We start from the raw sequence: 144,179 nt of genomic DNA, 5'->3' as shown, positions 1-144,179 counted from the left end.
ATAAAGGTGGGGACTAAACGCCAACATTGTTGCTGATTATATCATCAAAACCAACTTGGTTTTCACATATTTCATTGATCATATATCAATTACAGATATGTAAAATAATTGTCTTTTCTAAAAATTCGCCGATTGTCACTCACTTTCACTGAGATAAAAATTCTTTCTTTGATATGACTCGTTTGTAATAGTGAATTGTGTATTGATACATAACAAGCGTTTTTCACATCTTTTTCTTTTTCTCTTGAAATTGAATTTATATAGGAGTCTGCATACTCACTTATGCAATGTATGTCATATGTTTTTTGTTTGTGTAATATTTGTACTATTCTTATATACATTACTCCTTGGATTTTCTTAAATCCTACATATTGTATAGGCTTTAGAATAAAGGTTATATTTTAACATTACTCAGAATCTTGTACCGCTATATGAGTGCCCCCACAACGAGTCTTCTTTTCTCTTTCAATATTTACTTGACTCTGACTTGGGGAAGCACCACCAACCCACTACTTATACACAACTATTGGTGTTTAATACTACCTCAAGTTGGTTTTGACTATGCAAACATCCCTACTGTAGTTAGTGTTAATAACTTAGGGATGTAATAATTCTATGTTTATCCTGTGCGAGTTCCAAACTTTGTCTTTCTCAGGGAATTCAGTGCCGCCAGATGTGCTTGCCAACTATCAGACCTCTACACCGTGTCATCCAGAGATTGGCCATCTCTCCAGAGGTCCCTCTTCCAGCTCCATACCAGTCCTTAAGGGATGTATTCAGCAAAAAGGCTGTTGAGACACTCCCAGCTCATCGGGAGTGGGACTGTTCTGTAGATTTACTACCTGGAAAAATGCCTCCTTGTGGAAGTGTTTCCCCTCTCGCTTCCCGAGACCCAAGCAGTGTCTGAATACATCAAGAAGAACCTTGAGCACGGGTTCATCGAGGAGTCTAAATTACCCGCAGGAGCTGGTCTATTCTTTGTTAAGAAGAAAGATGGTGGGCTGAGCCCATGTATTGATTACCGGGGTCTGAACGCCATCACCATTAAGGACTGGTACCTACTGCCACTAATTTCGAAAATCTTTGATTGCATAAAGGTGGCACAAAGGTGTTTACCAAGTTAGATCTTGATCATAATCCGAGAAGTGGATGAGTGAAAGACGGCTTTCAACACACGGGACGGTCATTATGAGTATTTGGTTATGCCTTTTGGTTTAAGTAATGCACTTTCTGTTTTCCAGAACTACATGAATAGCATATTTTAAGACCTGTTATATCTGGACAATATCCTGATCTTCTCTAAGGACATTGTGAGTCATCAAAAGCATGTATGTGAAGTGCTGTTACCACTTCGGGATTATCAGCTCTTCTGCAAATTAGAGAAGTGCTCCTTCAAGTAAATGGAACTGGCATTCCTAGGTTACATTATTTCAGGCTCGAGTCTCCAAATGGACCCGAAGAAGCTTTCCGTCATTGTCAACTGGCCCCATCTGGTGGGGTTAAAGGCAATACAATGCTTCCTGGGTTTCTGTAACTTTTGTCATCAGTTCATCAGGAACTATTCGTCTGTGGCAGCTCCCATCACCACTCTCACCAAGATGGGCCAAAACACCTGGGTGTGGCCTCCTGAAACAGAAGAAGCATTCGACCACTTAAAGCAGTGCTTCATCTCTGCTCCTATCCTGACGAAACCCAATTGTGAACAGCCTTTCTTTCTGGAGATGGACATCTCCATGGTCAGGGTTGAGGCAGTGCTTTTGCAGAAGGCTTAGCAGGTGAAGTGGTACTCTTGTGGTTTCTTTTCCCACAACTTCTCAGCTCCGGAGAAAAACTACGCCGTCGGGGATAAAGAATTGTTAGCCATCAAACTGGCTCTACAGGAATGGCGATATCTGTTGGAGGGGGCGAAATTCCTTCTGACGGTCTACACTGACCACAAAAACCTTACTTATCTCAAGACCGCACACTGTCTGAACTATCATCAATCAAGATGATCACTATTCTTTGACCGCTTCAATCTGGTGATCACTTACCGGCCAGGCAGCAAAAACATCAAAGCTGATGCATTGTCCCGGACATTCAGTTCTGCTGAGGATCACAAAGTTTGAGAGGGTAAGCCCATCCTGAATCTGGCCTGCTTTGTAGCAGCAACTACCAAGGTCAAAATTCCCCTGGGAAAGAAAATCATAGAGCCTGAACCCTGGAGCTAATCCTTAGGGCATATTGGTGGTCAACGGTCCGTCAAGATGTTAAGAACTTCGTGTCAGACTATTCTACTTGTGCTCAAGAGGGTTCTTGCCCTGTTCTGTGGTAAAGAGGGTTCTTTGCCCTGATCTACTATAAAGAACATTACTCATTCCCTGGGTAAAGATGTTGTTCCCTGATGAATAGCTTTAAATCAAGGTGCTCCACATGGGTCTGATTTGTGTGTGTCTGTATAAAGCATAAATAATTATGGGATTCAAGGGGAAGGTTCTCCTGATGCTGAAATAGTTGTCCAGGTGATAGTGAGCTGCTAATGTTAGCTTACTGTCAGGGAGCCATATGCTGGATGTGAATGTGCTGACATAACGTTTAGCATCAGTAAAAGCCATCTGACAAGGACAACTGCTGTCAAGGGTGTTTTTTTGTAAGGGCAATCTTACAAAATGTGTCATTTGTGTGATCATTCTGCTAGCACGATTCATGTGGCAGTGCCAGACGCTGTCTTGTTGGGTTGGAGAGTGAGGTTATCCAGCCTGTAAAAATCTTTTTATTTGCACATGTGGAAAGTTGTGTTGGGCGCAAATGTACAAAGTTTATGCTGTTTCATTTGTGAAGATAAAGAAGTGTATACACAGTGTCATTATTTTCAAACAAACAACTGTTTCTGAGATTTGTTGCAGCAGAGAAAAAATGTATTTATCTAGCTAAAAAGCTTCAAATGTGGTTTTTTTTTTTTCCATGGTCTTGTTAAGTTTGGGTGTGATACAGAAATCTAAGCACAGGCTTCTAAGGAAAGTATCTGTGTTAGTCTGTATAAGCCCAATTAAAGAGACAGTGCTTTGATTATTGCTGGTTATTGTAGTGCCATATGAAAAAAATGTTTGATTGTATTGAAACACAATGTGGTACAAGTAAACCAGGGAAGTTCGTTCCTGTGTTCCATGTCAACAAAGGAGAACTTTTTGTTATTTTGTTGGTGTGTTGTGCCTCTTAGAAGGTAATATGCACAATTTCTAATTATAATAATGTTTTACTATGGCACAGAGATTCAAGCCCAGCCAATTGCCTTGTGGCATTCTGCATTGGCATCTCATGAGACTCACTGTTCATTAAACAAACAGGAGCAGCCACAGTGAGCCATTCTTGCCTCTCTACATAGTAGCCCTGCACACGTCAATGAATGCTAGAGCATACATTGCTCATAATTGCCCAAATTTGGATGGGACAGTTCCGATTTCAGTGGACTGTCCCACTAGACAGGATTTTGCCATACTCCAAAACAGTAGTGGGTCACTGAAAAGTCTTTTCAGAGAAGGGAATTTGCTTGGTAGCAGCCCTGCATTTCAGATGGGCCCTAATGAAGTATGACCATAGGCAACAAAGCACAGAGCCCAGATATGATCACTCTGAAGGTTTGGAGGTACAGTATAAAGCATGTGGTCCGACAGAGCACCCAGCATTCCCAAATGGAAAACCTGCCAGATTATACCTACATCTGATCGACAGCAAAAACGTCCCTCAAACTCTGAGATCATACTTTAAAGACCATGGTCTTTTGGGGCTCCAGAATTGGAATCACTGACATGCTGCCAGCACAGAGAGAATCTCCGAACTTGCATTGAGAACTGTACAGAAATGGTAAAGTACTAATAACAGCAAAACTGCTTCTTTCATGGTAATACTTTCAATCTGTGAAAACTGAATGTCACAGTTTTGGATTTTAAACAATCGTACATTTACCAGAAGCCATGAAAAGCAGAATGAGTTATTTAGAAATCCTTTGAGTAACTTCAGCATGGCATTGTCAGAAGGGTTAAATTCCAAATGAGATGATCGGGCAAAATCATGGTTCTATCTGATCAGGTCGCAAGTAATGGTTCCCATGGTGATAAAGAACAGCACTGATGCAATGTGGAGGGGGCGGATATTGAGTAGGAGGAATTGCACAACATTAAATTCATCAGGGAGTCGTTATGTAGGAGTATGGTAACCTCCCACATCTGTCAGGGAAACAAACTCTAAAAGCCATTCTGAAAAAGAGCGTCATTAATGTGCGATTAATCAATTTAGTATCACTTACTAAATTGTCCCAATAAGTCTACAGTTGATCTGTATCAGAAGACCACATGCAGGCATCATCCATTTTGCACTTTTGCAATTTTAACCATCATTATTAGCAAAACCTATGTAGTATCTTTTTTTTTTTTTTTAATCTCTTTATTCTTAAAAGTGGAAAACAGGAAAATTAGACAGTCACATAATGACAAGTCACACATTTATAGACAAAACAGAAACAAATAATCGTTGCATTTAGTGACATATAAGCATAGATACAACAAAAATTTGTCAATTCCACTTTGGTTTGTTAATTTTTTCTGTAACACAGGGGTTTAGAAAGGAGGACTCAAGACAAGCAGGTACTCAGTACAGCAGTGTCTTTAATAGCAGCAGACACAGGCATATAACACAAATAAACACCTGACACTAAATGTCCCAGCACTCCCAGTGCTTTACTGGTCAGGCTGCTGCAATGGCCTGCAGCCACAATCTGTCAGGCTCTCTTAGCACAGCCAAACATCAGTCCCTGGCACTACAAGACTTTGGCCTACTAAACTGGCCGCTATTCAGCATCAGTGCCCAGAGCAGTGGGTGGATGAGGGTTCCTGTTCCTCAGTGATGAACTGCAGCTGGGCCTGTGTAACTGTGAAAACCCAGAGTTCCAAATCTCCCTTGCTGCAAACTGGACAGGCTGCACTGTAGACTCACTTGGAGGGAGCTGATCCCACAGAAATGTGGGCAATTCAGGTGAGTGGCAACCCCTCACTACACACAATATAAAGTGAATAACAAAGTAACAGTGTGGAAGGGGGGATCGGGGGAGGAGGGAAGGGAAAAGGCATACAACCCTTCAAATCGGAATAACATAATCTGTAGAAAAGGATAAAATGCTAGAAACCCACATTTTATAGTATGGCCAAACCTTAGTGTTATAATGTACTGGGGACTTGTATATGGACATAGAGGTACCAGGGACCCCAAGTGTCGTGAAATGTATCTACGGAAATATGAAGCAGGGCAGAAATGTATTCCATAGCTGCTGTATACCATATTTTATTAATAAGTGCCTGTGAAAAAAAGGAGCAGCAGGATGTTTCCAGAGAACAGCAATTAAATGCTTAGCAGCATTAAAAATATGACTACAAAGTTTGTTTAAGAGCTTTGAAATCCCTCTCAGACTTTTACATAGTAAGGTATGTAGGGGGGTCTTTTGGGGGGGACAATCCAAGAACCTTACTAATGAGGGCAAGGACTTTGTTCCAATAGGGTATAATCAAAGGACAGTCCCGCCATACGTGCATAAATGTGCCTTTGTGTCCACAGTGCCTCCAGCATATGTCTGAGGTGGTCGGGAAAATATGACGTACTTTTTCAGGGACCAAGTACCACTGTGTATACATTTTTTTTGTAGCATTTTCCTTGAAGTTGGTGTTGATAGATGTTTTGGACACCCATTGTCTGATGTTAGACCAGTCTTTATCATCTAATTTTAGATCCAAATCCCGTTCCCAGGCTTGTTCGAAGGGTTCTTTAAAATCAGTGGTAGGATTGGCCACTATGTTGTATCTTTGCAGTCATAGGGGCTGAAAGTCAAAAAAGAGCAAGTAACTTTGCTTCTGGACAAACCAACTTGCAATGCAAGTTGTCAAATACATTGTATTGTTTTTGCATGCAGGGTAAATACTGGCTGCTTTTGCATGTAGCCCACAAATGCTTTATTTCTACACTGCAATTTAGATTTCGGTTTGGACACACCCTCCTCACATTAACTTTAGGCCTGAATCAGAGTTGCATGCTATTCGCATTGTCGTTGCTTCTTTGTACGAAGTGACGATGCAAAATTATGCTTATGCCGCAAGTACACAGACGCGTGTACACAGACGCCGCCTGCTGGCTTCCTGGATCACTTGCGTGAACATCGTCCATCTGAATAACCCTCAAGTTACTCTGAATGGCCATGAAATTCACGCTTCCGTGGCCAGTGACGCTGCGTCTTAGAACACAGACACTGGACTCGGCATATCACAACTGAGGGAAAAATTGCCTTTTTGGCAACACTAAATCCAAAGTGTCTTTCTGCAGGAAAGAAAGTGTAGACATAGTGGTGGTGCTTCAAATGGGCTATATGACTGCTACCCTCACGGAATCCATTGAAATCCTTGTACACAAATGTTTATAGAAATATTTATAATTCCTGTTGCTAACTCTTATGGGGAAACCTCAACAGTGGTCATATTCCTTTAAGCAATGCTGTGGAATCAAAATAAGTTTCTTAACACCTTTCCCATGGTAGTGACAGAACAATGCATAAATCTCCTATCTGTACATAGTAATGAGATGCATAGTGATAAAATCAGCATCTGTAAAAAGAAACACAATGCTAAAACCCCCACATTACATTGTCATGTACAGTATTTATACTCAGGCAACAGTAAACACCAAATGTGATTTATTGGATTTCGTTGTTAATAAATATGATCATTTATAATTTTTAATTAGAGACCTTTAAAAGGATTTTGGTGCTTTCCAAACTATTATTTAGATTGCAGCAATACATCACAACAGGGTTGAACTGGCCCACAGGGGTACCAGGGGAAATCCCTGGTGTCCCCCAGTGCCTTAAGACCCACCTCCTCCTAAAGGGGTCAGGTCCCAGGATTATGGTGTATTCACTAAAATGCATTGTAGTTATCAATCTGGTATATTATCATGCATGCACTATCAGTATTTACTATATATATTTATAAAGGGCCCCAGACCATGCACTCTCAGTATGGTGACAGCAGGATGTGATACAGAATTTAAAAAAAGTATTTAGACATTTTCTTTTCTATTTTTTAAATATATATATTTTTTCAAATTACTATTTTTTATTTTATTTTTCGGAGAATCAGCACTGGAGTGCTCACTAAAAAAATATATATAAATCAAAACGCCACAACCAATTGGACATCAAAACTGTCACACCTGTGGGAAAAACCTAGCAGATATATTTTTGGTAAACTCGCATCTAATTGGATATGCCCCTTAATGTCACGCAATACTTCCATTTCTAAGGAACAACTTTTTTTCTCCTCTACAGAAGTGAATTTAGGATTATGTTGATTGTGTTAGACTCAAAATCACTAAGCAACGTATTTGACGGATGATTTTGATTAGATGGTGATAATGATCGTTTTCTGGCAAATGCGATTTCAGTTAGATTGCCACGTTTACAATAGACTCCACATCCAAATAGATGTAAGAATCCGCTGACAGTCAGCAGTGGATTCAAAGGTCTACACAGATCAGTATGATCTGTGCAGGCTTTTGCGTATTATACTGTAAAAAAAAAAAATAAAGGTTACATTTACAAAATTGCCTGGGGTCCCACCCACAATGTTACTGTAAGTTACTAGAAAGTTACCACTGGGCCACCAGGATAAAATGTCGACATTCTAACATGCCATCACTGTCTACACGATAAATGTCAGTGTTATCACCATCAACATTTCGTACCCAACCCCAGTAGAGGCACACTATGATGGTGAGTCAGAGTGCGGCTAATTCGCTCAACTCAATATGAAAGGCTGGATGTCAAGGGGCTGCTGGAGTGGCAGCTAGGAGAGACCCTACCCCAACAGCCACCAGGTTCCCCATACAAGACAGATACAGGGGTTCTTAAAAACAAATAGATTACTGCGCTTAGGTGGGAGAAATTACATTAATAGAATCTCTTGGTAATGAATCCGCTCCCCATTAATGAACATGAGGCCCGTTTTTATAACCCAAAATAGGTTTTATTCAGACTCACAATAGTAAAAGTTCTACAAAGACTGAACAACATATACCCATGTACACAAAATTACATATACATACACTGAACATATATCTAAAATAAATTGAATAAATGCAATATGTTAAAATTAGCACCAAGAAATTAGAGCCGTGCTCTTTAGAGAATCTAAGCCACAATTGATACAAACTCGTTTCATATGTCACTCATACTTGTAACTGTATCCAGGGCCGGACTGGCCATCGGGCAGTTCTGGCAAATGCCAGATGGGCCGGTCCGGGCAGTGCCGCGAGGGGGGTCCCAGTGGCGGCAGTGAGGCCACATGTCACAGACTGTTTTAATGTGCGGCCAGACCAACCTTCCTGCCAGGCCCGGAAGTGAGAGCGACCCCTGGTGGAGAGGCTCAGTCCCAGAGCTTCTGCACTGCAGCTCCTCAACTATTAGATGGGTAGAGCTTATGCCCCCTTCGGAACCCTGGCTGACGTCATTCTGGTGCCCCCGCCTGTTTAACAGCTTAGGTAGGTAATGTCTAGATTCCCTCCAGCTTAGATGGACCTGCTGCTCTCAGCTGCCCTCCCTTCCGGCTCTGCAGACCGCACAGAGCCAGATTACCACAAACTTGCAGTATTTCTCTTGCTTTTAAGAGTGAGAGAAATACTGCCAGTTGCGTGGTCTGCAGAGCCGAAGATTAGGGAAGCATCTTATATCGCCTCTCTGGTCTGTCCTCTCGCCTGCTCAATTGACCGTTCGGCCACAGCGTAGAGTATAAGTCTCGTGGGATGCTGCATCAACATCTCACGAGACTTGCTTTCAATCAGCTCTGCAACCTTCCCTCCCCGAATATCTCTTCCCTGCAGCCCGAATGCATCTGTTTCCTTCCCTTCACTAAACCCCACCTTCACCCTGCTACTAAAAGCCCTCCTCCCCCTGCAGAATAAAATAATCCCCACTGCCACTGCAGGCTGACACCGACTTTCCCCCTGCAGCCAGATGCCCCCCTTCCACCTGTAGTGCAGCCCTTACCCCCTTCATACAAATACTCACCTTCCCCTGCAGTGCAGTATGATTCCACCCCACCTTCCCTGCACACAGAAGCCCCCCCTCCCCTCTACTGTGCAGCACAAAATAATCCCCACTGCCGGCTGACACCCACTTTCCCCCTGTAGCCAGCACCCCCCTCCCACCTGTACTGCAGATTGTAAGCCCCTGGCCCCGGCAAACTGAACCCCCCCTTCCCCCTGCAGCTAAAAGCCTCCCTTCCTGTACCCTTTACAATAGAGCCTGATCACCCCTTCCTTCCTCCTGCAGACAGAACCCACCTTCCTCCTGAAGTGCAGCCCTAATCCCCCTTCATACAGATACTCACCTTCCCCTGAAGTGCATCCTGATTCCCCCTTCTCCCTGCAGACATAAACACACCTTCCCCTGCACCCAGAAGCCCCCCTCCCTCTGCTATGCAGCACAAAATAATCCCCACTGCAGACTGACACCCACTTAGACGCCCCCCTCCCGCCTCTAGTGCAGCTTGTACCCACCTTCCCCCTGCAAACTGAAACCCCCTTTCCACTGCAGCTAGAAGCCTCCCTTCCCTCTACACTACAGTCCAATTCCCCTCCCCTTTCCCCCTGCAACTAGAAGCCTCCCTTCCCTGTATAATACAGCCCGATCCCCCCCTTCGCCTGCAGCTAGAAGCCTCCCTTTACAATACAGTCCGATCCCCCCTTCCTTCCCCCTACAGAAACCCACCTTCCTCTTGAAGTGCAGACATATACTGAACCATCCCCTGAAGTGCTGCCCGATTCCCCCCTTTCCCCTGCAGACATAAACTTACCTTCCCCTGCACCCATAAGCCCCTTCCCCCCTGCAGTCCGAAATCCCTCTTCTCCCTGCAGCTCGAATTCCCCCTCCTCCCTGCACTATAAAGAATTATATATATACATACATGTGTGTATATATACTGTATATATATATATATATATATATATATATATATATATATATATATATATATATATATGGAAAAACAGCGGCAATCACAGGACCTGATAAGAAAAGACTCACGACTCCAGATGGCCTGTGTTCAACATTTCAGTCTTATCGATTCTTACCTATCTATACACTCTAAAATTGTCACTGTTTAGCGTAATGAGTCGCACAGTAAATAAATGCTTTCGGACTTTGATTGTGGTTCCAAAGCACAAAAAGTTATTATTCACCATAAAAACAGATAGTTACACGCTGTGATCTAAATACAATTAGCGCAAACAAATTATACAGCCACAAGGTACATACGCACGCGCTCTGGATCCAGATCCCGGTATCAAAGATGAAACCTCCATCAACAGCAAAGCAAGAAGACTAGCATCTAGTTTCAGAGAGCCTGCATATATATTCTAGCAGAGATAGGCAATACAATAGAACAGGTTGGCATGATTCCATTGGTTCTTCTTTCTGGTTCTTCTGTTACAGTACAGTTCATAGGTCAATTCGTATGGTCACATTCCAGCCTCCAACAGCTCTTTGTGTCCATTTTCCCACTGCATAATAAATTAGGCTGACTGCATTACAGACACTAATAAAGATATGTAAATGGTTCTGTAGTGACTAGTATGCTGTAAAAATTGCGTGCTTTACATCATCATAATTTTATGATGCTGATATCTGTGTGCACTGATTAAATTATAAATAAAAAACTGTATCTGTATGCACTGATTAGTTTATAAAAACACTTAAAATATTGGTAACAATGGTATGGTAGTAATATTAAGTACGTGCACCAACAGAAGAAGCCTAGGAGGTAAGATAGGGATAGTTAGAGTAACACACTACCTCCATTTGTTTGGCCTCGCTGTTAGGTGCGGCAATCATCGGCGGCTATCAGCCGGGCACGGACTGACAGACTCTCTTAAAAATATACCTCATAAGAGCATCCAAGTAATTTTGTTTTAATGGTCCTTGTGTTCCGGAACCATTTTTTAATGGTATCGAATGCTCCCACTTCACATGTTAACATAATAGACCACTGACTATTCAATACAAGATACAGTGTTACATAACTTACATAGTAGCTAATAACTCACGTACTTAATATTACTACCATACCATTGTTACCAATATTTTAAGTGTTTTTATAAACTAATCAGTGCATACAGATACAGTTTTTTATTTATAATTTAATCAGTGCACAGATATCAGCATCTTAAAATTATGATGATGTAAAGCACGCAATTTTTACAGCATACTAGTCACTACAGAACCATTTACATATCTTTATTAGTGCTCGTATTTGACATATCAATTTCAATCTCTATTCTACTGAGCTGCTTACAATACATCTACAAGCGCAGAATATTTTTACTTCTATTGACTGCATTACAGGAAACATTTCAATCCCTAACTCTCTATGATCCATAACTTGCAGACACATGTTGTGATTTCTTCCCTGATGGAACTGGAAATCTGCAAAGACACAATAGTTTAGAATTACACCAAACACGGTCTGCTTATCATGCACTAAAACCTTAGTTATCAAATAACATGTATTTCACAACATTACTGATAATGAAACCTTAAATATTAACCTTAATGCTAGGGAACCCTTTTATGTGAGTGTGCAGTGTGTAAGTATTGGGGTATTAGTTAGCGTTGTGCGACGTGTTTTGTGGAGTACACCGTGGTACGTGTTTTGCAGGGTTGATCATATTATATGTTTTAGTAACTGTCTGTATTTATATGATGAGGACTTTTAACATCTTTCTATTGCGTGGGAATCGCACAACGCTAAATAAGAGCATCACCATATGTACTTATATGTGAGATTTGCTAAAATGGCGCTGGGCAGCCAGTCACAAAATGGCGTCTTGTTGCCATTCGCAAGATGGCGTTGTGCAGATTTAATTTTAAACAGATTCTGTCTCAGCCAATTATCTGGCTTCAACAGTCCACCTTTTGATATCAAACAACATACTATCACACTCTGATTTTACAATTAATTTAGGCTTACATTATGACATATTATTTAATGTTATATTATGGGATGGCACAAGGTGGTTCTTAAACCATCAATAATGTGTCTCTAGGGAGGGGCATAAAACTACCCTTATACGCGCATCGCGGATCTTGGGAGATCATGGGAAAGATGTGGGGATGCACCAATCCTATAAAGGAAGTCTTGAAGGGGAATAGGGACTTACATTATTTAAGATGTTTTAAAATAACATTTTAATAACACATTTCATGCATGTCTAAATCTTATACATCATCTGATGGTACCTTCTAGTTCAGGGTTGTAATGCAGTCCTACATTTACCTCAGTATTCACATTGTTACTTCTAACCACCATCAGAATTTCATTCTTCCGGTTTACCTTATCTTTACATTTTCCATATTTCAACACAGTAGGAATACACCTGACACATAAGCCAATTACTATGATGACAACCAGTATGAGGATCAGGAGTTTACCTATACTCGCAACCATTTCCTGGACCCACTCTCCTAGACCGGAGAACCATTTCACTGGGTTCAACCATGAAACCCATTCCTCTACCTTCTCCTCTACTTCCGCCACTGAAGCATTATGGTTCTTCCGAAATTCCCATTTCAGCTGCAGAATTTCGTCCATCTTCCGGTCTATCACCTCCTTGGGGTCACTAGTGTTATTTGTAATATATGTGCAACACTTTACATCAAATTGGGTGGCTAATGTTACGCAATACTCTCCAGTGACAACTGTTAAATAATTTAACACTAGTCTATGTTGCACCAGTTCTTTCTTGTAAGCTTGCAACTCCCTTCCTGTATATCTAAACGTGTCATCATACATCTTGGTGATATTATCTATTAATTTAGCAAGATCTTGGATATATCTAAAACTTAGTGTACCCCGAGCGAACCTGGTGGGTTCCAATGCGACTAGAACTTGAAAGCTAGTTGTCTCACTAATTAACTGAGTGGCTTTATGTACGTCACCAGGTATCATATTTCTTTTGTCTCTGTGTTCATACTGTGTGTGAAGATATGGTGATGGTGTGTTTTTATGAATACCAAGCATTTCACCATGTGTAAGGGTCATAACCTCTGGGACTACTCTTCCCAGGTAACATAAACCTCGGAACTCGGAGAGAGCCACTTGTACGCTTTCCTTCCACATATAAAATATAGATAATCGGGGAGAACATAAGGGATAGTAAACATCAGTAACCCACACATTTCCCTAGCAAGTGATCCTACTTCAGGTTCTCCCATTTGACTCATACAAGTTTCCCATTGTAATATCTTGGCACAGTACCCTTCTGGTACCCTACCAATCATTTCTTTGGTGTTACTTAGTGTATCTTTATACCGGAAGTGTCTTCCACGTGACCTAATTGTGCGTAACCGTTCATAATTCATAGGCTCATGATCAGCTCTTAGTGAAAAGGTCATCGTCTGGTTATTCCCCATCACTTCCCAACTTCCTGGGTCATTGGAGTTGGTGATGTTCAAACATAAAAGTGATCTATCTACTTGGTACTGGTGGAGTCTGAAATGAGGTGGTTTGGACTGAAGAAATTTTCCATCCAGTGCATGCCCTCTTTGCGATTCGAAAATTTCAGAGACATTCATTGAGAATGGCACTACCCCTACATTATGCTGTCCTTGAGGCATGTGGGAGCACACCCAACAGTTGGTTTGGTTTAACACTTTGCCCACCATGGTATGATAATCCTCTAGAAGATACCCACTCCAATACTGGTTATACTTAGGTTGGCACTGCTGGATTCAATTCTCATCAACTGAGGACCCACAAAACTTGCACATACAATAATCTTCAGTTGATAGACCTTCACACTGTCTCTGAGTTTCCACAATAGCAGATCTCTTAACAATTACTGTACTGGGTTTGGTCAGATACTCCCCTGGTTGGTTTAGCACTCCTTCTCCCGACTCCACTCCATTGATGTCACCATCAGCTCCCCTCTCCTTCCTCTGTCCTCCGTCACAGAAACCAGAGATCCTGAAGCAACCCAAGATAATGAGGACTCTGGGAGAAAACACAAAGATAGTCACAGCAGACCAATCCATTGCTGAAAACACGGATCTACAAATTTCCTTAGCTCAGGTATCTCACTGTAACCTTTAACCCTCCCGGGATAGGCTTGCAATTGACAGGTCTATGTTATCTGCCTCAAATCCGCCTTGTCTCTCCACCGGTTGGTTGACCTTCTTACAGTGAGTGGAATGGACCCAGGTATCTTTCTCCGCCACCTTCAATGAAGTTGTACTCGTCAGCAACACCTGGTACGGCCTTTCCCACCGATCTATCAGGCAACCTGAATGCAAGAAATTTCTGATCATAACAAATTCTCCAGGTTCAACATCATGACAGTTTGTTTCAGGCATATCATGTGACAACAATTTCAGTTTCTGCTGTTGTTGTTTTAACTGTTTACTCATTGTTATAAGATACCTTACAATTACCTCGTTGTTACTTTTCAAATCCTCCTGTGGGCTTACAATCAAATGAAGTTGTCTACCAAACAGTATTTCAAAGGGGGACAGATTGAGAGGGGGGTCTAGGAGTTGTCCTGATACTATGAAGGACAAGTGGTAGTGCTTCTGGCCAACCCAGTCCAGTTTCTGCCATGATTTTACTTAATTTATTTTTAATAGTACCGTTCATCCTCTCTACCTTGGCACTGGCTTGCGGTCGGTAGGGGGTGTGAAGTCTACTATTAATACCCATCAACTTACACATGTTTTGGAACACATCACCTGTGAAATGAGTACCCCTATCACTTTCAATAATTCTAGGGATACCGTATCTGCATACAAACTTCTGAACAATTTTCTTAGCAGTAAACACAGCAGTATTAGTGGCAGCTGGGTATGCCTCAACCCAATTAGAAAACACATCAGTGCACACTAATACATACTTGAGATTCCTGCAGGGTGGTAATTGGATTAAATCAATTTGTATTACCTGAAAAGGTCCGTCGGTCGGAGGAACGTGAGATGGCTCGGTAGGGATTGTTTTCCCAATGTTTTTCCTCAAGCAGGCCAGACAGGACATTGCTCTCTCTTCCGCTTGAGAAGAAAAACCCGTTGCACACCAGTATGCTCTCACCAATTTGCACATCCCTTGCTTTCCAAAGTGAGTCAGACCGTGCGCTGCCTCAGCCAGGCTTGGGTAGTATGCCTTGGGAGCCACTGGCTTACCTTGTCCATCTCGACAGAGTCCAGAAGACTCTTGCCCTCATCCCTTAGACTTCCAGACTGCCTTTTCCTGAATGGAACACAAATTTTGCATCTCAATTTATTTCAGCATGTCAATCGTTTGAAACATCATTTGGTTAATTGGCACATTCACTTTTAACCCTGCCGCCCATTTGGCAGCTTTGTCTGCCCTGTTGTTGCCCAGTGACACCAGATCATCCTCACATGTATGGACTTTCCACTTAATTACCGCCACTGTCTTAGGCAATTGGATCACTGTCAGTGGTCCTTTTATATGTCTGCAATGTGCGATTGGTGTGCCTGCTGTTTTTCAGATGCCATAGAGCACCAAAATCATGTACCACCCTGAAGGCGTACCTAGAGTCAGTGTAGATATTAGTAGATTTACCTTCTGCTAAGTCACACGCTCTCCTTAATGCCACCAGCTCCGCCACTTGGGCTGAATGAATTGGACCTAAAGGTTCGGCCTCTATGATATCTTCGTCATTTACCACAGCATAACCTGTACATAACTCTCCAGTGTCAGTTTGTCTATGACAACTCCCATCCATGTAAAATGTCACATCTACATTTTCTAAAGGTGTATCCTGTATGTCAGGTCTTGCAGTAAAGGTTTGATTCAGATATTCCATACAATCATGTGCATCAATATACCTGCAGAACTCACCTTCCGCCAGCGACTCACCTCTCTCCACTAACGATACTACCTTTGAACCTCTATACACCCCTGCCTATACCTTCTGATATCCTTCCTATAAACCTCTAAGGATGACGCTATTTTGCGTACGCAGTTATACAGTAAATAAAGATTCCAGACCTAGAACCTGTGGTTCCAAAGCACAAAGTATTATTCAAGTAAAAGTACAGTCAGTTACACGCTAGTTATAAGTACAATTTGGCACAAAGGAATTATACAGACCCAAGTACAGTTATACATACGCAGCGCTCTGGACCAGATGTAGGCATCAGCAAGAAACCCCTCGTCAATCAGCATTCAGCACGAAGACCAGGAACCCAGGGTCAGAACACATATTTATACCCCCCCAGAAATAAACAACACAATAGAGAAGTTTGTTGCTAATACCATTGGTCCTAAAGGAGAGGGTATATGTTACAAGGCATTTAACAGGTTGGTTCAAATAGACACAGTTCAGCCTCTAACAACTGGTGGTCTCTGGTTTCCCGCCTCATGCAAATCCTAACAGTTGGTCATATAATGTACATTTTGTTGCTTGAAGTCTCTGCGGTCCATAAGTTGAGAATGCATGTTGCGATCTCTCCATCGATATTACCGGAATACTGTTGAGAGAGTACGCATCAGAACAATACCAAACATGGCTTACTTATCACGTATAAAACCTTAGTTACTAAATAATCTTTATTTCCTAGCAATTATAATAAATGTGCATACTTGAATCATATACCTTAAAGCTTATGGAACCTTGTATGTGAATATGTAATGTGTGAGTATGTGGGGTTTGATGTAAAGACGCTAGTTAACTTGGGAAGATGCGTGTGCATGAAGCTAATATTCAGCATTTTCATACAGGATCTTATGCATTCGCTAATATGCGACTAGCTAACAGCGCAATTGTGCATATTAATGTGTGTATGAGAAATGGTGAAAGATGCAATCGCATGATGCTAATAGTAATATCGCCACATGTACTAAAGTGTGAGTTTATCTAAAATGGATCTTGGGCGGCCATTGACAAAATGGCTTCTTGTGATCTCTTTTCCAAGATGGCGTCTTGCGGCCAGTCCCAAGATGGCGTCACTGCGATCCAATTTTAAACTGATCTTGTCTCAGCCAATTATCCAGCTTCGATAGTCCACCCTTTGATAGCGAACAACATGCTATCACAATCTGATTTTAAAATATAATTTAGGCTTACATTTATATACTATTTAGTGTTATTATGGGATGGCACAAGGTGGTTCTTAATCCATCAATAATGTGTCTCTGAGTGGGGACATAAAACTACTATTATACGCACACCGCGGATCTTGGAAGATCATGTGAAAGGTGTGGGGATACACCAGTCCTATAAAGGCAGTCTTGAAGGGGAATTTGAGTCTTTACATTATCTGGTGTTTTTAAAAATAACATTTCAATAATACATTCTATGCAGGTCTAAATATAATACATTAAATGATGGTATTTCATAGTTCAGGGTTGTAATGCAGTTCTGTATTTACCTCGGTATTCATACTGACCATCATGATTTCGTTCTTTCGTTTTACTCTATTTTTACATTTTCCACACTTCAACACAATAGGAACACACCGGACACATATGCCAATTATTATGATGACAATCAGTATAAGGATTAAGAATTTGCCGATGCTGGCGATCACTTCCTGGACCCATTCTCCTAGACCTGAGAACCATTTCACTGGGTTCAGCCATGAAACCCATCCTTCTATCTTCTCCCCTACTTCAGCCACTGAAGCATTATGGTTCTTACGAAATTCCCATTTTAGCTGCAGGATTTCATCCATCTTCCGGTCTATCACTTCCTTAGGGTCGCTGGTATCATTGGTGACATAGGTGCAACATTTTACTCCAAATTGGGTGGCCAATGTTACGCAATACCCTCCAGTAACAGCAGTTAAATAATTTAACACTAGCCTGTGTTGCACCAGTTCTTTTATGTACGCTTGCAATTCTCTCCCTGTATACCTGAATGTGTCATCGTACATCTCGGTGATATTATCTATTAATTTAGCAAGTTCCTGAATATATCTAAAATGTAATGTACCCCGAGCGATCCTGGTGGGATCCAATGCGACTAAAACTGGAAAGCTAGTTGTCTCACTAATTAACTGAGTGGCTTTATGCACGTCACCAGGTATCATATTTCGTTTGCCTCTGTGTTCATACTGCGTGTGAAGATATGGTGATGGTGTGTTTTTATGTATACCAAGCATTTCAACATGTGTGAGGGTCATAACTTCTGGGACTACTCTTCCAAGGTAACACAAACCTTGGGAACTCGGGGAGAGCCACTTATACGCTTTTCTTCCACATATTAAATATACATTATCAGGGAGAACATAAGGAATGGTATGCATCATTATCATTAAGCACATTTCACTTGCAAACAATTCTATTTCTGGGTCTTCCATCTGGTACATCTGGTGCAAGTCTCTGGCTGTATTATTTTAGCACAATAACCATCTGGCACCTTACCAATAATTTCTTTGGTGGAACTCAATGTATACCGGTACCTAAAATGTCTCCCACTAGATTTAATTGAGCGTAACAGATCATGGTTTATGGACTCATTATCAGCTCTTTGTGAGGTCATCGGTTGATTATTCCCTGTCACTTTCCAACTCCCGTGTTTATTAGGGTTGGTTATGTTTAAACACAAAAGTGATCTATCTACTTGGAATTGATAGAGTTTGAAATGAGGTGGTTTGGATGAGAGGAATTTTCCATCCAATGTCTTCCCTTTCTGTAATTCTAAAATTTCCATGATATTCAGCGGAAATGGCACCAACCCTACATTATGCTATCCCTGTGGCACATGTGAACACACCCAGCAATCAGTTTGATTTAACACTTTGCCTACCATGCTATGATAATCCTCTAAAGGATACCCACCCCAGTACGGGTTATATTTAGGTTGGCACCGTTGGATACAGTTCTCATCAACTAGGGACCCACAAAGCTCACAAATACAGGAATCTTCAGATGACAAAGTTTCACACCGTCCCCGAGTATCCGGAATAACAGCTCTCTTAACAATAACAGTACTAAGATTGGTCAGACACTCCCCTGATTGGCATAGCACTCCTCCTGACTCCACTCCATCAGCGCTGCCATCAGCTCCCATCTCCTCTATCGGTCCTGCATCACAGAAACTGGGTATCCCCAAAAAGATCATCATGACAGAAATTCTGGAAGAACTAGGATGACCACAGCAGACCACTCCATTGCTGGAAGCACTGATCTACACATTTCTTTAGCTCAGGTATCTCACCGTCACCTTTTTAATCCTTTTGGCACAAGCTCGCAATTGACAGGTCCACGTTATCGGCCTCGTCTCCGCCTTGTATCTCCACCAGTTGGTTAACCTCCCTATAGTGAGTGGAATAGACCCACGTATCTTCCCTGGCCACTCTTTGAGGATTTAGTACTTTGTCAACAATCGTCAGATATGGACCTTTCCACCGATCAGTCAAACGACCTGAGCTAAAAAAATTCGGATCATAACAAATTCCCCAGGTTTGACATCATGACAGTTTGCATTAGACATGTTAGTTAATAACACTTTCAATTTCTGTTATTCTTATTCATCTTCGTATCTCAAAGGGGGGGACATATAAAAGAAATGACAGTCTGGAATGATCTTGGTTTTATTACCCATCACCTTACATATGTTCTGGGAAACATCACCTGTAAAATGAGTCCCCCTATCACTTTGAATAATTATAGGGCCTCATTCAGAGGCGGTCGGAGGATGCAAGCGGTCGCTCAGAAACTGGGCGGCCGCTTGCATCCTGACCGCCCACCTCTGTTTCGGTCGTTAGGCTGTGGGTTTACACCCACAGCTCTAACGACCGCTAGGGTGATGGTCTCACTTGTCGGGGCTTACGACAAGACCCTAGGGTAGGGTCTCACTTGTCGTAAGCCCCGGAGAGCTTCTGGCTCTCTCCACTTGTGATATCAGTGGGGCCACCCCCAAACGGCAGGCGTTCCGTCGGGAACACCTCCATTTGGCCAGCCACCCCCCCTGCCCGCCTCCAAAACAGTGTGAGCTGCCGATCAAAATAGACAGTCGCCCCCTTTTGGTGCGAGACCCGGAGCGACGGTCGATAGCTGGGTCTCGCGCGTGCGCACGTCGGAGCTGGCTCTGGCGTGCGCATGCGCATGGCCAAACATCGACCCGCTTGCGAGTGGGTCTGAATCAGGCCCTCAGAGTGGGAAAGTGGCAAGTAAAGCTGGGTGTACACATGGACAGATACATTGGCCGATCGACATATTGCATTGGCTGTGCATTGGCTGTCCATTGGCAGGTGTGTACAGGTGGGCTTCAGACCTCCCGTACACACACAGCAGCAGCTTCGAGGGGGGTGGGACACACCCCCGATCCGCCCACCAGGTCCCGCCCCCCGGCCGCCAGGACCCGAGGGCACAAGCAGATGATGGCCGTTCAGTGTGTATGAATGACCATCATCTGCAGATATATCTGTCAGGTGTGTACACACCTTAAACAATTTACCATTAAATGCATATGCATTTACCAAACAAGCTGTAACCTGAAGCAATGTTGAATAAAATAAGTGATCACAAATCTGTGATCACTTAAAAAATCAAATATAATTTCATACATCGAATTGCAGTGCTATATTTATACACTGTTATATTGAGAATTGTGCAACGTTCGTAAAAAATATAAACACTAATATATAACAATGCGTGATATTGAAAAGCAATATTTAAGTATATGGAAAATTTAAAATAGGATTTAAACGTACAGAAAGTTGTTTATTGTTGTACTTCATTCAGTTTTGGTATTTGACACCAGCATCTCCGTTCTTCCTGTATCTGCCCAGCTTCCTGGAGGGCCCCGTACTGGACATAATCGTAATAAGTTTGGACTCACATTCTGTGCTTGTTTCTGAGTCACATGCAGCTCCATTTGCGGCCGAATACAGAATGCAAATACTTTGCTAACGTAATGCTAATGCAAATATACGCACGTCTTCCAGAGGATGCATCGCGCTACTGTTTTTCGCAGCTCACATCATTAGTATTGGGACCTAGTCCATGCTGAATGTAAGAGAAGGCTTCCCCTCAGCATGCACAAAGCTCAGACTAGAACGCAGCTCTGGCTGAATGCCCATGAAACTCACGATTGGCCTCCATACATTCCCCCTACAAGCCACCCAGAAACTGGTATTTCATGTGTGGAAAGAAGCACCTGAATCTCCTGGAGCTACACAAAGATACAGTTTTCTAGATGCGGCCACAGGGGCGTCTTTATAATGGGTGCAAGGTGTGCGGTGCACTCGGGCCCCTGGGTCCATTAGGGTCTACACAGCACACCCTGCACCCATAGTTAATATAACCTACCTTTTCGCCAATTCCGGTGTCCTGCCCTGTAGTGCTGGAAGGGGGCGCTGCAGAGCAGCAAAAAAAAATCACAGGGAGAAGTCATCGGGAAAAAGGAGCGGGCGCCATTTTCCCGGAGACCGGTGCATGCACAGTAGATTCTGGCATGAAGCCAGAATCTACTGCACTAACATAGAGGAGGGGTCCCAAACGGAAGGTGCAGAGGGGCCCCCTTCTCTCTGTTAAAACGCCCCTGTGTGGCCACATACGCAAATCAGGCCCACTATCCATTTATCCTGTCAGTATCTGTATCTGTCATGTGACCAACTTATAGAAACAAGCTTTATTGTTAAATATGATTCATCCCCACTGATAGGCAGCCTTTGTAACCCTGCCAGTGACAGGAATTTCTACTGCCATTAAAAGGACTCCCTCCCAACCCTACAGATGAAATGGGATATAAATAGTATAGCTGGATAATCAGCTCGTAAGTAGATGCTGCGGAAAAAGAGCTTTAAATGTGTCTCCTAATAAAGTGTTTGAGAGCTGTGAGATAATTCCTCTGTGACAGCTATCAAATTATGTCTTCAAGAAATAGCCACAATCCCACTGTAAGCTGACCTGAAGAGCAGCGCAGAGTATGATCTGTTCAGCTGAGATTCTATTCACTGCTCTTTATCTATAGGGAAGGGCAGAGCCAATATAATAAGTGGTACTTCTCTTATAGGAAAGGTTCACAGGGCCTGATTCAGAAGCGCTCGCAAAAAGCGAGCGCTCGCTCTGAATCAGGGCGGGCACTGGTTTTTTTAGGAGCGGCCTCCTGGCCGCTAGCATAGCTGTGGGTGACCACCCACAGCTATGGCGAGCGGCCATGACGATGATTAAGACCATCGCGACCATCGGGCTTGCGACGAGACCCTTGTGGTAGGATCTCGTTCATCGCAAGCCCCAGAGAGCTTTCGGCTCTAACAGAGCCGGAATCTTTCCACTGACATGACTCGTGATGTCAGTGGGGCCGCCCCCAAACGGCAAGCGTTCCCTCGGGAACGCCTCCCTTTGGGCAGCCACCCCCCCGGCCTGCCCACCAAACGGGGCGAGCTGTCACTCAACATCGACAGCTCGCCCCCTTTGGTGCGAGACCTAGAGCGACGGATTGCACGTCGCTAGCCGGGCCTCGCGCATGACGAAGCCGGCTCCGTCGTGCGCATGCGCTGTGGGCCACCATCTACCCGGTTTCGAGCGCACAGTGCTCGCGACCGGGTCTGAATCAGGACCACAGTTCCCATGTCATTTTCCTTTCCACCTATCCCCAGGGTATAAATACGTATATGTCCAGTATGTTCTCTCTTATCAGGACGTTTATTGTTTTTATATAATCAGATAGATATCTCCTTTCCGTAAAATATGACAACATGTGTATCTAACTACAGTTTATATTGATTTTTTAGATAAATATGGCTTTCCTTTTTTTGTAGTATATGTTAATAGGATTTCAGTTTATACATATGAGCTAGGAAGACACAAAATAATAGATAAATACAAAGGACAAATGTTACATTTCATTAATTTCACCCATAAAAGTGATTAGGTAACTAGTGCTACTGCATGAATATGACCCAGAGTCCATTATATACTGGTACAGTGAGAATTTTGTGCCGGTGTCATAGTGTTGGTAATGATTGGAATTAGGCAATAAATTACAGAACTTGCATTATTTCACAAAGGCTTTATTTTAGCAATGTACTTAGGCCCTGATTCAGAGACAGACACAATACATGCACGGCGGCCATTTATGGATTCGTAATAGCGAAATATGCAAATGCCAGTTTCAGCATTAACCTTCTGCAATAGAGTGTGGCAGAGTAAAGGTGCAGGGGCGTATTTATAATGGGTCCAGGGTGTGCGATGCATGCAGGGGGGGGTCTGCACCACCCACCTTGCACCCATATTATACTTACCTCTCCGGAGTCCATCGGCACCAGTGTCAGCGCTGTAAAAACGCCTGGAAAATGGCCGCCACGCCCAATTTTCCTGTCGTTTTGCGCATGCGCAGCATCCCAGTGACTTGCGCACTCTAGTGCCCAGAGTCTATCGGTGCGGTGCTGGCCGCGCTGCGCTCAGTGTGCTGCCGGCCGCCAGACGGAGGAGCGGACCCGTGATGGAGACTGCACATGGGCCCCCTCCTCTCTTGAAACGCCCCTGCTGAGACCCCCACTTCCATTATCTGAGCACAGTGCAAATCCGCTAGTGGTTAAGAACACTCCACCATCGAGCCCTCGCTCTGTCAATGGGTATCGCAGTGTATCCATCTGAAACCCCTCAAAAAATGGCCTGTGTGGCTGTATGCCCTCTGTAAATGCATGCGGCTGCGTTCTTTTGCAGCCGCATGCATTTAGACACCCGTGACGCTCCCATAACAAACCTGTAATACAGCCTTCAGGTCACCTCCCAGAAACGCCCATGATTCACGGTGGCCTCTTCTAATGATACCGATCTTGTATTCAGCTGCGACCGCTGTCCTGCAGTTAGGCTTGCTCATGCGCAGTAAGGGTTTCACTGACTTTTCACACGTGTGCAGCAGCAAAACATTACTTAAACGTGCAACAGCGTCCACCTCTGCATCAGAACCTTATCACTCTGATTCTGAGCTAGACGCATCTCACGATTATCCGCCGACTGTGCGTGCGTCTAAAACTGAAAATGGGGTCTGCGCATGTGGTAGCTCCGTACAAGCCACAAATCGAGCGGATGGAACCTAACGTGAAACGGGCGTTACGGCAGACACACGGAACAGATGCATCTCATGGGACACAAATAGGACGCCTCTTTCTGATGGATCTTCTGCACCCAGGGTGGGGTGGGTCCAAGCGGTGATGCTAATGATGACAGCTAGACGCGGATGTGTCCAGCTCAGAATTAGCCCTATATTCAGCTAGCTGTGCTGGGTAGGTAGATGCCACATTGATGGTTGGGTACATGGCGGCACCCAGAGACAATAGAGGGGATATTGCTAACATTCTCTTGCTGATCCTCTGGACCGGTTTTGCCTTTGCTGAGGCTCTGAAGTAGCAGAATATTAGGGACACCCTCTTACTATGCCAAGCAGAAGACATAACAAGATCCACATAACAAAAATTTGAAGGGGTCCCCAGAGCTTTAGTGAGAGAGAGGCATTGCCATCAGCGTGTGTGTGGTTTAATCCACCATAGAGACGTGTCTAATGCTCTATCATCATTTTCATATCATGAATCCCCCCTCATATCCTCGATAATCTCTCAATATCAAGAGCCCCCATCAATCCTTTGTAAAATTATGGCCACTATCAAGACCAATATAATTTACTCCATCGATCCCAATATACAATGTTCCCCAACAATAACCTATAACAAAATGCGTCGGTAATGATGTGCTACTGAGAATGGTAAACACTGTATCTGTGCATGAGGGGATAGTTTACTAGGAGGGCTTCTGGGACTTTGGTGATATTTGCTTTTCTCCCATGTCATGCAGTAGGTGAACCAACTGTTAATTAAGTATTTATTTTATGCTGGATTGTGTCAGATTCCGTATTTGTTGTGTGCACAGGACTGGGGCCACTGGCAGGACTGGTATAAGCTGGAGTGAATGAAACTAAGTGCACAAATGACACTTTTTCGCATAAGCTTTACTCACAGAACACTGAACAGGAAGTAAAGCAGAGTAATTACCAGGCAGAGGAACTGGTGTGCTACCTGATTATGGCAGTAACACAACTGATGCCTAGAATACCAGTAAAATAATGGTGCTTGATGTGGCAGTGTCAGGAACACTGTGGAATAGTCCAAACTTAGAATGCACACTAGGGATATGCGCCCTCTGCAGGTGAGGTTCGGAGTAGATTGCTGGAAGCCTGTAGACACGGGGCCTGATTCAGAGCTGAACGCTCGCTCTGAATCGGGGCCCTCCTACCTTTTTTTGGAGCGTCCTCATGGCCGCTCGAGCGTCCATGATGATGGTCGCGATGGTCTTGACCATCGCGACCATCGGGCTTGCGACGGAGACCCTGCGGTAGGGTCTCGCTGCCGCAAGCCCTGGAGTGATTTTGGCTCTATCAGAGCCAAAATCACTCCCACTGACATCACTAGTGATGTCAGTGGGGCCGGCTTGAGACGGTAGGCGTTCCCATGGGAACGCCTCCATCTGGCAGGCACGTTGGTGTGAGACCCGGAGCGATGGTGAGCCCGTCGCTCGCCGGGTTTCGCGCATGCGCACGACGGAGCTCCCTCCATCGTGCGCATGCGCAGTGGGGAACATCGACACGCTTGCGAGCGTCCTGCCGCTCGCGAGCGGGTCTGAATGAACCCCACAGACAGGTACTGTGGGATGCTATGTAGCAGACTTGTAGTGTGAGCTGTATACAGGAAAACACAGGCTTCAACTGGGACTGTTCAAACTTAGCAGACATTGGTAAATAGTGCATGCGGGAATATACTGGTAGAGACTGCACACAATCAGTATAAAATTCAGGTTGGTTATGTACAGGTAGAGTCCACGGGTAGGTATGTGCAGGTTTGGACTGCACGCAGGAAAATGCAGGCATTACCAGCAGATATGCAGGCTGAGGCTGGTGTAATTAGGAAAGGCTGAGCAACAGGAGAAAACTAGCACAGTGCTTGGAGATGAGCACAGGTGCGCTGATTCACAATCTGAGGCAGGAGTCAGAGCTGCTGACACTGGAACCAGAAACTAGTGGGATGCAAGCTGTACTGGCACTGTGCTAGTGCAAATAAAGAGTTTAAATAGGGAGCGTTGGATGTTGATTGGTAGCACAGATCATGTGGGAAGAAATAGGTCAACGATTGGATCCACAGGAATCAGCTGACCAAAAGCAAGATGGCAGCACCAATGCCACGCCGGCCTCAGGAGAAACGGTATCAACCTGAATCAATACTTGTCACAGCATGTGTGGCTTGGAACGAGTGGTCAGCGTGGACATGTCAGCTGATGAACTGGTAGCGCCAGGTGCCGTAAGAGGGTAGAGGAGTCCGCAGTGTAACAGATTGTAAGTGTGATTCTGTATAAAAAGTGCTTATGTACCAGAAGGTGTTATGCCGGATATTTTCTTCCTATGTTCCCTCTTGGTTCATTACGACTATGGATGTGATGGTTTCTGAAAAGCAAAATAAAGAGAAGAGTTTTCCTCCCCTTCTAATATAGCTAGATGGTGATACTAATACAGGGCCTGATTCACTACGTATCACTAATGCGATCGTAGCTGCGATTACGTACGCTGGTCTGCTGCGAAAATATGCAAATGACTGCAATCACAAGCAGTCACACAGCCAGCATAGAACCGCCCACTACCGCTATCTCACATCCGTAATACCTTGCAGTGCTGCATATACATCGGGAACATAGAGTAACATCGGCCCCTCACGCATGAATTACAGCAGGTCTGACCTTACTCAGATATTGCTAACCTCGTCGCACGTAGGAGTACACAAGCTGCGTATGCCATCATAGTGGCTAATTTATGCACGCCCATGCCATGGTGTTAAAACAGACAGGCACGCCTGTGTTTCTCCGACCGCTGACATCCCATCTCTTGGTCTGCAATGGCTTTGTATATGCGTAGGCGATCGCAAGGCTAATTCGTGCACGGTGGTGCATCTGTGTACGCTGGTGCAGTTGCGATCCGTGATGAATCAGGCCCACAGTTTGCTATCTAGTAAATATTTTATATGAAGGGTCTCCAAGATGACAGCAAATTAATATTCCCATTGGGATAGTACCCCACTATTTCACAAAGGTATTATGTTTTTTTTTTAGAAATACTACACTATGTGATAAAATACCACTTTGTGTAGAACTATGTGTAAAATAAAAATCAATATCAGAGACCTAAATTCACACTCTACTTTAAAATAAATCTGAGAAGCAAAGCGTCCCTGGAACGTATCTTAAAATATGGCAATTATGATTACTTAGAATTATATGATGGCTATGTCATCATGAGATATGTATTGATGTATAATTACCTACAATTAAATAAAATGGATAAATTAAATTAAATGGATAAATGCAACGTATCTATCTATATACAGACATTCCTCACTTAGCGACCTACCTGTTTAGCGACCGTTTGGACTTATGACCGGCGCTCCGACCAGCTGTGACTTGCCGTGATTAAAAAAAAAAGATAGACTCTGCCGCAAGAGAAAGCCCTGACTGTGGCGCGAGACACACAGGACACCTTGCAAGGATGACGGCGTGCTCTCGGAGGAGGAGGGGGCACAGACAGGCACATGTCACCGTCAGCCTGGGACCTGCTACTTCCCGGCCACTATATGTCCTCACTTAAAGACCAATTTGTTTAACGACCAAGTCGTAGGAACGGAACTCGGTCGTTAAGTGAGGAACGTCTGTATGCACACGCACATATATATATATACAAACTAGTATTGCCTCAGTCTCCACTCCCCCCAACTTGGCCCCGCCCCCTGCTCTGACCCTCCGCGGCTCCGTCCCAACCCCCGATCCCATATTTATATTTTTTGGTGTATAATATATCAGGGTTCGAAAAAACCCTGGGGCCAGGTCACCATGGCGACCAGATTTTGCTGCCTGGCGACCAGGTTTCCAGCGAGCGCGGTCCACACTACAGAGTACAAACATACAGCCGTCAGTGGCGGCTGTATGTTTGTTATAACAGCCGATTAGAGTCTGTCAGACTCCCAGTGGCTGCTGCGTCGCTCACGGAGTGAGCCGGCTGGAGCTCACTCATGAGCTCCACCTTCCGGCTCACCCTGCAGCAGGTTGGGAGACACGTCACATCGTGACGTCTCTCCCATAGTGCAGAGCGGCCAGGAGGAGCGGACAGCGGCGGTCGTCGGCAGGAGCAGGGATTAGGTAATTTGCGTTTTTTTTTTTAAGGGGCACTGCATGGGGGGATGGCCGCTACTATAGGGACACTGCATAGGTGGGGGTGGCCGCTACTGTAGGGACACTGCATAGGTGGCTTACTGTAGGGACACTGCATAGGTGGGGGTGGCCGCTACTGTGGGGGCACTGCATAGGTCGGGGTGGCCGCAACTGTGCGGGCACTGCATAGATGGGGGTGGCCGCTACTGTAGGGACACTGCATAGGTGGGGGTGGCCGCTACTGTAGGGACACTGCATAGGTGGGGGTGGCCGCTACTGTAGGGACACTGCATAGGTGGGGGTGGCCGCTACTGTAGGGACACTGCATAGGTGGGGGTGGCCGCTACTGTAGGCACACTGCATAGGTGGGGGTGGCCGCTACTCCCCCCTCTGCAGAGGGGGGATTACTACTGGGGGCACTGCAGAGGGGGGATTACTACTGGGGGCACTGCAGAGGGGGGATTACTACTGGGGCACCCTGTTAGTGGTGTGGCCATGGGGGTTGGATGTCAGGGGCGTAGGTGCTCAGTAATGCTTCCCGGGGGGAAGGGGGGGTCTGGCTCCTACACTTTCATCCTGGCTCCTAAGTTTTAGAAAAATTTGTGAAGCCCTGTAATATATACATATACACACACACTAACCTCAGTCTCCGCTCCTCCCTGCCCGGCTCTTGGCCCCACGCCCCCGTCCAGACCCCTGCTCCCACACTTACTCTGGAGTCCGGTCTCCTACAGGTATATCCAGTCTCCCTCGCTCATAGTGGGAGCTGCTAGGGCACGTGTCCAGGCTTCCACTGAACATGCACTGAGGAGACAGGACAGCCTTACATAATAATATCAATATATGTGTAGATAGATAGATCTTTCCAGAGTCCGGCACTCACAAAAAAACATGTACCTTAGTCCTGTGTCTCCACAGAAAATCCATGTACGGTACTGCAAAGATGTTCTACATCTGAGGACCGCACCTTTGCAGTACTATATATATTTTGTGGAATGGATGGCACTGTGGAATAGCAGCAGAAATAATGAAGCTGAGACAGTTTGTGTGGATATTTCAGAGGCATAACCTCTTTTATCAAGACATCAGATGTCTTGATAAAATATACATATATATTTCTCACACATATAAACTTGTGCTAGGTTCAATTGCAAATTTTGATTTGAAGCTTGAAACAGCAGACCTGCCCATGAGGGGCATTCATTTGCCTTTGGTGATTGAAGCACCAGCTGAACTTTGGCCCTGATTCAGAGCCGGACGCTCTGACCAGAGCGCTCGCTCTGAATCAGGGCCCACCTCCATAATTATGGAGCGTCCTCCTGGACACTCGTATAGCTGTGGGTCACCACCCACAGCCTATACGAGCGTGCAGGATGATGGTCGCGATGGTCTTGACCATCGCGACCATCGCCAGTGCGAGCAGAAGCCTGCGGTTGAGTTTCCCAACCGCAAGGCCAGGAGTGATTTTGGCTCTATCAGAGCCAAAATCACTCCCACTGACATCACTAGTGATGTCAGTGGGGCCGGCTTCTGACGGTAGGCGTTCCCATAGGAACGCCTCCGTCTGGCAGGCACGCCCACCAAAGGGGGCGTGCTGTCAATCAACATCGACAGCACGCCCCCTTTGATCAGACACTACGAGCGAAGGAAGGTCCTTTGCTCGTCGCGTCTCGCGCATGCGCACGACAGAGCTCCCTCCGTTGTGCGCATGCGCAGTGCACACCATCGACCCACTTGCGAGCGGACAGCCGCTCGCGAGTGGGTCTGAATCAGGCCCTTTATTTTTTATATAAATCCTGTTCTGAAAGTATAAATGTGCATGATTTACATCTGGGGTATACAACATGCGGTCCTCCAGCTACTGTGGAACTACACACTCCAGCATGTCCTACCACAGCTTTGCTATTATGGCATGCTAAAACTGTGGCAGGTCATGCTGGGATGTTTAGTTCCACAGCAGCCGGAGGGTCTCATGTTGAATACCCCTGCTTTACATCCTCTGCAAATAATTTATTTTTGACTGTAAGTAAACATTTTGACCTCTAGGGGCTCTCTCCTCTATCTTAATGTGTGAATGATATGTCTGACCAGTAACGTTTTACTGTGCATTAGTGACACACTATGGGGATAAAAATACAGTATACCAGTCATGGAAAAATTAATTACAAACAACCGAAGAGTTTTTCACATCAGTTCTTAAGATAGATAGAAATAAAAGATAATATCTATCTATGGCACCACAAGGGTTCCGCAGCACCTTACAATGTACATAAACAATTATGCAGAATAAGAGAACAGCGACTTACAGTACAAGACAATGCAGGACAAGTACAGGGTATATATACATTACTGCAACAGCGGTCATAACACTCAAATATGTAGTACTGTGGCAGAACTCAAGAGTTAGGTGCCAAAGGTAATAGTAAGGGAATGAAAACCACATGAGGGAAGAGGGCCCTGCTCGTGAAAGTTTACATTCTAACAGCCAGAGTTGATCTGGAAGGGGTAGATAGTGAGATATGTGCACAAAGTATAGTTTTTGTAATTTAAAGTTGAAAGCAAATTAAAAAACAGGTGCAATTTGTTGAAAGAATTCATTTTGCAAGACATGGGGTGAAAATATATTCCGGCCAACTTTGTGTTTACATTGAAATTTAGAATTAAGATAAAACACGCCCCTTCCCAACTATGAAGGTGCTTACACGCTTAGCGATATTTTACACGATTTGCCCGGTTCCGATACATTGTGACGACAAATCGTGTAAAATATTCCCAAATCGTGAGTGTCCACTCACGCTCACGATGCACGTCCCCGCAGGTCGTACATCGCATCTTCAGATCTGCTGTAGGGCAGATCTGACAATCTCAGTTACGATGCACTGGAACAGTTATGCTGCCCATCCACTAGGTGATTAAACCTAGCGATGGAGCGATAACGACGGTCGTTATTGCTCCATCGCTTGGTAATCGCCCGCAAATCGGGCAGTCAAATGTTAAAAACGACCAGCGATGCAAGCGCCCGCTGGTCGTTTTTAACATCATCGCCCGAACATGACGGTCAACCTGACGACAGTCGTCAGGTTGCCATGTTCGGGGATGATTGATCTGCATACACTGAACATCTGAACGTTCAGTGTATGCACTTCACCCCGCGGGAGATGACGGCGTCGTAATCATGCCGTTGTCCCCGTATTGTGTAGTGGATGGGCAGCATTAGAAGGTACGATAGATCGTTTGTCACATTGGACAGTTTTTAACACCAAATCGTGCCCACGACTGCCGGGGAACTGCTGGGGAGAGTTCAAGGGGAAATCAGAAACAATGTCGGATCGTGAGCACATCGCCAAGTGTGTAGGCACCTTAAATCTCTCAGCACGTTTACATCTGCCCCAGCTGCAGTGCAACATGATTTTATAAGGTGCAAATTACTCCTTTTTTTAAATTTGCTCTTAACTCTTAATTAGGGATGGCTAATCGGCGTCCCCAAAACGATTGTTCGGATCGATACGGGATTGCCATGTCTGTATTTAATACGGTAAATAATGGTGAAAATAATATTGATCTCACAATTGATATTCTTGCACATGCGTAGTTAGCACACTAAGCAAAGCCATTAAAATCGTGCATGCGCAGTAATAAAGAAAAGTGAAAACTTGCACAGTGGAGCGGGGGACGCAGTGGAGCAGGTAAGATTATCGCTGCTGCAGCATTGTGATTCTATCAGTACATTATGCCTTGAGAATCGATCCAAAATCACAATGTAATAAGAGATGAACGTCAAACTTTCGGAAATAATGGAGATGGATGCCCATACCTAGTCTGAATAAGCCTCATTGTGTATACATTTCATAATATGCATATTTCAAAAGAGAAAGAGTCTCAAGTAAAAAGATGGCAGGCTGGTGATCACACAAACAATTGCATATTAATGGATAACTGTTAAATAAGCTGCAAGCTTCTTTTTCTTTAAGACAAACCCTAGCGCCACACATGCAAATTGTCCCGATTTTCTAGCACTGCCCCACCTGCAGGCCACAGTGAACCTGTGGGCGGTCGGGAGGATAGGTGACACTGTCCCCCATACTCCAAATGGACGCAGCATTCATTTAATGCAAGAAGACACTGGGGTCAGCTGCTGGAGTGTTGGACTCACCCCCAGCATGACAAGAAACAGGGGTGTGACACACGGTAATGCCCCATAATGAGGTAAGGCGTGCATATGCATATTGCACAATTTGCAGGAGTCTGTAGCAGGGGATGGGGCTATGATGATACAATTCATGCTCCCACCACCCTAATTTCACTGGAGAAGTGGGCACTAAGCGGGAGGATCGTCTAGTCTCCCACTGGTGGGAAAACTCCACAAAATTCTGGAACCTGACATGTATGAGTAGTAGAGACTAGCTATCATTTTGGCGGGACAGTCCCACAGGGCGCATATCCAACTAGCATTCCTAACATGTTAATAGTGTGCATTTGGGGGCAGGGCCTTATTGAGTATGGGCTATGCCAAGCCGGAAAGGTACATTTCCCCTTCAGATACTGTACCTGGAAGTGACATGAACTGAGGGCAGAAGTGCAGTTTCCTGCTCACACAGTACACCAAAAAAATAAAGAAAGTTGGCCCCTCGCAGGGTCGCTTCGCTCGCCACACTTCGGGTTCGGTGGCTCGCCACATGATTAAATTCCCCCTCTATGCCCACTTGGATGGTAGGGAATGACGTTGGACACTGGCTGATGACGTCCGGGTCAATCTACAGAAGGGGATCTAGCTTCTTCCATGCCAAGCCTGGCCAACCTGTGGTTCTCATCTCCAGCTGTATTGAAACTACAAATCCCAGCATGCCCTGCCACAGCTTTCCCTGGTAGTTTCACAACAGCTGGAGAGCCACAGATTGGCCAGGCCCGGTATGCCATGCTGCCACTGCTGTGTGTGTGTGTCATTGTGTGCACCTTATTTGTTTGCTGCCAGCATGGCTAGTCACGTGACATCGGACAACTGACCACGTGATGAATTTCCGAGGCGTCACTGATGCTCTACCGAGACCGGGCGGAAGTGACGCGTAGACGTGCGATGAAGGCAAGCGCAACGGTCTACTCTGCTGCTCCTCGTTTATTGATCGCTGCAGCTGTGTACCTCGTCCTTTGGCGGAGTCTCCGGTCTAACGGGCAGTGAAGCATGGAGGAGGAAGAAACGGTGTGTAATGGTGACGTCACTGAGACGCGCCCGGCGCCAGTCACGTGCTCGCCCCTTCTCCCTCACTCACTGGATAGAGTTATATTGCCCACACATGTTCGGCACAGACAGAGCAGCATATACTATACTACAATGATTATTATTATTCTAATTATTATATGTTACCTAGTACTACCAACTTATCAGAGTGCTGCTCACTCAGCATTGTTATAACTGGGCATGTTATTAGCCTCTTGAGGCTTAATGTGTTTAGCTCTTTGTAGAGTATCTTGTGTCTTTATTCTAAAAAAAATAATTATATATATATATATATATATATATATATATATACACACACCTGAATGTGTCTGCCTCATTATATTACATCTGTAACAGAAAAAGGACATGAAAATAGCATTTTACTAATTGATCATACCTCATTACGACTTGGTTCACATTGTTAATTACATTTAAAAATTAAAAGCAGTGTTCTGTTTCCATAGACACAATAATTGATCTCAGACCTTGCTGTGCTCTGTCTCATCACCTGTACCTAATATGTTTCACGTATCAAATAGATCTTCTAGCACAAATAACATCCATATTACGTCTTGTGTTTGCAACAGAATAAAAGTTGTACACAGATTTTGAAATTTTACCCTATCGGGTGGCAAACAAAAAGCCGCGATTCCGAAGCTACTGTAAGTGCGGCATATAGTTGCCCGTACTGGCACCGTAATATATTCCCTACACGGGGGAATTCAATTGATCGCGATGTTGAATAGCCCAGGTAAGGAGGTCCTGTACCTATTCAATTCACCGCGATGTTAAGCCAACTAAGGAGGATTTTAGCTTGCACCCTTCTGAAGTGAGAGCAGAAATTCTAGAAGTTCTGGCCACGATGCTGTTTTACAGCTTAGCACGGCGCTGACAGCATCCCATTCTCCGACTTAAGTGTTTCTAGTCAGACTTGACAGCGCGCTGTTAAGTCAGTGAATTGAATATCTCCGTGACCTCCTTCCCGCGGCTATTCAACATCGCAATCAATTAAATTGCCCCAATGTTGGAAACCACATGCAACTTGGCTCTGACATAATTTTTAGAATATAATAGCATGGATTGGGTATTGTTATAGAATAACTTAAAGGAGGCAATTCAATTGTTTTCGAAAGCTGCTCTGACTAATGGATGGCCGAAGGAGCAATTCAATTCAGTGGTGTAAGTTCATCCCAGATGCCAGGAGGCAAGTTGTCATTTAAAGCACCCCTATCCCCCATATTTACAGCCCTAAGTGTGGTGAATCTATTGTGGGTGATGGAGGAGGTGCCCCTTCAGTGCTGGCGCCCGGCGGCAGGCGTCTCCATTGTCTCCCAAACTTCTGCCCCTGATTCAGTTGTTGCTCCATTTGAGCGAGATAGCTGCCGCCATTTCTGCTGTGCAATAAGTCCATGGTTCGACGCCCCTAACTAGGACTTTAGATGGGTTTAGCCGATTTATGTAAATAAATCCAGTCAACTTCGGTACGACAAGCACGATAATTAATGGAGCACCCCAAACATTTGAATTGCTACATTGGGCGCCCATTAAATTGCGCGCCCATTAATTTGCACACCTAAAAAAAAAAAAATGAATCGCCAAATGTGTAACATAAAGTGGTTGGTGATTATTACATTTTTGTGTACTTGGGCTTATACTATAACGTGTCACAAGTGATGGTTGGTTACAGCTTGTGCTGAGTTTATGTACCTCAGTGTGATGTGAAGCTCTGGAGTTAGCATTTGAAAATGTCAACATCTATGGGGTGCACAGTTTTGTATGCTCAGCCACAACAGCTGACTGGATAGGAAGGCACCGACTACCATCTTCAGTTGTTTGAAACCTCATAATGCTGACAAGTCTATATCCTTTTTGTGACTTGGGAGTCTTGTATTTATAGCTTCATAGTTGTTTCTTGTGCTATTTCTTTGGAATGTGACCTTCCACTCACAGATTAGTATCTTACCTTGTACGTTCTATAACAGCAGTTTTATAACTTATTCTGCTTTGTTGCTTTTGGCAGAGCTTTGTGGCTGTTCAGAAAATTTATACTGAAAACATTTCTGATACTATCATAATAGGAGTTCCACACAGAACTCCTATAATACCCCTGACCTTTTAACACATTGCTGCATGAAAGTACATTTTACATCTGATTCAGTGTTTTTCACTTTGCCTGCCTAAAATAATGAGATTATGCTAGAAAAATAATAAAAAGATCCAGATGCACAACAATTTATTTATTTATTTATTTTTTCAAAGATATGTGTTAACGGCTAATTTCCATATCTGTTCCATATGAAGAGATTGACTAGCTCATGTCAAGAGTAGATATGTGTAATTTGCCCACTGGCAAGGTTCTCTTGCACACTGTACCCACTGGCACCGTATTCCTCCGCATGTGACCTCTCGCGCTCTCTGGCTGCCGCTGATGATGTCATTCAGCCGGCAGCCCCAGCTGGCCAATGGGCGTAAAATCCCAGGTTGCACCATTCAGACTTGAGCAGGGTTGTCTTCTCGGGACTTACCCAGGTCAATTGCAGGGATGGCAAGTTATTTTTTTTCCTCTAAAGGAACATGGCAGTAGGGCCAGTTAGAAACTGGGGTATTTGGTAGGGGATCTATTTACCAGCTGTTTAATTATCGGTCCCTTCACATAGTGAGACCGGATTAACTTTTCTAAACATTCATACACCAGTGATAATACGCTTTAACATAGATTTTGAGATAATAGATGACATTACTGCGTACTGTATATGACAATGGTCTTAGAACCCCTTCACCTTAGTGCAGGGGTTCCCAACCACGGTCCTCAAGGCATACTAACAGTCCAGGTTTTAAGGATAACCATACTTGAACACAGCTGACTTAATTAGTACCTCAGTTATTTTGACTTAACTATCCATGCTTAACCATGGATAATCACTAGAACCAGGACTGTTAGTGTGCCTTGAGGACCGTGGTTGGGAATCACTGTCTTAGTGTGTAAGCTCTCAGACAGGGCCCTCTTGCTCTCCCCCTAGCATTATACATGGCACCCGTGCTCCTTATCTTTTGTCACATAGGGGGGAATTTATACGAATGCAAGTTTGTCAAGTTTGTATAACGACGTCGTTATCGTGCAATCGCTTGCAAATCGCGCATACATCGGGCATGTTTTGGTCAGAAGCGACCAGCGATGTGCGTGTCCGCTGGTCGCTTCCGACATCTATCATCGCCTGTACATGCTGGTCAACTTGACGATCCCGTCAGGTTCAGCATGTGCGGGGATGATGGATGTGCCTGGACTGAACCAGTGAACGCTCAGTCTAGGCACATCACTAGATGTACAAACGAGAGCACGATTGCAATGTCATAATCGTGCTCTCGTTTGTATATCTAGTAGTGGATACGCGGCTTTAGGGGCCTAGGAGATAAAGTGAACGGTGATAAGGTACCAGCCAATCAGCTCCTAACTGTCATGTCACAAGCTGTATTTGAAAAATGGCAGTTAGGAGCTGATTGGCTGGTACCTTATCACCGTTCACTTTATCTCCCAACAAAGCTGAGTAAATAGACCCCTATATGTCTAGTGTGTAGCGGCGTTTACTCTATTCCCAAATCTGAATCGGGCCCTAGGTGCACACACTTGTCGCAGGCTTACCACGTTCAATAATTGAAAATCTCTGGGCACTTAACCCAGGAGCTAAAACCCAGCAAAAAAGTCCCTTTTTGACGCCAAATAAATAAAACCTATTAATAAAAGAACTGGTGTGCATGTGGGTACAGCCTGTACATGGGATATACAGCCTTTGCTTTCACATGGGTGAAATGTACTGTGCTTTCAGCCTTAAATGTGAATCCATAGCTTTGCAAGGCTGTACATTAATTACATTGTCTGTCTGTCTTTTTATTAGAGGAATTATAAAGAGCCGTGTCCACAATGCTCAGAAGTTACCTGGGGCGTAAATGATGAAGGCAGATTCTACTGCAAATCCTGCCACACCTTTATAGAGGTATGTACACTAAACACCCCCCCCCCCCTCTGATATGTACATGTTTTCTTTGGGAGTTCTCCCATCATCTTCTCTATGCCTGGTACAAATGTTATCGTTATGGTCACTGTATTTCTCCTACACAGCATTGGGATATAAAGAGACTACGGGGTAAATTTACTAAAGTGAGAGTTTTTAGAAGTGAGTTTTAGAAGAGATGTTGCCCATAGCAACCACTCAGATTCTACTTAACATTTAACTAGCACCTTCTTGAACATAATAGCTAGAATCTGATTGGTTGCTATGGGCAACATCTCTTCTAAAACTCACTTCTAAAAACTCTCACTTTAGTAAATTTACCCCTAAGGGTGTGACTGAATGGGGGCCTGTGATGTGCCGTCACAATGACGTGGGAACGCTCACAACGACCGCACATCACAGGCACAACATTGCTTCTTTTACCCCCATTGGCGCTCATTAAAACCAGCGATGTTACCCTGCTGTAATTATGCATGATGTGTGCAGATGGCGCACATGGCAGGTAGTTGAATTGCCCTGAAGGTGAATAGCCCTCTTCCCCTGGCCACGCTCAGCTGCTATTACAGTCGGTTAGATAAGATAGCCAGAAACATGGCAATGTCCTCATTTGTGTCCAGTTTAGCCAAACACATAACCACCAAACAGGCAGATCCCACAGAGCACCCTTTGTACAGTATATGCCTTACATTAATTAATTCACCAAGTGTTTGGCCATATCACATGTTTCAGGGGTAAAGATTTAAGATCTCTTTAGTTTACATGCATTACTTGTTATTTTTAGTAACATATGAGTGCCGGGTGCTGATCAGTGAGGCGGGCATATTTTAATTTCGAGGGGCAAAATTTTAGATGTGACGTACCAGTACATCTACAGTAGCTGTAGCAATACATTACTTCTAAAATGTTGCCCTTCAAAATTAAAATATGCCCTCCTCACTGATCAGCACCCGGTACCTACAGTATGTGTGTGTGTGTGTATATGTGTGTGTGTATATATATATATATATATATATATATATATAAGCTGAAGTACCCAGGTTTAAATCCTCAAGTTATTAAGTTTTACTATGTGATATTGTCCAAATCCATCCAGCGGAAGGCCCAGAACAGGCTCCCTGGGTCATAGTTCTGCCCGCCGCACTCCTCCGTGAGTCCGACTAGGACCCCAACCACTCCATTAGGCATCCCAGACCCATTGCCATCCCTCTGTGAAATTACTTTGAAACCCCATATAAAATAATTGCTTTCATTTGTCGTGATATTTCCCACCAGGCCGTCAAAAACACAGAGGGGTGCAAAATCAGTCCTTCACTACTGGTTGTCTATACTCGTAAAACAAAAGGAAACTATTACTGCACCAGCACTACAATATTAATTTAAATAACTTAGAAACCCCATATTGTCCAATAGGATACTGTACATATATCCCAAAAAAATACAGGAGTACAGTTAAAGTATTGGGGGTGCAGCCTACTGACAACTATTAAATATACTAAGATTGGGAGGACAGAACAGAGTTGCGTTTCCTGTGGCGCACTAAATTCTATCTAAAACAAAACTTTTATTCCTCAGTAAATAAAAAAAATATATATATATTTAACAGCGAATATATTAAAAGAAACTAGTTGTTTCTAGACCTAGATATACATATATTGTGTTGATATGACAAAATAAAGGGTGCATTTAAAACAAAAAGTCCCGTTGTGTGTTTATTATCTGTAAATGTGCTTTACTTGTTTATCCATGTGTATTCCACCATATTATATCTTATAGTTTATTATTTTGAATAGGGCAATTGTCAGTATCTAATGTAATTCACTAAATCGTACACGGTAGGTCATATATAGATGTTCATTGTAAAGAATAACCTGGGATTAGATATTTATACATTCTCCATTCTTCACTAGGTGCATCAGTCTCAGTACCTGATGTCCGCTATGTGGATTAGTATGGGAAAGTTATTCTGTCTCACAGGACATATATATATATATATATATATATATATATATATATATATATATATATATATATATTAGCCCCTTGTTAGTTCATATACAGTGCATCCGGAAAGTATTCACAGAGCGTCACTTTTTCCACATTTTGTTATGTTACGGGCTTTTTCCAAAATGGAATAAATTCGTTTTTCTCCTCAAAATTGTACACACAATACCCCATAATGACCACGTGTAAAAAGTTATTTTTAGTTTTTTGCAAATTTAATAAAAAAAAAAAAAAAAAAGAGATCACATGTACATAAGTATTCACAGCCTTTGCTCAATACTTTGTTGATGCTCTTTTGGAAGCAATTACAGCCTCAAGTCTTTTTGAATATGATGCCACAAGCTTGGCACACCTATCTTTTGGCAGTTTCGCCCATTCCTCTTTGCAGCACCTCTCAAGCTCCATCAGGTTGGATGGGAAGCGTCGATGCACAGCCATTTTCATATCTCTCCAGAGATGCTCAATCGGATTCAAGTCTGGGCTCTGGCTGGGCCACTCAAGGACATTCACAGAGTTGTCCTGAAGCCACTCCTTTGATATCTTGGCTGTGTGCTTAGGGTTGTTGTCCTGCTGAAAGCTTAACTGTCTCCCCTGTCTGAGGTCAAGAGCGCTCTGGAGCAGGTTTTCATCCAGAATATCTCTGTACATTGCTGCATTCATCTTTCCCTCTATCCTGACTAATCTCCCAGTTCCTGCCTCTGAAAAACATCCCCACAGCATGATGCTGCCACCAACATGCTTCACTGTAGGAATGGTATTGGCCTGGTGATGACCGGTGCCTGGTTTGCTCCAAACAGAACACCCGACATTCACGCCAAAGAGTTCAATCTTTGTCTCTCATGGTCTGAGAGTCCTTCAGGTCCATTTTGGCAAACTCCAGGCGGCTGCCATGTGCTTTTTACTAATGAGTGGCTTCCGTCTGGCCACTCTACCATACAGGCCTGATAGGTGGATTGCTGCAGAGATGGTTGTCCATCTGTAAGGTTCTCATCTCTCCACAGAGGAATGCTGAAGCTCTGACAGAGTGACCATCGGGTTCTTGGTCACCTCCCTGACTAGGGCCCTTCTCCCCCGATAACTCAGTTTAGACGGACGGCCAACTCTAGGAAGAGTCCTTTTGGTTCCGAACTTCTTCCATTTACAGATGATGGAGGCCACTGTGCTCATTGGGACCTTCAAAGCAGCAGATATTTTTCTGTACCCTTCCCCAGATTTGTGCCTCGAGACAATCCTGTCTCGGAGGTCTACAAACAATTCCTTGGACTTCATGCTTGGTTTGTGCTCTGACATGCACTGTCAAGTGTGGGACCTTATATAGACAGGTGTATACCTTTCAAAATCATGTCCAATCAACTGAATTTACCACAGGTGGACTCCAGTTAAGCTGTAGGAACATCTCAAGGATGATCAGTGGAAACAGGATGCACCTGAGCTCAATTTTGAGCTTAATGGCAAAGGCTGTGAATACCTATGTACATGTGATTTCTTAGTGGGTTTTTTTTTAATTAAATTTGCAAAAATCTAAAAAAACTTTTTACACGTTGTCATTATGGGGTATTGTGTGTAGAATTTTGAGGACAAAAATGAATTTATTCCATTTTGAAATAAGGCTCTAACATAACAAAATGTGGAAAAAGTGACGCGCTGTGAATACTTTCCGGATGCACTGTATGTACATTAGCAAGTTCTCTATTGTTAGTCCATTACATACTACAAGTATCTAATTAAAACACAATCACAGCATTTTTCAATGATAAGGTAATGATAGTGAGACACAGAGCGGGGACTGCATGTAAATAAATCATGTGCTCTTATGTGATTTACTAACAAGGGGTGAATATATATATATATATATATATATATTATATATATATGTCCTGTGAGAGAGGACATTTTGCGGCAATATACAGAGGAGAATTACGTCACAGAGAGATAATACATGTGCGCAGAAGATATACCAGCGCTAAAGTATTATACTGTAGAAAAGCAAACTATCTTTTATTCCTTGTCCAATAGTAACAAAGCCGGAACATACAGCTGCCTAGCGAGAGAAGACAGAATGCTGTGATATACCAATCACCCCCTCCCCCCCTTCTGTTTGTGTAAAGGGTACATGGTAGCAAACAGACACTAAAGGAATATATGTGAAACCTATAAGTCTGAGCAGACACAGAGCGTTGCTCATCGTGTTCGGTTTTGGATACAAATGTTACCAGGATATGGAGGCAATTGCAACATTGTGGAAGAATTGAATGCTTCAATTTTTTGAGTGGCTTAAGGGGCCTGTCCATTAGACGACTTTCTGAACGATGCGACCAAAACCACATAATTAGTTTTGTAAAACAAATATAAACACAGTGTGGCTGTATTTCAATTTTAGAAATATATCTTCTGCCTCTTAGTTTCCCATTATGAATGGGTTACAGCCGCAGCTCCAGTGTGTGGACGGATGAGAGAGTTGTTGCTACAGGTTGGGTACAGGATCCCGGCAATCAGAATCCTGATGCCGGCATCCCGGCAGGGTTAGGACACCGACACTTTTCGGTCAGTATCCTAACCCCCCTCCCTCCCCGGTGCCTATACCTAACCTCCCCCCTCTAGTGCCTAAACCTAACCTCTCCTTCCCCACACCCTAAACCTAACCTACCCCCTAGTGCCTAAACCTTACCTCCCCCTCCCCACATCCTAAACCTAACCTCCCCCCTAGTGCCTAAACCTTACCTCCCCCTCCCCACATCCTAAACCTAACCTCCTCCCTAGTGCCTAAACCTAACCTCCCCCCTAGTGTTTAAACATTACCTCCCCCTAGTGCCTATACCTAACCTCCCCTTCCCCACACCCTAAACCAAACCTCCCCCCTAGTGCCTATACCTAACCTCCCCTTCCCCACATCCTAAACCTAACCTCCCCTTCCCCACATCCTAAACCTAACTTCCCCCCTAGTGCCTATACCTAACCTCCCCCCTAGTGCCTAAACCTAACCTCCCCTTCCCCACATCCTAAACCTAACCTCCCCCCTAGTGCGTAAACCTAACCTCCCCTTCCCCACATCCTAAACCTAACCTCCCCTTCCCCACATCCTAAACCTAACCTCCCCCCTAGTGCCTATACCTAACCTCCCCCCTAGTGCCTAAACCTAACCTCCCCTTCCCCACATCCTAAACCTAACCTCCCCCCTAGTGCCTATACCTAACCTCCCCTTCCCCACATCCTATACCTAACCTCCCCTTCCCCACATCCTAAACCTAACCTCCCCTTCCCCACATCCTAAACCTAACCTCCCCCCTAGTGCCTATACCTAACCTCCCCTTCCCCACATCCTAAACCTAACCTCCCCCCTAGTGCCTAAACTTAACCTCCCCCCTAGTGCCTATACCTAACCTCCCCTTCCCCACATCCTAAACCTAACCTCCCCTTCCCCACATCCTAAACCTAACCTCCCCCCTAGTGCCTATACCTAACCTCCCCTTCCCCACATCCTAAACCTAACCTCCCCCCTAGTGCCTATACCTAACCTCCCCTTCCCCACATCCTAAACCTAACCTCCCCCCTAGTGCCTAAACTTAACCTCCCCCCTAGTGCCTAAACCTAACCTCCCCTTCCTCACATCCTAAACCTAACCTCCCCCCTAGTGCCTAAACCTAACCTCCTCCTAGTGTCTAAACCTAACCTCCCCCCCAGTGCCTAACCATAACCTCCCCCCCTAGTGCCTAACCCTAACCCCCCCCCCTAGTGCCTAAACCTAACCTCCCCTTCCCCACATCCTAAACCTAACCTCCCCCTAGTGTCTAAACCTAACCTCCCCCTAGTGTCTAAACCTAACCTCCCCTTCCCCACATCCTAAATCTAACTCCCCTTAGTCCCTAACCACAGTACTTACCGCCTGGATGCCGGCATACCGACTGTCGGTATTATGACTGGACCCCATTTTCAGACGGATAGCGCATAACTTCTATGTTAAAGAATTGGCACCATAGTTCTAATTTCAATGTATTTGTTTTGTGACGCTGCAGAAAACCAAAGATGTTGAGGAATTAGACCTTTACATTCAGAATGCAAAGATGCAGTCCTTTTCCAGGGGAATAAGGAAACCGAAAACTGGAAATGGTGAGTGCTGGCAGAGAGACATGCCTAGCGTCTGTTTTAGGCATCGTTGGGCAACATGTTAAATGGCCCACAGAATGGATCTGGGTATTCAAGGGAGCCACACATTACATTTACAAAGAGACAATATATTGTCAATTCTTTATTTACCTGCACACAAATCCATGAGTTGTTGTGGAAGAATAGATGACATATTCTACATGTTACTATACTGGAAATGTTATACAGTGGGTAAAACTCATGAGTGCCATCCGTTGGTCGTCACTGGTGTAGAGCAGGGATTCTCAATCATTTCCCACCTGGGTACCCCCTGACTCTTCATGTGCATTATTTGTACCCTCAACACTCTCAAAACAATACATTTTCTAATGAATATAGGCCCTCATTCAGAGCCACTCGCAAACAGCAGTACGCTCGTTGCGTTCCGATGTTGAATAACCGCGCATGCGTCGGTGTAACAGTGCGCATGTGCGTACGGCAGATTGCGAGCTTTTTTGGTCTCGTTCGTCAAATAGCGTACAGGAAGTGACATGTCAAATGTGATTGACAGAACAGGGCATTTTTGGGTGTTGACGGGGGTGGAGATGGAAAAACGCAGGCGTGGCGAGGCGTTTTTGGGGCGTACATACATTAGCAAATGCGAGCGTAAAATGTGTTCGAACCGACTCATACGTCACTGGATGATCCTCTTTCCCTTCAAAATGCCCGCACAGTTTAGGGTCTGGATTACTCGACCACATTGGCGATGGCCTTCTCCTCCGTCCCGGGACTCCACGATGTTGTTGCGATTAATCGCGGGAGGGCTGAAAAGCAATTAGTGTTGGATTGAAAACCGGCTTGGTATGTGTTTTGAAATCAGTTTTTTGGGATAGCACAAAACCGTACGCAGGTGGAAATCAGAGCTGCTAATGTCAGGATGACACAATCAATTTGCGTACATTTGTGGGGGTTTATTTTGCCCTCAATTTGGTGGTTAGGGCCTATTGTAACAATAATGTCATCATGTCTTAATTTTCGCCCCATTTTATTTTTGCCTCTTGAATTTGCCTCGTTATATGATTTTTTAAACGTTCCTTGAAGAGCCCATTTTTTTTTTTTAACCCATTTGTACAATAATTTCACAATCCAATGTCAGATTTTTTGTTTCAATTTATTGCTCAAACAAAATAAAAAAAAATAAAAAATTTGGGAACATCTTTTTTTGCCAAAGATATGTCCCAAAATCAAACAAATTGGCCCAACATAACTGTTGACATAAACATACAAAAAAAATTTAAAAACATTTCACAAAAAAGGAGAGGGAAGTTTTGACCAGAAAGGAATATGAGCCAAGCACAGAAGGATTGTGGGAAAAGTCACCATTGCTGTCATCGTTTTTTCACCCGTTTGGATGGGGGAGGGAGGGCGCCAGACCGGGTCCGGGATGTCATCGGGCTGGCCTGTCCAGAGGCAGATGTTGTGGCCTCTGGACTAGGCACAGGGCTAGGCACATTTGGAGGATTGGCTGATGTTGTGCCAGAGGTGGAGGATCCTGATGTTCCGGCAGGAAGGGAGGTCGGCTCCACCATGTGCTGGCGAATGAGCTGCTCCAGGGCATTGGCGATGCGGATGTTGGCCCTGGTATTTTCCGCCAGGGCCTGACCAATGGTCACGTTGGCCGCAGCATTTTGCTCCAGGGCCTCAGCCACCCGTAGCAGACTGGCGTCCATCCTCTGCAGAATCTCAGTATGGAAATCCGATTTGAAATTGAGTTCTGTGAGGAGGGACACTGCCTGCGAGGGGGATTGCCCTGGACTGGCTTCTGCAGGGTCCTCAGCCGGATGTACTGGTTCCTCCCCTGCCGAGCCAGCAGAAATTCGGCGGCCAAGGCTCCCCTCTGGAGCAGACTCATCCGCCTGTGTCTCTGTTAGGAAAAAAGAGAAAAGCCTCACATTAGAATCTACATATTGGCACAATAACATTTCAGAGTTGATGACATCCAAAGATTTACCTGGGACAACATGAGGAGCCGCAAAGTCTGGCATGTCCGTATCCATGTTGGACACGCCAAACACCTCCACAGGCTGCACACACCCCTGTGCCAGCTCTTCTAAATCGGTCAACTCCAATGACACAGGGGTGGGATCCCCACCTGTCCCCCTTGCATGCCTAGCCCTGTCCGCGAGTTTTTGCTTTAGGCGATATTTGAAGTCGCCCCATTTGTGGGAAAAAATGGAAGCCATTATCCTTTTGTTTAAAATGGTGTTTGTTTTTAGGGGGGGCAAGTGTTTACTTACCGCCGTTTGACATCCCGGGCTAGACGGACATAATCACCCACCCTATTGACAGCAACGGCTACCTCTTCCCACATTCTCCCCTTCTGGCTTAGACTCATATTCCTGTCTGCCTGTGGCAGGATGTCCACACACTTCTGTATCAAAACCTCCATCTCCTTTCTTGTGAAATGTGGCTGCCTTTTTTTTGGGGCAGCTTTGGCCGGAATACTGGGCCCGGCAGCCTCTTCCATGTCATCCTCCTCACCTATTTGTGTAAATATTCAGATTTCACAAAATCACAACTTGCCCAATCTTATGTTTCAAATTAATCATTGATACAAAATGCATGAAAGACTTACCGCCTGACTCTTGGGCATTGTTTCCCTGGTCTGTCGCCATGTCTGAGGTCCAATCAAGAAATACCCCAGAATTTTAATGTGTTTTCGTGACGTATTTATACATGCGTCCTTATTTTGCGGCCGCATCATTGATTGTGCGTTCCTATGATCCCTCCTTAATTTGTGCGGGAAACGAAACACTATTTATGGCTTGGTGTGTCTCGAGTCGAGGTGGTGTTTTTGGATTGTTGGAGGTTACCTTGGCTGGAGTTTATTGTTTGCGTATAAAGGAGTTGGCGGTTGGAGATTATTTTGTTTGGTAGATTTGCGTTTTTATTTTCCGTTCTCTTTTTTGTTTTTTATTTTTTTTACCTCGTTTCTTGATTTGGTAAGTTTTGTGAAGTCTAACTTTTGATCAATTGTTGTTTCATTGTGTTTCTTCATTTTTGTAAATTTTGGATCCATAATTTCATATATTTTAGCTTTTGATTAATTTCGGACCCAAAGACCTTTTGATTTGGACTCTTATATATTTGCTCTTGGTAAGTCCATTTTTTATCTTGTATTTGTGAACTAATTAGCGCATTTTTCACAGTTTGTATAGTGACTTGTATTTGCGAACTAATTAGCGCATTTTTACTACTTACTATTGGGACTTGTATTTGCGAACTAATTAGCGCATTTTTACTACTTACTATTGGGACTTGTATTTGCGAACTAATTTGCGCATTTTTACTACTTACTATTGGGACTTGTATTTGCGAACTAATTTGCGCATTTTTACTACTTACTATTGGGACTTGTATTTGCGAACTAATTTGCGCATTTTTAAATGCTTAATCATTTTAATTTTTTTGAGGTTGCCCTTTCGCTTTTTGGGCAAACATTTCAACCCATTTTGATGTACTGTGTGCAATGTCGTTTTGCTCTTTTGCCAAATGTGTGTTTCGCATATTTTAAATTTGGTCTAGCACAAAATTTAGAAACAAAAATGCACAGAGTGAAATTTTTCAAATAATTTTTGTGATTAATTTCAGTTTGGACGTATCATGACAATACCCCGGCATGTAAGCAGCAATGGATGGTATCATCAAGCTAAGTTGTTTTGAATTTTCTTTTTGGGTGGGTCCAAAGCCTTACATTACAATCTTGCCATTTCAGGTTGATCTAGGGCGGATTGTTCTGGCCATGCTCCCGGAAGCCGACCAACCTCAATCTCGTCCCAGGCGTAGGCATCGTAGGCGTGCAAGGCCCCAGATATTTCGAACACGTGTCACCCTTTTTGGAATGCCCGATGATGAGGTTTTAAGACGCTACCGTCTTCCTCCCAAAATCATCATAGACACTCTCTCATTAATAGAGAGTGATCTTGAGCGGCAAATTGACAGTCCTACAGCAATACCACCACTTACGCAATTTATGGCGGTGTTACATTTCTGTGCCTCAGGATCGTTTCAAACAACGGTGGGAATAGTGGCAGGCATCTCACAATCCTCCTGTTCCCGGATCCTGAGGGCAGTGATGGAGGCACTTTTCAAGCACCTCCATCATTTTATTCAAATGCCTTTGGATATGGGTGCCCTTAGTGTGGCCAAGGCCAATTTTTACCAAATAGCTGGCTTCCCACACATCATAGGGGTTGTGGATGGTACTCACATACCACTTCAGCCTCCAGCACGGCTGGAGGCCATATTTCGAAACAGGAAACACTATCACTCCCTGAATGTAATAGTGGTATGTGATGCCTCCCTCCAGATCCTGTCCCTGAATGCAAAATTACCAGGAAGTGCACATGACTCCTTCGTCATCCGGCAATCAGGGATATGGCACAAATTAAACAACCTACAAGCTGGTGATGCGTGGCTTCTGGGTAAGTGTAGACCTTTAGTACATAACAATGTTAAGCTTGATACACAGTGATCCTGATGTTGTCTATTCTTTTTCACAGGAGACAGTGGATACCCTTGCATGCCCTGGCTGCTCACTCCTTACTTGGCTCCCACACCAGGTCCACAAAGTGAGTTTAATACCGCACTTACAGCCACCAGGCAAGTGGTGGAGCGCTGTATCGGCCTTTTAAAAGGCCGATTCAGATGCCTCCACCGCTCTGGTGGCGAGCTCATGTATTTGCCGGATATGGTTTCGAAAATTGTGGTCCTGTGTGGGATCTATCACAACATCGCCATAAGGAGTGGTGTTCCAATGCAGCCAGAGGATGCCTTACCTGAGGATGGCCCCCCCGAGGTTGGTCGGAGGTCAGTATGTGGGGGGGCCATACGCGATGATGTGGTGGCCCGATATTTTAGGTAATTATTGATCAAACAACAGTGTGTATACCCAATGTGTTACGGTTTTTTAACGTTCATCTTTTTTTATATTAATTCTTGCACCATCTTCTGTTTGTTTGCATAATCTTTGGCACTCCCACGATGACTACTTCCTGCTACCCTTCAAAAACCTTTCTGTGGAAACTTCGGGAATATATTCTGACACCAATATTGCAACGCCATATTTGTGAAATCATGTGGGCATGGACCTTCGTCAACCAGTTCTTGATTTGTTGTGTGTTTGTTTAGTGTTTTTGGTATGTGGAGTTTTTCTGATTATCACTGTGTGTTTTGTTTGTGAGTGACCACTTTGTATTTTGATTTCTGTTGTGAATAAATATTTGGAGAGTGTAATTTGTTTCCTTTTTGGGCACGTTAGAAGCAAGTGTAAACAAAATCCCAAACGTTAATTTTACCTAAGGGGTAACCCAGTAATGAAGCAAGTGGAGCTAAAATGTAATATGTTTTCGGGGTACTAACCAACACAACAAGGAATCGTGTACAATCAGTTGCCTTCGTAAGATTGTCCTAAGCAGTTTGGCCACCAAATAGGAACCTGAAAAATGGTGTAAACTATCATGTTGACCACCACAAAAAAGGAAAATGACATTGGTACTGGGAGGTGTTTCTTGTGCCTGTTTGCATTCAAAATACAACACACAATCTGTAGTGAGTTTCTGGGGCAAACCTTGCTTGAAGAGTCTACTTATGTCAGTGTAAAGAATCTTGGATTTACTCCAAACGCATGAGACAGAGCTTGATTTTAATCAGATTTATTAAGAAACAATTTTTAAAAAAATAAAAAAAAAAACTAATTCCGAAGGAGGACCAACAGATGGTCAAGGCCCTGCATTAGCCCGGTGACCTGCTCCCGCATACGGCCCACACAATTCACAATCTGTTCCCGACGCCTCTGTTCCTCTGTGGGTGACAAAAGTTTGGGGATTAATAAATTGATAATGAAGCAACATTGTAAAAAAACAAAAAACAAGCAAACACAAACTTACAAGCTTGTGGGCCAAAAATAAATTACACGGATAAAACCCAGAACCCCAAAATGTCGTATGCCAAAAATACAAGGGCCCTAAAAAAAGGCACACAGGTGTGATATGTGTATGGTGACATCAGCAGGAACAGGTAAAGACAACCCCCAAAAATACCCTAAGGCGAAAAAAAGAAAAAAAAAATGGGGACGACACATGATTACATACAAACAGTTTGTGGTGTCCAAAATAAACTTTAAAAACATACCGTTCTCCAAAACGAGAGAGCCAGAAGCCACTCCCTGGACCACCTCGGAGGTGGCTACATTCCCCAACCCGAGGGGCAAGATGTTTTCGCCATCCTGGGAGGGGGTATTTGGAGGAGGGACGGATGGAGGAGAGGGGGAATTGGGCTGGAGGGGAAGTAGGCCAGAAATTTCGGCCACAGGGTCTGGGGAGGAGGGGGGAATAGAGGAATTGGGGGTTGGAGAGAGGGGCCGGGACCGGCGTCTTGTGTGGCGATGCCGCCGTAGTGTTTGCTGTGCCCCTAAAAAATGACCAAAAAATTGTTGTTAGTTTCAACAGGAAACAAAAAAAAAAAAACACAATAGGACAGACATGAAAACATGCACATGCAGATATGACTACAATGACACAATAGGACATACATGAAAACATGCACATGCAGATATGACTACAATGACTCAATAGGACAGACATGAAAACATGCACATGCAGATATGACTACAATGACTCAATAGGACAGACATGAAAACATGCACATGCAGATATGACTACAATGACTCAATAGGACAGACATGAAAACATGCACATGCAGATATGACTACAATGACTCAATAGGACAGACATGAAAACATGCACATGCAGATATGACTACAATGACTCAATAGGGCAGACATGAAAACATGCACATGCAGATATGACTACAATGACTCAATAGGACAGACATGAAAACATGCACATGCAGATATGACTACAATGACTCAATAGGACAGATATGAAAACATGCACACGCAGTTAGGGCCCACAAGATAAACTTGAAAACCACAGTCCAGAACACTTACTTTCCGCAATCTGCATGCGAAAGCATGCCAGCAAGCGGGGCGTCCGCCGGTGCAGGTCCAACCACCTGCGCTCCAGCTGGCCAATATGTCGGCGTGAGCCGAAGGAGCGCAGGCGTCGACGTACCTCCGCATATGCGGAACGCTTGCGCCTATTGGAGATGGGTGGAGGCTGACTGGTGATCCTCCTGTCCATCACCTCCGTCAGCACCAGCAGTTCGCGCCTGGTGAATGCGGCGGATCTCATGATGGCAATGGTGTTTTTTTGACAAAATATTTTTAATAAAGCACCACAAAAAAATTTGATTGGCTAATGTATTTGGGAAATTAACAGGACAAATTCTATTGGTTAGTGTATGAGTCATGTGTTCGACAGGGCCACAAATCTCTTGAGAGTTATGATAGGCTTGATGCAGTGACATGCGTAAGCAAATTTAAATAAAGAAATGAACCACAGAAAAATTGTGGGGAGACAAACAAATAGAACAATTGTTTAATTGGGGCTAACATGTCTTTGGAACAATAAAAGCGAAGGTTTCAGCCGTACGTATTCTGCGAGCAAATACAAACACGGACAAGATTAAAGTTTATTGCATTGTGTTGAAAAAAAAACAACAATTAAGCTAATTGATACATTGATTGGCATGATACGATTGAGGGAGGTAGGCCAAAAAAACGAGCAGGTAATCGGAATCTGACAGTCCCACTTCCGGTTTGTACTTGTGCGTGCGTTCCCTTCAAGCCATTTCGGGGATGTACGCTCGCTATTTGGCACGCTCGTTAGTCAGAGGAGGGGTCGCCTGAGTTTGGGGCGGATTTTTAGCTGCGTAGGAAAAAACGAGCGAGTGCTTGAATTTAAATATTTTTTTACGTACGGCGAACGTGCGTACGCCCACTTGCGAGTGGGTCTGAATGAGGGCCATAATTGCTATTAGACAAAGTGTTTAGAGGCCGCTATATATAAATGTACTATAAACCAGATTTGAAATAACAATGACATAAGATTTGAATGAATTGTACAAATATATTTCTCACATAAATGAAAAAAGTAGAATTGACAATTAAACTATAGGGCCTGATTCAGAGCCGTTCGCTATTTGCGGTCGTTCGTTCTAAAACAAGGGGTGGCTATTCAAATGATCAGTTCGCAAATTGCAGTCTGTTCACACCTCTAAGTCTGAATGAGCGAGCAAAACATACACTCGTTTATTTGTTAAAAACGCCCCCTGGCCGCACGTACCATACGTCATGTCCGCTATTTATTAGATTAATCGAGTACATCGACCAGCGTATGAACTGCTCGCTATTCTTGTGGTTGGTTTTTTCCACCACAATCTTGCGAGCAGTTCTGGCTATAAAATAACCCAGTGACGTGGTCAATGACGCTGCTGTATTAATTATGCACACCCATAAAACGCCCGTTTTGACCTTTAAGCACGCCTGCATTCGGATCTCCACTCCCCGTTTTCAAGCACCTTCCCCTGTTACCACCTACATACGCCTCATTCTGTCACTCAAAATAGCAGGCATTCGCTATTTTGCGAGCACATGAATTTCGGCCGCACTGACTGGTTCGCGCATGCGTATAACGATCCGTACGCATGCGCAGATGTGCGAACATCGCTCGGAACGAGCGTACTGCCGCTAGCGAGTGGCTCTGAATGAGGGCCATAGTCCACATATGTTTTCTTTTAAAAGGATGCAGGGATGGTCTTTATCAGTGGGGTATCAGGGACCTTCTGTGACGCATGTTGCTAGGGGCTGGGTACAGGGTACTGGGGCTCGGGATCCCGGCAGTCAGAAACCTGATGCCGGCATCCTGACATGATTAGGATACCGGCACCTGTCTGTCAGTATCCACACCCCCTCCCTACCCTTAACCCTTCCTTCCCTTAACCCTTCCTTCCCGCTGCCTAAACCTAACCTAGCTCCCTAGTGCCTAAATCTGACCCTCCCCCCTTAGTGCCTTACCCTAATCCTCCCCCTAACTCCAGTACTTACCATCAGCATGTTTGCCTTTTTAATTTTTTCAGAAACAGTCAGCTGGGAGTGGTACGTTTGTGAAGGCTTCCAGTTAATACTGCTCAAACAAGCTGAAGCCCTTCAAGCTTTGGGAGTGGACCCTCAAGTTAAGGTAATTTGAAAATAATTTTATTATTTATGAGATTGCACAAAGAATAATCAGCTGTCTATAACACCTAATGGTGCATACGCATGGCCAGATTGTTCTTCAGATCTGAACGATGGCTATTTTAAAAATCGTTCATATCTGAAAGAAAAGTCTGACACGTGGGCAATGATGAACGATGTGCGTTCCCGTTTGTCAGATAACGATATCTGACATCTGATGTGTTTGCAGTCAGATTTGGTCGATTTCATTAATTTTAATACATAATACAGGCTGAAATCGTTCAATCGTTGGCAAATCGTTCATCTGACATATGTGACCGTGTGTATGCACCATAAGCTGCTGAAACCTGGCGCTAGACAACCACTGGCTATGTGCGCGCGCACACACACACACACACACACACACACACACACACACACACACACACACACACACACACACACACACACACACACACACACACACACACACACACACACACACACACACACACACACACACACACAGTGGTGGCCAAAATTGCGGACACTTTTTGAAACTTGAATGTTTTCCAACTTCGAATGCTTATAAAAACTGTTACTCTTCATGCAGTGCAATGATTCATATATCAAATGAAAGGAAATGTAATGCTGAATTCAACACAATAAACAGAGGTCAAATATTTGCATTACGAGGGAAGTTATGCAGTGAAAACAACACTTAGGGTGAAAATCCCTGTGTACTTATGATGTTACTGTCCTATCAGTATTTGGTTGGGTATCCTTAATTTTTCAAGACAGCAGCACAGCGACGTGGCATTGAGCCAACCAATGTTTGGAGATCTTCCTTCTTTATTAAGTGGTGCCTAGAGACAATTATAGCCTCAATTAATTATCTTTTATTGGATGGATGCCTCAGATGTACCATTTTTTTCAAACTGAACTTCAAATGTTCTATGGGGTTCAGGTCTGGGCTGTTTCCTGGCCATCCCAGCACCTGTATGTCATTCTCTGTGAACCCCTTTTTGCATATCCGTGCAGTGTGGCAGGGAGCTGAATCCTGCTGGAAAAAAATGGGGCATTATCTGGAAAAAGATCCCTGATTAGAAGGTAGAAATTTTGGTTGTAGGATAGTGTCAATGTACTTTCTGCTGTTCAGTGTGCCATCTATGACATAAAGGCGGCCTACAGCATCTGCTGTCATACATGCCCAGATCATAACACTTGTAGGATTCTTTGTTATCGCTTGAATGCAATCTGGATGTACCTCTTCCCCGATGCGACGTCTCCGATATTTTCTCCCATCACTGCCTAATATCGATATCTTAGTTTCGTCACTCCATATGACTTGTTTTACCACTGACCATCTGTCCATTCAATGTGTTCTTTTGCCCACTGTATTCGTTTCTGCCACTGCTTTTTATTCAGCAATGGCTTTTTTCGGGGAATCCTACCTTTTAGGCCAACCTCCGTTAGTCTTCTCCGTACTGTTCTTGCATTGATAAAAACACCAGTTGCACTCAGGTCACTGCTAATGGCCGCAGATGACATCCATCTGTCCCTGACGCAAATTCGTTTTATTCTCCTATCATCAACAGCTGTTGTGCACTTTTTCCGGCCTTTTCCTTCTTTGTTTTGTATAGATTGTGTTTCCTGAGAGCGTAAACAAAACTTTCGTACTCCTGATGTTGTCACTTTCCCACCAACTTCTCTCGCAATTGCTGCATACGAAAGACCATTTTCACGTAACACCACAATCCTGGATCTCTTCCTGGGTGACCAGTCACCACTTTGCCTGGATGACATTGTTGTATTTATTTTTTACACCATCAATAGAACTAAACAATACACACAAACATCTAATTGCACTTCAGTAACCAACTTTATTCTGCAAAATGTAACAGCCAAACTGACCTTTCCCACCTGTGAACATGACCTTGCACCTGCTCATAAATGACAGCTGATTGGTCCTCAGAACGACGATGCCGATTGGCTGGTAGTAGCTGTTACTACAATCCGGTTCTTGAATCTAACGCATCTGTGCTTCTTTGTCTGACTGAAAGTAGCAAAACTTCCCTTGTAATGCAAATATTTGACCTCTGTTTATTGTGTTGAATTCAGCATTAAATTTCCTTTCATTTGATATATGAATCATTGCACTGTGTGAAGAGAAACAGTTCTTATAAGCATTCACAGTTGAAGAACATTCAAATTTCAAAATGTGTCCGCAATTTTGGCCACCAGTGTGTGTATGTGTGTGTATATATATATATATATATATATATATATATATATATATATATAATAAATTTATTTAGGGCGGTATACAATTAGTTTTGCATCGGCGAGAGAGTTTCCCCTGCCGGACTTTTCTCCAACATCGCGTGTTTAGGATTCGGAAACTTATTGTGCGCGTCCCCGCTATTTGCCATATTCAATTGCTAAACAGGCGAAAATGGCAAGCGGCGAATGCGGAACAGGCAGAAAGTACTATCAGGATTGGATAAATCAGTCTGAACCCCCCAAAAATATGTACTGACATTGGAGATCAATGTAGTAGTGTCCCAATAGCCCTAATAAAACTATTTGGGGTACTGAAGTTGTTATAAATTCTTGTTATTAGCGTCCTTGTAAAAGTGGAGAAGAATGGCATTAAGAAGTTTTTTTGTGTGAAAATAAGTAGTCGTGTCACATTTGGGGTACTTGAAAATGAGTGCAAGCATGGTTTAAAGTCTCTAAAGTGAAGTTTAAAAAAAAGTGAAAAAACGCACCTGGTGCTTGCACCTGCAATCCTAAAAACACCTCACCCATCCTTGCAGACCCCTAAGAAGGCTATTTAGCTAGTTTTTATGCTTGTCCCCCCACTTTGTGCTTTCATCATGTGCTGCTGCTAATTTTAATGCCAGTAGCCACCTGGCAATGCATAGTAATTACTATAAAGCAAGGAAGAAAGCTGCAATGGTGAGAGAAATATATATTAAGTGATGGTGTATGATGGAAAAATTAAATACAGGCTTCTGCTGACTATATATAAAAAACCATTTATATCAAAAACACATACAATATAAGATTATTAATATCAGTAGTACATTCCCAATACTGCTGCCACTAATGGATAAGTTAGTAACAAAGTCACAAACCTATGTAAATACAATGTATCCTATTAGGTGTATGGCTTATGCACTCATAGTGATCACTGCTCACCAGAACATAACCAGTCAGATCTCCATAGATGTTCTCCACAGAGCAATGAATATGCTGGATCAGTACTAATAGGATGTCACTTGAATAGTATAATATCACAGCGATTCATATGATTAGTTAGTATGATTCTCCACTGGAATATTCCCCAGTGGACAGACTCTGATGCCGGGCTGTATTCAAATTAAAAAGTATAGTAGCTGTATATACGGCTGCTCATATAACACTTGTAGTGAGTAAATAGTGTGCAGCACTGATTGTCCCACGCCGGGTCTCACTGTGCCCGATCTTACAGCGCTGCAGCCGCAGGGGTAGCGCAGATATCAGCTGGTATGAATGGCAAGCCTGGTTGTACGTCATCTGTGTGGCAAGGACCTCAGCTAATAGCCACACCCTTCACTGATGCTTGCCCACAGGGAGGGAGGAGCAGCCAGTCCCCTGTAAGTTAGAATGATGGCAAGTCCGCAGCCGGGCAAACAGGAGATCATGGTGAGCAGTGAGATGAAAGACAAAAGAAAATACCCTAGCGCTTGAATACAACACTGAAGCTTGAAAAAGTCCCAGGAATGGGACGAAAGGCGTTGCTGTCCTTACCTACTCAAAGCGTCTTGTCCAGCAACTTGTTCCTGCCAAGTGCTGCCAGTGTCCGCAGTGTCTGATCCCGGCGCGCAGTGTTTGATCCCGGCGCGAGGAGAATCCACAAGCTGCGGCCGCGCTCAATCATTCACCTGGATCTCCTCTCAGCGTTCATTTGACCCTGGTTTCCGGCAGGTATCCAGACTATGTAGCCGGACGGATAGCCACTGCACCGGATCTTTGAGACAGCGCGTCTCTGAGTTATTCTGACCTGGTCAGCGATACACTGCTTAGCCGGTGAGACACTATATTATTTCATACCTTGCAATTGATTGAGACCTTTGGAACTGGCCGTTACTGTTAATTATTTCGGCATTGTGTGCCCGACGGGGTTAACACTCCAAGCATCCAAAGCCATTTATTGCTACTACTATTGTGGACATCTTAATTGATACATTGTTTGCAGACAAGCGTTACATAATTTCAAAACTATGGATTAACTAGCCAAGTGTGTCAAAACATCCTTCATATGCTCATCTGGAACTTTTCCATGTAGGAATCGTCATTTCTGATTCCAAACCAGTACAACCATTATTATTATTTGTACATCTGCTAGTTATTCACCTTTTTACCATTTTTTATTTTTTGTTATTTTATGTGTTTATTTTTGATATATGTCCTATTTATTACCATCTCATTTGCATATTTTTTGCCTATATTAAATTTCTACCAATTTCTATTTATTTCTCACCAGCGCGGTGTGCGTGCTTTTGTATTTGAGCAGTGAGATGAATGCAGCAGTAATACAGAGAGGCCCCTATCCACTAGTTTCACTCCTATTCAGGAGCTTTTTCAATAGGCCTTTCTGTATTACTGCTGCATTCATCTTACTGCTGTTTACTGATGAATATGTAATAATATTCTGTTCTAGGGTTTTCGTTTGTTTTCTGTGCAGGTATAACTATATCTCGCCCTCCAGGGTGACTTGTCTTATTTAGTAGCTGTCCGCCTTATCCCCCTGTACCTCTCCCCAACATATCCTTGTGTTCTATCCCTCCTACAATAACATAGCCTGTGCCGGCTAGACCCAGGCCCCTATATTCTCCTCCCTGCCCAGTCTACCCCACTATGACACCCCATCATCTACAATGGCATTTCCTTCCATGTCGCTGTGCCTCTATTTTATCTCCAGACAAGCAGATGTTGCCATTGTTGTTTTATTTGTTTGCTTACTTACATAATAGGTGTAAGTTGCTAAATAGCTTTACTACTATTGGGTTCTGTCCACTGTTTCTCTAATCCTTATAGTTCTCACGACCAGAGGCCTGACCAAACTCCTTTTGTCAATGCTTTTGTACCTATTGAAATTTATTGTATTTTATTGATATTTAATAAACTATTTGCAAAAAATTTTTTTTAGCTTGTGCCCTACCCACCAGGAATGGTTATGACTATAATTAGGGGAGGGCAGTGGCCGGAAATCAGAGGTCCAAAAATATGAGAGTAGAGGTGACCATCACGACCTGCCTTTAGTGTGCTCACTGTCGTAACAGTGTGATTGACACAACTGAGCAAAGAACATTTCCCAGGATAAAATCCTATTATGTTTGTGATTTATGTACAACAGAATCTCGTGATGTGTAATCTCTGGAGGCGATACCTTCAGAAGACTAAACAAGCTTACTGCACAATACCAGCGTCCAAGAGTCAGCTATCACGGCAGGTACGTATAGCTGAGTATTGATGTGTCTCTGATTTATGTACATGTTGTCATCCAGCACTGACATTCTTGATCTTTGTGATAGGTATCAGAGACCAGTTTTGTCTCGTCCGAGCTGGACAGTGAGCCGGAGGTCTTCAGTGTGACCCAAGCTTCAGAAACTGAAGGAAAAGGGATGTCTGACGGCAGCTGTGGTCTCTGTGCCTCAGAGCCAAACACAACAGACTATGGTACGTCTATTGGTTCATATACATTAATAGCAATCTGGGACTAAGGGCCTGATTCAGAGCCGGACGCTCTGACCAGAGCGCTCGCTCTGAATCAGGGCCCTCCTCCATTAAAATGGAGCGTCCTCCTGAACGCTCGTATAGCTGTGGGTCACCACCCACAGCATATACGAGCGTCCAACAAGATGGTCGCAATGGTCTTGACCATCGCGACCATCGGACTTGCGAAGGAAACCCTGCGGTCGGGTTTCCCATCCACAAGCCCTGGAGTGATTTTGGCTCTAACAGAGCCAAAATCACTCCCACTGACATCACTAGTGATGTCAGTGGGGCCGGCTTCAGACGGTAGGCGTTCCCATGGGAACGCCTCCGTCTGGCAGGCACGCCCCCGGCACGCCCACCAAAGGGGGCGTGCTGTCAATCAACATTGACAGCACGTCCCCTTTGGTGCGAGACCCGGAGCGATGGAAAGTCCTTCGCTCGCCGGGTCACGCGCATGCGCATGACGGAGCTCCCTCCGTCGTGCGCATACGCAGTGGGGAACATCGACCCACTTGCGAGCGTACTGCCGTTCGCGAGTGGGTCTGAATGACCCCCTAAATGGACACTTTCATTTAAACTATTTCTAGGTACGTGTATTATCTACTATGTTTTTAATTAATTGCCAGTGATGCCTGCGAGAGAACTCCAGCAACGGAACCCTAAGCACCCTATATTCACCAATAATTTGCTCATTTTAGTTTGCAGCCTCCTAGGGTTACTGTAAGTGTGGCTGATGTACATACTACATCGTGGGCAACGCATCTAATTAAATCGCTGCCATAGTGTCTAAGTTGCCTACAGGAACAGCAATGCCCTCTCCACGCTATACAATGCGCAGACATTGCTGACCTTAATAAATATATTTCATAATTTATTCCGTATGTACAGATAGCGGCTGGTCTGTCTGCTCGGGGTCTTTAGATGGAGGATTATACAAGAAAGTGGACGCAAGGAAGAGTGACTGGAAAATGTCCATGCCGATGACGTTGGCATTCTGCTACCTCTCGTTGCTATGGCTCAGGGCGTCTATCACCCTGTCTGATTTATTAAGGTGGGAATCAAACCTAATTTCATCAGATAGTTCATTGTAGTGTCGCAGTTACAGGAGGGGTTGGGTGTATTTTGTCAACATTCATAATATGCCGACACTGATGAAATGTTGACATGATTAGAATGTCAACAAAGTGTTCCTGCCAGTCCAGCGGTGTCTTCCAGGCCTGGTGGTCAACAGACTGTGAGTACCGGCTGATCCTGCTGCAGTTCCGGAGGTCAGTAAAGTCTCCCCCTAGTGCCTAACTAACCCTAACTTCCCTCCTGCAACTTAACCGTAACTGTCGGCAATATTGAGGCTTAAGGAACAGGCATATGCAAATTAAAGGACCGATTAAAATGATCAGAAATATTGAATAGATAACTTCTGTAATACTGTAATATTCTTTGAATGTAATCAGTATGATAATTAGTGGAGATTGTGGAGAAAAAATGGCTTAACTCTGTGAACAGCAGTATTGCATGCGACTTAGAATATAATAGAGACACAGTCTCTGGGGTATCCTTTTTCCAAATCATGAAGTGTAAGTGATTGGTGGCTATTGTTTTGCAGAGTGAAAATCTCTCGTGGATAGATGAGGTAGCATGGTATGGGCTGTATAGAGCAGAAGAGGCCTGCTTAGAGACCAGCACAACACTCAGACTATAGCCAGCCTAATGAATATGGAGCAGTGTTGTCACAAAGCAATACAGATGTGTCCTCATACACTATCGCCTCAGTCACGCCAAATAGTCCTCCTCGGCGCGCCAAGTCCCGCATGCTGAGCATCTTCTTCACTAGAATGCGCTTCTTAGTCGCAGCGCGATGCGGCAAAACCACTTCACGAAACTGCACTGATTAATTTGATAAACAACACTTGTATATCTGTGTGCGACTGAGTGAAGGGTTTATTTACGAAGCGTCTGGTTCTAAAACCAGACGACTCCGATTGTGTTTATTCACGATATTTAAAAAGGCAATGCTGTTACTAGCCGTGCTTTGCTAGTAAAATCATTGCCTCTTTAAATTTTAGGCATAAACACGATCAGAAGGGTCAGGTTGCAGAACCCCGCACTTGGTAAATAAACCCCCGAATCTGTATACAAAGTGCTATGATTCTGTTTTTTTTCACAACAAGTTCCGTTGTACTGATTCAGACTCGGACGCACACAGATATACACGTGTTACATATCAAATAGTGCAGTCTCATTTAGTGGTTTTGTTGCATTGTGGCTAAAAGCACTTTCGAGTGAAAATTACTTAGAGCTGCTACAGTTCTCGTCACTGCTCACTCACGCCAAACGTCTCGTGCGGCGTGGCGTATTGAGGCTAGGTGTATGGGGACACATCTGTACATCCAGCCCAAATGATAGGTTTTGTTCAAGAAACTGCTTGGTTCATTGGACTTGATGCTATACATCTGTGTGTAATCAGATATGATGATATTTTTCTGTTCATTTCACAGACTAGTTTTCTACCGTCACATACCTTACTTCAATCCGGAACAGTATTTACCAGAGAAAATCAATATCAGTGGATTTGACGTTACGATCTTTGAAATTAAGGTATGACATTTATATCTCTTCTATAGTACTCGGTCTGTCTCTGGTCCTGTCATCAAGGGACCGTGTGACGCGCGAGTCAGCCTGCCGATGAGTAATGACCAGTTTCTAACATTTGGAAATCGTCTTCCGGGGCCAGATTGTATCTGAGCACGTCAGGCGTGTGCCTGTCTCAGCCTAGATGGGGCCACTCATTTCGTTTTAATTTAATTACATTTTAATGTACTTTATTTTTTTATTTATGAAGTTTAATCTTTAAGTATTGCTCTGTAATACATATTGGTGTATAAGATTTGGAGAGGAAGCATATCTGGTAAGAATTGCATCTGGCATGCAAAATAAGAAAAGTTGTATTATGCTGGTGGTAAATATTGAAAAAGAGACCTTGAAGGGGCCTATATTATAGGGACAAAAACATCCTCATACATTCCCTGCAAATCAGGGGCGGGTGGTAACTATGTTAATGTGCCCTATATTCCATGGGTGATGGCTCCCTGTACATAATGGATGAAAATTATAAGCTTTTTATTTCATGTTTGCGGAAATACCCAGCTCTAATCACTTAACTGATGATTATTTTTTGCAAAAAATGCCATTTAAAAATATTAGTATTTTTTTATTATTATTATTTATTATTATGATTATTATTGTTTAAGTCAAGAATATATGTCTAAAAATGTATTTAACAGTGTTAGTGAAAACAAAATACGTCTGGAAGCTGTCAAGCTCAGAGGGGCACTGAAGTTGCCCTAGTTGCACTTTTGTAATCGCCACTTGCGCTCCAGAATGCCAATCGCGGCATTCTGGGGTGCAAGATCAGCATGTGATGTTGGGGGTCAGAGACCCCAACGTCACTGCCAGGGGCTGTGCGAGCAGGTGGAAGTCCATTCTGCACATACACAGAACTGATATCCTTTTAGAATGCCAGGGGGTGAAAGGGGATTGTACGGTTTGATGAGGCGCGACTGTGCCAGAGGAAGACCAGCTGGCTGCACTGGCATGCTATGCAATCGGGACAGTTAAGTGTTAAAAGGCACCTGTCACTGTCACTTGCACAGAGCGAAGGGCATTGATAGTCATGACACACAGCCTAATACAACAAGAAATAGTGTATAAGCAGAAGGACAGGAATGGAGACCTTTAGGTTCATAATAAGTCTCTTTACTGAAAAATCATTATTATTATTATTATGTGTACAGTAACAAGCCAGGAAACGTCAAGCTTGATGATTTTCTGCTTTCACTCAGTCGGAGCAAGCGACTTTAAAAGTCCCCTTGATGCCCAACTTGCGCTGATTGGCTGGATCACACTGGGCAAGTGTATGCCCAGCATTAGTCTGGTCTTGCTGAAAAGTGGAGATATACAGGAAACCTAGTCATCGTGTATTTTTGGCCTGAAAACCCCAGCTGTCTAAAGAAAAGACTGGAGCAGGGGGAGTCCTGCCAAAGACATCACTGGTCATGTTTCGCTCCTGCTAACCTGGTTATTTCTGATAGCACGCTTCCTACAGAAGTGTAGAGCCGCAATGGGCGTAAGTAAACTTTGGGTTTGTGTTTTATTAGAATATTGAAAAAAAATACTAGTGTGAATATTGCACATTTTTCTCTCATCAGTATAAAACTAGGTCTTGTAATAACTTCATCAAGTATTGTGCCAATGGATCCTGGCATATTGTTACTGTACATATTCTGTGATACTGTCTATTATTATTTTGTGGCTTTTGGCATATTTTACATCTCCAAAAGCAGACGCACCTAGTGATTTTCAGCAAACCGTGCGTACGCACCTTGATGGAGGCTATGGGCGCGACCAGGTCTCTGTATGTGAAATAGGCGTTTCCGGGCAGCTGCCTTGTGAATGCAAGACATTTGTTTCGTAGAAGTGACGTGGGGATATCTTGGTTGTGCAGCCATAGTTCAGTGCTGTTATGACCACCCTGCATGGGGTAGGGGTTAGGTGATGGGAGGCTTGCGGATGTAAAAGCAGGGGGCGAAATGACTATACACATGAAGCCGTGTGGATACTCACATTTCCATAAGGCAGCAAATCAGACCCAATATGAGCCTTGTTTCCATATTGTGTTTGCTTTGTGCAGACCACTATAGATTTTTCTCTTTGTTGTACTGTGCTATGTCTGTCTTGTTTGCGGAGTACCGAGATATTTTAGGGAAATCTGTGCCATTTGTTTGGCAAGACTTCTACCTCACCCACCTGTGTACTACTGACTTCCAGAAGTCCGATCTAGGTGCGTGTGACGTACAGATAAACTGTAACTATCCAGGTTTTCAATTTTATGTTATTTATTTACTGTATGTTGGTGTTTGAAACAAATCTGATTATTTGTAAAATATAGATACTACTGCAATTTGTTATGCTGGCCATACACGCCACAATTATCGGGGCGATCCGCCTGATATCGGCGGATCGCCCCGATAATTGTAGTGTGTGTGAGGGCGACCGAGGGTTAAATATTGCTCGGTCGGGCATGCAGGATTGTCCAGCATGCCCGTCCGATGCGATATTTACCCGGTAACTGTCGGCCGCATCGGGCAGTGTATGCCCAGCGCGGCCGACAGACAGACATTTCCTGTGTTACGGGGAAATGTCTCCTCCCCCGGGGGCGGAGAGCGGATGTCGGGCTATACACTGTAAGATTTCTCCCACAGTGTATGCCGGCGACATCTGCGGCTGGCAGCCGGCCAGATAAAATGTATGTCGGTCTGACAGACATTTTATCTGGCTGTGTATGCCCAGCATTAGTTTTGCGGATAAACATACAATAATAAAAGGTGGAGAACATGAGCAAAGTGGGACACGCACACGATTCAGTCTTTTCTTTGTGTATATACTGTACTGTACGCAGCTCTTACAGTGTATATTTCTAAAAACAGGATTTAGGGAGTCTATTTATTAAATTGCAGGGATAACGGTGACAGAAAGTCACTTATTGCTACAATTGGTGATACTGGCCCAGCCTCAAGGTAGTCTGTTCATTTACAGGAAATTCCACTTTGTAGAAAAATATGTAAAAAATATATACACAGTATCATATAACCCTGCTAAATGTCTATCTACCCCATGCACAGTGAGACGGGGGGGGGGGGGGGGGGAAGGCGCGTACACATGTGCCCCCCTGCTCTCATCTCCCACAGAAACAGACTTAACTAGGGACTCCCACCCCCTGCAATACCCAATAATTAAATAACTTAACAACTGAAACAGAATGGGGGAGAAGAGATTGTACAGAAGCCTGCGAGTGTGGCGACTCCACGAGTATGGTGATCGCACATACCCCCATGATTCTGTGTGACCATCACACAGAATACACTGTTTGTTGATTTCACTGCACAGTTGATCACTGGCAACAGATGGAGGCAGACGAAGTCTAGAGATACTGGGGGTCATTCAGAGTCGGTCGCAAGCGCTGATAAACACTCTCGCTCCGGAGCTCACTACAAAAGGGCCGGCTGTCGATGTTGATCGACAGCTCGGCCCGTTTTGTAGGCGGGGTGGGGGGGTGGCTACACAAACAGAGGCGTTCCCAAGCGAACGCCTGCCGTTTTGTGGGCGGCCGCACTGACATCAGCAGTGATGTCAGTGGGGAGTTTCCTGCTCGATCAGAGCAGGAAGCTCCCTGGGGCTTGTGGCTGCCGAGACCCAACCTTAGGGTCTCGTCGCAAGCCCCGATGGTCTTGACCATCGCGACCATCACCCTGGCCGGTCGCTAAGCTGTGGGTGGTAACCCATAGCTTAGCTAGCGACCAGGAGGCCGCACTAAAAAAAAGCGGCGGCCACCCTCATTCAGAGAGAGCGATCGCTTCTTGCGACCGACTCTGAATGAGGGCCACTGTTCCCAACACTCATAGTTAGTGAAGGTGCTGGAATGAAGGTGGTGTTGATACAGGTGGTAGAGAAAAGTTAGTGGTTTGAAGGAGCAAGGTGGCGATGGTAGTGGGTGTGAGGTAGCAAGGTGGTGATGGTAGAGGAAAGGTAGTGGGTGTGAGGGAGCAAGGTGGCGATGGTAGAGGAAAGGTGGTGGGTGTGAGGGAGTGAGGTGGCGCGACGGTAAAGAAAGGTGGTGGGTGTGAATGAGTAAGGTGGTGATGGTAGAGGAAAGGTAGTGGGTGTGAGGGAATAAAGTGGCAATGGTAGATGAAAGGTAGTGGGTGTGAGGGGATAAAGTGGCAATGGTAGAGGAAAGGTAGTGAGTGTGAGGGAGTAAGATGATGATAATAAAGGAAAGGTAGTCGGTGTGAAGGAGTAAGGAGATAATGGTAGAGGAAAGGTAGTGGGTGTGAGGGAATAAGGTGGCGATGGTAGAGGAAAGGTAGTGGGTGTGAGGGAATAAGGTGGCGAAGGTAGAGGAAAGGTAGTTGGTGTGAAGGAGTAAGGTGGTGATGGTAGAGGAAAGGTAGTGGGTGTGAGGGAGTAAGGTGGTGATGATAGAGGAAACGTAGTGGGTGTGAAGGAGTAAGGAGGTGATGGTAGAGGGAAGGTAGTTGGTGTGAAGGAGTAAGAAGGTGATGGTAGAGGAAAGGTAGTTGGTGTGAAGGAGTAAGGAGGTGAGGTAAAGGAAAGGTAGTGGGTGTGAAGGAGGTGATGGTAGAGGGAAGGTAGTTGGCGTGAGGGAGTAAGGTGGTGATGGTAGAGGAAAGGTAGTGGGTGTGAGGGAATAAGGTGGCGATGGTAGAGGAAAGGTAGTGGGTGTGAGGGAATAAGGTGGCGAAGGTAGAGGAAAGGTAGTTGGTGTGAAGGAGTAAGGTAGTGATGGTAGAGGAAAGGTAGTGGGTGTGAGGGAGTAAGATGATGATAATAAAGGAAAGGTAGTTGGTGTGAAGGAGTAAGGAGATAATGGTAGAGGAAAGTTAGTGGGTGTGAGGGGATAAGATGGTGATGGTAGAGGAAAGGTAGTGGAAGGTGCTGGATAAAAGTGGTGTGAAGGAGCAATACAGTGGCGTTAGTGGTGATGAGGAAGAAGCTGCCGTGCCTGAAGAGGAAGGTAGAGCTGCTGAAAGGGTTAGAAAAAAAATCGCAGTTAAGTAGCACAAAAAATGGTAAAATCTGGAAAAAAAAAAAAAGTCACAAGAAGTTAAACCAAAAAATCCCCATAGAAGTTGTTGAAGAAAATGGGCCACATAAAAACATTATGGACTACAGTAAAGACTTCCATAATTATTTAATCTGCGCCAAGGACCCATTCAATGAAAAATGTACAATACATTCTATTTCCTCAAGACTCGGCGCATGTCCAAAGTACTAGTAACCACAACATAATGACGCTAAGAGAAATCACCACATAGAGAAGATTCCCTTAAGCATCACTTGGATACTCTCCCTTTAAAAAAGTCTGTTTACAATCTGGTTGTATGGGCAGCAGCCTCAGCTCTTACATCTAGGGATTAATCCAAAAGCAAACTCTGGTCAGATAAAAATGGCATAGGCTCTATTCTGCATATTACTTAGGCCCACACATTTGCTGCATCCACTCTGTGTAGGTGACAGTTATGTTACCTTGTATAGACCTCTTGTGCTTATTATCTGTGTGTTCTGTATAATACAGCCAACTACATCTGACCCATAAAGCTGTTACATTGCAGTGCTCCCCACATAGGCACAAGGCTAACCACGCTGCTCGCCTCACACGTCATCTAATAATGAAGAGAACATTTCATCCCCTCTCTCGGTACCATCTCTCTTTTCCATAGACCTAGGCTGTGCTTTTATATGAGGTCCCTCAGATCTTCTATCTAGTGATTACATGACTGTAAAATAAAACCCCATGCTCTTATCCATGCCTTACATCCAAGGGCGACCACTCTGTGCTGCATCAAGCGTCTTTAATAAGCCCCCTGCCTGGATGGGGGTTCTTTGCCTGATGAAGCCTGGTGATCTATGGTGACTCTATTGCTTATTATATGTGTGGGATTTCTACTTACTAGTAGCAGTGGCCTAACATAAGTTATGTTTGTTTGTTTTTTCGCTTAGTATGAATATGTTGTAGCTCTTTGTCATTCATTGATAAAACATAGATATTATATATTATAATATAATTGCCAACATAATGAGATGATGTCCGGGGACACTGTGCTGCTGAGCGTGTAACCATGTATTGCATGGTACTGTGCAGGCACACTTTTGGTGGGTATAACCCCCTGTGGTCTCTTCACATGATAAGGTCGCTGTCAAGGACATAGAGAAACTCTTTTGAAAATGCAAACATTTATCGCTGAATCAGGCCCCCCATGTATGTACTAGTAACAATAAGCAACATGATTATTTTTTTTGTGTGATTTTGCTCGGAATCGGTATGTATTACCCTGGCCGGCGGTTCAAATCCTGACAGCGGCTGGCCGACAGAGGAGGAAATCCCGATCGTCCCCAGGTAAGTATAAACTAACCTATTTTTCCCCCCTAACCCTCCTTTAGGGTGCTTAACCCTAACCTCCCCCCTCTAAGTGCCTAAACCTAACCCCCCCTTCCCCGCCGCCTCGATCGGGATGCTGGGAGCCGGTAAAATGACAGGCGTCTACATTTAGACTCCTGTCATTCGTCCCTCGTCGGGATTAAATTATCTGGAAGCCGGCGGTTGGCATTCCATCCGCCGGCTTCCTAAACGTATACCATTTTGCTCATGTTTTTGCCCTTTCACCTACTGTCTGTATTAAGTGATTGACAATTTGCTGGAGTAAATTTAAGAGATTTTTTTCATTGTAATTCCAGCCAAAAGTTGGGCATCTCAGTAGTATGAGAACAGTTTGGGCCACATCCTATCTTTAAGGAATAAATGTCGTTCCTTCCTGTGCTGCGTCGCACACCACGCTGGGTATGTCACAAGAATTCATGGCAACAGGGAAACTGGTCACACAAATTATTTGTGAACTAACCTTTAACAGTACAGGTTTAGTCTCCCATATCCAAAATGCTTGGGACCAGGGGCATTTTGGATATTGGAATACTCCGTATTTTTTAACATTTGCATACTATATTGAAATGTCTTATGCTGGGCATACGCTATACAATCATCTGTCAGATATCTGTCCAGTCTGGCTGGTTGGAATGAAAACCTGGTAATGTATGGTAGCAAATGACCAACATCCATTTGTTCACAAACACTGGAAAACAGACAAAAATGGACGTTCAGCCAAATTGGTTAAATAAAACAAATTAAACAATCGTTTTCCAGTGTTTAAAACCATATAATCGATTGTCATTTACTCCCATACATTACCAGGTTTTCATTCCTACTAGCCTGATTAGACATATATCTGACAGATAATTGTATAGTGTATGCCCAGCATTAGGAATAGGGCCCAAATCTAAACACAAAATGCATTTATGTGTTATATACACCTTATACACACAGCCTGAAGATAATTTAATACAATATTTACAATAATTTTGTGGCTCAAACAATGTTTGTGTACATACATGAACTTCATTTATGTTTCATATACACACAGCCTATAGGTCATTTTATACTTTGTTCTTATAATTTTGTGCCTTTAAACAAAGTTTGTGTACATTGAACTATCAAAAAGTAAAGATTTCACCATCTCAGTCATGCTAAAAGTATTCTGTATTTCGGAATATTTGGATATGGGAGACTCAACCTGTATATTAAACAAAATTGTTCTTATTCACTTTTGGTTGTGAAATATATTTGTAAACCTGATTACATTTATGACCATATTTTAGCCGTGGCACGTCGGGATAAAACGTAGCGCCTTTGTCTGCGCGCAGCAAGGTTGGAAACCACTGATTTAATCAGCCTTATTCTTATTAATTTTTTTTTTTTTACATTTGTAAATATACCAATGTGCTTTTCTAGATGTATGGCAGGTCATATATAAAAGATTGCCCTACCTTCCGGGGCAGATCATTCCACTGCTTATACAGGCAGCACAAGGCCATTAGAGTTTTATCCTTGTTAAATATTTACACCTGTATAAACAGCAGAATGCCTGAAAGCACATGCCAAGATGTTTGAAATGATACGCCAACACGAAAGTCTACCTGAATGCCTTATATATCCCTGAGTCGCTGCCATTTGCTCAGTAACTAAACGCCCGTAGCCTATGACTAGACACCGCAGGTCACATGACATGCGTCATTCCCCCCCTCCTCCCTTGTGACTAATGTGGGTAATCGGGGATCTGTCAGCGCTGGGAACACTACTGCTATTTACTGGCCATTATCTGGCCTCTAAATCTGCTTTCTTCATGATCTAATCTATTTATCTTAAAACCCAACCTGTGCAAGCACAGCATGGTCTAGTACTGTGTAAATTAAAGACCATTGTTCAAATAAAAGTTTTCAATGGAAGCTGTTGTTTTATCATCTAGAATTAGTACAAAAATGAATCAGAGGGTATATTATCATGAATCCATTGTGCTAACCTAAAATCACACGACGGTCATTAAAAATGCTAAAGCGTTGTCCGCCTTCACATGCTCCATGTTTCCGATTTATACATGATCCTTTGCAACGTTTCCTAACTCCAATCCTTTTTCTAGCCTTTATCTGTGCTTCTCAGCCATTTCTTTATATAGGAGAAGGCAGAGTGGTCTATGGACATTGCTCAGGGTTATAACACAGAACTGCTCCCTGCATATTATTGTGTCCAATGCAGAGAGCAGAGCTGGGTCAGCCCATGGCAGCATAAGTAAGTAGCTTGGGGGGGGAACCTATAGTGTCAATTTTTTAGAATTATGTGTATAAAATGAAAAGTAGGAACTCCTGACATCTTCCTTTTTAAAACGTCTAGAACACCTGCTGATTGTGGAGGTCAGTGACTGGGGTAGAGTGCAAATGAAGGTTTAGACCCACATTGCTCCGCCCCTTGCGCACATACACCTAGATATCCATGAAAGTGCATTAGAGAAAGATGGTGGCATTTTTGGGGGGGAGAAACAGAAACTTGCGCAAGACAAGAGAAATTGGGAGGACACCAGCCTTTACACCTACACCCATGTCCAAACTCCCATTGAATGCAACTAATCAGAGCAGCAATGCTCACATGCCAAAACATTCTGCGCTGCTGTTAAATTTTCCAAGCATCTGATTGGCTAATGATTGATATATCTCCTTTCACTTCAAAACTGGGGAGGTGACATCAGGACCTGCAGATGAAGTGATGAATTAAATGTGCTTTGGCTCTAGTCCTGTACACTTTAAAGGGAATATCAATGGAACAAATCTATGTACTGTATGTGAAATGTATATGTATGTGAAAGGTTAACTCCATATTTAGAATACACTCTCTTTGTGGATTCTATTCATTTTATCAAACAAACAGGCAGTAGTCTCTAATATATTATTCTGGACATAAATAATTTCTTACAGACATCGATTTTATATTTATTTTATAATTTTTTTTGCACAATTTTTTTGATTTTTTATTGAGTTATTTAAAAAGGACGTTTATTGCTTCCATGCTAATTTTTGGACCACTTTTATCAGGTAATGTATAGTCTATTGTCCTTGTTTCTTCACCAGCATTACATGAAATGACCACTAGAGGGCGTCAGCTTTACTATAGTTTTAGGGATTGTTCACCCAGGTGCACTGAGATATCTGTGCTCCCTTTCCCAGTCCACAGTGAGAATACATCTCATTGTTCCCAGGTCTGTGCATACACGAGCGTGAGAGACTGATCTCTGAGCAAAACTGCAGTGTCTTATTAAAGTTGCTGTGCTGTATTAGAAATTAAAATACCAGTATGGCAGGAAGCCAGTATGCAAAATGTATTTTTTTTTTTTTTTTTCATGTGATTTCTGTAACGTGTTGCTTTACACCAGTGGTGTCAAACTCTGCCCCTTCAGCTTTTGTGGGACTGCATATCCCAGCATGCCCTGCCACAGTTTTACCATGCCCTAATAGCAAAACTGTGGCACTGCATGCTGGGATGTGTTGTTCCACTGCAGCTGGAGGGCCCCGAGTTTGACACCACTGCTTTACACAATTCAATGTAATCCTGCTCTGGTGTCTGCTGGGTCACTGAATGCAGGGAATGAATTTGCTAGAGCAGGTGATAAGAGTCACCAAAATGGGATTTGGCTCATCAGTTGCTGACCCCTATTGGGGTTCTTCTTGCTGTCAGTAACCTGCTGTCACTGATCACTCCTGTTGCTGTTACTTGTCCACCGTACACTCACTGATTGTGCCATCTGCCTGCCCCTGCCACCTGGGTGTGTGGTGTAGCTGCTGCACTGCTTCTTTGCTAGTTCCTCTTGACTGTAAGGCTACAGGGTAGCAAGAGAGGTACACTTACAAATTTTGAAGCAATAGAAAAACAAAACAGGAGGATAGAAAGAAACTGGGTGATAGGGACAAAACACGAATCGTGGGGGGAATTGGGTCCAGGCAGATGGTGCTTTGTGAGCCGAGCTGGGAGTCATTACGGCTCTCTGATCACTTCCTTTGCTCTCCTATCACTGGTCCTTTAATGCACCATGTGGTCCCAGAAAAGGAGAAAGCCAGTCACACAGATGCTGGGAGAGGATGGCCAACGGCATAAGTCGGGAGTTTGCAGTTACTGTAAGCTAAGGGCCTGGTTCAGCAAGGATTGCAGATGCTATTACGCATGCAATCGGCCGATTGTTGCCTTCTGCGCATGCATCGTAGTGTGCGATCACAGTGACCACGCAGACCCATTGCAGAGTGAATGATAGGAAGTGCCGTTTGTGGGTGGCGATGGCAGGGGTGATCGGTGAAACGCAGGCGAGCCAGTGCGTTTGAACACCGTTGCATGGGTGTGCATAGATTATCCACTGCGATGCCCTATGCAGCCTGAGGTTTCATAGCGTGCGCTGAAGTTCGCAGTCTTGCCAAACATTAAGGATGTGTGGAAGGTAAAGTGGGCGTCCTTATGTAGTGCTGCGGCGGCATAGCGATTGCAATGAATTAGCATACTATCGCAGTTGAACTGCATGTGTAATCACTATTGCATTTGCAGTTGCAATACGTAATGAATCAGGCCCTAAATGTCATGCGGTGCTGCACTATAGCTACAGCCAGTGCGTGGTCTATGGACCATTGTTCAGTGGGGTGCACAGGGGTGTATCTACAAATTGGCCAGGATGGCACTCGCCAGGGGCGCCGGCCAAAGGGGGGGCACCATCCGGCAGAGCCACCAGCAGCCAATGGGTGGACTACCCCGCTAGTCCCACGGGCCCTAAGTGTAGGGCAGACCGCAGTGAGAGCGGTCTCCCCTACACAGTTTACAAACACACAGCCGCCAGCGGTGGCTGTCTGTTTGTTATCGCAGCCAGCCAATGAGAGTCAGACAGACTCTCAGTGGCTGCTGCGTCGTTTGCGGAGGGAGCCTGCTGGAGCTCACTCATGAGCTCCGTCTTCTGGCTGCCCCCCGCAGTGGGTGATGGGAGAGACGCCATGACGTCTCTCCCATCCCATAGTGCAGAGCGAGAGAGCGGGCCCAGAGGAGTGGACAGCGGCAGACGTCGGCAGGAGCGGGGATCAGGTAAGTTGCTTTTTTTTTTCTGGTACAGCACAGTGGATGAGTCTGGCTACTAGGGGGCACTGTATAGGGGGTGGTCGCTACTGGGGGCACGTTATGGGGGGGGATGGATGCTACTGGAGGCACTGTGTTGTGGGGGCTGCTACTGGGGGCACGTTATGGGGAGGATGGCCGCTCATGGGTTCATTGTATAAATGGGACTACTACTTGGGGCACTGTATAGGATGACTACTACTGAGAGCAGTGCATAAGGGGGACAACTACTGGGGGCACTGCATAGGGTGGACTACTGTTGGGGGCACTGCATAGGGTGGACTACTGTTGGGGGCACTGCATAGAGGGGACAACTACTGGGGACACTGTATAGGGGGACTACTACGGGGGGCACTGTATAGGGGGACTACTACTGGGGGCACTGTATAGGGGGACTACTGCTGGGGGCACTGCATAGGGTGGACTACTGCTGGGGGCACTGTATAGTGGGACTACTACTGGGGGCAATGCATAAGGGGGACTATTACTGGGGGCACTGCATAGGGTGGACTACTACCAGGGGCACTGCATAGGGGGGACTACTACTGGGGGGCACTTCCTGAAATTGTGGGGAGCGCCAGTCCATTACCTTGCCAGGGGCGCTCGCATCCCTAGATACACCCCTGGGGCTGCATACAGCTTCTGGAGGGGCAAAAGAAAAAGGGCTGTACTAAATTGCCTGGTGGGCAGCATACAGCCCGCGGGCCTTGTTTAGCCAATCTATACGGGCTAGAAATGCCTGGACAATGGACAGGGCTGCCTGCTCCCATGTAGATCATTACTTCCATGGTAGGTCTGGAAGGCAGCCCTGTCTGTTTAGCATCAGGTAATAACTCCACAGGGAACAAGGATTTATCTACATTTGGAAATATAACTTAATTTGCAATTTAATAGAGAACTGTATGCTTGTTCATTGCACATTTCCACAGCACACACGCAAACAAATAGTCTAATTCAGTTAACCACAAGGTCCCGTTGGCAGTGTAGAAATATTGCCCGACAACCTGCTATATGTACCCCCATTTTTCATATATTTAAAAATATGCACAAACATGTGACATACATCATACAAATCATTGCAGTGTTGCTATACAAGGGAAGTGATCTAGTATTTTGGGTGGCACAGTGGTTAGCATTGCTGCCTTACAGTTCTGGGGTCATTGGTTTAATTCCAACCAGTGACCTATCTGTGAGTAATTTGTATATTCTGCCTGTGTTCATGGGGGGTTTCTTCCAGGGATTCCAGATTTTAAGCCGCAGTCCAATATCCTTCTGGTAGGTTATTTTTGCCTGTGGCTGATTTTACCCGGGGCTGCAGTGACTCCCCAGGTGACCCAGTGACTACGTGCACTGGCTTTACCAGCAGTGGCTTCCCACTGGAAACACTACAGTATCTATTAGTCACACACCGTACAGGCAGTCCCAGGGGGAGGTGTTTTTTTCCCTCTGGGACTGACAGTCCGGACAGTGGTTAACAGAGATTAATAGGAAGCCACTACTCTGCCGTTCCGACAGCCGTAACCGGCTTCTAAAGGCCCATCGCTTCTTCTGCGCATGCAACCGGCGCCTGCCAGATCCATTACGCTGGGACTGCAGCACGGGCAGCCCCCCTTACCCAGGAGGGTAGGAGCCACCTCTGGTTTTTGCCATGTTAGATTCCTAAACCATAATTACTCTGTGGTCTTTTGTCCATTTTCTAAAACCTAGATCAGCGACTGGGGACTAGTTTGGAGCATTTCCTAACCCCTCATCCTGGTAGTATAGGTTTGTGTACACGTTAGGCTATATTATTATTTTTTTATGTTTGATATGTTATTCGTGCTGCAATTTTGCATAGTTTATATCTTGCTTGAAATTATGAATCTGTAAAATATTTGTAACCGCAGTGTGACCAGCCCTGGACTTTCCAGTTCCTCGACTAAGTCTTAAAGATATCATAGAAACAAGAAGTCAGTATCCTTATTCTAGTAGAGACCTGTCCGGTTTTACAGATTTCATGAGCATTACCGGTATAACCTGCAAAAGATGTTCTATGCTCACGGTTCTAGTTTGTTTCACCAGATCAAGTCATTTTCTTACGTAAATGGTAATAGAGATGTTCAGTGCAGCAACGGATCAGTCAGAATGGTTGAATTGATCAGTATTAAGCTTATCCATGTGTACTTTTTTACCTTATTCACCAGAGCGAAGTGCGTTTAGCCTGCCCCATGCAGTAAAGGTTACACTTGCTAGCAGGGCTGCACAGCTATTTGGAATGATTTTGAGACATGATAAAAATGTTGATTAGCCTGTTATGTACTTTCTTGGTTGCTTCCAGTGAACCTTGCGGTATTCATTGTGACTTTAATTCCTCTCTCTAAGGAGTGCCCCTTTTATAAAAATATACTGAGAGACTTCCGCTAAATGCTGCATTGAAGGTTTTCTTCTGCGTCACCATTCTGTATTCTCACATAGAAATTTGAGCCGAGTTTACCCCATTGATGGGCATTCAGGGAGAGGGGGGGGGGGGGTGTAGAATAAGGAATATGTTATCTTTTACGTGTAAGGCACATTTGCCGTGGTTGCCTATTGTATAGTCACAGTGGTTGAATTAGCAGATTAGTGTAATGGATCTATAGTGATCACACAGTATTTGTAATCATAATGTAATGCAGCCACAATAAGGGGCATATGTATCAAAGCTTGATGTGAGATAAAATTGTGAAATATAGATCACCAACCAATCAGCTCCAAACTATCATTTCTTAAACTCAGCCTGCAAAATGTAAGTTAGAAGCTGATTGGTTGGTGATCTATATCTCACAATTTTATCTCGCATCAAGCTTTGATACACATGCCCCTAAATGGGATGTCCTTAGGGTAGTTGGATCTGGCCCCCTTTTAAATTAAAGCCAACTATAAGAAGCAAAAATGTTTTATTTCCCTTTACATATGTGAGCACTGAAGTTTTGTTGCCTATAGTCTGTCAGATGCAGCCTCTCTGCATATCCTTCATGTGATTTTATCAATGACCAATTTAGCCATAGATCGCTTTGCCATATATACCGATGCTATTGTACAGGTGCCCTATTAGGTTAAACCGCGACTACTCAATTTCCCCACCCAAACACAGACACGTGCATTTGACCAACATAGTTTTCCTTAAGACCCAAATAGGGGTGGGCATACCGACAGTGCCCGCAGGCACGAGCACACTGACTTCCAGCACAAGACAAATGAAATGGCGCCAATTTTACGGAGGGAGTTTAATAATCTAGATGGCACAAAGAAGGCCGGCTTTCTTAGTTTCTGCAGTTATTTATATAGTGCACATATATTCTGCAGACAGAGAGAAAGAGCCTGACCCTGGCCTACAGTGAGCTTTCCCGGTATATTTACATCTAATATAATAAAGTAGCGTTGTGTGTCTGGGTCACTGGGCAGATGCCAGCTGGTGTATCAGCCCGCCTTTCTATGAATAAGCCACACACCAGAGACACTGCTAGATGGATCTGAAATGCCACAGCTACTGTAGAAGCTCTTTGGTATCAATGATTGGCGCATCATTTAAAAGTAGACCGATTACACAGTTGACGGCTACGCCTGAATAACACTGGGTGAATGTACCAAAGTCTTCCCGATATGCTACTTTTACAAGTATATGAAAGGGGAGATGTTTAATGTAGTATAGGGCGTAAGGGAGCGCTCTATCTTCCATCAGTCTGGGTTGGGGAGGGTGAAGGTCAATTGCACTGAGAGACTAATGCCGCGTATCCACTATGCGATTGAACGATAACGACATTGTTATCGTTCAATCGCTTGTTAATCGGGCGCAAATCGAGCAGTTTAATATCAAAAACGACCAGCGATGCGCGCGCCCGCTGGTCGTTTTTGACATCTATCATCGCCCGAACATGCTATTATTATTATTATTTGATTATTCTGGAGGATAGGCTGCTATAGGCATAGTCTTCCTCCCGACAGTTCCTGCAGGTACAAGCTCAGTGGCGGGTGTGTTTCAATTGTTTACAGGGCGGCTATTTTATTGCTTCGTTCGGGCACGATAGTCATCGGCGCCGGCATTTATGCTTTCACCAAGGAGGGTGCGAGCAAAAATGTGCGATAAACCCGTGGTTAGGGTGCCCTAGCAAGGACTTTAGACATGTTTAGCCGGTCTAATAGGGCGTGAATACGGCGATAATTAATGGGCGCCCAGAAAAATTGAATTGCAACACTGGGCACCCATTAATTATCACCACCCACACAACCATTGAATTGCCCCCCCTGACTTCCAGCACTATTGGAGTCCTAGTGATTGCAGGATAAATGAAAATACAGCGCACACATATTCTGCAGCGCTTTTTAGAGAGAATATTCCATTCCCTGCCGCAGTGGAGCATCAATCTATCAATCTATATTCCCCACACACGTACACTAGGGTACATTTATCTGTCAGAAGCCAATTAACTTACTAGTATGTTTTTGGAGTGTGGTAGATAACCATAGCAAACACGCACAAACACAGAAAGAACATACACAGATATTGCCTTATTTAGGACTTGAACTCATGACCTTAGGGCTGTGAGGTTGTAATGCTAACCACTGCACCAACCTTGTTGGCTTGATAGAGAACACTGTTGTTGAATTATTTTACACAAACTTTCTTTTCTCCAAACCATCTTCACCATCTCTATCGTTGTTCCTACATAAATATTATAAAGCCTTGGATACCGTTTGAATTTACTCTATGGGGGAGATGTATTAACGGGCGATATGGGGGTTTAGTGGTATCGGTGCACGTTATGTGCGCTGATACTGCTTCTCCCCCATGTATTAATGTGGGGTTGGGTGGTAAATGACAGGGACGATACAAGATTGCCTATAATATCGGTGCGCTATGTATGAATGGACAGTGGCACTGACCTTGCTGACAGCTGCAGTTATTGATTTCGACAACTGCAGCTGTCGTTGACCTAACACCACAGCAGGGACAACGCACTCCCTGGCTGCGGCGGCTGCCATCTCCGGGCTGCACGTGAGATCTTGCACATGCCCAGTGGAGCCAGCCAGGAGGCGAGTCACAGCGCAACAACATAGGCTGGCAGGGATCGCTGGAGTGAAAACTCCCCCACTCCGGCAGACGAGATGTTATTACATCGCGCCGGTACTGTTTCCTGCTTAACCTCGGTAAAGAGGCGAAGTATGAAAATTCAAAGTGGCACGATACGTGCCGCTATAATACATCTCCCCATATATTCTTTATTTCTGAATTTCAATTCTGCCGAATGTTAAATAAAAGTTTGTACATATATGAAGTTTGCAACCTTGTGAAAGATTTAGGTTGTTATTCCACATCTGGGCGCAAATGCTTGCAATAACTTTTTGAGGGTATCCAAAAATTTGTTGTGGAGGATATAAAAAGCCTATACGCCCTTTATGACATTTCTGGGTTTTGAGATGTAAAAGACTGAAATCCAGATCCATCATGTCAGACCTCTATCAGAATTGGATGTGACCATAAAACCAACAAATTGCAAGTGATAACGAGAGAAGCTTTAGTGGAAGAAAGGTAAAATACTGAACCTACAATACCTTTGCATAATGGTGCACACTCTTTCATAATGGGGTTGTAGCAACGTTCAGTTAATCACCTTCAAAAACCTGTTCAAAGGTAATTAGCATACACCTGTCAGCAATTAGAGTGCTTGTGATTAAGTCACTGGAATAAAGATCAGCTGTCCCTGTAGGCAGCTACCAAATTACCTACCGCAGCACATACTGTACTTGCCTACTTTTGAAAAATAATTTCAGGGAGATTGTGAGAGCAGCACCTATGGGCACACGTTACAGTGGGCGTGTACTGCTACATCTGAGGGGCGTGTCATAAAATTGATTTACATCCAAATGTAAATGAGCCCCAAAGCAGTTAGTAAGATCTATTTACTGATGAAAACACACTTGTACCCCTTTTACACCGGAGCTAAAACCCGGGTTATTGCAGGGATAACCCGGGCAGCTCCCTGGTGTAAAAGGGGAGAGGGTTGGATCGCTGGGTCGAGTGACCCGGCAATCCAACCCAGGTAACTAGCAGGGTTTAACACGGGCGTAGCCCGTGAACCCCTGCTGTGAGAACAGCGCACTCCGGGTCACGATGACCTGGAGTGCGCTGCAAACCGGCCGATTGGTCTGGCTTCAGTGGCGCTTGGAGATGACGTCATTTCCAAGCGTCCACTTTCACACCGGGAAAGCCGGGTCTTTGCAGACCCGACTCCGGTGTGAGCGGCGCCGACTCGGAAATATCCCGAGTCGGCGCCGGCTAAATTCCGGGTCTGATCCGGATAGGAACTTTGTTCCAACTCCGGGGCAGACACAGAATTTTGGTGGAAAAGGAGTATAAGGGGGGTATTCAAAAATAGCAAAATTCCATTCAAATTGAACTGTGGCCCTGATTCAGAGCCGGACGCTCTGACAGAGCGCTCGCTCTGAATCAGGGCCGCCCTTCTTAATTTTAAAGCGGCCTTCTGGCCGCTCGTATAGCTGTGGGTGACCACCCACAGCTATAGCGAGTGGCCAGGAAGATGGTCGCGATGGTCAAGACCATCGCGACCATCAGGCTTGCGACGAGACCCTTGTGGTAGGGTCTCGTTGCCGCAAGCCCTGGAGTGCTTTCGGCTCTATATCAGAGCCGAGAGCACTCCCACTGACATCACTTGCTATGCGCCCCTGTCATTATCGGCGCTGCTATCTATAAGATAGCAGCGCCGACGGCAGGGCTATGTATGAACGGTCATAACGTATGACCGTTCGGCCGGCTGTAGCTGTCGTTATCGGCGCTGTCCCTGCTGTCGGCTCCAGGCTGCACGCGGGATCTCGCGATACTTGCGAGATGCTGCGCATGCTCAGTGGAGCCGGCCGGGAAGAGACACAGCGCATCAGCACTAGGCTGATGCGCTGCTGTCTCTAGCGGGTAGCGCCAGAGGGGGGAGTTAACGCTCCCCCTCTCCGGCCGATGAGATGTTTATACATCTCATCGGTAGTGCTTCCTGCTTCGCCTTGGTAAAGAGGCGAAGCGGGAAGCGTTATAGCGGCACGGTAAGTGCCGCTATAATACATCTACCCCATTGTGCCATATAACCAATGCAGGGAAATGATACTAATGATCCCATTTGAATGTATTTATCTCTGGGGGGTTTTTTGTCCTAAAATTATCTGGGAAAATGTCTCATGGTCGAGCCTTTGACGTTAATGTTTGGCATAATGGCAACGTATCTTGTTACTCGAGGAATACCATGTCTATAGTGAAGCATAGAAGTGGCAGCAATGTAATATGCAAAAAGGGTCTTGTTATTGGTGGGGTAAGATCTGACACGGTTTATCTGCGTTACATAGAGGCGTGTAGGCTTTAGGCAAGATAAATGTAATAATGGCGCTGGTGATATCTCTAGCCTTTCTGTTACATACTTTAATATGGAGAGTTTAATATAGCAGCCTATTCAGTATAATCAAAGATACACAGAAATATGGCACTGATAATTGTTAATATATTTAAATATATATGAATGATTAACAGCCACCTGCTGCCTATCAAAAATAGGCGCTGGACCCTACTGTACAATAGAAATAAATATTTATATATCCAATGCAATACAATGAGCATGGCCCGTTCATACTAGCCAGGATATCTCTGGTTATCACCCTGTGGAGGAGATGTATAAACCCTTGGAGAGAGATAAAGTACCAACCAATCAGTTCCTAACTGCCATTTTTCAAACACAGCCTGTAACATGACAGTTAGGAGCTGATTGGTTGGTTCTTTATCTCTCTCCACTTTCACTCCTCAAGGCTTAGTGCAAAGACCACTAAGTCTGAGAATTTCTGGCAGTTTGGAGACAGCAAGCCAGTTCCTCAGTGCAATTGCCCTTCACCCTGCCTGTCCCAGACTGATGGAAGATAGAGCGCTCCCTTACTCCCTATACTACCTTCAACATCTCCACTTCCATATATTTGTAAAAGCAGCACATTGGGCAGACTTTGGTACATGCACCCAGTGTTATTCAGGCATAACCGTCAATGTTTTTTTCTTTACTATTTAATGATGCACCAATCATTGATACCCATGCGGTTCTACAGCAGCTGTGGCTTTTCAGATCCATCCAGCAATGTCTCTCTAGTGTCTGTAGCCAGTTAGTGGCTTATTCATAGAGAGATGGTGATGGATGATATATAGGACCGTATTCAATTAAAAGCGAAAAGTCTGTTTCGGCGAAAAAGTATCGCGGGTGACGTCATTTCGCCAGGCGGAAACTTATCCCCGTATTCAATTCCAAATATTTTACGCCGATTCGAAAAGTCAATGCAATGGACCCGGCGAAGTTTAGCCTATGAATAGCAGGCGGAAAAAAGTGCAGAACTGGGATTTAGGGTGCAAACGTCGGAAAACCACCCGGCACCCTTGGGACAGCCCCCCAAAGGTAAACTGTGTCAAAAAAAAGTTTTAAAAATACTTCAGAACACCCCAAAAGAGTGCTTACATTTTGGGGACAAAAAAGCTCAAAGTTGGGGGACACATTTAAAAACTAGCGAAATAGACTCCGGTGGGGGTCCCCAAGTATGCACCAGGCGTTTTTAAGTTTGCAAGTGCTTGCGGCAAGTGGATTTTTCACGATTTTTAAAACTTCACTTTAGCAACTTTTAAATATGCTACCCCCCGTTTTCAGGTACCCCAAATTTACTGGGAATAGTTAATTTCTCCTAAAAAAAAAAAAAAAACTTCTAAAACTATTCACGACTTATGCAAATACGCTAAACAGCACCTATTGAGACCATTTAAATACCCCAAATACCTCCAGCAGGGCAATTTGGTAGTATCCATAGTGATCCCCCATGTCAGTGCATCTTTTGGGGGTGTCAGGCTGATTTTCCCATTTTTGAGAGTAGTTTCCACTTGTTCAAGTTTTGCCGGGTGCCGTTTTTGCATCCTTTGGAATTGAATAGGGCGAAAAGCGTCCGCGCGCGGAAAGGGTTTTGCCAAAAACACACGATGTAGGCTGAAAGTCCAGAAGGCGAAAAGTCCCGGACTTTTCGCCTGCAATTGAATACGGGCAATAGAGCATTGAGTATTATTTGCCCATAGTCACCAGCTGGCGTTTGTCCAGTGACACAGATACACTAAGCTGCTTTATGATTTTGTGAGCATATACTTGGGAAGCCCACTGTAGGCCTGGGTGAGCCTCTCCCACTTTCTATATTACAGCAGGAAATGTCTGGCAGCCTCATTGTGTTCAGGTTTTAGCTGGGAGTAATCTGTTGTGTAACAGAAACTCTAGCTTGTCCTTACTTGTCTCAGGTATGACCTAATCGAGAAAACAAAACCCCGGTATATTTTGTGAGATTTCTATAAAACATTTTTTCCCAGCATTTCAAGGATTGTTTTTTTTGTGTATTGAACTCCATTCTGAAAGGGGGGTGGAGGGGGGGAAAGGTTCAATATATAATTAGCATAGTAAAGGTTCACATAAAGGTCCATAATACAGTAGGCTTATATATCTACAATCCATAAGGAATGTCTCTGTTCGCTTTCCTATAACTTCGGGACAAAAAAAAAACAACAATGAAAAGTTTGTTTTCTGTTTTTATTCTTTAAATGAAAGGACAGAAACTGAGCATGTTGTTTTGTGGTTGGCTGTGCATAGTATTTTTTTATTTATTTTTTTGTGGAAGATTTCAAAGGATAGTAAATTAATTGAGAATAAACCACAACTGGAGCAAATCGCTTTCAAGGGAATACTTTTTTTGATTATCATTATTAGCAATTGTTATAAAGAGCATATTCCAAAAAGGTATGTGAGCGCAGCCTATAGATACATTACTCAGGAAACCTTAAGTCAACAGTAAAAAATGTTTATATAAAAAATATATATATATACGGTGTGTATATATATATATATATATATATATATATATATATAATATACACACACAGCACAGGCTTAGCACTCTTCCACAATACCAAATAGTGCCCTCCTCAATGAGATGAATACAACGTATAGAAGGCGGTGGCACTCGTCAGTAGTAATATTAAAAAAAAAAGTATCACAGACTGTTAACAGTAACTCCATTAACGGTCTGTGACCCTTTTTTGATATTACTCTTGATGAGTGCCACCGCCTTCTATACGTTGTGTGTGTGTATGTGTGTATATATATATATATATATATATTATATATATTATATATATATATACATTTTTGTATTTTTTTTGTGGGTGTGTAGTATGTATGTTCTCAGAGTTTGCTTTACATATAATCTTTATACTGGCTGCTAATACTCTGAGATTTGGACGCTGGACTTACCCTGAACTTGTCTTATGTTGCTGTGTGTGGCATAAATCACCATCTTATCAGGATCAACCAGATCTCAATTGGAGATGACTGAAATCTCATTTAGCAATATCTGTGATTAGACAGCTTGAACTGGATTAATTGTGCCCCATAGGATCCAGTTATTTGGCCCTGAGCATGCTTGCCCGAGTTTGAAAAGTCTGGCCACCCACAGATTGGACATAGATCTGGTCTTTATGTTTCCATCTTTGTAATCCATCTCACTTATTCCCATTCTAAAGACCAACAGTATAAATTCAACATTTTAAATTCTAATGTAAATAATGAGGACATTTTTACCTTATAAGGCGCTGCATTAAACTTGCAGAACAGTGAGGGTCCTATGTCCAGGTATTCTGCTGTTTACTGGCATTTCACTAACACTTCATTCTCCTGATGAGAATATTTACTGTACCGGGATATGGGGGGACTAATAATCAGCCACCGTCATCACTAGTGATGAGCACTGTCATCACTAAAATAGTGACAACAATCAGATCAATATTCTTACCAAGAGACAGAACCTTTCTAACGAATGCGTTTTCCGCGGGGACCAGGCCGATCCATTATTCTGCTAGTCGGAGGGAGAAAACATTCCCCTTTTGTAGATCCTTTTTTAATTATTATTTTTTTTTTTTAAGCTTTACCTTTTGTAAATGGTGAGCTGTTGTTGACTATTAATGAATTTGGTCCGAGTGCACCCTGGTAACTACTTACTTTTCTCCTTGGTGACCAGGAGAGCTCATGTATGGTCCTACTCACTGGAAACTGTTCGAGAGCCACTAATAGGTACTGACAAGTATAAGAGAGTTGCAAACTAGGCCAATTATGAGTGCATGGATTAACTATAACCAAGGCCAGTAAGTTTCTGAGGGGCCACAATTGTGGTCCAGAAGGGCTGCATAGTGAGTGTCTTATATATTGTATAAATTATTGCTCCCGGGTATATTTTTATTTCAATAAACACCATATTTCTATTAAAAAGGGATTGGTAAGACCTCAATTCTATGTATGCCAATTCTACCTGTGTAATAAGTGTTGCATGTTTGTGCCTTTTTTTTTCCCCCAGTATAAAATAGGTGCACACATTTATAACTGTCAGGTCTAGGCATTGGCAAGGTGAAACGCGTGGCAAATACATAGAAACGCTCAATGTATTTGTTACAAAAGATCTAAAACAATATACTTTAACTGTTTACAGGAACACTTGTTAATATTTCGGCAGAACATGGTCTGCATGTGTTTTAGTAGATAAATCTTCCCATAAATGTCACCGTTTGCGTGTTTCTTAGAAGGCCAGGGGCATACAGCAAGTATGCTCACCACACCCCATTACTTGATGAGTGATTGGTAATTTGGTGCACTCATCTTGTCATATTACATGTGCTTACATAGCATAGTTTACATTGTTTCTAGAAGACAAATCCATCATAATAATCCATTGTATACTGGCAGATCGGCTCTCCTCTAAATGCAGCCCTCTATAATACAGATTTATTGTCGTTATCTGCACCCAGCACTGAAAATCTCAGGATTATGTTGAGTGGGTGTAGATAGTAAATACAGGCATTTGGTTTAACATGTTCTCCATGGCTTAAGCTGTGTACACACTCTACAATTAAAATGGACGATATGAACGATATCGATCATATCGTTATCGTTCATATCGTGCATTTTTCGCCCACCAACGACCTGCGATGCGCGGGCACGTATGGTCGATATCGAACATCGCCGTGCATACAGGCCAACCTGGTCGATATTGACCAGGTTACTATAGGGACGATCGCGGGCCATTATAGTCGTTGGTGTATTGGTGGTGTGCTGGATGATCGATATCGATCGTCCAACACACCCGGGAGATTGAACAACGTCTGTACCGCACCATTAATTTCCTAATGGAGAAAGTTAATTGTGTAACTTTAATTGTTCACCTGAGAATAAGGGAGGACTGATATTTATTATCTATTTTTAAAAAGTTCTATATAAACCGCACACACATTCCACAGAGCCTTATATAGAATTTTTCAGTCATTCACATCAGTCCCTCACCAGTGGACATGTACATTGTGTGGGTTTTTATTTATCAGTGCACTTTACACGGTTTTTGATTGTACACTGACGACGGGGCTGCGTACCCCGAAATGTTGATCATTAAACATCACCATTTGTTCCACGAAGTTGACAGCCTCTGACTGCCGCTCTGTTCCCAGCGTTGTACATGGAAGTTTCTTCTTTCTAGAGAAGGCACTGGGCCAAATATACCCTATGTATGAGTATATATAATTATATAAATCAAAGCAAAGAAATAGGTGGGTACGGCGCCAATAATATTAATTAGTGATATGGAAATAGTTTTAAATTAACAGCAAACTAAGCCTAAAGTATTATGGCATCAGCTCTAGGTCAATATTAAAATACTGGTAAAAGTATTAGCAAACGATAGATACGAACTGAGTTGACTGTATAGCGACTACTTTGCTAAATGTGAAGCTGTGACCTTAATGAACTAATAACATTCAGTGTTAAATGTGTCTATATAAACCATATGAGTGAAAGAGTGCACGTGCAAATAAATATAGAAAAAAATCACAGTTTATTCAGAAACAAACAATAAGACAAGTATATAGATAAAAGCCTTAAAAAATATACAGGCTTCTTCTCAAATATGTATTTAAGAACAGTAAAAACATATAGCTAAAACCCAGAGGCAATAAATAGTACAATAAAAAAATATATAAAAGGTGAAAAAGCAGCTTATTTGGATGTATGGCAAAGAGTATTTTTCTGCAGAGTTCATGAGGTAATGGACAACCAGTTCCAACGCATCTCGTCCTCTTGATGAAGTCTTTGGACGAAACGTGTTGGTAATGGTTGTCCATTACCTCATGAACTCTGCAGAAAAATACTTTTTTCCATACATCCAGATAAGCTGCTTTTTACCTCTTTTGTACTTTAATGTATATAAATGTAACTTGATTGTGGATAAATAGTACCTTGTACGACCAGGACGTCTGTCCAAGGAATGACCTCCAGCTGTATTAATGGCTTTGTTATGTTACAGCCTTATTCCAAAATGGAATAAATTCATTTTTGTCCTCAAAATTCTACACACAATACCCCATAATGACAACGTGTAAAAAGTTTTTTGAGATTTTAGCAAATTGAATACCAAAAAACACTAAGAAATCACATGTACATAAGTATTCACGGCCTTTGCCATGAAGCTCAAAATTTAGCTCAGGTGCATCCTGTTTCCACTGATCATCCCTGAGATGTTCCTACAGCTTAATTGCAGTCCACTTGTGGTAAATTCAGTTGACTGAACATGATTTTGAAAGGCATACACCTGTCTATATAAGGTCCCCACACTTGACAGTGCATGTCAGAGCACAAACCAAGCTTGAAGTCCAAGGAATTGTCTGTAGACCTCCGAGACAGGATTGTCTCGAGGCACAAATCTGGGGAAGGGTACAGAAAAATATCTGCTGCTTTGAATGTCCCAATGAGCACAGTGGCCTCCATCATCCATAAATGGAAGAAGTTCGGAACCACCAGGACTTTTCCTAGAGTTGGCCAGCCGTCTAAACTGAGCGATTGGGGGAGAAGGGCCCTAGTCAGGGAGGTGACTAAGAACCCAATGCTCACTCTGTCAGAGCTACAGCATTCCTCTGTGGAAAGAGGAGAACCTTCCAGAAGGACAACAATCTCTGCAGCAATCCACCAATCAGGCCTGTATGGTAGAGTGACCAGATGGAAGCCATTCCTTAGTAAAAAGCACATGGCAGTCCACCTGGAGTTTGCCAACATGCACCTGAAGGACTCTCAGACCATGATAAGACAAAGATTGAACTCTTTGTCGTGAATGCCTGGCGTTATGTTTGGAGCAAACCAGGCACCACTCATCACCAGGCCAATACCATCCCTACAGTGAAGCATGGTGGTGGCGGCATCATGCTGTGGGGATGTTTTTCAGCTGCAGGAACTGGGAGACTAGCCTGGATAGAGGGAAAGATGAATGCAGCAATGTACAGAGACATCCTGGATGAAACCCTGCTCCAGAGCGCTCTTGACCTCAGACTAGGGCGACGGTTCATCTTTCAGCAGGATAACGACACTAAGCACACAGCCAAGATATAAAAAAGGAGTGGCTTCAGGACAACTCTGTGAATGTCCTTGAATGGCCCAGCCAGAGCCCAGACTTGAATCCAATTGAACATCTCTGGAGAGATCTGAAAATGGCTGTACCCCATCCAACCTGATGGAGCTTGAGAGGTGCTGCAAAGAGGAATGGGCGAAACTGCCCAAAGATAGGTGTGCCAAGCTTGTGGCATATTCAAAAAGACTTGAGGCTGCAATTGCTGCCAAAGATACATCAACAAAGTATTGAGCAAAGGTTGTGAATACTTATGTACGTGTGATCTCTTAGGGTTTTTTTTTAAATTAAATTAACAAAAATCTCAAAAAAACTTTTTACACATTATCATTGTGGGGTATTGTGTGTAGAATTTTGAGGAGAAAAATGAATTTATTCCATTTTGGAATAAGGCTGTAACATAACAAAATGTGGAAAAAGTGAAGCGCAGTGAAGACTTTCCTGATGCACTGTATGCACATACTGTACATAGCATAAGCTCCACTGGTACAGAGAGTGATGTGACTGATTAAACATTCTGTAGTGAAGTTCAGTAGTGATCTCACTTACAGAAAACTACGAAGACTGTGCCTTAAATAGTGGATGATGGTCTTACACCAGGGGTGATAAACACAAAAGTTTCTGCAATGTTTAAAATATATTATTCTGACACAAAAGGTTTGGCTGTCATATCTCTCTATAAGGAGAAACCTGGTCGTCAGAGGTTAATTGCATCAGTGTTATTGGCATAAAGTTCTAAGTGGTTGATGCTGTAGCCAATTACGTTCCACCATGTGCTGCTGACCATCATGAGATCAGGCCCGATTTCAAACCAAACATTTCTCAAAAATGGGAATACCCTTATTTCAAATAATTAGAACAATTCTACAAAACCTATTCATATTTGTTGTTTTATAACAAGAAATTTCAGTCCATTTTATTTCTTTTATTACCTTGCTTATTGATTGCATATAATGTAGGAAAGCAGCATGTATCGCAAGATGACTAGGGTCTACAGAGTAGGCAAATGAATGATCAGTAGAATTAGTCATGTGCCATCTAATCATAAACTTGGTACAAATTTTTTTTACCTATGAAACCACCCACATACATTACTGTCTACGTCTCACATACAGACCGGCGCTAGGGACAAGGTAAGTATGTAGTGAGTGAGTGATTTGCATGTGTAATAACATAATAAAACCTTCGGTGTCTGTGTCCTGTGGTTTTTTTATATTTCTTTTGCAGGTTAACTAGAGGTACAAGCTGGGACCTCTAATTCTCCTGTAAAGGACAATATTATTTTATTTTTCACACAATCAACCCGAGCTATCAGCCCAGGCCTGGGGTGCCCAGGAAAAGGGATCCTCGGCCTGGGCTGACTAGCATTGGGTGATAATGCTTTGGCCGGGGGACCCCATTATGTGGGTTCCACGACTGTGGCATTACACCCCTGCTAGAATGAGTCCGGTGCTGGTTGTGGATAATACGGGGGACCCCTACTCATTTTGTCCCCTGCATTTCCACAACCAGGACTGGCTCACTGAATCTGGTGCTGGTTGATGAAAATAAGGGGGGACTCCTAATTTTTTTTTTTTCCACTGTATTTTTACAACCAGTACTGGCTCAGAAAAGCCCGGTGCTGGTTGTGCTTTTAGGGGGGGAACCCCCCTTTTTAATTTTACACTTCTATGGCTTTTTTTTTTTTTAAACACAGATCTGAAGCAGGTCTATTTTTTTTATGAGTTTTGGTAATATTTTAGGTGCCAGTTTACAACTCGCACCCTGTTACATTTGCGAGTTTTGCCGTTGCAGGATCGTAAGGAACATGCGAGTTTGCATGTTCCCACACCCTATTACATTTGCGATTTTGGGAAAATGTGTGAGTTTAGCACTAAACTCGCACATTGCCAGACTCTGACCCTATTACATTTAGCTAGGGAGTCCAATCGGGATCGGCAGGATCCCGGGATTTTGCCCTAAAATTGCCAGGACTTGAATCCTGGGATTGAAGCTTCCAATCCCGGTATTTTTCGAGAATAGTGAGCACAGGTTTTTTTTATGCCGGGCAGCGCTGAGGGAATCGGTATGTAATACTGCCGGACCTAAACCCAGTGGATGTTATCCTGACTAGGGTAAGTTAGTGCCCTAACCCTCCCCTCTCCCCCCTAACCCTAACCTCCCCCCGGGGTGCCTAAACCTAACCCCCTCCCCGCTCCCTAAACCTAACCCTCCTGGGGAGGTGCCTAACCCTAACCTCCTCCTGGTGGTGCCTAACCCCCCCTTTCCCTAGCCTAACCCTCTGGGGGGGTGCCTAACCCTAAGTCCCCCCGGGAGTCCTTAAACCTAACCCTCCCCCCGCCACGGCTAACAGCTCCCGACGCCCGGGTTACCCACGTTCAGTATGCCAGGCGTTGGTATTTCTGCGTGGGGCTAATGTTAGGCGTCGGTATTTAGACACCTATCTTTAGTCCCATGCCGGTCTTTCACTGTTGGGATTTCAACGCTGGCATCCTAACTACATCCCGCGTGAGCACCTGCAGCACTTGCTCAGATGCTGCCTTGCCTGTGCGCAGCGTGATGTCACATCAGAGGTCACGCTGCACAGCCCCACGCCGGCCCGCCCCTTCAGCCACACCCGCCCTCCCCATTGACCAACATAATCCCAGGTATACGGGGATTGAGCGGCTTTCAATTCCGAATGCCGGGATTGGGAAAAAAAAAAAAAAACACCTGGGATTGGCTTCCGTACATTTAGCTCCTTGTGTCTAAAAAAGCAGCTAGGCCTCACTCTGATTTCTATTGCACCATTCACTCAGCCAGGCTCTAGCTAATGGACAGCATATATGACACACTCATTAGAGCAAGGAATAAATATTTTTACTTTAATTGGGCACCTAAGACACCCCAACTAGTCAGCAAAGTCAGTGGGGGAATGTTTATACCAATAAATCCAGATTTATTTCTTGTTATAATTAATTAACTTACATGTGTCTTATACCTCAGTATAGTTCATGTATTTTGTTTATATCTTTTGTTCCTGTTATTATGTTATCTGAGTGGCATCATACACTAAAGCCGTTTCATCCTGTGTCTCCCACAGACCTTCCCAGTATACAATGAGATTATGGATTTGTCTAAAGGCCTTGGAATCCTGTTAGAATTACCTCAATTCCCACCCATAACAGAAAAGTGCTATTATCATCCTAATATACTGTGTATGAAATACCTGATGGAAGTGAATCTCCCAGGTAATTTTTTTGATGTTGTATTGTCATTAAATGCCAAGATGTCTGCTTGTTAGAGAGATGTACTTTGTATTTTTAAGTATGGTAACTTTCAGTTACCATACTTATAAGGGTTTAGGGGCTGATTCACTTAGCTGGGGGTTGACTGGGAATTACTTAAAAATCATCTTTATCTTAACGTAGGTCTCAATGGGAGTTAGTTGCAGCTCCAGACTAGGTGACAATAGGGAAAATCCTTATTTTAATGCAAATATGTCAGGACCCCTGGGACACCCCTCCCAATGAATAATAATAATAATGCATTTAGAGGTTTTTATATCGGAAAATATTGGCAATAAAGACCTGTCCTTTTCCAGGTGCATTTCTATAAAAAGCTGAAAAATGGGTAAAATGATGTGGGGCATATCTGTTGGGGTGTAAATGATGTGGGACATGTATGTAAAGGTATACATTATGTGGGACATGTATGTTGGGTGTTTTATTTACGCGGGAAAGGGGTTTTTGAACATGTAGGTGGGAATTGCAAGTGTTTTGTTTTGATTTTTTTTCAACTTTTTACAAATTTGTATGTATACACTTACAAATAACTATAGAGACGCATTAATGTGCCCAAAATAATCTAGACACTTTGGGCCTGATTCAGACGCTATTTGCACTCGCTCGTTCAGAAAAAAGGGATGGCTATTCAAATGAACCGTTTGCTCTTTGCGGTCTGTTCACGCCTCTAGGTCTGAACGAGCGAACAAAACTTGCGGTCGTTTTTTGGAAAACTACGCCCCCTGGCCGCTCGCATCCTACGTCATGTCCGCTATTTATTAGATTAATCGAGTACATCGACCAGCGTATGAACTGCTCGCTATTCTTGTGGTTGGTTTTTCCTACCACAATCTTGCAAGCAGTTCTGACTATAAAATAACCCAGTGACGTGGTCAATGACGCTGCTGTATTAATTATGCACACCCATAAAACGCCCGTTTTGACCTTTAAGCACACCTGCATTCTGATCTCCACTCCCCGTTTTCAAGTACCTTCCCCTGTTACCACCCACATACGCCTCCTCATGTCACTCAAAATAGCAGGCATTCGCTATTTAGCGAACAAACGATTTTCGGCCGCACTGACTGGTTCGCGCATGCGTATTACGATCCGTATGCATGCGCAGTTGTGCAAACATCGCTCGGAACGAACGAGTGGCCGCTTTCGAGCGGCTCTGAATCAGGCCCTTTGGCTGAAATACACCTGCTGGCTGTCAATTTTCCATAATTTATAAAGGTTAATAAAAAAAAAAACAGCCATGTGACACCATGTAGCTGCCTCTAATACATTGCATATGGCCGCTAACAGTGACTGTCTGGCTATCTTATTTGACACTTTTTTTGGGTTCAGGATGATTTCCCCACTCTTTCATGTACTTTACTTAGGTAATTTACTCCCAAATTAATACGCATCATCCGCAACATGCCGTGCATTTGAACCGGGAGTGGGCTTCATAAAAATTTCACTGAGCACATGGACATGCGGCTAATTGAATAGGCCCTTTGTACTGCTTTCAGACATAAAATCCCGGCTTCAACCCTGCTCGGACCCAGGACACCGAGCACAGGTTGAACCTGGGATACCCCTTTCACACCAAGGTCATCCTTCACACCAGACCCGGGTCTTGCAGTGATCCGGGTCTTCTGGCATTCAGCAGGTGCTGTCCCCGGCCAATCAGTTTGTCTAAGGGATGATCCGGGTCATCAAGACCTGGGTCGCACCTTTCACACTCGAGCTGGATCGTCTATCTGGGTTGCAAGTCCCGGGAAAAACCCTGCTAGCGAGCAGGGTCGAGGACTCGGGACTGTAAACCCGGGTTGCACCTTTCAGTCTTACGCCAGACCCAGGTTGATGTGCGTTCACGAGCAAAAACCCGGGTCTTAGGCTTAAGTCTGAAAGGGGTATTAGTGCGATAAAGGTCTAAAGGTGAAAGATCTGCAAGCGCTAAGAAGCAAGTTATTGCCTTCTATGGTTACTTTCTCCTGCTGCCTGTTCCCATCTCTTCAATCTCTCCCTCTCATCAGACATTGTCCCTCTGAATTCAAGCATACCCTTGTCTCACCCATTCTTAAACGCACCCTTAACCCTGATTATCTCTATAATTACCATCCTATCTCTCCCCTCTTTTTTACCTCCAAACTCCTTGAGAGGATTGTCTATAGCCACCTTTCTTTCCTCCCACTCCCTTCTTAACCCATTTCAGTCTGACTTTCGTCCTCTCCACTCCACCGAAACTGCCCTCACTAAAGTCAGCAATTATCTCTTTGCTTCCAAATCCAAGGACCACTACTCCTTGAATTATTTGCTGCTTTTGACCTACCCTACCCTCTATGTATTCCTGCAAATCTTTCACTCCCTCAGTCTGTGTGATACTGCCCTCTCCTGCCTGTCCTCCTCCTTCTCTGACCATTCTGTCTCCTTTCATGACTCTACTTTCCCCCACTTCTTCTACCAGTAGATGTCCCCCAAGGTTCTGTTCTCGTACAGTACTTCTCCTATTCTCTTATTCTCTCTTTATACACTCTTTAGATGAGCTCATAAGATAGTTTGGCTTCCAATATCATCTCTATGGGCATATCCAATTGACTGCAAGGTTTTTTCTGCTAAAACTTTTGCGGGCATCGTAACAAATTTTCTTTTACTGTGGGTATGCACAATTCTGATAACCGCGATATAAAATAAAATAAATCATAAAAAAAAAAGAGTTTCCCGATAATTTCGTACAAATATAATGAAAACCGAAAAAAACCCCAAAAAACTAAAGGTGATTTTGGAGTAATTATATGTCAACCAAAAAAAAGTTAAAATGTATTAAAATTATAAAAAGAAACTTTTTAGTTCAATTTCAAATGAAAAAAAAAAGACAAAAAAAAATTAGGAAAGATGATTTTAGAGTAATTTTAAGACCATTAAAAAAAATAAATAAAGCAGTTATTTTTTTCATTTAAATAAATTATTGCTTTAAATAAATGTGGGGTTTATAAATCAACAGAAAAAGTTGATTTTGAGGTGTTTTGAAATCATCATTGTTTTTTCAACACCAATATTGACATATTACATAATGTAAATTTCCAATTGCTTAATTAGTCATTAAGGGGGTGTCTTATGGGTTCTGTATCAGGTCCCGACAATTTTTCCTAAAAATAAAGATTATTAGAAAATATTGGACTTAAAAAAATCTTGCAACCAATTGTGTACCAAAAAACCTGCAGTGGTAAAACCCTGCAGCGCAAGTTTTTTGGAAAATTTGCTTTAGATTGTATATGACCCTATACTGATGACACTCATATTTACCTCTCCTCCCCTGACCTCTCCCCATCTGTCCGCACTCGTATCTCCAACTGTCTCTCTGCTATTTACTCCTGGATGTCCCAGCACACTGGGCGATCTATCAGCCGTTCAATCGAATGGATGATATATTCCAAGCGCGTTGGCGGGTGTGTACCCCTGATATGTCTGTGAACGCCGCCGTTCACAGACATATCACATCGTCTGTGCAGCACAACAGATATACCGGTGCATCTGCTGGTGTGTACGGACAACCTGCAAATCACCCATACACATGTTGCAGGGACCCGGCGGTGAGTAACAGCTTTACAGGGCGGGCAAATTTAAATGCCTCAATTTCATCATCTATTGACAGCACCACCGTCTCCTCTATCCCCCCAAGTACTCTTGGAGTTGATGTCAAATCCTCCTTCTCCTTCAAACCACACATTCAATACCTTTTGCAGTCCTGCTGCTTCCATCTCAAATATATCTCCAGGATCAGACCTTTTGGTAACTAAGACCCTCATCCACTCACTTATCTCTAGACTGGACTACTGTAACCTTCTCTTATCAGGCCTCCCTGTCTCCCACCTCACTTCACTCCAATCTGTCCTTAGTGCTGCTGCCCTGCTCCTCTTTCTCTCCAAACGTGTACTATATCTGCCTCCCCTCTCCTACAAGTCCCACACTGGCTCCCCTTCAGAATCAAATTCAAGCTTCTCACACTTAAGCTGGGTACACACTAAATGATATGTACCCAGCGCGATGTCGCTAGCGACTGGACCCAGAGGGGGTGCCAGCAACTGCAAGTACATACACACTTGCCGACAGCGACGGTGGGGGCCATGCTGCATTCGGCAGTATGGCTCTGCTAACGATATCGCCAGGTCCGATGGGCGATGTCACTGATGACGCGTGGTAGCGGGCATGGTCAGTGTATACACACTGAACGATATGAACGTTTTGTCGTTCCAATGCGTTGGAATGAGCCAAATCGTTCATAAAATCATCTAGTGTGTGCCCAGCATTACTTACAAAGTCCTCACCCATTCCTCTCCTATTTACATCTCTGACCTTTATCTCCCTTCACACTCCCACTTTGCTCCATCCATGAATGCCACCTCTTCTCCCACTCCTGCCTCCAAGATTTTGCCTGTGCTGCTCCCTACCACTGGAACTCTTTCCCTCCCGCTATCAGACTCTCCACCTCTCTGCAAAACTTCAAATAGGCTCTCAAGACCCACTACTTCATCATAGCCTTCCAGCTTTCATCCTAACCCACTAATCCATGCTCCTTGCTCACTGTCACTCCCTTCTGTGTCATCCCTGTCTGTCTGCCCGCCCGCCCCCTTTAGCAGTGGCGTAACTAGGGTATTTGGAGCCCAGGGCAAAATGAAAGATGGAGGCCCCCCATGTGTGTGCGCAAAAAAATGGGCGTGGTCACTTAAAATTGGGGTGTGTCAACATTCTACATTACACACATCCCTTTCTCGTCACTCTGGGAACATTCCTTACCATTCCATATGCACTTTAATGCCCCGAGTAGTAGTGCCCCTCTTGCAATGCCCACTGTAGTAGTTCCCCTTATGCAATGTCCCCAGTAGCAGTGCCCTTTATACAGTGCCCCAGTAGTGCACCCTTATACAGTGCCCCCAGTAGTGCCCTTTATACAGTGCCTCCAGTAGTGCACCCTTATACAGTGCCCCCTATACATTCCCTCCTATGCAGTGCCCCTTATACAGTCCCCCCAGTAGTGGTCCCCCTTATGCAGGCCCCCAGTAATGCCACTTGTACAATACCCCCAGTATGCAGTCCCCCCTGTAGTGGTCCCTCTTATGCAAGTCCCCAGTAGTGCCCTTTATACAGTACCCCCAGTAGTGGTCCCCCTTATGCAGGCCCCCAGTAGTGGTCCCCCTTATACAGTGCCCCACATAGTGATCCCCCCTATGCTGTGTCCCCAGTAGTGGTCCCCCCTATGAGTTCCCCCTTATACTATACTTCCATAGTGCATAAAACGCACAGACAGACACACACATAATACTGACTTGACTTATCTGAATCCCCACGCCCGTCGCTGTCTGCTCCTCCTTCCTCCCGCTGGGTCCTGCTCGATACTATGTGGGTGCAGCAGCCAATGAGAGTCTGTCTGTCTCTCCTTGGCTGCTGAAACACACACATCAACGCCGGGTAGTACGAATGTACTAACCAGTTCCGCCGGCGATGTGTGTGTAACAGTGTAGTGCAGACTGCACTCACTGCGGTCTGCTCTACACTGGCTGACTAGGACGGGCCATCCACCCTGCGCGCGCGCCCAGGGCAGGGGCCCCGTTGGCTCTGTCCTAGTTACGCCACTGCCTTTTAGACTGTAAGTTCTCATGAGCAGGGCCCTCTTCCCTTATGTGATTTTCCTTCCCTCACTTATAGCATCATCTCCTCCCTTCTGCCTACAACAGCACCAAACCCTTGGGTTCTGCATCCATGCTTCTTATTTGGGTATTAGTACAGCTGGCAATGCGTGTCCTATAATGTTCTTTACTGTAAGTCATTTTTTTCTTCTTTTGTTCATACTGATTCTGTATGAACCGGACCCCTTGTGGCACCATATAAATAAAGGATAATATAATAACCTTTTTCATTGTATAACATAATTATTATTAAGGACCCAGCTATAAACAGGTACATTCTTCAGATATGTCCAAAAAACTGGTACACAAAGATAGGATGTTTGACATTAAACTTTATTTATGTAACAGTATTTATGTAACAGTTACAGGACAGTTCCCAACACTCAATAACATAATACTTCAATTATTAATCACCAGTTATTTGTATAGCACATATTTCAGTCATTTACATCAGTCTTTGTCCCAGTTGGGCTTACAATCTATATTCCCTATCATATGGACACACACACATGGGTTGAATTTGTCAGAAGCCCGTTAATCTACTAGTATGTGTTTGGAGTATGTAAGAAAGCCGGTGCACCTGCCCACACAAACTTGAGGAGAACATACAAACTCCACACACAGGGCCTTGGTGGGAATTTATCCCGACTTAATAGCCTACTGGCTGTATTCTCTCGATGTGCCAACACAAATCCCTGCCTGGGTTATACTGTTTTGTCTCCATACTGTCAGAGGCGGGGTAACCTGCATATTATAGGAGATTACTAATTCACAAGAAATCCTCCTATAGACGGACTTTTGTGGAATGTAAAAAGGAATGGGGAAGTTGCAGAAGCCCTAAAGTTATATTTCACCTGTTGCACAATACCTCAAATTAAATTGAGGTCGAAGTGTTAATCCAACATACCCATATGTTCTAGCAGCATGAGATTGTCAGTGTGAGTGCGTTCTTCAAAAGATCATCCCTGCCCCGATATCTCATTATCAAAGCTTTCATGCAATTGTCATAGCTAATGACCAATTGATACTTTTAAAATATAAGTCCCTGTTCCTTCTGGATAAAGTTATGTCCTTTACCCTAAATGTGAGTTTATGATTTTGCAGAAAGACAGTCAGCTGGAAGGTGTTTATTTCTAGGAGAATCTGCATTTCCTTCCTCTTGGCGGTGCCATCAAATTTCAGGATGAATGGTTTTGATTGGCAGAACCTGACTGCTGTTGTCTTATGGAAAGTCATACAATACAAAGAAAGGGGTGATTGTCCAGAAGATGTATTCAGCGGCATGAAGGGAGAAAGTCTTCCTCACGCAGTTTATAATTCTCAGGTGCTGCGTAGTCAATTAACATTTTAAAGCAGGGTCGGGCAATAAGCGGTTAGCGGCCCTCTAGCTGTTGCTGAACTACAATTACCAGCATGCCTTGCAACAGTTTTAGCATGGCCAAATAGCAAAATTGTGGCAAGGAATGCTGGGATGTGTAGTTCTTCAACCTTTGAGTGAGTACTGTTCCCCTGTCCTATTTACCCCCTAACCCCAATTGCCCCGGTAAGTGCCTCCCGCAGCCTAACCCCAAGTCCCCATAGGGTGCCTAAACCTAACCCCCCTCCCCACTGCTGATACTTACCTTGCCCCGTTTTCCTTATGATTGGTATGCTGGCTGCCAGGATTCCGGTGTTGGCATCACCGGTCATGTCTGTATCCTGACGCCGGTGTTCTGCCAGTGATCGGGATTCCGGCAGTTGGCATCCAGATCGTAGAGATATTAACCACATTTCCAAGAAAAATGGCAGCTAGGCTATTCTTATACATAAACTTACCAAAGCTCTAGGACACATTATTTTATATAATTAAAAAAAAAAAAAAAAAGTGGAGTTAAGCAAAAAAAAGCTTATTGCCCACCCCTATTTTAAAGGGATATTAAAAATGGGTTTTCTGGATCTATTCCCATCCAGCGTATGTGTTTAGTGAGATTCACTGAATCGTGTGGAATTTTGCTTATGGTTTTTAGCATGTTTTGGGTTCAGCTGATTAAAATACTGTAAACATCACTACTTTCTCCTTGTGCTGAGATTTCAGTTTGTAGGAGCTGACTGACGGGTAACATTTTCTAATCTAGCGCCTCCTGCTTATAATGATAATTTGCACAATAGAAGTTAGACTTAGAGGAAAAATCTTACTAAGTAACGCTATTCAAAGCTCCTGGGCCTTTGGCGGCTTCTGGCCACTGGATTAAAAGGGGGCAATAGTCGTAAATACAAATATAGGTCTGATTTTGATTTTCAATATTATTGCCTCTTTAATTCCTTTGACTGAAGACGCTACGGCTTTGAAAAGCTCTGCTTCGTAGATTCATCCTTTAGTTTTTAATATTTAAGACCACCCCCTAAATATATATTAACCCGTGTTGGCATTTTTGATTCCTGTTAAACTCCTGATGCACGTGAGGTGTAATATTCTAATGTAAAATTTAAGGTGCGTACACACACAACGACTTTTTGAACATTTTAACTATAACGACGTCGTTATCGTTAAAAAAATCATTCATGTAAAGCGATAAACGATGATAGTTCATGCGCGTTCACGTTTGTCTATTGTAGTTCAGTCAGACTGGCCAACTGAACGATTTTCAATAGAAGTTGCAACATTTTTCGTTCACTTTTTCAAGGGAAAAACTGAACGAAAATCGTTCATTACTTACATCGTTGTGTGTGTACGACCTTTAGTACTGCCTACCCTCCAACATGACCCCTCCCTTCAGGTACAAAATGCTCTGCTCCTGGATTTACCACCTAATTTATGATTGCAGTCACCTGTGTTGAACTAGTTAACTGTGTAGAAAGGTGTCTCAGCTCAGGTGTGTGCAATCATACATTAAGAGGGAAGTCCAGGAACAGAGCATTTTGTACCTAATGGAATGGGTCATGTTGGAGGGTCTGGTACTGTATCTGTGGTGTTTAATCAGTAACTCTAAACTGTGTTATGAAAGGGTTACGCTTTGTAAACTTTTATCGGAAGAGCCGATCTATAAGCTGGCTAATTTACAAAGCGTAACATTTGCAGAGGCTTGGAGATGTATACAAATTCAATATATAATTAGCCGCTAGCCACAATCCATTTAGTTTTAGCATTCCCTCAATGCTTACAGTGCAAACCTGTCTTCATGCTCTGTAGCAATGGGCTATACGGAATTTTCCACCTGAGCGCTTGGGGCAGGTTGATTTTTTTTTTTTCTCATTCCTGCAAGAAGAAATTGTTTGTGGTTCTTCTTGTTTTACGTTTAGTGCTATCTGTTTTTGTGCTGCTGACAATGGATATTGCTGATTGTGTAGCTGTCTAGTGATGATGAAGCCAGTGTTTCTTGTTAAACCAGAAATGTAGGAGCTGGCTGGATTGCTGGTGAGAAGAGAAGTGACAGCCTGCATGCTCTGCTTGTTTACAGCACACAGACAGGTCAGCGTGTGTATCCTAGTGGCCCTAATGACAAACAGGTTGTTCAGCTCCTGACACACCACTAATTGCCACCTTCAAGTGGACCATAACCTCATTTTGGCGGCCATTCAGACCTGATCTCCATGGTTTTTTCGATACACAGGTGTTAAGTGGTGCAACAGCCTTCCTGGTCAGCCTCTTCGCATACCGTAGTCCTGAATGCTATGATTTTAAAGCTTAACTCCACTTGTTTTTTAATTATATAAAATAACGTGTCCTAGAGCTTTGGTAAGTTTATGTATAAGAATAGCCTAGCTGCCATTTTTATTGGGGATGTGGTTAATATCTCTACGATATGGATGCCAACTGTCGGAATCCCGATCACTGACAGAACACCTGCGTCAGAATACCGACATGACCGGAGATGCCAAAACCGGAATCCCGGCAGCCGGCATACCGATCGTAAGGAGAATGGGGCAAAGTAAGTATCAGCAGTGGGGAGGGGGGTTAGGTTTAGGCACCCTATGGGGACTTAGGGTTAGGCGGCGGGAGGCACTTACCGGGGCGATTGGGGTTAGGGGGTAAATAGGACAGGGGAACAGTACTCACCGTTCCCCTGCCGGGATTCCAACCATCGGGATGCAGCTGGCACTGTACTGACAGCCGGCATCTCCCCCGTCGGTATTTCATACCTACATACATCTCCAGTAGAGAGTACTTGAACACTTCTATATCCTCATTGTTGAAAATACCATGAAAGCGTTAGAGAATGACTTTGTATGTGGGTCCCCAGGGACGTAGGGAACACAGCTCTTTGTAAGTTGTCCATGATTCTGTAGTTAACTAGAGAAACTCTTAGACACCATTTATACGATGTACTAACGCGCAAAACCAGCCCTCGATGGGATCCTTAGATGCAAATAAATGAGTTCTTTCAATCCAATATTATATCCCAGGATCCTTTGTGGAGGTCACCCAAACAGTGAACAGTGATCTCTCCTATACCCCACTCTTATTAAAAGCAAATCCGCATTCGGCCAATGCACTTACAGTTAAGGAATACAATTGTAACAGTCACATAAATAACCTGAGTAGCTTTATAAAGAGACCGTGGGGCTTATGTAATAGGATGCGAGCTGGCACCAGTGCGGGAATTCATGTGAGTGTTCCTGTATGTTTAAAGCAGCAATTGTTTTAAGGCAAAAGCAAGCTGGTTTTGCCTTTAAAAGGATTGCCGCTTTAAAAATACAGGAAGACTAGCACAAGTTTTTTGCAGCAGCGCCAGCTCGCACCCTTTTACTTAAGCCCCCATATACTCATAACTATGAAGTGCTGGCTGCATTGCAACATTGTGTCAGATAAAAACATAAAACTAATCTGAGAATACAAAAGTATCATACTGAGAGTCTGAAATGATCTCTATATGAAAGTAGATATACCGCTATCAATACACAACCTGCAGCCATATCTTTCCCTGACTCTTTTTAGTAGTGGCAACTGCTGGAATCCGCAAGCTGCTTTATGTAACCTATTTTTGTAAAATATAATCTGTATAGTGGGGACTCCCATTAGAAACAGTGAGGTTGTATCCATACAGTGGGTTTTATATGTGAAAGAAGGACTGAGTGACGGATTCCTACACACAGAATGAATGACACAGGGACAGAATTGCGTGGATAGATAAGGACAAAGACCCAACATAGCCCCTGATTCAGAGATTTACACACAGACGATATTTTTGCAGATGGAGCAATTGTTTGCTATTGCGCACGCCAGCGATTGAATTGCGTTTACTCTTGTACATAGGACTGCACTCAGTGCTTTGGGGTAGTAATTTGGGGAGGGGGGAGTGGTTAGAAAAATGCAGGTGTGTTGGACCGTTTAAACGCTATTTCGTAGGCGTGCATAAATTAGCCATTAGATCGCCTTCACAGCATGAGAGCTCTCAGCGTGTCAGGAGAGCTGCACATTTGCAGCTGGTCAGATGTCACCACACATGCTGCGTGACTGACCGATATTATGTTGATGGTACCGATGTTTACGCTGTAGCACGTTGTCGGATGGATACGAGAAGGCAGCAGTGGGGGTCCCTAGGCTCGGCTGTGCTTTGGGGGGCATTAGCATATTTTGACAACTGCGATCCGTGAGACAATGCAGCTGCGATTACATTAGCGTAAATCACTGAATCAGGCCCAGAGTGAATAGAAGTGGGTGGGGCCTCATTGCATGGATAAAAGCGGCTGAGGGCCTCTTTGCATGGATGAAAGCGGGTGATGGCCATGTTGCATTGATAAAAGCGGCTGAGGGCCACGTTGCATGGATAAAAGCGGCTGAGGGCCACGTTGCATGGATAAAAGCGAGTGAGGGCCACGTTGCATGGATAAAGCGAGTGAGGGCCACGTTGCATGGATAAAGCGAGTGAGGGCCACGTTGCATGGATAAAGCGAGTGAGGGCCACGTTGCATGGATAAAGCGAGTGAGGGCCACGTTGCATGAATAAAAGCAAGTGAGGGCCACGTTGCATGGATCAAGCGAGTGAGGGCCACATTGCATGGATAAAAGCGGGTGAGGGCCATGTTGCATGGATAGAAGTAGGCAAAAGGACATATTTGTTCTATTAAAACTCAGCTTTCATGCATGGAACAAATGCTACATTACTTTAGGGTGGAACAAATGCTACATTACTTTAGGGTGGAACAAATGCTACATTACTTTAGGGTGGAACAAATGCTACATTACTTTAGGGTGGAACAAATGCTACATTACTTTAGGGTGGAACAAATGCTACATTACTTTAGGGTGGAACAAATGCTACATTACTTTAGGGATTGACAAACTCTTTTTTTATCAATTACATTTGTATCTGCTATATTTGTAATTGCAGTTTTTAAACCCAATTTTAAATAGGCCTTCATAAAACATGATCAGAACCACAGATCTAAGGACTTGTGTTCCTTTTATCATGTAGGACAGCATGGAAGACATTTAACTGAAATCTTTTAGTGAGTGTTAAACATACCTGTCCTCAGGGCTAAGTCGCATTTTTCTGTGACAATATGATGGTCAGAACAGTTTATTTCTTGTGTGTTTCTCATTCTGATTTGTTAGTTCTGAACAAAACCCTAAAACTAGATTCTAGGATCCTACTGTACATTACACATTGTTTTTACAGTGTTACTATGTACAGTACTATAACTAGGAAGTAGTGTAGGACAGTAGCCCATGACTGTAAAATAGAATAAAAAAATAAATAAGTTAACACCGTGTAATTACCGCTTTCTATTTATCAAGCGGTGATTATCCCTTTATTGCTGGAGATCACTGATTTCTTCTGTTGTCCGTCTGTTATCACATAATAATGCATTCCGCATAGCCCGCTGTGGGGACTACAAAGAGTCTCTGCGTACCTTTTCAAGGTGGTGTTACCTATACAGAGCAATTTAGGACCAGCAAAGTTGTAGAGGCTTCACTGGATCTCCTCTGGATCAAATCCCAATGCGCCTATTGTTGGAAGCTTTTGCTAGCAGTACTAGGCAGTCAGTGAGGGGGAGTGGGGTTCTCACGAGGCTCCAAATTGCGTTCTGTGTCGCTGTGATATGCAGAACACAGTCACTGACCCACCAATGATAACTAAACACTTTTTATGTTCTTAGAAATTTTTAGATATTAAAAATATTTTTACCTTTTTTACCCATCATAAGATGAGCTATATAACTGGACCTACCTGGTGGCAAAGAAGACTGGACTGGATGACGCCAATAATGTGAAGTATGATCCCGTGAGGAGACGTGCAAGATGTGTCCCGTATGATATTCAAGCTGCTGCCTTAATAATAGTTGCTCTCAAACTGTTATTTGCCCTCAACGATGACGTGGAATGGTAAGGCTGATGGACAATATGGTAAATGTTACAGTATATAACAAGCACCTGGATGTTGGTGTATGTATTTTTTATTTATTTTTTTGCTTATTGTGATACTAAGTATGCTGCTTTTTCGTGTGTCGGGAAGAGGGGAGGAAGTTTGCTTATTGGTGAGGAGAGGCATTGAGAGACTGGGCACCCTCCTTTGCTACATATGACCAGATCTAATGAGTGGAGAGGTATCCCATAGCAACCAGCTTCAATAAGCAAAATAAATAAATACAATTTATCGAGCATTGTCTTTAAAAGGGATGTAATAACCATTCTGGAGGTTTGGGATGCCGACACTTAGAATCCTGGCACCAGAATCCCGACCGCTGCCGGGAGGGTTAGGGCTAGACTGCAGGGGGAGGGATGGTTAGGGTAGGGCTTCAGGGGGGAGGATGTTAGGGTTAGGATGTGGGAAGAGAGGGTTTGTCTGTGGGAAAGGTGGGATAGGGGGAGGGCTAGGGTTAGGACACTTACCTTCAGGTGTCGGGATGCTGCTATCGGTAATTCTTACCTCCGGGATTCCGTACCCAACCCCTTTAAAATGATAGTTAGAAGCTTATTGGTTGCTAGGGGTAACTTCTGCACTGGTCCCCTTCCCCATTCTTTAGAAGGCTTGCCACATCTCCCCATAGATTCCAACTGGTTCACAAAAAAGCTCCCTCAGCTATGTGTAGGTGACAGGTGTGATTGGAGTGTAACTTTGTAAGTGCTCATATGACAGGAGAAAGAGATCAAAACTAAACATGAACTGACGTACAAATTATTACAATTGTGAGAGATAATTTTCAAATTGCAATGATCTTTGATTATGCACAATGCATTAAAATGGTCCTCTCGTGATTTATTCTTGCTTTAATGATTTATTGATGCTTTCAAAAGACCATGCAAAATACAGGTGCTCTGACTTCAATGCCATTCTTGTTTTTCAGGCAGGTGTCAAGGATTGCTCGCAGACGTAATAAAATGGGTAATGGTAAGGATCGGTGTACACAACATTTAGACGGAAGAAGGTCATGTGGTAGTGAGCACAAACCGAAGCCTTGTGCTCTTTAGAGTATGAAATATGTTTTATATAGGGACAACAGCAGAACTAGATTTATTTGTCCCTACAGCAATTTCCTGACTGTGAACATTGGTATAGTAATAACCTTCTCCACCATGAATTCCTGATGAAACCACCAAATCCTCCCAACCTTCATCCTTCCCTTAGGGAAAAAACCTATTTGGATATATGACATCATTTGTTTCATTTAGACGTCTGTACCCCACAATATTTCATCAGAACTTCTTACAGCTTCTCTGATGTTTGGGAATCCTGCTCCGTCCAGGGCCGTAGAGAGCAGGGCTGGGCCCGGGTACTGGAGGAGGCATGGCCAAATAGAGGAGGTGTGATCACGCCCCCTTAAAAAAAATAAAAAAGACTGGCGCCCCTTGCTCCTCAGCCAGGGGCAGATCTGGGGAGAGACTGCTGCTCAGGACTTAAGAAGTGTTGCCTCCAACATGCCGAAGCAACTAGTACCCGCTCCCCTCTAAGCGCCCCTGGATGCTACCACTACTGTCTATGGCTTCCTGCTGCCTCCATTCTCCTCCTCACCACATGCCCCTGTCACACCCAGCCCTGTCCTCCCTGACATAATTGCAACTGGACAGGTCACGGCATCCCACAAGTTCAGCAGAGTCATCTCCTGGACTAATATGTGTTGATGTGAGCATTCAGATAATCTGATTTGGCTACAGGTTGTTCTATGCTATTTGTGGACATATTGATGTACAGGAAATTATAACAAGCAGTCGTAACATGCAACTTAATAATAGTAACGTGTTCTTTATTGTCCAAGTGGGTTTACCCCGCTTCCCTCCAGCCTCCTTTAGCGTTCATAGATAACCTACCGTGGCTATATCCATTTGTCATTTTTCCCTTCATGATGTTCACCCTGGATACCCTATTCTGTGCTGTACATATCTCTGAATGCGGAAGTCTCTTATTCTTTACTGTATTTGTAAGTGAATGGTGAAAAAGTCATCAACAATTAAATATGGTTCGTTATACCTGATGAATTAGAATAGCATCACTTACGTAGCATATCTGTAGTAGGTGCAGAGTGTGTGGTACATACAGGCCCCTGGGTCTAGAGGGGACCATGCGGCACACCCTGCACTCATTTCCTTTAATACCTCCCCGGGGTCCCATGTCGACAGCGGCAGCACGGTCTACTTGGCTTTGCTTTACATAATGGTCAGGTTCCATTGACACAGTGTTTGTGTTACTCTCCCATATGTCATTTTATCATTTCAGGCACTACAGTGTTTGAGTTCGAAAGTTGGTACAAAACAATGCGGCCATGTATGGATGAAGCTCGAAGAACTTGGCAGGAAGAGTTTGCCAGGTGTGTCTAATATCTGAGTCCAGTGGACTTGGGTTGTACATGCTGCTAGAACAGCCAGAATAATTTTGCTTTAATCACTATTTGCCAAGTTGACGTCCTCAATAGTAGACTTTTGTGTCTTTATACATGTCCAGTAAAGATGGACCCTATCCGTGGCCCTCTGCTCCCCAAGATCACCCCAGGATGACAGTGACAGCAAATTACTGTTTCATTCGGGTCCTGGCTTCCTGATCTCTGCCCCTTTGGAGTTGTGCACCTCTTACGTACGGGGAGATGTATCAAACCTTTTAATAAGTGGAGCAGTTGCCCATAGCAACTAGTCAACTTCTAAATATAACTTTGTACATTCTATAAAATGATAGCTAGGATCTGATTGGTTGCTATGGGTAACTTCTCTACCTGTCCTATTTGGAAGGTTTGATACTAACTCCCCCTTAGACGGAAGCGTTAGGTACTTGGGAAATCTTGAGTCATTGTCACGTGACATCACAGCCTCTTCATTTTTCTGTTTAAAAAGGAAGTGTAAAAAAATAAAACAAAAAATAAATAAACATATATACTAAAAGAGAACTGGATGCATGTCTTATGTACACATATTTGGTATCTGTAGGCAGTAGGCTAATACATGTAGAGGTAAAATAACAGGACAGGTGAAAGTAAATGGAGCAAACTCTTGAACATATTTTAAATTTGCTACTAGAAGTAAATGCCATCAATCATAAGAAAATATTTAAAGCTGTTTGAGGAATTCATGAGTAATCCATAAGTAAAACCAGCGCACCTGTCTGACTGCATGTTGAAAACTGAATAGAGCCTTTTGCATTCTTAGATCACAGGGGCTCTGTACTTTTTGTTTTTGACACTATTATAATGGTTGTGTTATTAGGTAATAATGACCATTGAGGCAGATAAGGGACTTTGGTCTAAAATGCTGGGTGACCTCAATCAGTATCATATATGTCCCAAAAACTGGTTCCATTCAATATCAGTTAGATGTCAACCATAATTAAAAGGGAGAGAACTGCAGCCTGTGCTAATTGCACGTCATAGGACACTACCACCAAATGTCCAGACTTGTTAGATTCAGCCACAGGCGATTTTCTTCTGTGAGTGATATTTGTCACCTGCCTGCAAAATATGAATTGTATTGAAGTCCGAGCGACAATGTTTTATATTACCACTGAAACACATCATTAACTAATTTGCTACATGTTGAGATAATTAAGGCAGTGACTTCCCTAAAAGTGGCCCTTGCCCTTTGAATTCTTGTGACGTGTCCAGACTGGTGCCGTGACACGCAAATGTTTTCCTAGGATTCCCTGCACCAGACGATTAGGCCAAATGACTTGACATGACGACGTTTGCCCAGCTTTGCAATGGGGAACAAAGAACAAGGCAGTCAGAAGTGTAATGAAATGTTGCCTACAAAACACAATGACAATTTTAATCTCTTTAAACAACATGTTTTGCAGAGGAAGCTTTATTGCGTGGCCACAGTCATATCACGGATAGTAAAGGTTGTGCTATGATATACAGTATGTTGTAGTGATATTAGGATGCCCAGATTGTTTAGCTTGTTGCCCTGGGTGGTTCCATCCTACATGCTCTCTAGGATCAGGTTCTCGCAGTCCCTTTCCTTGTGAGTACACTGGGCCAGTTTGGCTGTCTTACATCATATGGAAATATTTGAGGGATTTCCCTAAGGTCCTGGTATAACAGAGACATGTTATGGCTAGATCTCTCATTTGTCACACCATCCCAAGTTTTATTCTTCTGGTGTCATAGGAATGGGTCGCAACTTAATAAATATAAACCAGAAAATGGACTAATCGCTAATCATTTTATTCCTCTAATTCACAGGTTCTCAAACTCTGGGCCTGATTCAGACCCGCTCGCGAGCGCTGAGTGCTCGCAAGCGGGTCGATGTTGCCCAAGTGCGCATGCGCACGAGGGAGCCGGCTCCGTCATGCGCATGTGCGAGACCCAAATAACGACGGCCAAGCCGTCGTTATGGGTCTCGCACCAAAGGGGGCGTGCTGTCGATGGTGATTGACAGCACGCCCCCTTTGGTGGGCGTGCCGGGGGCATGGCTGCCCAGACGGAGGCGTTCCCATGGGAACGCCTACCGTCTGGGGCCGGCCCCACTGACATCACTAGTGATGTCAGTGAGAGTGCTTTTGGCTCTGATAGAGCCAAAAGCACTCCAGGGCTTGCGGCGGCGAGACCCTACTGCAGGGTCTCGTCGCAAGCCCGATGGTCGCGATGGTCTTGACCATTGCGACCATCATTGTGGCCGCTCGCTATAGCTGTGGGTGGTAACCCACAGCTATGCGAGCGGCCAGGAGGCAGCTCCACAAAGGAGAAGGGACGGCCCTGATTCAGAGCGAGCGGCTTTGAATCAGGGCCTCTGACCTCAGGACCCCAAACAGCGCATGTTTTCCAGGTCTCCTCACAGAATCGCAAGTGAAATAATTAGCTCCACCTGTGGATCTTTTAATGTGTATCAGTGCGTAATGACTACACCTGTGCACCTGCTGGGCGAGCTGGAAAACGTGACCTGTGTGGGGTCCTGAGTTTGAGAACCACTGCTCTAAATAGATTACTCCAACACATTTTTAGTGTTTAGTAACACAAGTTACTGTAGGTATTTTTGATTTATCTCCTTTTTTTTTTTTTTTTTTTTTAAATTAGCCCCTATTTTGATCTGATTTCATGTCCATGGATAAATAAATCGCTGTATGGTTTTGTTTTGTTTTTAATTGTAGATTTTCTTGGAAAAGTGAAAGAATTGTCGCTTACTCTAAAAAGGTCAAAGCTCGGATTCAGAAAAAAAAACGTGAGTCCAGTTACTTTTTCTTGGCTATACAATTCCTAATACTGTACTGCAGGTATGTCTGCGACCCGCTCCTGGCTCTTCTCTCTGCACTTTGTTATTATTTGCAAACCTGCGTATTCAATGTATAAATGTGACTTCTCTTCCTGTAAACACAGGTGTAAGCTTTTATGGTCACAGTTAATGGGGGCTGCTATCTTGCTTGCTTTGGCCAAGGTAAGGTGAAATATCAATAGAGTGGAACGCAGCCAAATAAAAAAACAACCGGCCGCAAGGAAGCGACTGCGCAATACCGTCCAACGCGAATGCAGCAGAAGGTGCCTGTAGAAAATAGACATTTCTTTGCTGCATCTGCGATCCGGTTGCCGCTTTCGTAAACGCTGACTGGGATCATCATCGCAACGATGGTCGCTATGGTTGCTCCTTTGACCAGGCTGGGTAAGCTGAGACTTGGCAGCCTGCAAGGCTAGGAAATCTGACGTAGAACCTGGCCTCATCCCTCCCAGAAACCAGGGACGACACACCCCCATTTCCAGAACGCTGTCCAGACGCCCCCATGCTGCAGCTTGGGGGATCTGTGAGCAAGATCCCAGGACCTGTTCTGCGCATGCCCAGACCCCAAAATATCGGAGATTTACGCAAACCATCGGGTTCGCTTACATCTCTGCATCAGGCCCAAAAATTCGGAAGTAAATGTCAAATGTATACATGTCTCATTAAGCAAATGGCACTCTGCAAGTGGGGTCTCCTGCCCATTCTGCGCATATCTGGACATATGCCAACGTCTGTACATATCCCAACATTGATCTTTGTTACAGAGAACCTTTGGAAAAATAACAAGTGTGGTCGCAGTGTTTGTTTTTGGCGCAGGTCATTGTTCTCACATCCTGACATTCCATTTGGAACGCACCGGTAACTGTCACCTGCGCAAAACAAGGACCCGGTTATCTGTACAAAAACAACCTGCGTTATGAATGCCGTCTTTTGTTTGTATCCACGCAGGGATGGCAAATAACTTGCAGAGGCAGTTTAGCAAGCTGTCTGGGGCTGCACCTGATGCTGGGAATCCTGGCCCATCAAGTTTCTTGTTCAACTGGGAAGAGCAGAACACAGGCAAGATCTGTTTTCATGGACACAGCCTGGAGGGAATTGCGCAACGAGGCAAAAACATGCTCTCGGGACTCAGCACGAATTACTGGTTAGGCGCTCCGAAAAAATGTACAAACAGGTAAGCATTTCATACTTTGCAGAATGTCCTGCCGCATGTTGTAGAACTACAAGTGCCAGTAATGAAGCATCATTTGAAGTTCCACAGATTACCGAAGTCTGCTTTAAAATGACAAAAATGATTAAATAAAAAGGAAGCAATTGGCAAAATATTCAACTGTCTAAAAAATGTAGCCAGGCTGTATTTCTGATTTATTGCTTATTTACATTGTTGTTTTCACATTTGTCATCAATGTAATTACAGCTCAGACACACTTGTCAAATGAAACATTAGTCTTAGGCAAATTGATTCCAGTTGCTACTGAACAACAAGGTCCAGCAAGCACTGAGTAATGCCTTCTGAAGTGACTTTTCCTGGAAAGGAACTGCTTATTTACATACGAGTATTGTCACTAGGAAGCTGTTCAAGAATCTACTTATCTCTTATTATTTAGTCAGGCTGTCTCCCACAGTGCTTAACGTGCTGAGCAAAACCCTATCCTGCACTGATGTGAGTGATGAGGATGAAACAGGTTGGATGTAGGCGGGCATTCAGTCTCTGCACTTGCCCATACAAAGAGAGAGGGCCGCACAGGTAAAGGTGTTAACAGAAATCGCGGTCTCCGCAACCTTTTTATAGTGGTGAATTTGAAACTAAAGGACATTGGCTTTCATCTGTACAAATACTGCATACAGATACACCTAGCCTCAATATGCCACGTGGCGCAAAATGCTTGGCACAAGAGAGCGCAGCGACTTTTTCTTTAAGCATCACACAATCTGTATCAGAGGCGCCAGGTTGCGTCCTTAACTGCACAGGAATTCGTTTTAAATATGTATAAAGTCGCATATACACAAAACGCCTCCTACGGCGTTAGCATAATGTTGCAACGATGCAAATAGGATACGACTTTAAATCAGGCCCATTGTATCTTATAGCAGATGGGGATATTGTGTTTTTAGTTTTCTCTAGCACTTGTGGGTCAGGGGACTTCCACTCTTAAGAGCTGTGATAGTAAGCCGAAAGATTTGTCCCACCATGCACCTATCTGGAGGGTAATGATGAAGGAGGGTTAATGCAATGTCTAGAGTGAATATAGAGCCAACCAACTTGGAGAGTATGAGGATAGCAGGAGGATAGCCGTCCAGAGCAGGGTTCAGTTGGGCCAATACCAGAACATATGCCAGAACAGCGCAACGCCGAAAACAAAGAGCGGAAACTTTCTTGAATAGTTTGTGTGATCTTTGATAGTAACTTGTAGAGCGTTTTCAAGGAAATGCCAGATCATACAGGTCAACCTATTTCACCAAATATTAAAATATATTAAATGTATTTCTTTCCACGTAAACGGATTTAGTATTCTTTTTTTCCCGCCACCTGACATTTGGCTATGGCATATGGCATTTGGATATATTTATTTGTTAGCAGTTATTTATACAGTGCACACACATTATGCTGCGCTTTACAGACAATATTTGGTCATTCACATCAGTCCCTGTCCCAGTGGAGCCTATTATGTTCCCTACCACATGTACACACAGGGCCTTAGCTAGGGTAGTGCGGGCCGGTGCCATCGCATAGGGCACCACAGGGCAGGGGGCGCTGTTTGGGCCTGTCAAATTTCTGTTTATTATCATTCTTGCTTGTAGCTTCCTCTTATTTCATCCCCAGCATCTCCTGTCCTCCCCTGTCTCTTCCCTGGCCCTTCCCCATGAAGCCATGGCCCTTTTTTGGGTGCATTATGTCCCTTTGAAAACTTAGGGGGGCGCCAATGCTCTTTCTGGCACAGGGCACCAAAAAGTCTAGTTACGGCTCTGTGTATACACACAAGTAACTTTATTGTCAGAGGCCAATTAAACTACCAGTGTGTTTTTGGATTGTGGGAGGGAACCAGAGCACCCGGAGGAAACCCACACAAACATTGGGAGAACATACAAACTACATAAATACAAACTACATGAAACCCAAGACCTCAGTGCTGTGAGGAATTAATGCTTACCAACCATGCTGGCCAACATGTGTAGTTTTGTTCGGCAGCGTGGTCATTCATTCACATGTATACATAGCATTAAATGTGAGTCTTCAGTAACTCACCTGGCCTATAGCGCAATGCTATACTTTAAATGCAAGATCCACTTCCTAACAGTCACTACTTAATCTAATATCCCATAGTAATAGTAGGGACCTCAGGAGTGCCCTATATGTCTGCCAGTACAGTTCTCATTGGAAGTTTCTATACAGCATATTGGTGGCACATCCCTTCATGTAGCTGTAGGGGGCGCTCCTACGAGTATATGCAGATTTGGAGACAGTCCCTTTAATAACTACAAGACAAGTAGTAAATGTGAATGTAGATAGGATTTTTGAAGGTGGGGGTGGTATTACAAAATCTCTAGTACTATCTAGTGACATGTGCAACATATAATTTACAGGAAATAGTTTATTTGCTGCTATTATCTTGATTCAATGCATCAAGTCTCTAAGAAAATGAAAATATTAATAAGCTTTCTTCGACTTGTGCGTGAGGGGCGCGTTGGCAACGTATTGTGACACCAAAGACTGGGGCTCCTTGTACTTTGTTTTCCGGGGCATCATTTTCATCCCTGGCGACACGTAACACCCCTTTCCATGGGTTACGTTACAGTTTGAGCCATATCTAAGAACGGCATTGAATTGCGGGATTAAACTGTTCTGGAGAATGGTGAGATCTCAATGCGGTGTGACAATGGGAACCCAGACTCTGTTACATGCTTCAGATTAATTTCCACCTCCAAGACAAGCCATGGAGATTTTTTTACAAAGGCAAAGTTTGTGCTGTGAAAACGGGTAGCTAAGTTATTAAGGGTAAACAAAGTCGCAGCCTGACATGGTCGCCAAGACAAATAAGGAAAGTGTAAAAGTGTCATTTATGTCAGATTTTTTTGGTTCTCCCTGCTGCCTGTCAGTTATGATTAGAATCATACAGGACTCTTTTTTTTTTTCCCCCCACTAACAAAAGATGTTGTGTTATAGCACTTGTTTTGGTTTCCTGTCCTCCAGCGGACTCGTCACGCCCATTCCTGTTGGATTTCCAGGTAATCTCCTTGTCAGGTGCATGAGGAGTCCTGACAAATAATGGAGCTTTTTTTCCCCCATATAATAATCAAACTGTAGCTGGTGGTCCAATGCCAAGGAAGAACAATGAATTGAAATGGGAAGCATACTGCTGTTCACTTGCCATAGGTCATGTTCCTCCGTCTGACTTTCTAATTCAACCATATTTTAAATGCTGGGCCTCAGGTTACAATATATATATATATATCAGTAAAGAAAGGCGACACTCAATAGGCTTAGTAACAGCAATAAAAACGTTCTGTAATGGTCGAACGTTTTGGGGTCTTCCCCTTCGTCAGGTACAGCAATAGATTCAATAACAACATACAATACAAACATTTATAGCTATAATAATCAAACAATACATTACTCACCTGCAGCACGCCGGCATCTGACCGCCCAAATCGCGCACCGGACATCCACGTCGCGGAGCACATGACGTCATCAGCCGGCGTCTGCCTGTGAGTATAACAGCAGCATCAGGTTGCTAAGCAACTAGTAATGATACAATACTAGTCGAGAGGTTTTTAACGTTACTACAGTGTTATGTAGTTTGTTTTAATACTTGGGTGGTTGATCGCTGTAACCACTCATGTTTTTATGTTTCTGTTCTTTTGCAGTATTGTGCACAGTACTTACAGGGATTTAACCAAGTGTCTCTGAACAGGCTAGACTGCCAGCTCCCCCGGGTATGAGCCACAAACAAACCCAGCTTAAATCAGCCAGTTCCAGGTGGAAGCCCTAATGAGGCTGCTACCAAGCTGAAAGGCCCAAGACCTGGAGTGGCCTGTGGATGGAGCCCTCCCTCTCCTCACATCCACACCCCAAGGACCCATTTCGGCTTTTCACAGAAGCCGTCATTACTAGTCTGCTTTCCTAACAGACTTCTCCTGGGGGTTTTAAAAGACATAAGACAGGAATCTGGGACAAATATAGAAGCCATTCCACACTTCTCCAGTGCTTCTATCACAATATATATTGAACCATTACACGTAATGACCCGTGATTTGCAGCAGCTAGTGCGATTCTGGCGAGATAGTAGCCACATTTAAAGAAGCAATTATTAAATTGACACTTTTAATCTAATGACTATCTGTGACGAATCACAGTTAATTAGGAAAACAGAGAGGTGTATACTTATGTATATGTGTGTGTGAGTGTAGAAGCGTTCTCATACACTGTTGTTCAAGTCATGACAAATAGCCCCCACGGCACCTCATGTCTCGGACGGACCAAGTATTATTTTGTGCTCAAAATCTGCATCTTCTTTATATAGATAAAACGTCTGGAAGCGACAAAACTACTTTGCTAGATTACTCTGATCAGTTCGATGTGCAACATTAATAGCATCTGTGTGCAACCGAGTCTGACTCTGTGTACGAAGTGCTATGATGCAGCGGCTTTTTAACACACCAAGTTCCGTTGTGTTTTATGTGTGACTATGTACAGTACATATTTAAAACTAATTCCTGTGCAGTTAAAGTCGCAGCCCGGCGTCTCTGGTACACTTTGAGTGTGTTTTGCTGGTAGTTTCAAACATTCTGAATGTTTATGGATCCATTCATTATTAGGTCCCGATGGGGTTGCCTAGTATTCAGCAAACTCTGAAAACTGAATGTTTTCGGAGTTTGCTTGCGGGAACCAACACCATCTTTATATAGCGTTGGTTCCCGAAGCTCCGCTTCTACCTATGGGAAGGAGATCCGTGGTTGCGAAGAGGGATCCCTCCATCTCCCCCGGCAGGGCCAGCCCTAGCCCCAGGCATATTGTTGCGTGTGCCCAAACAAATTATGAGGCCGTGGTCTCATGGAAAAAGCCATAACCATGACACACACCCCTTTCTCATCACTCTGGAACAGTCCTTTCCATTCCATATTAACCTTAATGCAGTCCCCCCAGTAGTGCCCCTTTCACAGTACCACCAGTATGTAATGCCCCCTGTAGTGGTCCCTCTAGGCAGTGCCCCTAGTAGTAGACCCCCCCCATGCAGTGCCCCTAGTAGTAGTCCCCCCCCCCCCCCTTGTAATACCCCTAGTAGTAGTCGTCGTCCCCTTGTAGTGTCCGTAGTAGTAGCCCCCCCCTTGTAGTGCCCCCAGTGGAGGTCCCCCCCTATGCAGGGCCCCCAGTAGTGGTCCCCCGATGCAGTGCTCCCAGTAGCAGCCCCCCCCCCTTGTAGTGCCCCTAGTAGTAGTCCCGCCCCCTTGTAGTGCCTCTATAAGTAGTCCCCCCCTTGTAGTGCGCCCCCCCCTCCCCAGTAGACACGCGTATTTAAAATAAAAAACCTGAATCCCCGCTCCTGCTCCCGCTGCCGCCATCCGCTCCTCCGGCCATCCTCCGGGTTGGCCCGCTCTGCATTATGGGAGAGACATCTCTCCCATTACCCACTGTGGGAGCCGGAAGATGGAGCTCATGAGTGAGCTCCAGCCCGACTCCGGCAGTGGACCCAGCAGTCAGAGAGTCTGACAGACTCTCATTGGCTGCTAATTGAAACAAACACACAGCTGCCGGCGCCGACGGCTGTGTGTTTGTCACTGTGTAGTGCTGACCGAACTCCGTCCGGGCAGCACTACACGCATGTTGCAGCTGTGTCACAGAGACACAGTCTGCCCGCATGGTCGCAGCTGAGGCGCCCTCCACTGTGTGGCGCCCTACTCAGCTGCGTACTATGCGTAGAACCGGCCCTGCTCCCCGGTTATGCCCTGCGGACGCGTGTAGGCAGGTCACACATGTGCATTCAACAGTTGTAAGGTTCACTGCTACTTCGGTAGCTGTGTTAGGGATCAAGGGGAGAGTCCCTGCTCTGGAGCAATACTGAATTGTTCCAGTAGTTATGTTTCCACCTCCACAACTCATGGTTTTTTTGATATCGTTAATCATTAGGGGTCATCCTTCCCCAGATAAGGAATAAGCCCCTTAGTGGTCTGACAGATCTGCCAATTCCCAGAGCAGATGCTATATTCCTCATGCTGAATGTAGCAGGGAAGGCATGTATAGAATAAGCCAGTGTCAGATGTCTGTTCGGCTGATAGTAGTCTATACGTTTTTTCTGAAGTTCCCCAGCTAAGCCATTTGCTCTTAGATTAGACCTGAGTAACAAGGAGGTTTATCTCAGGACATATGTTTCTTGTACACGTGTTTAAACAACTTTTACTTTATAATGCTGTAACTGAGCGCAAAGTGATCCTGGTAACTGGTATTGCAGCTTTAACCAGAACTTCTGGACTGATGACATGATGGCTCATATAACCCCATGAAGTTTTGCAGGATTCATGTCACGTTCTTTGCGCTATAGGTTCATAGGGCCTGATTCAGTACGGATCGCAATTGCGTAATCGCAAGCAACTCAGCTGCGAAAATATGCTAATGCCCGCCACAGCTCAGCCAGCATAACGACGCCCACTGCTGCTTTCTTACATCCGTCCAGCCTCGCACTTCTGCGTAAACATCAGTAACATCGATGCACATCGGCCCATCACACAGCATTTTACAGCAGGTCTGACCGTACGCAGAAACGGCAAGTCTTGTCGTGCGCTGTAAGTATACAAGCTGTGTATGCCATCGCAGTGGCTTATTTATGCACGCCCAAGAAACCGCGTTCAAACGGACAGGCACGCATGCGTTTCACCAACCACTCCCCCGTCACCACCCCCAAACGTTCACAGCCTGTCACTCACTCTGCGTTGGATACCTATGTGCGTATGTGATCGCGGTGCATGCGCAATGGCTAACAATCGCTCGACCTGCGTACGTAGTTGCAATTGGTGACTCAGGCGCACAATCTTTTATTGCAGAACCTTTTGTCAGATTGACATAAGTGCTTTCTAACATGGTTAAACGACGCATTAGTACACTGATATTTAGCGACAGAGGCTGGTGTTACACAGTCACAGGATTATTATCATCATAGATAGATAATTACTTTTTTTTGATAAAAGTTTGCCTCCACAATTTTGTTGACCATCTGCAGTATGTCATCTATGTCCAGCTCTGCCATGGATTTGAGAGAGGGACCATTCTGTAGCAGGCTGCACTACACCAATCATTGCTATAAAAACACTAAAGGCGCACATCCACTAGCAGATATTAATGGACAACTGAACGATAACGACATCGTTATCGTTCAGTCGTCCATTAATCGTGCATGAATCTGGCACTAAAATGTCGGAAACGACCAGCGCTGCGCTCACCCGCTGGTCGTTTCCAACATCAATCATCGCCCGAAGAGGCCAGTCAATCTGCCGATAACGACAGATTGCCCATGTACGGGAATGATGGAGGGTACCTACACTGAACGATGCATCGTTCAGTGTAGGCACTGCACAGTACAATGAACGATAACGATATTATTATCGTTCAGGCTTTTCATTGTCGCCTAGTGGATGTGCCCCTTTAGGGGTATATTTACTAAAGTGCAGGTTTTTAGAAGTGGAAATGTTGCCCATCGCAACCAATCAGATTCTAGCTATTATCTTCTAGAAGGTGCTAGATAAATGTTAAGTAGAATCTGATTGGTTGATCTGGGCAACATCTCCACTTCTAAAAACCCGCACTTTAGTAAATATACCCACAACGGGTATATATCAGATGTTGCCCAGAGCAACCAATCAGATTCTAGCTAAGATTCTGATAAGTAGAATCTGATATGGGCAATAGCTCCACTTTTTTTTTTTTTTTTTTTAAACCCTCATTTTAGTAAATATACCCCTTAATATTAGGGATGATCGGGATTTACTCGGTTCTTATCGCCACTTAACCGCAAGTTCGGATTTATTTTATTGGCTATCCAAAACACATGATAGCCGATAGCCAATAAAATGCCGTTTTGAGAACCGAGTAAATTCGAACCCGCTTATCCCTACTTAATATACAATGGCCCTATAATAAGCAGATGACACATTTCATGTGTTTGAATCCATCCCATAAGAGATTACACACAAGTGCTTACATACCCACACAGTATTGTTCATACTAGTCAGCAACAGCCCTACCAATGTTTTTTTTGTTTTGGAGGAAACTAGAGTAAATCTAAGCAAACATGGGGAGAACATGCAAACTCTGCACAGAAAATGGTTGGGAATTGAGGGCCTACTTAAGACCCGCTTGCGAGCGCTGAGCGCTCGCAAGCGGGTCAATGTTGGGCCAGTGAGCATGCGCACGACGGAGGCGGCTCTGACGTGCGCATGCGCGAGACCCGGAAAGCGACAGGCAAGCCGTCGCTCAGGGTCTTGCTACAAAGGGGGCGTGCTGTCGATGGTGAGTGACAGCACGCCCCCTTTGGTGGGCGTGCCGGGGACGTGGCTGCCCAGACGTAGGCGTTCCCATGGGAACGCCTACCGTCTGGGGCCGGCCCCACTGACATCACAAGTGATGTCAGTGGGAGTGCTCTCGGCTCTGATAGAGCTGAAAGCACTCCAGGGCTTGCGGCCACAAGACCCTACCACAAGGGTCTCGTCACAAGCCCGATGGTCGCGATGGTCTTGACCATCGTGACCATCTTGTTGGCCGCACGATGTAGCTGTGGGTGGTCACCCACAGCTATGCGAGCGGCCAGGAGGCCGCTCTAAAAAAAGAGGCAGACGGCCCTGATTCAGAGCGAGCACTCTGTCAGAGCGTCCGGCTCTGAATCAGGGCCTGAATTCTTAACCTCCGTGCTATGGATTATACACATTATATGTACTCTCTTTGCAAATAAAAAGCGAGTATCTCAGTACATAAAGAGAGCACCTTTACTTATGCTAGTGGTTATACTTAATAATGGCATACACAATTGTGCACAAATGATTATTTTCAACTGAAACAGAAAGTAATGAATTTGTCATTGTATAAATAAGCAGGAGATCTCATGGAACAGTGTAATAATCCATAAGTACCCTTAATTGTTGTCACTGGTTGGTTCTCGCATGCAGTATAAATTACCAACATAACAGAAGACTAAACAATATTCTTAATTAAACATAGTATATGTCTAGCTTCATCAATGAAAAATAACTAAACAACTCTCTTATTGCTGTTTACTTCATGGGGGAACATATATATTTTGTATACGTCATACACTAACATATCTAAACTTTGCTGTATGCACGCTGTGCTTAGATTGTCAGTCATTAATATATTGTATTGCTGTTGTGTGTAACGAAGGCCATTTTTGAACTACAGAACTATGGCAAGCATATGTTCCTGGGACATACTGGTACATACTGTACATATTCTATACAGTGATGTGTTGTTGGATTAATGTATATGTGCATACGTCATGGCTACTAGTATAGAAACCTTTTTTGTTCCTTTGCCGAGCGCAGAGGTTTACAGAAACCGATCCAGTAAATCATGTTGGGTGACTTTGTGGTATGCCGCTCTTCACTTATGTAGGGGATGACTTGAAATGACCAGTATAGCTGTAGGGTGTTATTGTTGCAACAGTGTGTTTTATGCTTTACTAGTTTGTCTAAATTCTTCATTGAGGTCATCAAACTCCATGTATGCTGGTGTGCTCCTTGGTTTTCTAAAGTCTGTGTTGTGAACTCGATACAAGGTCGTTGTTTCAGATGATCTCAGCAGGCGGCACAGTGAAGATAGCCATAAGGGAGGAAGAAGGAAATTTTATGGTACATCTAGTAAATCATATGACTGTGAGAACATAATTGTTAAGTAAAGATTTAGAAAGCTGGGGATTGGGATGGTGGGGGAGAGAACCTGCGAAGTAGGTGAGGGAATTTCCTGGATTGATTGGGGGGAGCAAACCAATGAAAAGAGAGGATCTCATAGAGCGGCTACTTAAGATGTGTCTTGATGATGATGCTGACATTGGGTGTAAAACAGCACTGAGGAGTGCGGGCGTCCAGGAAGAAGCGCAATGATCAGGGCTTTGCTTTAAGAAGTTATGATGATATGAGAAGGCCGTATTATGGGGATGGTACGAATGATGAGGAAACAGGGATCACGGTGACAGCAGCCTGACTAGGAATAATCTGTCTCTCACTCTGTCAGCGATGCAACAGCACTTCCATCCAGCGTGTGATCCGTGCTTTGCTTGTCTCTCTATACATGGCAAAGAAAAGCAACTATCATACGTTGGATGGAAGTGGTGTCACATCGATGACGGAAGTGGTGTCACATCGATGACGGAAGTGGTGTCACAACGATGACGGAAGTGGTTTCGCATCGATGACGGGCTGAGTGTACATGTGTTACATTTAAGCTAGGGGTCAATGGTTTCTCAGTTTTACTGTTACACTATGGGCCGCCTTTTCATATTACCAGGTGTCTGTATGTCTGTCTATCTGTGTATACATAGATGTGCGTGTGCAGGGCCATAACTAGAGGTGTGCGAGAGCTGCCGTCACACAGGGGGCGGCACAGCACCTGTATGTGACTGCAGGGTGCCTGGCATGGAAATCTGCGGCCAGTAGCATTGCTGCAGAGCCGACCGGAGCATCCAAGGGCCTGTGGAGCTAAGGACGATTTGGGCAATACTCTACATCCTTGAGCTGGGGAAAATGATAAGGAGAGGACTTGAAGCCTCACATCACTACTCTCAGTCTTGCCTACACTTGACATCTGTGCTGAAATTCTCTGTTCTGCTGTTTACATTGTAATGATTTAATTGCCTAGAAGATAATCTAACATCGCCCACTTAGGCCAGATACACATTAGAACGACGGCCAATTGTGCAGATGGCCAGGCGATTTCCCTTTGCCCCGGACCATCACAGATTAGCCTGCACTCTACACGATTTAATGAATGACAGAACAAGGCCTTCATTAAAATGCACAGCCGCACACACGATATCGTTTGACTGACCACGCAGAGCGGTCAATCAAACGATCTCGTACGTCGTCCATGGGAGCGCACATTTACGCACATTAGGCGATATGCACGTTTTGTAGTTCCGATACGGCAAATTGTGGTGATATCGTTCTAGTGTGTATCTGGCCTTAGCATCCGGCTCCTCGATGTGGCCCATGCTTTGATGAATGGGTGCAATAGGCACTCCCAGTCTAGTCAAATGCACCTAATAGCTAACTTCTGTAGTGATCCAAACATTTTATTGTATTTATCCCCAATTTCTGCATTAGATCTGTTTTACGTGAGCTTCACAGCAACCTACCCCCCACCCTCAGCGGGTTTTATGGAGTAGGTTATGGGCAGTAATAATAACAACACAGTGTTCTATTGCTGCCCAACATTGACATTTTCCTTCCAAGTTATTAACTGGAGATAATTCATACAGAATAACAAACCAAGATCAAATATATCTTTGTACATGAGCAAAGTTTACTGATGTAATCCTGCCCTTTCCATTTACTGGCACTGATCGCTGGAAGCATGTTACATGCAGTTGTCCTTCGTGTGCGTGTGTATGTAGACGTTACCTACCAACTAATTCCCCGCTTGTTCTCCTATTCTGCAGACTTGTCGGCTCATAGTTACACTCTTGTCCTTTCCCTGTCCTGTGTGTTATTTTCTTTTGTGTGTCATTACACATCTACCGTGACACTGCTGTGCGGAGAAATGTAAACACAGTGTTCTGTTACAGCAGCTTTGTTGTGCTGGTGAATTCTTCTGCCTGAGCAGGAACCGTCCAGCACTTGGTGAAAGCTAATGCCGGTTAGAATCGTGTCTGGTGTTTGGTGCACGCCCAACGCTGGCAGCTTCGTTCCCTCTTCAGTCCTCTGCCTGTGTGGGCGATCTTCACCTTAAAGAGGAAATAGGTTCTGAACGTTGGGCTCAGGACGATAGAGGGTCTCGTTTATTATCATCATTCATTTTTGTTGCCATATTTTTAAATAGGAAGATGTATTAATAAGTCTTAGGCCCTCATTCAGAGCCGCTCGCTATTTGCGGTCTTTCGTTCTAAATCAAGGGGTGGCTATTCAAATGAACCGTTCGCTAATTGCGGTCTGTTCACGCCTCTAAGTCTGAACGAGCGAGCAAAACTTGCGGTTGTAATTTTGAAAAATACGCCCCCTTGCCGCTCGCACCATACGTCATGTCCGCTATTTATTAGTTTAATCGAGTACATCGAACAGCGTATGAACTGCTCGCTATTTTTGTGGCTGGTTTTTTCAACCGCTATTTTGCGGTGGTCAAGTGACGTGGTCAATGACGCTGCTGTATTAATTATGCACTCCCTTAAAACGCCCGTTTTGACCTTTAAGCACGCCTGCGTTCGAATTCCACTCCCTGTTTTCAAGCACCTTCCCCTGTTACCACCCACATACGCCTCCTTCTGTCACTCAGAATAGCAGGCATTCGCTATATAGCGAACAAACGATTTTCGGCCGCACTGACTGGTTCGCGCATGCGTATTAAAATCAGTACGCATGCGCAGATGTGCGAACATCGGTCAGAACGAACAAGCGGCCGCTTACGAGCGGCTCTGAATCAGGGCCTTAATCTATGCAAATATTTATGTAGGGAAAACAAATCTGTATTTTCAGAGACCACTACATATGTGATGACATTTATATGGAATGTGATCTCTATTCTAATGACTTGTTAATACTAATTTTCACAGTTTCACGGATATGTATTGTACTGGTAAATTGGGAATTATTATATCAGTGTGATGTCAGGGGCACTTTGAATCATGTGAACACAAGTCACTTTCACACTTGAGTGTTTTTGATGGACACTAGTTGCTTGTCTTCATCATGAACTTAAGAGATTCTTTGATTCATTTTTCATACAAAAGTATCAAAGCGATCTCTATGCTTATTCCACAAATCCGCTCACATCCAGGGAAATGGGAAGACACCACCTGTCAAAGTTGGCAGCCTGTCTCACTGGGTCCCGGAGCTTCCCTCACACTGTGGTTTTCGGATATATCACTCGCTTCAGTGAGGCCTGTGTGTCTCCCTCTTAGTACTCCAGGTTGCATCCACCTGTCACTATGCCCAGCACCTGTCATTAATACGGTACAGTGCATGAAAGACTTTAGAGCCAAAACAGCAGTTGAAACCCAAATATAATCATGTTATTATTTTGCTACATAAGGGTTTTTTTTCCTTTTAAGTATGACACAATTTCACTCTAAATTGTGGAGCATCATTTACAGTTTATTTAATTTGTTTGCTGATGAGGGTTTTCTTGCCCCAGTGCTGACCCTATTTTGGCACTTTGTGGGCTGTCCGCATTCCAAATATCAGTCATTTGGTTATGCATTACCCACATCTTAGTACCTATACTGGAGGAAATGTAATAAGTTCAAAAGTTTGCAAAAAGTGTGATTTTTTTTTGTCATGGGATTTAAATCTGGGATATTTTTCTTTTAAATACAAAATCAGGCCTAGTTCTTACTGTACACAATAAAATAAAATCATGGCTTTAAATTCTGTGGCAAAATTTGCACTTTTGAAAACTTGGAACCTATTACACACCCCGTCTGAGTTTTCTGAAAATATTGTTAGTTTGTATTTGCTGTGTCAGGAGGTATAAGCAATCTACCCAAAATTACCCAAATGGTTTTTGTTTTATTTAACCAGTGCAGAAATCCGCATTAAGGGATAGTCGCGGGCTTACCGCGGGAGTAATCGAATTGCTCCGGGGACTTAACTCAGGATCTACATCCCTGTGATGCTAACTGAATCACCCCCATGGCATTTTGAAAACTACATAACCTACTGCATCAAATAAGGATCTACTAATACCCCTTTCACACCATAATCCTATGTCCTATCCAGGTTAATGAAGATGTATAAATCAGTGACTAGAGAGAAGTGTGCCAGTAGAGAAGTTAATGGCAACCAATCAACTTCTACCTGTCATTTTATAGAATGTATTTGATAAATGCATCCTCAAAGCTGATTGGTTGCCACTTCTCCACTCTTTTTACTACTTCATACATCTACCCCCACGGTTTCAAGCCCATGTACCACCTGCTCAAAACCCTTTCACACCGCACTTTGGACCCTGCTTTTAGCTGGGTCATCCCCTTTCACGCTGCACCCGTGTCTGCCCAGCAAAAATAGTCGTTAAACGTGTATGTTACAGACTCACAAAGATGAGTTGTGAAAAGTGGGCGCTTTTAATGAGCAGCTTGTAAGCATAACCCAAGTAGAATAACCCGAGTTACCCCTTTTACACAGCAGCGTATCCAGGTTGGTCCCGGGAATAACCCTGGTCGTTGCCAGGGTCGAGGATCCAGGACACACAACCTGGGTTGACCCTTTCACACCAAGCTAGGACCCAGATTGCCTCAGCCAATATCCTGGGTCAGAGGCTCAGTGTGAAAGAGGTATAAGAAATCCCATCTCTGGACTTCATGATTTATGTAGTATTGGGTGATGATCATAAGCTAATAACTACTAGGGTCTTCTCACTTATAAATGAGGGTGCCCCCAAGTATCTAGGGGTCAGGATGGGGGGAGATTGGTGACTTTAAGTGCCCTGTAGTGTAGGGTAGGGACGGACTGGGTCTGTAGTTCAGCCATGACAGGCTGCCCTGTGCGCGCCTTAGGCGCCGACGTACGCGAAGGGGGCGTGCCGTGAGTCACGGGGGCATGGCCTCTCGGCATACCCCCATCTCTTCCCGGTCCATCACTGACGCCACCACTTACCTCCGGCAGTGTAGGGTGGAGGGCGGGGGCACTTCTGCCTTCCTTGAGCCGGCCCTAAGCCATTGGCCCTTCTGGCATTTGCCAGAAGTGCCCAATGACCAGTCTGGCCCTGGTCTAGGGTGTTATTGTTGGAAGATCACCAGACATCTAGTAAAGAGAAAATATTGTGAAATGGGAGTCTCGCCTCTTTCGGATGAGTTTGTCCTTGCGTAGGTGATGGCTCATAGACAAAGTAATTCCCATCACCATGGTATTGCAGGTTATAATACAAAGCTTAGGCTTTAACATATAGATATGTGATAAAGATGTTCCATGATGTGAGAAGACAGCCCGCTCGGACTTAGAATTTATACATTACACTCTGTGTATGCTATATACAATAAGGGCTTACTAGTTTACACAAGGCGCCTACCTCCGTATTACTTTTTTCTGTTAAGAAAAAAAACAAGAAAACATTCATATGGTGGCACAGTGGTTAGCATTGCTGCCTCTTGGCTCTGAGACCATGGGATTGATTCCGACCAGGGCCCTATATATGTGTGGTGTTCGCCCCTTGTTTGGGTTGGTTTCCTCCCACACTCCAAAGACAGACTGGTATGGTAATTGGCTTGGGATGAACTAAGCCCGCTTGTGTGTGTTATGTAATCACTGTCTAAATAAAGGTTAATAATTGTCACTTGAAAAGTATAAATTCATGTCCTACTTATGTTTTGTTTGCTGTTGACTGTTTATTATCTCATCATTTTCATTTTGGCAGGCTTAGTAGGCTCGTGTAATATTGTCAATGGGCATAGCTGTTTTTCTGCTTACTGTGATTGAATGTATTACACATCTATTCCTAGAAGTTCATCTCAAAACTCATTCCCAAATGTATATCTTTGCGTCCTCTTGACATCGCGCCTTCGATAACCTAATCTCTCCTGCCTGAACATCTCACCATCTTTTTTTTTTTTTTTACGTAAATTCCAGAAATTTGTCTTAATTTTTATTTTCAATTGTGATTTCTAAATTAAACTTTTAAAAAACATGTATTATTTTCTGCAGAGTATTTGTAGTGACTGATTAGCTCCAGCTAGGTTACATGACAGCGGTTACCTATTAGTACAACTAATTCTTCACATTAATGGCAAGCTGCGTCTGTAAAATGTATTTTATTTAGGTTTGTCCTAAATTCCTATGTGGGTTTTTGTTTTTGTTATGGGTCTTATTACGACTCTAGGGATTTTTTTTTCTTGCCTTTAAAATACCTATTTGAGTAAATTGTACTTAAAAAAACAAAACGATAAAGACAGCTAAAAAAGAAAAATTTTAGCTGCTACAGCTAATGGGAGTGTTACTAGAAACAATACGGAAAGGTTGTTTAGTAAGTAAGATAAATTGTAACGGTGCCCACACACATACCGATCTGCCCAAGATCAGCCGATGTGTACGATTTATGTACGATTTCCCTTGAAACTCTCCCCGGAAGCTCTGCACACGATCTGCACACAATCTGGTGTCCAATCTTCATACGATTTCTCCTGCAGTTAGACTGTCACAGTGCATCGCCTTCTAGATTGTCAGATCTGCCCTACTGCACGGCAGATCTGATGATGCGATGTGCAACCAGCGGGGATGCGCATCGTGATCGTGAGTGGAGACTCACGATTTACTCACGATTTGGTCATATTTTACACGATCTGTCGTTCCAATGTGTCGGAATTGGTCAGATCGGGTAAAATATCGCTATGTGTGTGGGCACCTTTTAGGCAACAGATTTATGGTAAAAACATTGGTGCGTTGTAGAAATACCTTGCAAGAAGGTGCAGGTGTGGGTTGGACATTTTATCAGTAGAATATCTATGTAGTCTGCAGAATACAAGCTGGAAAGAGTCATGTAACCGTAGTTAATGTTTTTTATAAATCTTTCAGACATAAGGGGAGATTTAGTTTTATGCGAGGGTTGTACAGTGCCTCCTATAACATTTCTAAATCTCCCCCACACCCCATACAGGTGTGGGGGCACAGGGGAAATCAGCTTAGTCCCTCCAACAGGACCCCTTTTGAGATGTCCAATGTGTGCATCGGCGCGTGCAGACGCTGGCACAGGGGATGCCGCTTCGGCACTTCCCCCCTCTGCCGGGTCATGGACAACTTCATCCACACCTCCCAATGGGACATAGACCTGGACGGCCAGGTGAGTCCAAGTGAGAAGTTTATGTCCCAGAGGGAGGGGGGGCAGGGTAGTCCATGACCCAGCAGAGGGGGAAGTGGCGAAGCGGCACCTGCACACGCCTATGATGTGTATAATGCGGAGGTGAGTAGAAGCCCTTCACTGACTGCTGAGAGGTAACAGGTGCTGGCCTGTGATGGGAGGGCACATTCCCCATAGGGATCAGTGATCCCTCATCTTGGCTCACAATGCACTGCAACCTCCTCTAATGCGGCTGCATCTACACAGTCTGGAGAATAGAGTTAAAGCTTTATTAGTTTCACTAAACAATGTATTTCAGAATATTTGACATTATGGTCTTCTATATCTGTCATGGTAATAGCAGATCCAAGTTTGTAGATCTTAAGATAAGAAAATGTATATTCTACACATATTGTGTGCAGGATTGTACAAGGAAGATTTGACTGAATATGAAAATACTTTTTGTCCAGATGGAAAAGATAAACTTGCAACCGACTCGATGGTTAGTCCTGCGCACGCGCAGCGGACGAACTGCGCGTGCGCAAACCCGGAGCAAGAGAGAAACTCTCTCGCTCCGGAGCTCGCTACCAAAGGGGCGGCTGTCGATGTTGATCGACAGCACACCCCATTTGGTAGTCGGGCCGGGGGGGTGTCAGCACAAACGAGGGCGTTCCCATGCGAACGCCTACCGTTTTGTGGGCGGCCACACTGACATCATCAATGATGGTAGTGGGGAGCTTACTGCTCAAACAGAGCAGGAATCTCCCTGGGGCTTACGAGTGCCGAGACCCAACCTTAGGGTCTCGTCGTAAGCCCCGATGGTGATGACCATCGTGAGCATCAATCTGGTCGGTCGTTAAGCTGTGGGTGGTACCCCACAGCTTACCGAACGACCAGGAGGCCGCACTTCAAAAATGAAGCGGCCGCCCTTATTCAGAGAGAGCGATCGCTTCTTGCGACCGCCTCTGAATGAGGGCCATAGAGAGCTGGCCCGGGCCCCATTACTATCGATCCCCTTTAGAGAAAATGAAAATAAAGACCCCTACTTTGCGGGAAGGAGGCGCTGTGAGACCTTCAGCCCGGCGCATATCCAGAGGGGGTGGAGTGCGCTATCAGTGTGATGGCTCCCCCCACAGGCAGAGGGGAGGAGACTGCTGTGAGCAATCTCCCACTGCAGCCCGGCACACAACAGCTGTAACAAGTTAGAGAAAAGGGGTGGCGTCGGACTCGGGCCCCCCTCCAAGGAGCCTAAGTAATTAGTACCCGCCCTCTCGACGCTCCTGTGCAGGCTGATGCCGTTGTTATAAGACCGCTCTGTGGTGTAAAATAATGTTCCATCAGAATAGATTTCTAAGAAGATGTAACGGTCTAATAATCACTATACAGGAGATTTACCACATTTTGGGGTGTATTTATCAAAGTCTAGAGAGAGATAAAATTGTGAGAGAAAGTAATAACCAGTCACCTTCCAACTTACATTATAAAGAATGTGTGGAAGATGTACTTATGCCGCATAGCCACTACACGATTAATGAACGATTCAAAACACATGTGCAATATACAAAGTAACAAAGACTGAATTATGTCTCATCTGAAATATGACGGTGACAATACTGCTTATTGCAACGATTATACACAAGCCGGTAATTTGGTTTAATAAATGAAAGTACCTGTATAGAAAGGCTGTGTAGGCTCTACCGCTACCTGTCAGTAGGTTCCTGAATAAAGTTAATGTGGAGTATTCACTGGTCATAAAGATCCTGTTTGTCAGATGTATCGTTAGACGGTATAAACCTCCGTAACAGGCCAACTGCCAATAGGACTGTAGCGGAGTGGTTGAATTTCTTTTGTAGGCCCAAATAAGAGGGAGAATATGCCATTCCCACAGTAATACCCTTTTCAGACATGGGGGCATATTCAATTAGCCGTGATAAGTCCCGTCCTTTTCTCCTGCCGGACTTTCCGCCTACATCGCGTGTTTTTGGAGAGAACACTCTCTGTGCGCGTGGCCCCTTTTCGCCCTATTCAATTCCAAAGGATGTGAAAACGGGACCCGGCGAAACTCAAACCGGGCGAAAAGTTCTGTCACTTTTGGGGAAATCAGTCTGACATCCCCCAAAAGTTGAACTAACATTGGGGCTCACTATAGATGCCCCCGACTAGCCCCCCTGGAGGTATTTGGGTTACTTAAATACTCTAGGTGCTATTTAGCGTCTTTGCACAAGTGGTGAAGAATGGCGTTAAACAATATTTTTTTCATCAAAATAAGTAGTCCCATCAAATATGGGGTACACGAAAATGGGTGCAAGCCTATTTTAAATTTGCTAAAGTGAAGTTTTAAAAAACATAAAAAATCCACCTGTCGCAAGCACCTGCAATCATAAAAACACCTGAGGCATACTTGGGGACCCCCCTAGTTTTTAAGTTTGTCCCCCAACTTTTTTTTTTTTGCCCCCAAAACGAAAGTACATTTTTGGGGTGTTTTTTTAGTTTTTTTGAAACTTTTGTTTTGACAGTTTACCTTTTACGGCCTGTCCAAAGGGTGCAGGGTGGTTTCCCCATCTTTGCACCCCAAAACCCCAATTCTGCACTTTTTTCCGCCTGGTTTCATAGGCGAATCTTTCTTGCCTATTCCAATGCATTGACTTTCCGCACCGGCGAAAAGACTTTGGAATTGAATACGGGGATAAGTTTCCACCTGGCGAAATAACGTCACCGGCGAAAACGTTTCGGCGAAAACGGCTTATCGCGGCTAATTGAATATTCCTCATAGCCACAAACCCGGGAATTTGCCGGACACACTGAGTCTGACCCAGGTCCTGCTTATATCTGAAAGGATCAGATCTGGGACTTGCAACCCGGGTCAGGGGACTGGCTTATGTCTGAATGCCTTTGTTACTTTGTTTATCGCACATGTGCTTTGAGGTTATTTCTTTATTGGTTAAAATAATATTATGTTACTCTGATATTCCAAAGGTCCCTCTGTGTCATTCGTGATTCTCAGGCCTTTTTACATGCCTATATAGTTTTTGGTTTTGAGAATGGTAACGGCACAGTCTTAGTCATATAAATGTTTTTGTTTTTTTCTTGAATGTACAGTATGTTGCATATAAAATAAATTTGTGTATATTTTACCTCAAGCTGATCGCCATACATTTTTATTATATGAGCCTTTGCCTATTCTAGCACTGCCATATTTGTCCCAAATAAATATCTGGATCTTTTGTATAGGAGGATATACTCTACCATCTTTCCACCCTTGAATGTTCTAAATTACTGACTAAAGCAAGTCATTATTGGTTGCCATATACAAACTACCATATTTCTGTAAATGGCCATCTCATAGGCTAAAATGCTGACATATAGCAATATGAATTAGTATATTATAAGCAATATGCACACTACTTTTAATATATAGCAAATCGGGTAGGGGGCATTTGCGTTAGCATGGCGCTGGTTTTTCTTTTGCAATATTATATAGAGAACTACAACCAACACTTAGATACATCACAGAAACCGACGGTCCGTGAAAGCAGCTATTGTACAACTGTAACAATCAGTATAAATTACTATTAATTACTTTGACGGGAGAAAATTTTTCTTCCATTTTGGAATTTTAACTTAAACGCGTTAAATTTATTTTGTTTATTTATTTATTTATTAACAGTTTCTTATATAGCGCAGCATATTCCGTTGCGCTTTACAATTGTAAACATTAATAGAACAAAACTGGGTAATAACAGACAGATATATAGGTAGGAAGGCCCTGCTCGCAAGCTTATGTTTTTGTGTATTCCTATGTAGCTTATTTATGGTCTTTTCCCTGCTTGAAGTTATTATGTTGGGTACTGCAAGTTCATAAAATAATTCCTGATACACAAAATAAGTCTTCTGCCTGAAAGCGCCCGTCGATGGCTCACGGTTTGGTCCATTTGACAGACGTGTTTTAAATAACCGACCTTCCAAGCAAGAAGTATCTGGTTACCGATATTACTGGGTAAGGACAGTTACTCCCAGCCTAGTGTCAGATACCAGCAACAATGAGTAAAATATTTACATGAAATTTTGATTTTTTTTTTTCTATGAAAATGATATTTGCCCTCAAGGAATTTGAAACAAAGTCTGAATGCTTAAACTCTCCAGCAATATGGAATTTAATTAACGTGAAGTTATGCAAATCGTCTCACCTGGTTCAGCCTGAGGGGATAGAAGGCAGAAGTACACGATCACATATATGAGTGGTTTTATTTATTGATATGTACAGAATACAGTTGTGAGACAATAACTTAGGGAAATCAGGGTCATTTGTGTTCCTTGCCCAATACCCTGAGGCAAACCTTTTTGGTTGTATGTGTGCTGTATGAATCTAACATGGGGAAGAATGGTTATTTAAATTTGTTCCATTTTCAATGTTTATTTAGTTGTTTTTAAGATGTGTTTAATTAGTGATCGAGCACCTTGTGTCCTTCTCCATGTCCTACATCTCTCTGCGCATCCCCAGTTTTGAAGTTTGCAGAGAGAGAATAACCTGGAGATTTTAGCCCCGAACAGAGGTGTAAAGATTTGGTGCCGAAAATTGTTTTCTCGTGCTGTGTATCTTGAGTCTCAAAGATCTCGCCCCAGAATAAAGCAGTATTTCTGTCTGGCATCCAAATGTGTATACTAAGGCCCACCTTAATGTACAGCACCAATGCCCTACATTATAGGTAGGCGTTAGTATACACATTTGTAGCTGAATCTCTACACTAGGGGTATTCAACGCACGGCCCTCCAGCTGCAGTGGAACTACACATCCCAGCATGCTCTGCCACAGTTTTTCTATTAGGGCCCGCTAAAACTGTGTCAGGAAATGCTGGGATCTGTAGTTTCACGGCAACTGGATGGCCGGATCTTGAACCATTTCCTCTATGATCTTAAAATCTAATTAGGATAAGATTAGTTATTCATGTATAACGTAAATATTGGACTAGCTGAGTACAATACAAGGAAATACAGTACATAAATTCTCACTTTTTCCCCATCCATCCTCTGGTGAAACACACAGATCAGATTATACCTTAGTTGGCCTATGTGAGATCGTACAGTCATGGAAACTAAACAAAGAGCGATATTTAGCCTCTGCCAAGAGATTGCTATCAGCCATCGCATTAAGAGGAAAGGTGTTCAACGGTGGCGAGAGGGCCGCTGTGATCTTTCTCTACTGTGATCGGCTCAGATTCACATTTTGTGAAGATCCTTCTTGGAACTCTAGGAGACCACAGTCATTGATTTGGACAGATCTATGGAAAGCCACCAACTTATTACCTCCAGCGTTGTAACTACTTACAATCCGCACCAATCACTAGAATGTATGTGGAAAGTGAATATTATATGCCTGGATTATAAAAGAATTCCTACATTTCACTGAATCTTGCAGTGTGATTTATTTTACAGTTTTTGTTCAGTCAGTTATCATTCACTATCCAGTAGTTGCTCATATTGATGACATTTTATATCATAGCAGCAAATAAGGCCTTTGTTTCCATGGGCTGACTTACACTAGATATATAAAAGAAATTGCTCATAGGTAATATGGGTTCATTCATGTATCGCACTACACCATTCAGCAGTGTTGGGAAGTGGCCGTCGCTGATTCTTTGCTCAGCGTGAAGAGGGACTGTTACTATGTCAGAACAAGGTAGAATGTATGTATACGTAGTCAGGAGCCTGTCTAATATGTCCTGGAAATACTGCTTCCTTCTAGATTAAACTGTATCTAAAGAACACTAAATAAATAGAGAGAGAGAGATGTGAAACGGTCACTGTAGATCAGAGACTGTTTTTAATGTTACTTGTGGATATGAGGCCTCCAATAGTTGCCTATCCACCGCTTACCCCATCATCGACACACTAAGGCCGGTATCCAATTAGCTGCGGTAAAATACATCGCCCGTGGCTATTGAATTAGCCCGGATGTCGGCACTTATCAGGGATTTTGTTTCGCCTGCATCGGGCAGGCGAAACCAAATCCGTGGTACGGAGCCATTTTTCTCCCGATCGCGGCTGTGAAAATACATAAGTGTATGTTCTCCCAGTGTTCGGGAGGGTTTCCTCCAGGTGCTTCCATCTCCTCCCACGTCCTTGCACATACTGGTAGGTTAGTTGGATTCTGGCAGGGAGAGTATTCTTTGTACAGCGCTGTGGAATATGTGGGCACTATAAGAATCACTGTTAATATATAAATCTTAGAAATGAATACATTCCTAGAACTGCCAGGCCTTGGACTCAGGGTCTCATTCAGACCCGCTCGCGAGCGCTGAGTGCTCGCAAGTGGGTCGATGTTTCCCAAATGCGCATGCGCGCGATGGAGGCGCCTCCGTCGTGCGCATGCGCCAGACCCGGATAACGACGGGGTAGCCGTCGTTATGGGTCTCGCACCAAAGGGGGCGTGCTGTCGATGGTGATTGACAGCACACCCCCTTTGGTGGGCGTGCCGTGGGCGTGGCTGCCCAGACGGAAGCGTAACCCACAGCTATGCGAGCATCCACGAGACCGCCTCGCTAAAAAAAAAAAAACACGCCCTGATTCAGAGCGGGCGCTCGTTCAGAGCGTCCGGCTCTAAATCAGGCCCTCAGTGCACATATTGTATCACTCTTTATGATGGAGAAGTAGCCAATTACATCGAAGGTCTAACTTCTAGTCCCCGTTAATAAAAGTAATTTCCTGTTTTTGCCTGCTCTTCCAAAGTAATACTTATAAAATGAAAACCATTTGTTTGCATTTGCTTCAAAAAGAGAGTCCCTGTCCCAGAAATATACAAAATCTTAAATAGGTGCATCCCCCCAAAAAGATCAATCTGATCTGCCCGTGAATGGGTAAAAATCCTATGGGCATTAATTGGTTGACTGTCTGTCACCGTGTGTCCAATGCAGCGCAGAGGACACTACAGTCATCCAACTGTCCAGGGGTACATGCGCCGTCTGTACTAGGTACTAGCGGATGGAGGAAAATAATAATCTTCTATTCCCAGATATCATATGTATCCATCCCTACAAGTTCCTTTAGGTGTATAGTGCATTGAGCGATGTTGGCTGGTTGCATTAATTGTGTTACAGTAGTTGTCATATCCTTTCCTTGGGCCAGAGGTTCCCAAACTCTGCCATTACAGTACATGTTTTAAGGCTATCCATGTTTGAGCACAGGTGACTTAAATTAGTACCTCAGTCCATTTGATTTAACCATCTGGACTCATGCATGGATATCCAGAGTTTAGGAACCTCTGCCTTAGGCCTTGTCCTATTTGGGGAAGGTTTCCCCGGACGACCAGCTGATCTCTGCTAGGTCACGTGACGTGCCGACAGTTTGCTCACATGAATCTTTTTGTTTTGTTTTTTTTCCTCTGTCAGATATTGTGAACACTGGAAATTTTACCAGAAGTCCAACTACCCGAGCAGCTATGACTTTGTCTTGTCTCTCTTCTCCCTGGTTCTGAATGTGGAGACCTGCTCTATCCACTATGAGGTGTGCTTGGTGGAGGAGAAACTCTACCAGCTGAAGAACAAGACGTCTTAAACATTGGAGACTTGACTCAGGATATGTTCTTAGACCCGTCACCCGTGTAATCCAAAGAAGGAGAAATCATTCAGACACAACTACAATAGCATATGCTGAATATCCCTGATTCACCATGGAGAAATATGGTGACTTGTTTACACTGGAATATTATAAGCCGTTCATGCAAAATGTTTGGTTACAATGACACACAGTAGAAGGCAACGCTCTTATCCTTTAAAGAGCTCTATTGTCCAGACGGGGGTGCCTTATATTTGCTACCTTCGGTTGCAGCAACAGATTTGCTGCTTAGATAACTTTGTGTCCGATTGACAGACCTGAGCTTATCCATTGTAGTTCTGTGAATCTAGAGAGCCTCCTAGGACCGGTCAGAACAGGACAGTCAAAAATAAATAAGAACATAAATGAACAAGGCTTTTTCTTGTACGGCTAAGAATTATTTTTGCACATTAACTGTCAAACCCCACTTACACGAACTAAACAGATGAACCAGGTTGTGGGGCAAGATTGCAGTTCAAAATTGTCTTAAAGTGTGCAAAATCAGAGTAATTTCAAATGGGAAGTATAAAGTCTGTAAAATAAAATAATATGGAGACCAATAAAGAAATGTCCTTGATTTCTTCTTTAGAAATACTATAGTTTACAGTACATTGATGTAATAAAGCAGTTTGGTTTCACATGAATAAGGAGAAATCAATAAGTGGCTTTAAAAGAGCCGTGTGCTGCATATTCAGAGTTGCAGAGTTGAACTCAAATCACTTTTGTGGACAAATCTTGCTCGGGTTTGCTCTGCACATGCTCTGTGGTTGAACGTGCAGAAATCCGGGCTATTCATAGTAATACGCAACTCAGTCACATCTCCACATGCTGCTAAAGGGGAGTGGCTGGCAATGAGGTCATCACATGGGATGTAGTGAATATGCCGGCCGTCAATATACCGACACCCGACAAAATACAGACGCCGCTATACAGAACAGGATCAGGTTATCAGCATCCCGACCGCTGGACTCCCGATTGAAAGATCCGGGGGGAGGGGGAGGTTAGGATTTGGCACCACCGGGGGAGGTTAGGGTTAGACACCTTTGGCCAGGCTGCAGAGGCTGAAGCTTACATGGTCACTTGCTAGGCCAGGAAGTTTGCATCAAACAACGCACTCTGGCCTCCTCCCTCCCAGAAAATGGGGGCGACGTGCCCTTGTTTCTGGGAGCGGTGACCAGCTACTCCCCAGCTCCATCCCCCATATGACGTCTGCGAGTGAGATAGCAACATCTGTTCTTCACATGCACAGAAAGGATCCGACCCCAAAACTTCAGAGATGTGCGCTAACCATCGGGTTATTGTACATTTCTGAATCAGGCCCTAAGTTTAGTGAGGGCGTGTTTACAGAACTTCGGGCGTATGCAGAGACCCTTCTGTTTTCAGACTGATCTCTTGCACCAAGGATGATAATGACGGCTAGGAAAGCAAGTGTATGATTAGGGGCATAGATGCATACAACACCGCGTGTGATCAGATATCTGTATATAACTCCGTATAAGCAATGCAGCTGTAGTAACGTCTGACTTGAGATCAACTTTATATTGACCCCTACGTGTCAATCGCTTTTGCCAGTGGTCGGCTGGTGAGAACGCTGAGTGAAAAGAATGATCGGTGCCCGAGATCAGCTGCAACTGGCTTAAGCTGTGGTGGTGGCATATTCCTTATTACTGAGATGGTTCCTGGTGGTCTCCAGACCTTTATACATTGTGAACGTCACTTCATAGCTGCTGCTGACCACTGTGTTATCTGCAGCCCATTTATATCCATCCTGATGAGATTCACTTCTGGTCTCTTACTGTATAGAAAGCCAAAACCAGTCCAGCTAGCCTGCATTCACCAGTCTACGCAGCAATCCACCCACTTCTCCAATAGGAAGATGCCAAATGTCGAACTCCCACAGTGGACATAATCTTTCTGTGTAATCCATATATTTCCTCGAACTAACAGATGCCTGCACAATAGGGGCTGATGACATTAATCTGCATCTGTGCTGCTGGTCTATGTTTCTCGTTGTGAACGTTGATTATTTGCCTTGTGCCTTTGCCGCATATTTTCTATCCCCTATCAAAGCTCATGATGTTAACCAAGCTGCTTTTCTTACTATCTTTCCATAGCATTATTGTACATGTTACACCATCCATTACAGCCCTTTATCATTATTGCCTCTTCATTACTCCACTGCAGCCTAATTAACACTCTCATGAACTTTCTACCTAACTTCATTCCTTTAGACGTAATATCTGTTTAATATCAACAGAAAATAAATTCTCATAAATCTTACAATCACCTGTTTTGTTTTGTTTTGTTATGTTTTTTGTAGCAATCTGTAAAACCTTAAACTTGTGCGTCTTTCATCACTTTCAAAATTCTTTAAATGTTACTTATTGAACGCACGCACTACTCATGTGTAACAAACTAAGCTCCATCCCTGAGTCTCCACCTCTCATACAGCCTCAGCCTCCCAGCAATAGCAGATACATGGCTCACGCACTCTCACTCTGCCTCACCCATAGACCAATAACACGGTGGCCTCCACTTCACTCGCTCCTCCAGGCCTGGAAGCACCCAAGGAGTTAGAGGTTACTCCTTTCCTCTTGCTGCACATTTACACTCATAGCAACTGTTCCATCAGTCATGTTCCCATCGTACATGTTCTCTGGATCTTCAGTATCCATCTTTCTGTGTGCTGCTGTGATCTTTCTTTCCTCTGGTTGATGGTTCCTCTGACATCCCCACCATCATCATGGGTGACTTCAACAACCCCACTGATCCACAGTCATCTTGTGCCTCCAAACTACTCTAACCTCATCTTTCGGCCTCTCTCAATGGACCAAGTCTTCTACTCACTCATTCTTAGTTTCTCCAGACTTTTTCCAGTCTCCTTACATCCTCTTTCAGATATCACCTGATAACTTACAGTTTACAACCTTATCCACGGTCTCCATCAAAGCTCCACCCTCAGGAATCTCAACACTATTCATTTCCACCTCTCTGCAACAGCATCTCTTCTTAATGTCTACATTATCCTGTCCTGATCTGCAAATCCCACTTCTTAATCAAACCCTGGCAATAGCCTTGGTCAAGTGGCTCCAGCTACGCTTTCCTCCTGGCTCCAACCATGATCTTGGCTATGGCACACTACCGAAACACATTTCCCACAGTGTAAATCATTACTGGCATAAATCTCATGCTTCACATGACCTCCTGAAATATACCTCCATGTAGCACTCCTACAAAGCTCTTGACAAAGATGTTTCCAATCTCTCGTCTCTCCTTGGGCTTCTAATTCCAAATAACTCAGTAACACATTTCAATCTCTTTTCAGTCCTCCTAACCCAAACCTCTGACAAGCATCTTCCTTTTACTTCAAGGACAAATTTGACAAGAAATTACAGTCCGGTGCATAAATATTGGGACATTGACAGAATTTTCATATTTTGGCCTCTATTCACCACCACAATGGCTTTGAAATGAAACAAACAAGATGTGCTTTAACTGCAGATTTTCAGATTTAATTTGAGGGTAATTTCCCCGACGCCGGGAGACCGACGCCCGGCATCACGATCGTAGTGATGCCGGGCGGCGCGGGCGGACAGCCGCGGCGGGGGGAGGGTTAGGTTTAGGGCTCCCGGGGGGACTTAGGGTTAGGCACCCCCCCGGGGGACTTAGGTTTAGGCAGCGGGGAAGGGGGTGGTTAGGGTTAGGCACTTACAGGGGGGATTAGGGTTAGGCACTTGGGGGGGAAGTTAGGGTTAGGCACCCCTAAGGAGGGTTAGGGGGGTTAGGTTAGTAAATACGAACATATCCACGATCGGGATTTCCAGCGCTGTCGGGCTTCCGCTGCGTCGCACTCTGCTCCTGTCGGGCTGCCGCTGACGGGAATCGAACAGGCGGCCGGTGGTATTTCATACCAATCCCAATTGGCTGAGACAAGATCAGTTTAAAATTGAATCGCAGCGACGCCATCTTGCGACTGGCCGCAAGATGCCATTTTGGAAATGAGATCGCAAGACGCCATTTTGCGAATGGCCGCCTATGCGCCATTTTAGATGAACTTACATTTTAGTACATGTGGCGATATTACTATTAGCAATATGCGATTGCATCTTTTCACCATTTCTCATACACACATTAATACGCACAATTGTTCTGTTAACTAGTCGCATATTAGCGAATGCATAGGACTTTGTATGAAACCGCTGTTTTATTAGCTTTATGCGCACGCATCTGCCCCAAGTTAACTAGTGTCCTTATATCAAACCCCGCATACTCACCCATTACATATTCACACATAAGGTTTAATAAGCTTTAAAGTATAAGATCTAAGTTGGTTCAGTTAGTATAAATGCTGTGAAATAACGATATTTGATAACTAAGGTTTTATACATGCTAAGAGAGCCGTGTTTGGTTTCGTACTGATGCCTACTCTTTCAACAGAATTCCGGTACTATCGGAACCGCAGAGACTTCAAGCAACAAAATGTATAACTGTTAGGATTTTGCATGGGGGCGGGAGGGCAGAGACCCCCAGTTGTTAGAGGCTGGGTGAGTCTATTTGAACCAGCCTGTTAAACTCTCTGTAACAGATGCTTCCTCCCTGGGAACCAATGACATCAGCAACAAACTTCTCTATTGTCCGGTCTATCCTGGGGGGGTATAAATATGTGTGCTCAAACACTGGGGTCTTAGTCTTCGTGCTGAATGACGACGGGGTTTCTTGCTGATTCCTATCATCTGGTCCGGAAGCGCTGCATATGTATACTGTACTTGGGGTCTGTATAATTCCTTTGTGTCTAATTGTGTCTGAATCAATAGCATGTAACTGACTGTACTTTTACTTGAATAATACTTTGTGCTTCGGAACCACACGTTCCAAGTCTGGAGTCTTTTAGTTACTGTATGACTGCGTACGCAAATTAGCGTAATCCTTAGAGGTTTATAGGTAGAATTTTAGAAGGTACAGGCAGGGGTATATAGAGGTTCATTCCAGTATCGTTAGTTGGGGGCTCGTAGTAGTGAGGTCACTTACCTACTCAAACGGCACATACAGCTATCGATATCTCAGCAAAGGGTGGAGTGGCCACATGCAGGGTTTTCCTGCAACCGCTTTGTGCTGAAAGATCGCTATCCGTTTTCGTGTGAGCAAAGGAAGCTGACTAGAATCCAGGGACAAGAAAGGAAAAAGTCTGTTTTCCTTTGTTGATAGAACCTAACGTTTAAAAGGGGTGCCGCAGTATTGAGTACGCGGTTGAGTCGCAGTTATGCGCACAGTAAAAACGCACTTTTGCGTACGCAGCTAAAAAGTCATATACGGTTGTGTGGTAGTCCCATTATTATGTATGCGGCTGGTCGCACGATAGCTTATACGTACTTCCGGTTCTGCTGCTACGTGTTTAAACAAAGCCGTTGAGGTTTACATTTTTCAAATCTTATCAATATCTGGGTTAACGTTTGTTTTTCTGCGCAGGAAAAAAGTGTAACAGTGAATATTTGTTGAACGAAGTTAAGGGTATCGTATGATCCTTAAGGGCTAGGTGCAAGGGTTAGTCTAGCCGCTCGGTAAGTAGCTTTACCGTTCTACACACAGTAGCAGGTGTACATGTTGTCTTTGTTGTAGAGAGGTGCGTGTAAGTGGCCGACATATAAACTTCCATAGGTGTGGAAGTTGCCTTACTAAATCTTATCCGGGTGTGGAAGTTGCCTTTTTCAAATCTTATCCAGGTGTGTGGGCGCCGCCGACTTAAATCGTCCACAGGTAAGTGAAAGTATCTTGATTGTCTTTCACCAGTTTAAATCTTTATTGAAAAGCGTAGGATTTTGTCTCAGAATGGGAGCCATGCAAACAGTAGAGATGTTAGACAATGATGTGCTGCTAATGGAGGTGCCGATCGGATCGGCCCGTCGTATTATGCATACTAAGTACGGTACTTATGCAATAAGGTATTGTGATGTATGGTTTAAAATGACGATGAAAAGTGTTAGACCGTTTCCCAGAATTGGTAGTTTTGATAAGGATGTATTAGATAATGTCCGGGATCACATCAGTCTGATGCGCTCCTGAGAGAAAAAGGTCAAATATTGTGAATGTTTAAAATTGTGGCAGCATGAAGGGGATGCGTGGCTTAAAAATGTGCAAGCGACGCAAACTAGCGTTGCGAGCGCATTGCCAGAGAATGCATCCGCAATGCTGAATTGCAATACGGGCGAGCCGCAAAATGGCGCGCACGTGCAGCAAGGTAGCGTTGTGGAGAGTATTGCCAGCAGTTCACGCTCACCTCCCCCACCTTATGTGGATGGAGGTGCAAGTACAGTTACCAAAAATACCCATAAAAATTTAACAAGCAATTTGTACCCCCTCTTAAGTAACCATAAACAAAATGTTTATGATGTGGATGGTGAGCCTATTGTAATGTCTGCCATTTCCCATGCTGTGCAAATGATAGATGCTGCATCACCACAATCACGAGTGGTGCCACCATCTCCATCGGTAACAGCAAGGGAAGTGTTAACACACTGCACCCGTAGAGGAAGTTGTTAATACCATACGTAGCAGCAGCAGATTAAACCCCCAGCCAGGTAACCAGGTCAGAGGTAGCAACGCTACCGGTCTGCATCCCATTCGGACGATAACTGTTCCGAATGGAAATGCAGATGTGAACGGTGTAGTGCCCACGAGGGAAGTAGTAATGCATTGTCCATGGACAAGAGCAGAACTAAATTCCATCATAAATGATTTCCCCGATCCCAAAAAGGAACTAGCCAAATGTCAAAGATTTTTGAGAAATTTGGGTAGTTCTCATGAACCAACTAATAAAGATTGGCGTGTGGTGTTAAGGGCCTGTCTGCCACGCAATACCGACGTGACAAAATTTATCACGGATTGTGTATTGGATGGTGACATTCCTTTAACAGACCAAGTAAACCAAGGTAACATTTCCTGCATTGTGACTAAATTGGGTATATATTTTCCAGTAGTAGTTAACTGGAACAAAATTTTCACAATCAAGCAAAAGGAGAGTGAAACTGCAGAAGATTATTGTGACCGGGCTCTGCAGGCTATCACCCAGTACACTGGGATAGAAGATATTAAAGATAGCACTCACCACAGGGGAATGATAGTCACGGTACTCATGGATGGTCTGAAGGAGAACTTAAAGACTCGGGTTCAGACCTCACAGCCTGGCTGGAGGGGACTCACAATAGATAACCTCATAGAGTCTGCCATAGAACATGATAAAAACATCTCAAAAAAGAGGGAGATCCAGAGCGAAAAACTAATGGCTGTCAGTATAGAAACTCTGGAGGGAATGACTGTAACATCACAGCCAACAGACACATTCGCACCTGCACACACACTTACACCTGCCCTCACTAACCCCACACAACAACAAACACAGCTGTATTCCACTAACCCAATACAGCCACAGGTCCCATACTCATATCCCCCACAATACCCTTACCCTCCCTATCCTTACCCATATCCACCACCTTTACCCTCTGCTCAAACCTCATACCAACACATGTTTACACCTGATCCACGGACATTTTTTAATTGTAAACAAACAGGACACTTAAGTAGAAATTGTACAGTAAAACGAGTAGGAACCCCAAATCAGGGAAGACCTGGATATCCCCATAAGGGATATGCACAGAGACCAGCAAATGTTCAACAGACACCAGTTGTGGCCGTAAATGCTTTATTGGAGAATGGTAGCCAACACTAGGGGACAGGTCATACCTGTAGTCTACAGATAGTCAGGTTAATGGGAAGTACTAGGGAAGAACCGCTCATGATGGTTGATGTAGCTTGTACTGAATATCCTTTTCTTGTAGACATAGGGGCGACCAGGTCAGTGATGAAAATCTCCCGTTAATTTACAGGTGACCAACGAGACAGTACCAACAATGGGTGTAACAGGTAACGTGGAACATTATCCTTTAACAAAGTCCACAGAGGTTACTATTGGGCCGTTGCATACCAGACATTCTTCTGGCTGCTGCGACCCCTACTAACCTGCTGGGAAGAGACTTGTTATGTAAAATGGGATGTGTTATATATTGCACCCCGGATGGTGTATTTTTAGATATCCCAGAGAGAATGCGGGATATGTTAGACACTCCTCAAAGGATAATGTATCACTCTACAGTTTTAAAAGAAAATCCATCACAGGTAGATGAAATGTCCCAAATTCCAAATTCCCTTTGGACTAAGGATGGACAGGACACTGGATTAATGGCAAACGTAAGCCCTGTAATGGTAAACCTAAAAAGCGGTAGGCAAGCTCCTAAAATTCCCCAGTACCCACTAAAACAGGAGGTAGAATTAGGGGTGTTTCCAATAATTGAGCAATTATTGCAACAGGGAATTTTAGTTCGTACAGCTAGAGTAGCCAACAGTCCCATTTTTCCAGTAAAGAAGAGTGGTGGGAGGGGTTATAGGCTGGTACAAGACCTTAGAGGTGTTAATAAGGTAGTAGAGAGCCAATTCCCTGTAGTGCCAAATCCAGCTGTCATCCTAATGCAGATCCCACCAAATGCAACCCATTTCACTGTCATTGACCTCTGTTCTGCTTTTTTCTCTGTGCCTCTCCACCCTGACTGTCAGAACCTATTCGCATTTACATACAGAGGTGTGCAATATACATGGACACGATTACCCCAAGGTTTCATAGCCCCAGTATCTTCTCCCAGGCATTGCACGACTGTTTACAATCTTTTCAACCTGCCAATGGATCTGTTCTAATTCAATATGTGGACGATTTATTGCTATGTTCTGACTCGTTTATGTCATGTTTGAATGATACTAAACTTTTGTTACTTCATCTCTCGCATACAGGACACAAGGTGGCTAAGGACAAACTACAGCCGTGCCAATCCAGAGTAAAATATTTGGGACACTGCCTAACCCAGGGGTTACGACATCTTACAAATGATAGAATCCAGGCCATACAAAACATAACACTGCCGCAGAATCAACAGCAAATTCGTACCTTCTTGGGAATGTGTGGATATTGTAGGATGTGGATCCCAGGTTTTTCTATTTTGGCCTTGCCTTTACAGGAATTAGTCTCTTCCTCAAAGCCCGATCGTGTCATACACACAGAGGAATCAGAGCAGGCTTTCCTTAATCTTAAGGATAGCCTGACAAAAGCTCCTGCATTGGGAATACCTGATTATGAAAAACCTTTTGCTTTGTATTGTACGGAAGCCGATGGTTGTGCTGCATGTTTCCTTACACAAAAACATGGTGATGCCAGTAGGCCCGTAGCATACTACAGTGCCCAATTGGACACGGTAGCAAGATCACTCCCCACTTGTTTGAGAAGTGTAGCAGCTACCGCTCTATTGGTGAGTAAAAGTGAGGACATAGTACTGGGCCATGATATGATTGTCTACACTCCCCATGCTGTATCTGCTCTGTTGAACTCAGCTCAAACCAGACACGTCTCTTCAGCTAGGTTTACCAAATGGGAACTAGCCCTAATCGCACTCGCAAACATCACTGTTAAACGTTGCAGCTCGCTGAATCCAGCCACGTATTTACCATATGTACAACATGATGTACAAAGGGTGGAGGGAGACGAGTTGCTGGCGGGAGGTGAGTTCAGCGGACATAATGATACGCACGATTGTATGACATATCTGAATCAGACCTTTACTGCTAGACCTGACATACACGACACACCTTTTAGAGAATGTGGATGTGACTTTTTATATGGATGGGAGTTGTCATAGACAAACAGACACAGGTGAATTATGTACAGGTTATGCTGTTGTAAATGACACAGACATCATAGAAGCTGAACCTCTTGGTCCTCCTCACTCAGCCCAGGTGGCAGAATTAGTAGCACTAACTAGAGCGTGTGAACTGGCAGCAGGCAAATCTGCTAACATTTACACTGACTCGAGGTATGCGTTCGGGGTGGTGCACGATTTTGGGGCTCTATGGCGTCTGAGAAATTTTATGACAGCAGCAGGCACACCAGTTGCACACTCCCGACACATAAAACATCTCTTAGAAGCAATCCAACTGCCCAAAA

The 144,179-nt window shown here is 44.0% G+C and overlaps 1 protein-coding gene across 1 annotated transcript; it reads left to right on the top strand.

The window, feature by feature from the left end:
* Positions 1 to 33,228: 33,228 nt before the first annotated feature.
* On the top strand, positions 33,229 to 134,692 carry TAF1B (TATA-box binding protein associated factor, RNA polymerase I subunit B). Its single transcript, XM_088476005.1, has 15 exons — positions 33,229 to 33,417; positions 37,329 to 37,427; positions 43,460 to 43,553; positions 52,569 to 52,669; positions 58,049 to 58,144; positions 58,227 to 58,371; positions 59,299 to 59,461; positions 60,906 to 61,005; positions 90,105 to 90,252; positions 103,089 to 103,266; positions 104,229 to 104,272; positions 105,596 to 105,686; positions 108,452 to 108,522; positions 109,522 to 109,747; positions 133,936 to 134,692. Exons 1-15 carry the CDS (start codon positions 33,400 to 33,402, stop codon positions 134,099 to 134,101), a joined length of 1,740 nt encoding a protein of 579 aa, XP_088332131.1. The 5' UTR covers positions 33,229 to 33,399; the 3' UTR covers positions 134,102 to 134,692.
* Positions 134,693 to 144,179: the final 9,487 nt, after the last annotated feature.

This window comes from Taudactylus pleione, unplaced genomic scaffold (assembly GCF_031769625.1).
Source record: "Taudactylus pleione unplaced genomic scaffold, aTauple2 ptg000180l, whole genome shotgun sequence".
NCBI lineage: Eukaryota > Metazoa > Chordata > Amphibia > Anura > Myobatrachidae > Taudactylus > Taudactylus pleione.
This window is presented reverse-complemented; position numbering and strand designations above follow the sequence as displayed.

Excerpts from the sequence above, each read along its gene's own strand:
- TAF1B (XM_088476005.1), top strand. Across the intron at positions 58,372-59,298 it reads GCCAAACACAACAGACTATG|ATAGCGGCTGGTCTGTCTGC; the intron begins GTACGTCTATTG and ends CCGTATGTACAG. Across the intron at positions 105,687-108,451 it reads TGGCAGGAAGAGTTTGCCAG|ATTTTCTTGGAAAAGTGAAA; the intron begins GTGTGTCTAATA and ends TTTTAATTGTAG.